This window comes from Eubalaena glacialis, chromosome 1 (assembly GCF_028564815.1).
Source record: "Eubalaena glacialis isolate mEubGla1 chromosome 1, mEubGla1.1.hap2.+ XY, whole genome shotgun sequence".
Taxonomy (NCBI): domain Eukaryota; kingdom Metazoa; phylum Chordata; class Mammalia; order Artiodactyla; family Balaenidae; genus Eubalaena; species Eubalaena glacialis.
Genome location: NC_083716.1, coordinates 179124778 through 179245799, shown reverse-complemented (window position 1 = coordinate 179245799; position 121022 = coordinate 179124778). Strand labels below are relative to the sequence as shown.

Here is a 121022-nt window from a genome sequence, read left to right as displayed (position 1 = left end):
TCTTGAAACACAGAAGTTTTAAATTTTGATTAAGTCCAATTTATCAAGTTTAAAATTTTATGGATCATGCTTTTGGTATCATCTAAAAACTCTGCCTAAACCAAGGTTATCAAGATTTTCTCCTGTGTTTTCTTTGAAAATTTTATCTTTAGCTCTTACATTTAGATCTGTGATCTATTTTGAGCTAATTTTTTGTATGGTGTGAAGGGTCTAAATTTATCTTTTTGCATGTGGCTGTCTAATTGTCTCAGCACCATTTGTTGGAAAGATTATCCTTCCCCCAATGAATTGCTTTGGTGCTTTTGTCAAAAATGAATTGACCATACATGTAAGTGTTTATTTATAGATTCTCAGTTCTGTTCCATTCATCTATATGACTATACTTATGCCAGCACCACATTGCCTTGATTACTGTAGCTTCATATTAAGTTTTAAAATAGGAAAGTGTAAATGTTCCAGCTTTTTTTTCAAATTTGTTTTGGCTGGATCTTTTGCACTTCTATATAAATTTTAGATTAGCTTATCAGTTTCTTCAGAAAAGCCAGTTAGTATTCTGATAGGGATTTTGTTGAATCTATAAATCAATTTGGGGTGAATTGCCTTCTTTACAATCTTGTCTTTCAATTCATGAACTTCGAATCTCCCTCTACTTATTTAGATCTTTTAAAATTTCATGTTTCATAGTTTTAGTGTTTTCAGTTTTATAGTTTTATAGTTCTCAGTGAACAGGTCTGGTACTTCTTTTGTTAAATTTATTCCTAAGGATTTTATTGTTTATGATGTTTTAATGAATGGCATTGTTTTCCTAAGTTTATTTTCAGATTGTTCACTGTTAGTATATAGAAATATGACTGATTTTTCTACATTGATCTTATATCCTACAACCTTGCTGAACTCACTTATTAGTTTTGATAGTTGGGTTTTGTTTCCTATGTCTCAATTCTTTTGGTGGTTGTTGTTCCTGTCTTCCTCCTTTACTCCTTTCTTTTGTGTAAAATAAGTATGTTGTAGTGTGCCATGTTAATTCCTTTCTTTGTTTTTACTATTTTAAAAAACACTTAACTTTTTTCCAGAGCAGTTTTAGATTCACAGCAAAATTAGGAGGTACAGAGATTTCCCATATACCCCCTGTCCCCACACATGCACAGCCTCCCCCATTATCAGCATCCCCCACCAGAGTGGTACCTTTGTTACACTTGATGTGAACCTACATTGATACATCTTTATCACCCAAAGTCCGTAATTTACATTAGGGTTCACTCTCGATTTTGTACATTCTGTGGGTTTGGACAAATGTATAATGACATGCATCCACCATTATGGTACCATACAGAGTATTTTCACTGCCCTAAAAGACCTTTGTGCTCCACGTATTCATATGTCCCCTCCCCTCAACACCTGGCAGCCACTGATGTTTTTGTTTCCATAGTTTTGCCTTTTCCAGAATGTCAAATAGTTAGAATGTGTCAGATTGGCTTCATTTACTTAGTAATATGCAATTAAGGTTCCTCCCTGTCTTTTTGTGGCTTGAGCACTTTTTTTTTTTTTTTTTTTTAAGCACTGAATAATATTCCACTGTCTGGATGTACCACAGTTTATTGATCCATTCACCTACTAAAGGACATCTTGGTTGCCTTCAAGTTTTGGCAATTATGAATAAAGCTGCTATAAATATCCATGTGTAGGTTTTTGTATGGACATAAGTTTTTACCTCCTTTGAATAAATAACAAGGAGCATTATTGCTGGATCGTATGGTAAGGGTATGTTTAGTTTTGTACACTAAACTGTCTTCCAAAGTGGCTGTACCATTTTGTGTTCCTACCATCAATGAATGAGTTATTTTTGCCCCACTCTCGCATCAGCATTTGGTGTTGTCAGTATTCCAGATTTTGGCCATTATAATAGGTATGTAGTGGTATCTCATTGTTTTAATTTGCATTCTCCTGACAACACATGATGTGGAACATCTTTTCATATGCTTATTTGCCATCTGTATATCTTCTTTGGTGAGGTGTTTATTGAGATCTTTGGCTCATTTTTTAATTGGATTGTTTTCTTATCATTGAGTTTTAAGAGTTCTTTGTATATTTTGGATAACAGTCCTTTGTCAGTTGTGGCTTCTGCAAATATTTTTTTCCCCATTCTGTGGCTTGTCTTCTCATTCTGTTGACGTTGTGTTTCAGCGAGTAGAAGTTTTTAATTTTAATAAAATCTAACTTAATTACTTCTTTCATGGATTGTGTCTTTGGTGTTATATCTAAAAAGTCACCACCATACCTAACGTCACCTAGGTTTTCTCCTGTGTTACCTTCTAGGAGTTTTATATTTGTGTGTTTTATGTTTAGGTCTATGATCTATTTTGAATTTCTTTTTGTGAAGGCTATAAGGTCTCTGCCTAGATTCATTTTTTTGCATGTGGATGCTCAGTTGTTCCAGCACCATTTGTTGAAAACACTATCTTTGCTCCATTGTATTGCTTTTGCTCCTTTGTCAAAGATCTAGTTGAGTATACTTATGTGGGTCTATTTCTGGGCTCTATTCTATTCTATTGACCTGTTTGTCTATTCTTTTGCCAATATTACACTGTCTTGATTACTTTATAACTTTGTAGTAAGTCTTGAAGTCAGGTAATGTCAGTCCTCTAACTTTGTTCTTCTTCAGCACTATGTTGGCTATTTTTCTTCTGCCTTTCCATATAAACTTTAGCATCAGTTTGACAATGTCCACAAAATGACTTACTGGGATTTTGATGGGGATTACATTGAATCTTATCGATCAAGGTAGGTAGAGCTGATGTCTTGATAATATAGTCTTCTTATCCATGAACGTGGAATATCTATTTATTTAGTTCTTTGATCTTGTTCATCAGTTTTGTAGTTTTCCTTTTATAGATCTTATACATATTTTCTTAAACTTATACCTTAATATTTCATTTTGGAGTGCTAATATAAATGGTATTTTGTTTTTAATTTCAAATTGTATGGAATATGGGAAAGGAATTGACCTTTGTACATTAACTTTGTATCCTTCAACCTTGTTGTAGTCACTTATTAGGTCCAGGAGATTTGTTGTTGTTGTTATTGTTGTTTTTGTCAACTTCTTTCAGATTTTCTACATAGACAATCATGTCATCTGCAAACAAACAAGTTTTATTTTTTCTTCCCAATCTGTATACCTTTCCTTTTCTTGTCTTATTGCATGAGCTAGCACTTCTAGTACAGTGTTGAAAAGGAGTGCTGAGAGGGGGCATCCTTGCCTTCTTCCTCCTAGTGGAAAGCTCTTCCTCTTCCATCTTAATGGGAAAGCTTCATGTTTCTCACCATTAAGTATGATGTTAGTGTAGGGTTTTTTGTAGATTTTTTTTTTTTTATCAAGGTGAGAAAGTTCCCCTCTCTTCTTAGTTTGCAGAGAGTTTTTCTCATGAATGAGTGTTAGATTTTTTCAAATGCTTTTTCTGCATCTATTGATGTGATCATGTGGTTTTTCTTTTTAAGCTGTTGATGTTATGGATTACATTGATTTTCAGATGTTGAACCAGTCTTGCCTTGGATAAATCCCAATTTGTTGTCGTGTATAATTCTTTTTATACATTGTTGAATTTGATTTCCTAATGTTTTTTACTGAGGATTCTTGCATCTATATTTAAGAGAGATATTGGTCTATAGTTTTCTTGTAATGTCTTTGTCTGGCTTTGGTATTAGGGTAATGCTGTCCTCATAGAATGAGTTAGGAAATATTCCTTCTTCTTGTATCCTCTGAAAGAGATTGTAGAGAATTAGTATGATTTCTTCCTTAAATGTCTGGTAGAATTCACCAGTGAACCCTTCTGGGCCTGGGGCTTTCTTTTTTGGAGGGTTATTACTTATTGATTCAATTTCTTTGATATAATCCTATTCAGATGATCTGTTTCTTTTGTGAGTTTTGACAAATTGTGTCTTTCAAGGAATTAGTCTATTTCATCTAGGTTTCATCATCAAATATGTGGGCATAGAGTTGTTCACAGTATTCCTTTATTGTCCTTTTAATGTCCTTGGGATATCTAGTGATGTTCTTTCTTTCATCTCTGTTATTAGTAATTAATAATTTTTCTCTTTCTTTCTTAACCTGGCTAGAAATTTGTCAATTTTATTGACCTTTTTAAAGAAATAGCTTTTGGTTTCATTGATTTTTTTTTCTATTAATTTCCTGTTTTTAATTTCATTAATTTCTGCTCTAGTTTTTATTATTTCTTTTCTGATGCTTACTTCAGATTTAATTGGCACTTCTTTCTCTAGTTTTCTAAGGTAGAAACTTACATGATTAATTTTAGATCTTTATTCCTTTCTAATATATTCACTCAGTGCTATAAATTTCCCTCTGAACATTGCTTTGCTACATCCCACAAATTTTGATAAATTGTGTTTTAATTTAATTCAAAATATTTTAAAACTTCTCTTGAGACTTCTTTGGCCCATGTGTTACTTGAAGTATGTTGTTTAATTTCCATGTATTATGGGATTTTCCAGTTGCCTTTCTGTTATTGATTTCTAGTGTAATTAGATCATGGTCTGAGGGAAGGCATTATATGATTTCTATCTGTTAAAATTTGTTAACATACATATTATAGCCCGGAATGTGGTCTGTCTTGGTGAATGTTCAGTGTGAGCTTGAGAACAATGTGTATTCTGTTGCTGTTGGATGTAGTCTATAGATATTGATTATATCCAGTTGACTGACGGTGCTGTTGAGTTTAACTGTGTCCTTAGTGATTTTCTGCCTACTGAATCTGTCCACTTCTGAGAGAGTGGTATTGAAGTTTCCAACTATGATGATTGATTCATCTTCTTTTAAAAAATAAATTTATTTATTTATATTTTAATTTTGGCTGCAGTGAGTTCGTTACTGTGCGTGGGCTTTCTCTAGTTGCGGCGAGCAGGGGCTACTTTTTGCTGCGGTGCACAGGCTTCTCATTGCGGTGGCTTCTCTTGTTGCAGAGCATGGGCTCTAGGTGCACGGGCTTTAGTAGTTGTGGCATGTGGGCTCAATAGTTGTGGCTCTTGGGCTCTAGAGCGCGGGCTCAGTAGTTGTGGTGCATGGGCTTAGTTGCTCTGCGGCATGTGGGATCTTCCTGGACCAGGGCTCGAACCCGTGTCCCCTGCATTGGCAGGCAGATTCCTAACCACTGTGCCACCAGGGAGGTCCCTGATTCATCTTTTTTCCTTGCATTTCTATCAGTTTTGCCTCACATAGTTTGATGCTCTGTTGTTAGGTGCGTATATATTTATGATTATTATGTCTTTTTTGGAGAATTGACCCCTCTATCATTATGTAATACACTTCTTAATCCCTGATAACTTTTCTTGCTTTGAAGTCTGCTCTGTCTGAAATTAATATGGCTACTCCTACTTTCTTTTGATTAGTGTTAGTATGGTATATTTTTCTCCACCCATTTACTTTTTTTTTTGGCTGCACCCTGTGTCTTGTGGGATCCTAGTTCCCTGACCAGAGATTGAACCTGTGCCCTCGGCAGTGAAAGTGCAGAGTCCTAACCACTGGACCTCCAGGGAATTCCCTCCACCTGTTTACTTTTAATCCATATATGTCTTAATATTTAAAGTGGAGTTCTTTCTTTCTTATTTATTGATATTAAAGTGGTTTTCATATAGTTGGGTCTTATTTTTTGATCCAGTGTGACAAACTCTCTTTTCATTGGTGCATTCAGACCACTGATGCTTGAAGTGATTATTGATCTACTTGGATTAATACCTACCATATTTGTTACTGTTTTCTAATTCTTGCTCTTTTTATTTGTTCCTATCTTCATCCTCCATCTCCATTCTTTTTCTGCCTTTTTTGGCTTTACTTGAGCATTTTATGTGATTCCATCTTCTCTCCTTTCTTAGCATTTCAGTTATACTTCTTTTTCTTTACTTTAAAAATTTTTTTAAACTTTTTTAGTTGTTGCCCTAGCGTTTGCAATATAAATTTACAGCTAATCTAGTGAGAGTATTTTATGATTACAAAATAATCCTAATTCCTCCCTTTTGTTTCTGTTATCATTGCTGTCATTCATTTCACTTGTACATAAGCATATATAGCATGTATATCTATATGTGTGTTATATATACATGTATCTGAATACAGTGTTGCTATTATTATTTTGAACAAACATCTATTAGATCAATTAAGAATAATAAAAATAAATAAGAAAAATAAAGATTTTTCACTTATTCTTTCTCGTATGTAGTTCCTTTCTTTATGTAGATCAGTTTCTGACCTGTATCACTTTTTTTTTTTTCCTCTCTCTAAAGAACTTCTTTTAACATTTCTGGTAAGGCATGTCTACTGACAACAAATTACCTCAATTTTTGTCTGAGAAAAACTTTATTTCTCCTTCACTTTTTTTTTGCACACTATTTAAAAAATTATTTTTTATTGAGGTATAGTTGATTTACAATATTATATTAGTTTCAGGTGTATAACAGTGATTCAAAATTTTTATAGATTATACACCATTTATAGTTATAAAATATTGGCTATATTCCCTGTGCTGTAGCTTATGTCCTTGTAGCTTATTTAGTTTGTGCCTCTTAACCTCCTACCCCTATCTTTCCCCCTCCCTCTTCCCTCTCCCCACTAGTTACCACTAGTTTGTTCTCTGTATCTGTGGGTCTGCTTTTTGTTATATTAAATAGTTTGTTTTATTTTTTAGATTCTGCATATAACTGATAACATACAGTATTTGTCTTTCTCTGACTTATTTCAGTAAGCATAATACCCTCCAGGTCCATCCATGTTGTTACAGATGGCATTCTTTTTTATGGCTGAGTACTATTCCACTGTAGGTGTTTATGTATGTGTGTGTGTGTATATATGTATGAATGTATGTATGTGTACATACCACATCTTCTTTATCCATTTGTCTGTTGATGGACACTTAGGTTGCTTCCATAACTTTGCTATTGTAAATAATGCTGCTATGAACATTGGGGTGAGTATATCCTTTTGAATTAGTGTTTTCATTTTCTTCAGATATATACCCAGGAGTGGAATTGCTGGATCATATGGTAGTCCTATTTTTAGTTTTTTGAGGAACCCCCATACTGTTTCCACAGTGGCTGTACCAATTTACATTCCCACCAACATTGTACAAGGTTTCCCTTTACTCCACATCCTCACCAACATTCGTTATTTGTGTTCTTTTTGATGGTAGCCATTCTGATCACTATGAGGTGATACCTCAGGGTGGTTTTGATTTGTATTTCTCTGATTAGTGATGTTGAGCATTTTTTCATGAGCCTGTGGGCTATCTATATGTCTTCTTTAGAAAAAGGTCTTCTGTCCATTTTTTAATTGGGTTATTTTTTGAAATTGAGTTGTATGAGCTGTGTGTATATATCTACATATCTATAGATATAGATATTGATATTAACCCCCTTATTGGTCATATCATTTGCCAATATTTTTCCCATTCAGTATGTTGTCTTTTCACTTTGTTGATTGTTTCCTTTGCTGTGAAAGAGCTTTTAAGTTTAACGAGGACCCATTTGTTTATTTTTGCTTTTGTTTCCTTTGCCTTAGGAGACTGATACAAAAAATATTGCTATAATTTATGTCAAAGTGTGTTCTGCCTATGTCTTCTTCTAGAAGTTTTATGGGTTTTGGTCTTATGTTTAGGTCTTTAATCACTTTTGGGTTTATTTTTGTATATGATGTGAGAAAATGTTCTATTTCGTTCTTTTGCATGTAGCTGTCCAGTTTTCCCAGAAGCACTTATTGAAGAGGCTGTCTTTTCTCCATTGTATATTCTTGCCTCCTTTGTTGTAGATTAATTGACCATAAGTGCATGGGTTTATTTCTGAGCTCTCTATTCTCTTCCATTGATCTATGTATCTGCTTTTGTGCCAGTATCCTACTTTGATTACTGTAGCTTTGTAGTGTAGTCTGAAGTCAGGGAGCATGATTCCTCCAGCTTTGTTCTTCTTTCTCAAAACTGTTTTGGCTACTTGGGGTCTTTTTTGTGTTTCTATACAAATTTTAAGATTATTTTTTCTAGTTCTGTGAAAAATGCCATTGGTATTTTGACAGGGATTGCATTGAATCTGTAGATTGGCTTGGGTAGTATGGCCATTTTAACAATGTTAATTCTTCCAATCCAACAACATGGTTTATCTTTCCATCTGTTTGTGTCATCTTCCGTTTCTTTCATCAGTGTCTTACAAGTTTTCTACAGGTCTTTTACCTCCTTAGGTAGGTTTATTGCTAGGTATTTTATTCTTTTTGATGTTATGGGGTTGTTCCCTTAACTTCCCTTTCTGATAGTTTGTTGTTAGTGTATGTATAGAAATGCAACAGATTTCTGTGTATTAATTTTATATTCTACAACTTTACTGAATTCATTGATGAGCTCTAATAGTTTTTTGGTGGTATCTTTAGGATTTTCTATGTATAATGTCATGTCATCTGCAAAGAGTGTCAGTTTTGCTTTTCCCTTTCCAATTTGGATTTCCTTTATTTTTTTCCTTGTCCAATTGCTGTGGCTAGGACTTCCAATACTATGTTGAATAAGAGTGGTGAGAGGGGGCATCTTTGTCTTGCTCCTGATCTTAGAGGAGATGCTTTCAGCTTTTCACCATTGAGTATGATGTTATCTGTGGGCCTGTCATATATGCCCTTTATTATGTTGAGGTATGTTCCATCTATACCCACTTTCTGGAGAGTTTGTATTATAAATGAATGTTGAATTTTGTTAAAAACTTTTAACACATCTACTGAGATGATCATATGGTTTTTAGTCTTCAGTTTGTTGATGTGGTGTATCATATGGATTGATTTGCAGATATTGACTGTCCTTGCATCCCTGGGATAAATCCCACTTGATCATGGGGTCTGATCCTTTTAATGTATTGTTGGATTCAGTTTGCTAATATTTTGTTGAAGATTTTTGCATCTATGTTCATCTGTGATACTGACCTGTAATTTTCTGTGTGTGTGTGTGTGGTATTTTTGTCTGGTTGTGGTATTAGGGTGATGCTGGCCTCATAGAATGAGTCCATAAGTGTTCCTTCACCTGTGAAGCAAATCTGGTCCTCAAATTTTATCTCTTGGGAGGGTTCTTTTGTTTGTTTTTAATTACTGATTCAGTTTCATTACTGGTAATTGGTCTCTTCATATTTTCTATTTCTTCCTGGTTCAGTCTTGGGAGATTGAACATTTCTAGGAATTTGTCCATCCCTTCTAAGTTGTCCATTTTATTGGCATATAATTGTTCACAGTAATCTCTTATGATCCTTTGTATTATGTGGTATTGGTTGTAACTTCTCCTTTTTCATTTCTGATTTTATTGGTTTGGCCCCCCCTCTCTTTTTTTCTTGAGGAGTCTGGCTAAAGGTTTATCAATTTTGTTTATCTTTTCAAAGAACCAGCTCTTAGTTTCATTGATCTTTTTTATTTTTTAAAGCTTTATTTCATTTATATCTGCCCTGATCTTTCTTCCTTCCTTCTATTACTTTTCGGTTTTATTCTTTTTTCCTAGTTCCTTTAGGTGTAAGGTTAGGTTGTTTGTTTGAGGTAAGCTTGTATCACTATAAATTTTCCTCTTAGAACTGTTTTTCTTATTTCCCATAGGTTTTGGATCATTGTGTTTTCATTTTCATTTGTCTTCAGGTATTTTTTTAAATTCTTTGATTTCTTCAGTGATCCATTGGTTATATAGTTGCATATTGTTTAGCCTCCAAATGTTTCTGTTTTTTAGCGGGGTTTTTTTCTCATAGTTGATTTCTAGTCTCATAGCATTGTGGTTGGAAAAGATGCTTGATATGATTTCAATTTTCTTAAGTTTACCAAGGCTTGTTTTGTGGCCTAGCATGGAATCAGTCTATCCTGGAGAATGGTCCATGTGCACTTGAATGTGTATTCTGTTGCTTTTGGATGGAATGTTCTCTCTCTCTCTCTCTCTCTCTCTCTCTCTATATATATATATATTAAGTCTATCTAGTCTAATGTGTCATTTAAGGGCAGTGTTTCTATATTGATTTTCTGTCTGGATGATCTGTCCATTGATGTAAGTAGGGTGTTAAAGTTCCCTACTATTATTGTGTTACTATAAATTTCTCACTTTATGTCTGTTAATATTTGCTTTATGAATTTAGGTGATCCTATTTTGGGTTTATATATGTTAACAATTGTTATATATTCTTCTTGGATTGATCCCTTGATCTATGTCCCCAGAGTGAGCTCCAGTTGCCACCTTCCTCTCCAAGACTCTCCAAGATCAACAGGTAGGTCTGAACCAGGTTCCTTTCAAATGACTGCTTCTGCCCTGGCTCCCAGAGTATGTGAGATTGTGTGTGTACCCTTTGAGAATGGTGTCTCTATTTCTCATAGCCTTCTGGATCTCTTGAAATTAAAGCCCCACTAGTCTTCAAAGCCAAATGTTCTGGGGTTTCATCTTCCTGGTGCAGAACCCTGGGCTGGGGAATCTCATGTGTGGGCTCAGACCCTTACTGAGGGAGAGCCTCTGCAATTGTAATTATTCTTCCTGTTTCTGGGTCACCCACCTGGGAGTATGTGTCTTGACTATACCACGACTCCACCCTTCCTACCTATCTTGTGGTTCCTTCTTTATATCTTTAGTTGTAGATCTTTTCTGGTAGGTTCTGGTCTTTTTCATTGATAGTTGTAATTTTGGTGTGCCCGTGAGAGAAGCTCAGGGTCCTTCTACTCCAACATCTTGTAACTACTCCTCCCTTCACTTTTTTTAAAAATCTTTTTTTAAAGGTTACATACTGCGTGATTCCATTTATTTGATTTTTTATTTTAAATAAATTTATTTATTTATTTTTGGCTGTGTTGGGTCTTTGTTGCTGCGTGTGGGATTTCTCTAGTTGCAAGGAGCAGGGGCTACTCTGTTGTGGTGCGCAGGCTTCTCATTGCAGTGGCTTCTCTTGTTGCAGAGCACAGGCTCTAGGCGCGTGGGCTTCAGGAGTTGCAGCATGTGGGCTCAGTAGTTGTGGCTTGCAGGCTGTAGAGCATAGGCTCAGTAGCTGTGGCACACGGGCTTAGTTGCTCCGTGGCATGTGGGATCTTCCCAGACCAGGGCTCGAACCCATGTCCCCTGCATTGGCAGGCAGATTCTCAACCACTGCACCACCAGGGAAGCCCCACTTTTTAAATTTTTAATCAATTTATTTATTCATCTTTGGCTGCGTTGGATCTTCATTGCTGCACGCAGACTTTGTCTAGTTGCAGCGAGTGGGGGCTACTATTTGTGGCAGTGTGCGGGCTTCTCATTGCAGTGGCTTCTCTTGTTGCAGAGCATGGGCTCTAGGCACACGGGTTCCCCTGGAGTTTTAAACTCAAGAGTTGTCCACACTGAACCTCCAGCAATTTGTCAATTATGATTCAGGTTTCCCTACCCCCAGCATTGGTTTCCACAGAGGTTACTGCTCCAGTATGTTGTGGTTTTCTGTATATGCCTGTCGGCTCTGCAATTTTGGAGACAGTACTTTGCCCCATGACCTTACTTTACTTCCCTTACAGATCTAGGAGGAGTTACTTTCAGTTTGTTAGCTGTTTGTTTACTCACTGTTATGATGGACTGGCAATGTATAACCTTCTTACATGCAGGACTGGAAACTGGAAGTCTAGAATTCTTGGGTCAAAGCAATTTGCTTTGTCATCGTAATTATCAAAGAGAGGCCTGATGACAACAGTGTTAACTTGTACATAACCTGTTTTTTGGCAGCTGGCAGCTTTTAGGATTTAATCATTGTTATTTTGAAATTTTGCCTTTTAAAAATTCATCTGGTTCTGTGCTATATGGGGATGAACCCTTTAATCCTAAGACTTTTCAGACAAAAAAGAAAAAAAAAATCCATTCTACTCTGTCTCTCTACATTCTTTTATCTCCTTTCTGTTTAGTCATATATTGGAATATTTGGACCTATCCCTGTGTCTTTTAGCTTTCCTTGATACTTTCTCCATCTATACTTCTAGGTTGTGTAATGAGAGTCTTGCTGGATCATCCTGCTCACAGCTTTGCTCTTAAGTTGTATCCCTCTACCATTCAGCCTGTCTTATTTTTGTTTTTATTTAACGGCTATATCTTATTCTATGTCCTTGGGATATCAAATATACTCACTTACTGTCCTGTGGATTTTTTTTTTTTTCCGAAGCTTTTCTTTGGGCCTTTCTTGAAGTATTTTGGCGATTCATAGTTGTAATTTGTTTAGTTGCTTATTTAGTATCTGATTTTTGTATTTGAGAGCCCCTTTTTATGGATCTTGTTCTGTTTATCAAAGACAGTGATGAGAGAGGTAGGCTGTGCTGCCAGGTAAGGACAGATCAGTATTTTGATTCTGGGTATAGGCTTCTCTTTTCTTCTTGACGGTAAGCAAGTACCTGGGGAGCACTGCCCTGCTTCTCCAGCTCCACTGGCTTCACCCACTGTTATGTTATAGGCTGGGTACAGACACCCCATCAGCCCCCAACTTGGCCCATGTTTGGAGGATGGGACTTGTTTAGTTATTCTCAGTCAGCTCCCTAATGACTCATCCTGCCCAGCATCCATGGGCACCCTCCTGCTTTTTGCATCTATTGATTCTGGGTTCCAAACCATTCCTCCCTTTGCAGTAGTCTACCTGTTTTGTGTTGTGATTTTCTCATTTTATTTGCCAATAACTTTGATCCCGTGGGCTATCTTTTTGGCATTCCTCAAAATTTCAATTCCATTGCTAGCCCTCTCATTTTTCAGTGCTGTAGCAGATTTTCTTGTTCTACTCTAGCACCTTATGGAATTTAGGATTGAGAGAGACCGTAGATTCTTCTGTTCCACCTGCCATCTTGATCCAATCATCTCACTATTACCATGTTAAGCAACAGAACAAAAACTTTTGTAGCCTTCCTTTTGTTCCAGTTAATTTTCTTGAAAAGAACTAGTGTTGCAGTGGCTCCTGGGCTGGTCCTATAGTTACAAAATGTGCTGTACCACTAGCCATTCACGAAAAGTATTATTTACAAGGAATTATTGAAATATCAGCTGTTTACTCTGCTTCCTAGTATGCACAATTTTGTGATGAACCTATTGATACTCAAAAGCATATCCTAGCAGTGAACCTTGGGGTCATAAAATAGTATTCAGTAATAACCAATTTTATTTGCAGTGAAAGAAAGATTAGAGACAATAGAACTATCTTAAAAACTACTCAGTTGGTCAGCATCATGGCAGGGTAAGACATTCCTCCTTTTTGTCCCTCCCATTTAAACAATGAATTACACATCCATCCACAAACAAAAGCACTGCTGTGGGAACAAGCACCATATGTCAAGGGACCCAGGAGGAGTCTCACTGACCTGTTAATCCAGTAACGGGCTGTGGAACAAGCAACACTGTCCCAAACCCTCTTGTCCAGTCAGAAAAAAACCCTGGAGAGTGCTGACCTGGGCAGATACACATGGTTAGGAGAAAATTTACAGAAATCCAGACTTCCCAAGGGGAGATTTCAGCCCACCATCAGAGAAGGAAAATCAAACAAAAAAACCCCCGAAGTCTCGTTGACAGTTTGAGGGACTTTCCCAGTGCTGCCCCCCACCTCCAAGGCAACACTGCAAGGGGCTGAACTATCCAGCAGTGGCAACCTCTGTTGGGAAAAAAGGGAGCAGTGAGTGAGTGCCCAACTACCCCAGTGATGTAGAACACAGCTGAAGAAACCTGTTTCTCTCCAGCAGTACCCAAAGTACTGAGGCAGGACCTCTATGACTAGGGGGTTAGCAGGAAAGAGGCAGATAAGAATATCGAAAGGCATTAAAGGAATGCAGTTTCTGCTGACAGCATTTAGGACTTTAGCAGGAAGTCTACCCACAAGCCTCTGGAAGTGCCTCACCCAAGGATCACCCTACTGGATCCATGGGCATCCCCAATGCCCCAGGTGCTAAACTCATACCTCCCCCACTCTGTGGCCAGCTCCTTATGCACTCTTGGGGTGCAGCTGCAAGAGCAAGTCCAGTGAACACTATCAGAAAAAAAGACCAGGATAGGTGGGCAAGGGAGAAACCACAAACTTGAGGTATAGCGCCACCTTCTGGAAAACAAAAGAGACTTCCTGCAGCCAGTCTGGTGAGTGGTAAGAACCAGAGAAGACATAAAAGCTTAAGAATTCTAACCTACCTAAGGAGACAAAAGACCTGTATGCAGAAAACTATAAGACACTGAAGAAGGAAATTAAAGATGGTACAAACACATGGAGAGAGACACCATGTTCTTGGATTGGAAGAATCAACATTGTGAAAATGACTATACTACCCAAAGCAATCTACAGATTCAATGCAATCCCTATCAAACTACCAATGGCATTTTTCACAGAACTAGAACAAAAAATGTCACAATTTGTATGGAAACACAAAAGACCCCGAATAGCCAAAGCAATCTTGAGAAAGAAAAATGGAGCTGGAGGAATCAGGCTCCCTGACTTCAGACTATACTACAAAGCTACAGTAATCAAGACAGTGTGGTACTGGCACAAAAACAGAAATATAGATCAATGGAACAGGATAGAAAGCCCAGAGATAAACCCACGCACATATGGTCACCTTATCTTTGATAAAGAAGGCAAGAATATACACTGGAGAAAAGCCAGCCTCTTCAATAAGTGGTGCTGGGAAAACTGGACAGGTACATGTAAAAGTATGAAATTAGAACACTCCCTAACACCATACACAAAAATAAACTCAAAATGGATTAGAGAACTAAATGTAAGGCCAGACACTATAAAACTCTTAGAGGAAAACATAGGCAGAAAACTCTGTGACATAAATCACAGCAAGATTCTTTTTGACCCACCTCCTAGAGAAATGGAAATAAAAACAAAAACAAATGGGACCAAATGAAATTTAAAAGCTTTTGCACAGCAAAGGAAACCATAAACAAGATGAAAAGACAACCCTCAGAATGTGAGAAAATATTTGGAAACCGAGCAACTAAGAAAGGATTAATCTCCAAAATATACAAGCAGCTCATGCAGCTCAGTATCAAAAAAACAACCCAATCCAAAAATGGGCAGAAGACCTAAATAGACATTTCTCCAAAGAAGATATACAGACAGCCAACAAACACATGAAAGAATGCTCAACATCACTAATTATTAGAGAAATGCAAATCAAGACTACAATGAGGTATCACCTCACATGGGTCAGAATGGCCATCATCAAAAAATCTACAAACAATAAATGCTGGAGAGGGTGTGGAGAAAAGGGAACCCTCCTGCACTGTTGGTGGGAATGTAAATTGATACAGCCACTATGGAGAACAGTAGGAATGTTCCTTAAAAAACTAAAAATAGAACTACCATATGACCCAGCAATCCCACTCCTGGGCAAATATCCTGAGAAAACCATAATTCAAAAAGAGACATGTACCACAATGTTCATTGCAGCTCTATTTACAATAGCCAGGACATGGAAGCAACCTAAGTGTCCACTGACAGATGAATGGATAAAGAAGATGTGGCACATATATACAATGGAATATTACTCAGCCATAAAAAGAAATGAAATGGAGGTGTTTGTAATGAGGTGGATGGAGTTAGAGTCTGTCATACAGAGTGAAGTAAGTCAGAAAGAGAAAAAGAAATACAGTATGCTAACACATATATATGGAATCTAAGGGGGAAAAAAAAGGTCATGAAGAACCTAGTGGCAAGATGGGAATAAAGACACAGACCTACTACAGAATGGACTTGAGGATATGGGGAGGGGGAGGGGTGAGATGTGACAGGGTGAGAGAGTGTCATGGACATATATACACTACCAAATGTAAGATAGATAGCTAGTGGGAAGCAGCTGCATAGCACAGGGAGATCAGCTCAGTGCTTTGTGACCACCTAGAGGGGTGGGATAGGGAGGGTGGGAGGGAGGGAGATGCAAGAGGGAAGAGATATGGGAACATATGTATATGTATAACTGATTCACTTTGTTATAAAGCAGAAGCTAACACACCATTGTAAAGCAATTATACTTCAATAAAGATGTTAAAAAAAAAAAAAAGCAATTAGGCCACCCTGATGAGAGTGGTCAAAATTACAAAGGCCGATAAAACCAGATATTGGCAAGAAAGTGAGCTATCTACCTCTTGCACAGATGTAAAATGGGGCAACCACTTTGGAAAACAGGGTTTGTTTGGGTTTTTTTGGTATATAATGTGTATTTGTAGTTCTAGAACATCTTTAATACATCAGAATATGTTAATAAAAACTGTCACAATTAGTTTATAAAAAAAAAAAAAAAAAAAAAAGAGTAGCCCCTGCTCGCCGCAACTAGAGAAAGCCCGCGTGCAGCAACGAACACCCAACGCAGCCAAAAATAAATAAAAATAAATAAATTTATTTTAAAAAAAAAGAAGGGCCTAGTCATTTTACCAAGTTTCTTGCTCAATTAGTATTCATTAACAAGTCAGGTTTTGACTTATTTCTGGAAATCATATTTTGGATACAATGGAACAGCAGAGATCTGCTAATCTAGATATGAGTTAGATAAAAGCTATTCCTGCAGGACTAATTTTAGGGCTTCCTCTATGCCTGGCAACCAAACACAGGTCCTCAAGGACTGAAGCTCCTCTTTCTCGTGACCATTTTCCTAAAATAAGCCTGTCTTATTTCCAAGGGGACTGACCCTAGGGAAGATGGATGGGTACTTTGTAAGTTTTAACAGTTGAGTTAACTATTGTTCCCCAGATTTTCGCGGAAGTGACTGATTCCAGTTCTACTACTATGTAGCTGAATCAAGTTTGTTTTCTCATTGATTTGAAAAAGGGGTTCCACCTCCTCTTTTCTAAGTCTCCAGATATTGCAATCCATGTATGTAACTAACATAAGAGCAAGAGCTGAGTATCAGCTGGAAATTGAGTGGGTCATTTTTTTCTACTAGCATAATTTGTAATTCTACCATAGAATGCAGTAAGAGAAAGTACTCCTAGGAAAAGTATTATTAAGGACAATTAATATTTCTCCCTCAGTTCACTGCTACTCCTAAACATCTGAGAGTTCAAGTTGTGACGTGATTTCTTAAAATTAAAAAAATTTTTTCTTGAACACCAAGCCACCTCATCCTTAGAAGATTAGCTCTTGTTACATTGCACAGATGGCTACATAAAATGGGCTCTCTCCATTCTTATATTCTTAAAAAAAAAAAAAAAAAGAATCCCTTATTTGTGTGGTACTTCATAATATACAAGTCTTCACATATATAATATCTCATGTAACCTTCACAGAAAGCAAATATTTTCATCACTTAACATGAGAATACTGATCCTTGTCCCAGGTGATATTACTGGTAATGGGGAGTTTCAGAAATAGAACTTGGGACCTTTGAACCCAGTATTCTTTTTTTTCATATACCAAGCCACCCTTAAGTATAAAAGATTTTGATCCAAAGCATTTCTATTTGTTCAGAAAAAAATTGTTTTTAAAATCTACTACAAAAATTCACAAAAGATAAAATTACTCGCCATCAAAGCCTTACTGGTGGTACACTGATTTCCGGAGTCACAGAGTTGGGTCTCAGCACGTTCAGCACCACGTGGGTGTGTTCCACACCTACACAATCACTGCCCCACAGCTTTCCAACCAAATCAAGTGCATTACAAGAGAGGCAGGATAATACATTACCACAGACCTGAATAAACGACCTCACAAAGTGAAACAGACTTTTCTGAAAGCTTACCTGAGTGCAAGCTGATTCCATCCTCTGACTGGGAACTGGTAATGGAATATTAAGAAGCCAAAACTGAGATTCCTGCTATGAAACTAACAACACAAAATACTGTAATTTTAGAAAAGTTTGTAAAAGATTGCTGATTGGCTATGTTCAAACTATCAGTGGCTGGAAGCTACATACTGAAAACTTAAATACCAGAAATCCATTTGGACTTTAAGAAGTTTGGGGATTGTGAACATGGCAGGCAGAAAGAGAATCTGTACATCTAAATTCCAACAAAAGGTCTGAGAGCACTGGCCTATTGAGAAAAGCATTACAATGTGATGACTATTCAAAGTCTTCCAGTTGGCATTCTGGTTAGGATTGTAGGATCTTTCTCTAAAACGTGTTTCTTCTGTGTGAAAAGGATTTAAAAATTATAATATATTAAGTGCAAGCAAATTATTACCTTCTTAGGGCATTAAAATTGATTAGTTAAAAGAATGTTAATTGTAATCCTCTACTTCAAAAGAAATAATGAACATGGCTGTTCTTTTCTTCTTGCATTTGGGGCAACTTTCCTATTCTTTGGTAGCACTAGAGGCCCCCAGAACCTGTAAACCAGATCTCTAAGTAAATAATTTCCTAGCATTTTTTAATGAATCAAAAATAAGATTCCCACTGGGACTTCTCTGGCGGTCCAGTGGTTAAGACTCCGTGCCTCCAATGCACAGGGCGTGGGTTCGATCCCTGGTCGGGGAACTAAGATCCCAAATGCCTCGTGACCAAAAAAAAAAAGAGAGAGATTCCCAGGTATTTTTCCCAAACTTGTAAGGTCCCTAGTTGCCTAGCAATCAGCAAGATAATAGCAGGAAAGCAAGAACTCATTTCTTGCCTCTATCTTGGGGCGGGGGGGCGGGGGGGCGGGGGGGTGGGGGGGTGGGGGGGGTGAATCTCAATAGGAATCCCATCACTAAACCATCAAATGAGGCAAAGCTGATGGCTTTTTACCTAGACTTATGCCCAAGATTCAGGCATAATACCACCACCTCGGGCGCTATGTCATGTTTGAAACAACTTGGTTCTCACAGCCACTGAGCAGCTGGAGCTATAATCAGAGCTCCGTTCTCTCCAATGTACTTAATTGTACACCGTTTTCTAATTATAAAATATCACAATGCCAATGTTGAAATACCAGGATTGTGGGAAAGACATTTAAAAAGCATTGCCCGACAAAATGGAAAGATGAAAAATTGTACACTGCACAGCAGATTTTCATTCACTCACTCAAGCCCCTTCCTTTCCATGTGGTTCAAGTGGTAGAGGTTACAGTCTATCAGTACTAGCACAGAACAGAATGAATCAACACTCTTACAATATTGAAAGACTAGGACCATCCCTAACACTACTTTCCTATAGTTCCTCCTCCTAAATTTTAAGTCATCCATTCCTTCGATATTCAATATGTCAGCATCATTGCAACAATATTTTATATCTAGAGATTTTCTAAGCTTTGTAGGGAACTGGATCAATAAACCAGAAGATGGCTTCTACCAATGAATTTTTATTTTTTTGGCTTAAATGATACCAAAAAATGGTTATTTCTGAGGTTTACTGCAAGTTAATTATTGTCTGCAAAACTGAGTATTCTTCCTCTACACAAACGAGGGTAACCAATAATCTTTAACTTCTCATTCAAAGAGAAAACAACCAAACAATAAACACAAAACAAGAAATTAGCCAGAAAGCTACGGCTTGTTTCCCACTCAGAAAAAAAACTATAACCGGTAACAAATAAGGTACAATTTCCGTAAGTGGATATTTTTTAAAATTATAAGGTTTTCATTTCTAAAAGAGTGAAGAGCTGCAACACTTTTCTAGTCAGCTTAATCTGTCAGAAGATTTCATATCAATATTGACAGCCTCAGTACTTTCTTTTTTGCTATTATATAGTCAACTTTTAAAAGGCAATTCCTCACATTAAATTCATGTGTTCTTAAAAATGTAGACTAAAGTTAAATGGGCAAAGATAAAGGTCCACACTGCATTTTTGGGGAGGGGAGGGAATGTTGTTTCCAAAAAGCAAAAACTCTTCGGTGAGAAGTATTTTACAAACACTTAGCAATTTTATTCTCTCACAATTGGATACATCAACTTGAATCCAATGAGCAGCTGGATTTGCCACATCACATGATTTCCAACCTTAATCATAATTATGTTTTCTCTTTTTCTAGTCATTTATATAAATGGTGGGCAAGAATGCAATAACTATTTTAGTGATTACATGAATTCTATACTAAGACAGTGTGACCCTGCTAAAATTGAATTTTTGACTCACAGACATTACTACCATGAGATAACTTATTTATTTGCCTGCTGATATTAAAAAAAAAATCTTTGGTATATAATAGGCAATTATGGGGTGTCAACTTATGAAAACTGAATATATAAAAATAGAGAACTGCCTGAAGTAATTACAATCAATAATTTTAGAGCTGGAAGGAAATTTAGAAATCATCTAATCCTAACTTAATTCCTAGATAATAAAAAAGTCAGATGGAAAGACTTGGTTGGCTAAAATCACACTTCCCATGAGTGCCAGAGCTAGAATTAGAGTTTGGGTCTAATATTCCAGGTCAATTATTCCTCACACTATACAATACTCATAGTTCAGAATAAATTACTTAAAAATTCATTTCCCAACAGATCTTTGTTAAATTAAGAAAATCAAACCAAACAAAAATGTTCAAAATCTGGCATCTACTACTCTTCCTTCCTAGTTCATGTTGTTGAATAAATGACAGTTAAACTTTGGAAAGACAAAAGGTCAGGATCAAGGAAATGGACAATTTAAAGTGGATAAATTCAGTATCTGAGCATAATCCTTTTCTCTAGTCCTGAAACAGGCTGACTGCAACACAAATTCTTAGATATCTGCCACTTACCTTTCAGGCTTATAGATAAGGTTGTAGTAACAGATCTCAAGATGTGGAGTTGATTCAATGACAAAATTCATTTGAGCACTTTCCTTCATGGCTACTGCAACCACAAAATCAATTTCTCTCAAAGGAGGTTTCAGTCTCAGAGGGCTCACATATAATCTCAATCAGTGAAAATAATAGGCAGCTTTCTGTTTATTCTTTAAATTAAATATATCTTAGATGCAAAGAAAAAAGGGATTAAAACAAAAATTAACCTAGGAAAAATTTTGTCACTGACATGGATTATCTAGACATCAGCTCATAATGCACTGGAAGATCTACAGTATACTATATGGTATATTTAAGGCACAAAGCTTTATGAGGTTTGAGGTGGCTGCTTACAACAGGAGCTTAAAGAAAGAGATGAAAAAAAGATACTTTATAAAAGCGGCAGAATTTAATAAAATTTTAACTGCAAGGAGTAAATCAAAATGAAAATTTGAAAAGTTAAAGCATATTTGTGTTTATTTATAGATTGTTATCACATGAATTATAAAGGAAAAAAAGAATATCAGAATGGAACTGGATAGATGTATTCATGCTATGGCTAAGAATAAACAATGTTCCTACATATTATGGTTAGTGAGAACATTATCAGTTTAACGGGGAATTGTGATTATTTAAAAATATGTAGAACTTAATCTGTGCTTTAGAAATAACTGCATATAGTGTTATAAGCTGAAAAGACTTCAAAAGAATACCAAATATACACCTGTGTATAAGAATTCAGAAAAGGCTGCATTCTGTAAAGTCAATCAGCTGCATTAAAAATGACACAAATCCAAAACAAGATGCATGTTATATAAAAAAGGACTTTGTAAGATTTGCTTGCTGCATTAAATCCACAGTTTAATCCACGAAATTTCCTTTCAATTATCATTTAGATAGAAGCATGCAAATAGTTCTAGGATCTACTTAGAGTGTTCCCCAAATCCACTACGGCTACATATTCCCTTTTCAGGAGCTAAGCAGGTATTCGGGCAGCTGCTTCCTCCTCTGCATCCGCTCGGTTTGCATTAATTTCTGCAAGTGTTCGGCCGAACCGTGTCCATTCATCATTTCGGGGGACAGCAATCTGCTGTTAAAAGAAATACAATGTTTTATGTACACTGAAATAAAAGATCATCTTACCTACTATTATTCAGTGTTTTCAAATACTTTTTCCATTAAAAAGTAATAATTGACCTGAATGGCCTTTCCATAATTACAGAGACTATACCAATGATCTATAACATTTCAAAACAAAAGACAGTGTTTGGGAAGTGTGTTGTGACAGCCTCAGAAATGATTTTGCTATTATCATCATCCGTGCAAGAGAAAATGACAACGATGCTCTGTAAATATAACTCCTAGGCACTATCTCATGGATTTTGCTGGTGGGCAGGAATTCCTGAAAAATTTTTACTTCTTGCACCATTCCTAGTATGAAATAATTTGTGAAGCATGGTTCATAAGATCTGGTTTCTTGTGTTTATTTTTGTTTGGAACCTAAGATAACCTTTCCTGATATCTTAATCCATCTTCATCAAAAGGTATGCTACTTCTTACCACTTTAGGGGCTTCCCTGGTGGTGCAGTGGTTGAGAATCTGCCTGCCAATGCAGGGGACACGGGTTCGAGCCCTGGTCTGGGAAGATCCCACATGCCGCGGAGCAACTGGGCCCGTGAGCCACAGCTGCTGAGCCTGCGCGTCTGGAGCCTGTGCTCCGCGGCGGGAGAGGCCACGATAGTGAGAGGCCCGCGCACCGCGATGAAGAGTGGCCCCCGCTTGCCGCAATTGGAGGAAGCCCTCGCACAGAAACGAAGACCCAACACAGCCTAAATAAATAAATAAATAAACTTATAAAAATAAAAAAAAAAAGGTATGCTACTTCTTACCACTTTAGTGATGTACCAATAGCAAAAGGGGAAAGAAGGCGTGTGATGCTTTTGCCTCACTAAAGCAGTCCAATAACCAAAAATTTTTGACAGCTGTCATTATAATATTTGAGGAATCTGGCATGCCATATTAGGGCACAAAACAGTCAGTGTGGCAAATGGATGTGCCTGCTTCTAAACCTACCCTATGACTTTAGACTAGATTGGACAGTGATGCCCAATATGGTAGCTACCAGACAATTTTGACTATTTACATTTAAATTACTTAAAATTAAATAAAATAAAAAATTCAGTTCTTCAGTTGTACTAGCCACATTTTAAGTGTTCAATAGCCAAATGTGGCCAGTGGCTACCACGTTGGATAGTGCAGATACAGAGTAGTTCCATCTGTGCAGACAGTTCAACTGGCTGTTCTAAATGATTCACTCTACCTCCCTCCACATCTAATTGCTAGAGGCTGTGGGGTTTCCAGAGAGAATGGGGAATCATAAGGCAGAGCAAAAGAAAGAGTGACTAAGGCGCTAGCCAGGGCTAAAACATGAGGAAATCACTCCTGAGCATCGTGTACAGCCAACCCAAACAGTAAAGATGAGAGAGCTGCAAGTCATCCTGTTGGGTTCAATAATAATGGCTTTGCAACAAGGCTCAAGGAGTCAAGATTGACATTTCACATAGTCATCAGATAACTCTTAAAAGACATTACTTTTGATTTCCACTACCTGGCCCAAAGAAATCTATGAATACAGAAAAATAAAATCTTATCTCAATAACAATTCTGTAAAGTCCCAAAGTCCAACTATAACTCTGAATTTCTTCTGCCTGAAGAATTTCTAATTTCCAGCAATGCATGCTTGAAGGTACTTCCAACATATGATACTACCCTCAAAATCTGCCGCATGGGGACACAGGACATTCAGTTTAGAAAGAAAATTAATCTCAAGAGTTGCTTCTATAGTGAAAAGTAAGTTTTATCAATTCATGAACTTAAAAGACTAGTTTTAGCCACAAAGACACTGCCACTGCAATGTTGTGAAAGCTAAATAGATGTGTCAAAATTATAGGCAGTGAGCCTCATACCTCTCCCACATCATATATAACAATCTGTCCTTCAGAATCACCCACGGCAATCTCTCTTCCAGAATGGGTCCATCTTACGCGATTAAGAGCAGGATTACCCTCTACAGAAATGCTGGCAGTTGGCACCTAAAGTCATTTAAAATATAGTGCAGTGTTAAAAGTTTCATCAGGATTTCTATAAACATGTAAAACTAATTCTTCTTTCCTCCAATCTGGCTACATTTTTAAAAACAAAGATGAAAATAGATAAAGAATTTTCCCAACTTTCTTCCTGTTCAGTGATACATTCTGAATGACATTATAGTCAATCCTTGAAAATGGTTTGGGAAAATAACTTAAGTCCTTATATAAGAAATTTTCACATGACTGGATACATCATTTTGAAAGATCTTCTCTTTAATAAAGGATTCTTTGTTGTTTTAACTTCTTTAAGAAGTCAAGCCATTTGAAAACAGATGGTCAAAACCTCACTTAAAGAAACATCTCAAAAGCCCTCATAAACAGATTATGGTTCAATTTTAGAGGACAGGAATTACTTTTGTAGCTTGCATCTCTGTTAGCTAAAACCTGTGATTTGATCCACAGTTGCCAGAAACAGTTCATACTAAAGCTGCAGTATGGGTCTTTCCAAAGCCCCTGTTCCCATGAACTGCCTGGAGCAGGGCAGGATGATGTCACCAACACAATGGCACCATCCCCTGGAATCTGACTGTACCCTCTGCTGTGCTAAGGAAAAAGAAATTATTTGCCACGCATGGAGCAAACCTTCAATGTCTGACTCAGAACAGTATCACAATAACTTTAAAATTTTTGAAATCTGATTAAAAATAATCCTACTATTTGACACGAGTCATCCTCAAATGGTTAATTTAACCTTCTAGAGTGCCAAAATTGTTCTAAGAGAAAAATTATAACTTAGATATTTTCTCTGAGTTAGCAAATTATAGAAAAGATCCAAATTTTACTGTAACCACAAATGTCTAACACCAAAATCCAAATTAAGAAAAAAAATTGGTCTCATTCTAGGTAACTAGAAATGTATAATCAAGTCCAGTCATCTAGCCAGTCAATACCTTTCCCTAGCAGTATCTGAATGTTCCTCTTCAAACTACTAAAGCACGAGTTAGCACAGTGTTAAAATTCTTACATTTCCAGGATATAATTTCCTTGTCCTGTATAACCAACTAATTTACTTCAAGGGATTTTGGACACTTGCCACTAGAAATATGAAGAGATGTGGGAAAGAGTGGGCTGTTGGGGAAAGCACCAAGAGACTTTCTCCTCAAAAACTTTTATTGGCAGAACTGCTAACATTACTTCTTACCACCACACAGCAATACAGAACTCTAAGAACACTTTAAGCCTCTCCACATTGGTAAAAATAAACCTGGTTAAACATAAATAATAGCTGCCGTTAAATTTCATTCCTAATAACTCATTTTAGTATAGCAGTTAGGAAATTTGATGATTTCTATATTAATTTTATAGTAACAGTAACACTCTGTTTTCAGTGTTTCATGGAACAAGTCATCAAAATACGTTTTGCTTCATTCAAATAAGTCAGCCTAAGACTAATATTTATGGATAATATACAATTCTATCAAGGCTAAGAGATAATTTAGAAATTCAGAATTAAGGTTAACATATGTCAACGATCTGAAACTATCTGCTTTCTAGCCTATGAATCAAAAATATCCCAGTTGCCTTATGAATGAGACTTTGCCAGGACATTAGAGACAGGATAGTGCTTTTTAGAAGTAAAAGGAAATGCCCCAGTCCTCTTGGCAACAATATTTCTCCCTTCAGTTCTGCACAGCATGCTGTTTATTATTTAGGGTACAAAGCTTATTTGGTTTCTTTGTGATGAAACTACAATCACAGAGTCCTTTTACATTTCTTGGGATAAAAGGAATTTCACAAATTATTCAATAAATCTCCAATTTTCTATTTTTCAGTGCAATTTTTGTTATTTTTCTGCTCACCTCTGTGTCATTATTGAGATTCCACAAATCCAGCCTACCCATGCCATCCACACAGGCAAATAGGGCTGGGTGGGTGGGTGACCACATAACATCATAAACATAGTCCGAATTATCTTCAAATGAGTACAAAGGCTTGTTATTCTGAAAGGGAAAAGTTGATTTTTAGCACAGTCAAAATATGACATACATTCAACAGGTATGATAACATTTTATGATACTTAACTCAGCCTAGAAAAAGTTCCTATAATTTGTTTCACTAAAGAATTACCTGGAGTTATGGAACTAAGAATCAATGACTGGGGCTTTCCTGGTGGCGCAGTGGTTAAAAATCTGCCTGCCAATGCAGGGGACATGGGTTCGATCACTGGTCCGGGAAGATCCCACATGCCGCGGAGCAGCTAAGCCCGTGTGCCACAACTACTAAGCCTGCGCTCTAGAGCCTGCGAGCCACAACTACTGAAGCCCATGCACCTAGAGCCCATGCTCCGCAGCAAGAGAAGCCACCGCAATGAGAAGCCCGCACACCGCAACGAAGAGGAGCCCCCACTCGCTGCAACTAGAGAAAGCCCCGCGCGCAGCGACAAAGACCCAACACAGCCAAAAATAAATAAATAAAATAAATTAATTAAAAAAAAAAAAATCAATGACTGGACTGCATTTTCTGTTTAACTTGTAGACACCATACTGTTTAAAAAAAGGAATAGAATGTGCTTTAAAAACATTTCAATGAGAGGATTCCGGAAAGATGGGAGCAATGGCAGTGTACTTTTTGAATCTCCTCTAAATCTCCCCATAAACCCAGACAAAGCAATGAGGATAGCAAAACCAAAGATTCACAGACAACATATACAACAAAATCAGGAGACAAAGCTCCAAATGTAAGCAGGTGGAAACAAACCCTGGACTACTATGAGATCTGCACAGTACATCTGTGCGGGAAGAAGTATGGGAAGACACGAGGGCTTCTGACAGCTGGAGAAGAGAACAGAAGAGCCTCACAGTCCACAGCGGGTGCTCACTGGACAGTGTGGGGGTCAGTCTGAGAGCAGCAGCAGAGACTGGGAGGGAGTTCAACAGAATTCGATTTATAAATAATTGCACGCAGACTCCAGTGTGATATAAGTAAGGTCTAATGATGCAGTCTGAGCCCGATAAACTTGCAAAATTAACAAATCAAAGCTCCCTTTTCAAGACAGTCTCACCAAAAAGAAACTGCCAGGAATGGAATCCAAGTTGTGGAATACAGCACAATAGGGACAAAGGAAAAAGAAGGTTCAGATAAAGGTGGTGGAGAGGAACGGAAAAAGGTACATTTCAGAAAGTACAAGATAGAGGGATATATACCCATTTTGCAAAAATCCCAGAAGAGCTTTAACCTAGACTATGAAACCAGAAAAGCTAACCTTGCCCATTCCCTTCCTCTTAAATGTAGAGAAAAACTCATTTCACTACTAGACAATAACCAACAAAAAAAGGATCTCACTCAAATCTTACACAAAGTTATTGTGGCAGATCTTTAATAATTGTGTCATGACAACTAATGGGAAAAGAACAGCCTTTCAACAAATGATGCTGGGACAACTGGATATGCACATGCAAAGGAACGAAGTTGGACCCCTCCTTCCTCACATTATATATAGAAATTAACTCAAATATATCTTAGATCTAAATATAAGAGCTAAAACTATAAAACTTAGGAGAAAGCATAGGAGTAAATCATTGTGACTTTGGACTTGACAATGATTTCTTAGATAAGAAAAGCACAAATGACAAAAAAAAAAAAAAGATAAATTGGGCTAAATCAAAATTAAATACCATTATGCTTCAAATAACACCCTCAAGAAAGTGAAAAGACAACCTATACAATAAGCAAAAATATCTGGAAATAATATACCTGATAAGTGGGACTTGTATCTAGAACTCTTACAACATTTTAATAAAAAGGCAAATAACCCAGTTAAAACTTGGGCAAAGTTTTAATAGGCATTCCTCCAAAGAAGACCTACAAATACAAATAAGCACTTGAAAAGATGCCCAACATCATTCTCCATCAGGAGAATGCAAATCAAAACCACAATGGGATATCATTTCATACCACCAGGATGGCTCTAATAAAACCCAAAAACCACTGAATTGTACACTATAAAATGGTGAATCTTATGGTATATGAACTATATCTCAATAACACTGTTATTTTAAAAAAGAAAGAAGAGATAAAGTGAATTTTTAAAAAAATTGATAGACAAAGAAGATTAACGAAGATATACTTATAATGGCAGGCCCTAAAAAAACCCAAAGCAATACTATAGAATACAAAAATCTTAATTTAAGTGAACTCTCCTAAAAGAAAAGACAGCTTGAAACTTCATATTAAAGAAAATCCTGTGTATCTAGGACATCCAACCCTTTAAAAAAAAAAAAAAAAGATTTGATCATCCAGATTTTTAAAGACCAAGTCTTGAGTAAAGAAAAAAAAAAAATCAGATTGTCATCATACTTTTTGACAATGCTTTTTGCCAGAAAACAATAGAGTAACATATTTAAGGTAATCAAAAAAAAAAATGTAAACTGTGGATTTTACATACAGCCAAACTGACCTTCATAAATAGACAGACTCTTCAGAATATGGGAATAATGCACCCACGAGCACCTCCTGAGGAATCTACTGCAGAGTAAGCTTCAAATGACCAAAAAGAATGAAGAGATGTCAACATAAGGACTGGGGGACACCAAGTGATTCATGAGGGTAAGCTTCTCTTTACAGAATTATAAACATCTACAACTATACACGACAATATGAACAGTACCATAAGAATGCAAAACCCAGGCTGTGAGAAACTAATAGGACAACCAACCTGGTTTCTTCAACAACAGCAGTAGCAAGAAAACAAGACAGGGAAGGAAACCCTATTTTAAGAGAGCGGCTCAAAAGATATGTCAATCGCAAATAAACGAACCTCATTTGGATCCTGCTTCAAACAAGTAAATAGTAAAAAAAAATTTTAATGGAACGCTGGCTATTTGATGAAATTAAGGAATCACTATTCATTTTTGGGGGGGTGTGACAATGATATGGTAGTATTACAGTTTTTTTTTTAAAAAATGACTATTTTTTAGAGATACATACTGCATATTTATAGATTAAATGATATGTCTGCATTTAAAATAATCCAGGACTGGGGAGGGAATGTAAGCAGGAACAGATCAAACAAGATTGGTCACATGTTGATAATTATAGAAGCTAGGTAATGAGTACAATGGTTTCGTTATACTCCTCTTTCTGCTTTTGAATCTACTGGGAATTTTCCATAATAAAATGTTTAAAATTATAAATTTAAAATTCTCAGATATCAATGTCAACTGCATGATTATCTTAATAGCCAAAAATGTCTGTTTGTAATTAAGACAACAAAAATTTTAACAAAACTTATAAGTAAGCTAAAAACAGAAACTAAGAGGTTTTTTTTCCTTCTTAAGATCATTATTTTCCTATAACTCTCCTTGGCAACAATGCCAAGTGAAGTCTCCCTCTGAGGTAGTTTTCAACTTGGGATGAGTATCACAATCATCTGCAGAGTTCTTAAAAAATCCAGATGCAGGGCCCCACCCTCAATGTACTTCATCAGTCTTTTTGGTGTTGCTCCACTAGAGATTCTGATGCACAACAACGATGAAGAAACACTGTGCTAAGACCTGTAAATCCTGAGGCGATTGTATACTTCTTCAAGAAAATCCCAATTTTAGGCAATTTTATGGTCTCTCATCAAAGACTTAAAAGAGAAGTTGTTCACAGTCATGTGCACATGCTCGACTCTATAAGAATCTGTATTGGTCTACAAGATTTTTTAAATTAATGTTTAATTTTTATTTTTAAAGAAGGGGTTAGCAGAAAAATGGGCAGACTTAAACAGGCACTTCATGAAATGGCCAATAAACACATGGAAAGCAGCTTAAGATAACCTCTTCAGTCTCAAGGTAATACAAATGAAAACCAAACTGCAATGCAACTATACCCATCAGAGTAATTAAAATGAAAAAAAAGGCAGAAAATACCAAGTGTCAGCAAGGTTGTAGAGCAAGGAAAACTTTCATATGCCGCTGGTGAATTATAAACTGGTAAAACTACTTTAGAAATTTGCTTGGCAGTATCAACTAAAGCAGAATGCATGCGTACCTTATGGCCAAGTATTTCCCTCCTAAGTATATGCCCAACAGAAATGAGTGCTTGTGTCCATCAAAAGACACCTACAACTATGCTCATAGCAGCATTATCCATAACAACCCCAAACTACAATCAACCCAAATACCATCAGCAGCAGAATGGATAAATTATGGTATATTTACATAAGGGAACAGTATATATCTGAGAGAATAAACAATCTACAACTACCTTCAACAATATGGAATGACTCTCACAAACATAATGTTGAACAAAAGAAGCCAGATACAAATAAGTACATACGATATGATTCCATTTTTATAAAATATGAAAAATGTTATATACAAATTAGATTAAAACTTACATAAAAATTATCTCTCAAGTGAAAAAGAAGATTGCTGAATATCTCAGGAAATTATTAAATAAAATGTTTCATCTATTCAGGGGACTATGATGCAGCCAGAGGCTAAAAGCAGGATGCATTATAACTGGGTAAAAGATTATATTAAAAATAAAAATACAATAAATGGCAACATGTTCCCAAATTTTAAATGTAATTAGAAACCTTTGTAATTTTTTTTCAAGTTTAATTTAAAAAACACAGTCATCCGGGGCTTCCCTGGTGGCGCAGTGGTTGAGAGTCTGCCTGCCAATGCAGGGGACACGGGTTCGAGCCCTGGTCTGGGAGGATCCCGCATGCCGCGGAGCAGCTGAGCCCGTGGGGCACAACTACTGAGCCTGTGTGTCTAGAGTCTGTGCTCCGCAGCAAGAGAGGCCACGGCAATGAGAAGCCCGCGCAACGCGATGAAGAGTAACCCCCGCTTGCCGTAGCTGGAGAGGGCCCGCGCACAGAGACGAAAACCCAACGCAGCCATAAATAAATAAATAAATTTATTAAAAAAAACAAAAAAAAACAAACAAAAAAAACACAGTCATCCAAGGATTAACAATTTTTCCCCCTCAAAGAGAAAGAAAGCACACATACAACACCAAAATTGTTTCATAATATATTTATTTTATATATGATACTGCAAATTAAAATCCCAAATGGATCATTTCAAGTACTTTTTAATAGTAATACTTTTTCTTAACTTGAAGAGAACTTCTGCCTAAATGGAAGGGAGGCAGCAGGAAAGAGCTGAAGAGGGGCGTAGGATATAAACTCTTATCTCAGGGCTACCAATAACTAGCTTTAAGGCTTTGGAGAAGTCACTTCATCATTCCAGGCCCCTATTTCCTTATTTACAAAACAAAGGTTCTGTATCAGTGGTTCTGAACCTTGACTATACATTGTAATCCCGCTAACCCTGGAGGGATTTTCAAAATTATGCTGTTGCCTGAGTCTCTTTAGATATTATGATTTAATCAGTCTGGGGTGCCAGGTGAGCACTGGAATTTTTAAAAATTGCCAAGGTGATTCTAATGTGACCAAAACTGAGAATTACTGAACTACATGATGTCTAAAGGTCACTGCAGCTCTAAAATTCTTATAAACAAAAGGTTTGCAAACATATTTTTCAAAAGAATGAATCAAAAGAATGTATCATTCTTTGAACAATAGATAGCATTTGAATAATCAAAGGTAACTCATTCTAGTACAGTGGTGAATAAATAAATAAATAAATAAACACTGTATGGTCAAGGGACAAACCATATTTTTTTCTGAGCTCTTTACAGTAATGGGTTAAATAGTGTCCCCCCCCACCTCCCAGCCCCCTGCCAAATTCAAGTCCATCTGGAACCTGTAAATGTGTCGATATTGGAAAAAGGGTCTTTGCAGATGTAATTAAGCTGAGGTTATACTGCTTAGAGTAGGCCCTAAATCTAGCACGACTGTTGTCTTAAAAGAAAAGAAAAATTTGGACAGAGACAAGTAGGAAAAGCTCCATGCGATGACAGAGGCAGAAACTGGAGTGATGCAGCTGGAAGCCAAAAAGCACAAGATTGCTGGCAACCACCAAAAACTAGAAAAGAGGCATGGGAAGAGGAACAGATTCTTCCTTAGAGCCTCCAAAAGTAACCAACCTTGCTAACACCTTGATTTCAGACTTCTAGCCTCCTGTGAGAGAATAAATTTCTGTTATTTTAGTTACCCAGTTTGTGGCAATTTGTTACGGCAGCCCCAGGAAACTAATACAGTAATTCTGTATTCTTCTGGGGGTAACTGGGGAGTTCTAGACTAATAACCAAAAGAGTCCCTATAGTAAATTCATGAACATAACAGTGAGGTGCTCTCCAGAGAAACGGGAAGTGAGTATGTCCTCACTTGGATCGGGACAGAAATAAACAGATTCTCATTAAAAAGAAACAATTCCAAGGGCAGAAATACCTTCCTATATAACCTGATGGAAGATACTAACTTTTTCAGAAGCAATGTGTCTATTAAAAGCAATGGAAATATACAGAAGCAGTCTTACAAGAAAAATGAAGACAGTGCCCAATTCAAGCACTGCTCAGGAGACAGCATCTCAGTCAATGGATCCTGAGGATTACCACCCATGGCAAGGTTATCTCTATGTGAAGATGAATGAATCACGCTGTCTTTGCTTGATGCCACTAAACATTCAAATCAGAAAACTTCTTTTGTTCCAATTCCTTGCTCACCAAGCAACCTTCTGATTATAATTTGGCTTCCCATGTGGGTTGTCTACAGGGAAACAATGAGCTGGTCAGGCGAGCATGAGTATTTAGGCCTTCTGGCAGTTGTTTCTCATTGTAAATTAATAAATTGACCTTCTCCAATGCATCAGTGTCTTAGAAGCCTGTGAGTTCTAGTCAGCACTCCGTAGCTAATCAAATCTAGTAGACTGACAAAATTGAGTTTCTGACTATGCAAAGGACAGGCTGGACACTGGCCAACAACAAGTTACTATGGTATTTTCTAAGAGTTAAAAAGGTTAAAGCTTTTCAAATAAGTGTTGAGCCTGGAATATACTGTGCATACATTAAAACATTTTGTCCTCCAAATAAATAATTCCTATATTTTGAAAGTAATCTGTAACAAGTATGGTTAAATGTGGTTGGAATATTAAGCTCATTTATCAGGTCTACCCCTAATCAAGTGCTTATGGAATCCTCAGGTTACCTTCAAGAAGCTTCTACTCCTCACATATTCTTGCTACCATTTTTCAGGACTGCCAAAGTGTTTCTGTTGTGAATTTTCAAATTTGGTATTTTAAAAAGTTAACAGTGTCCTTCAAATATATTAGAAGCAATGTCCTGGTTGGTTTAAATTAACCTTCACCAAAATGTGGAAAACGATCTATCTTCATCTTCTTTACTAAAAATAACTGAGTTCAAAAAAGTAAACAATTTGATGATCCAGAACTCTGTCACTACATTAAAATTCCTGACTGCAAAAATTAGAAGCAGACGACAGAAGTAGATTACTTGAAACTAAATTTGAGGCAGTAACAAACTGAGATTTCTAGGGATTTTTTAGAGGACTTATAGAAAGGGAGAAAAAGAAAGAATCTTGTTTCGCTATTGGGGCAGAGACAGATCTTAAAGGATACAAAGACACAGCAATATCTAGCGATTTGTTCTCCCAGTTTATGGGGGCTCAATTCCTAGAGTCAGAAAACACTTAAAAAGTAAAAGCAAAGAAAAACATTTAAAGTCTGTTAAATTCATGAATGTGAAGATACTGGTGTAAAAAGCTTAAAATGGAACTGGAACAATGTCTTTAAGAAGAGATTATTTTAAAACCTTGCCCATTATTATCATTGTGTTGGAGAGCACAGAGGCTCTACCAAGTTTTCAGGGAAAAAACGAATACCAGCAACACAATTAACTACGAAGTATAAATCCAAGATCAAAACAATGACCTTGGGAGCCATAATATGGCCAAACAAAAACAATACTCAGCAGACTGTTGCTGCGCCACCCTTCATAGGGTAGAACTATTTGTGTGAAGATAAGTCAGAATAAAAGGTAATTCTTCTGATAAAGTTCTAGAGGGTACTTGCTATTCTATAAAAACACCCTGTTCTGTGTTGTCCTATCCTTTGGCCACTAACATTGGAGAGGTATGTACGCATGGGGGGGCAGGGAGTGGAGAGCCATGTATCACAGTTGAATGAATAAATGAGTTTTCTATATGAAGCTCACAGAAGGAAGCAATGCCTAGCCCAATTAGCAAAGAAAGATATGCCTGGCTGTCATTCTTATTCAGTAGGCAGTTCTATGTTGAAATACAGCAAAATACAGGAACAAAAAATATCAACCGCCAATCAACCAGCTGTGTAGTACCACAAAAGCAAGCATCAATCAGTCTGCTATCATAAATATAAGTTCTGTTCTTGCTTAGGCAAGATGAAGTCTTCATTTTCCAGTCCTATTTGGTAATATATGTAAGAATGGAAGCCTCAAATTTAAAGATAAAAGAAGGATGGCAAACTGAAGCCCTGAGATATTAAAAATAATAAATCTACAAATAGATAAAAGATTCTTTTCAATTACTGAAAAAGGAAGCTGGCCAACAATCTAAGAAAGATGTAACGTTTCCTGTGTCTCTATAAAGGACTACTAAGGTGAAAGCATAACCAGAAATCTAGCCACTTACGTGGCTGCCTACAGCCTAGAGAGAGAGAGTTGGCTTCATCTTTCCAATTCTGCATCTTGCTTTGGTTTTACTAGCTGGATTATGCGTTTCTTTGCTGGTGGTTGTTAAAATCTTCTACCTCTACCTTTTTCCACTGTATAAATCTCATTCAAAAAAAAAAAAATCCAAGAACAATCCAGGAAAGAAAACAGATGATTGACACTATATGCATTCAGACAGAGCGTCTGATCTCCATGAAGAGGAAAAGGAGGAACTGAATGAATATTGTTAAGTGCCTATCATGCTAGACACTGTGTTAAGCACTATTTAATATGTTTTCCTTCATTAGACTTAAATGCTATTTTTATGCCTGCTAATTAATCCCAAACCTGAAAACGTTCAATTTTAAGAGACAAAGTTTTCTAACTTACTAAGAAAGCATCAAGAAAGGACAAGAGTGAATAGTGAGTTCATCCCTGATTTCTGAGGCCAGCATTTGATAAATAAATGAGTTCCACTGTAATAGTGAAGAATATCTCTTAAGACCACTAGGTTTTCTCAAAGAAATTGAAGAATCAAATAAAGTTAGAATAAGACAGACGGAAACATGAAAAAACACAGCTTAAAATTTAACTTAATTTAAATAGAATCTGATATTCCAAGTATGCAGCTTTGCCAGCAGCAATGTAATACTGCAGAAAAGCCAGACAGAAAAGTCAAGGCACTTTAATTTTTAAATGGGGTCAAATGAAACTACAAAGCCTATCACAGGAAGAAATGTTCCCTACCTGGATTTGCCTTGAGACTTTCAATGAGGCAGGGCAATGTCACATCTATCTGGAATTGCTGTAGGATCAGGAAGCACTTTATAACATAAATGGTTTTTCAAAGCTTATTAAAACCCAAACAAACTATTTAAATTATGTATTGCAGGAAACAAAAATATATATGCGTCCACATATATTTACACAGAAGTATTTACACAATACTTTCTTGATGATTCCAGTTTATGATGTATAGTCTCACTGTATAAGACTTACTGTACATCAGGTTTTATCTATCTTTTCTCCGGTTTCCATCAGCTCTGTGAGCCAATGCAGTTCTGAACAGCCTCTAAAAGCTCTCCAAAGAGCAAATGCACAGCTTTTGTGTTGGGCTATAGGGCAGCTACGTGAGTGCCATGTGAGATCCTCAGGGGCTTTTCCTCCAACTCAGTTCAGGTTAAGCAGTTCTGTGCTTGAAAAGCCTGAAGCGGTGGGAAGATTGGTGTTGGTCATGTGTGGGATTACCACACTTGTCAGCATACTTCTAAGAAAACTTCAACATCTAGTTGTTCACTCATGTTGTGTGTAACTTATTAGGTTTGATCTATCAGTAAATCATTCTAAGCTATTAGGAGGCTTTTTGTCTTTCCCATGTAGTAATAGAGCACCACCTTGTGTCAGAAACCTGAGCACTTGACTAGACATCTGTTTTTAGATACCTTAGTTGTCCAAAGTTTTACTGTCCAGTCAAATGATGAAGTGACAAAAAGATGTGAGAAGTCCACTGCTCCAACAGCTGCATGACAATGAATGCCAGTAATTGGTCCTTGATGTCCCTCGAACATCTCACTGATTCCAGCTTTGCTGTTTCATAAGAGTTAAAATAGGGAAATCTCTTGTAAGTAGACCACTTATAAATATATGTTATCATGGGTTTATGTATTACACTTTGACATAATTTCAACAAACTTAACTCTGTGCTCGTAACACATCAGAATAATTATGTTGAGTGTTACCTATCCATATTTGATAAGGCTACTAAAGTGGTTAAGTACATTTTGGAACCATAAACATCATGCTATTGATGACAGAAATCAAAAGTCCAATATCTGAGGTTCTGAGGTGGTGGAATAGAGACAAATGAATGCTACATGTAAGAGAGAGAATCTGGGCTACTTTTAAATCAAAAGCTTTGAAGTGAAGGTGATCTGTACTTGAGATGAAATCTGGACACTCAATTTTTTTTTTTAAAGGAAGCAATTGATAAGGTACAGCTAGACAATTTCAAAACAGGTTGAACAGCAGGAGAAATACTAGTCAATTTAAAACGTGTATGTGACATCACTGTACAATTATCAGGAGGACTGAACTAAGGCTCAAAGTCCAAATAAATCAAGATGGAAAAACAGCTGAAAATCTTATTTACAACTTTAAAGGTCAGTATGTGGCATGTGCATTTTGTATTTGTAATTGCTGAATGCTACTTCCTACCACTAACTTTTGTGAGCATGTCCACATGTACAAAAATCACAACACACCACAACCCTCAAAATCCAGAACACATCATGATCCAAAATAACCTTTTATTTTAAAAAAGTATTTAAGTTTTAATTTTATATACCTGAATTTAAATAATTTGTCACAAATAACAAGTGGCTCTAGGACAGATTTATACTTGAATAAGAGGCAATTTGTTTTAATACGATTATTCAAGGGAGAATTTTAAATAATTGTAAATTCCAGTTTAGATTTACCTGCCATGGCGGCATGCTGTGTACACAGAACCTTCTTCACTCCCAACAACGAAGTTGTTGACATCTCCAACAGGGAAGGACATAGATGTCACAGCGACTGCCTTTGACTGTTTATGAACCAATTCCATGCTATCCTACAGAGAAAAAATTGAGTAAATTATTTTGTAAACTTATAATTTTTAATTTTTTAAAGAAAATTTTCTAGTCTTAATTAGTTTGTAAACAATTATTTTACTATACTACTTACATAAATTTAGTTTGATTAAATGAAGCAGGTTTGAAAATGAAGTATATATACCACAAATTACATTTATACATGTTTAGATTTATAAACTATTACTATAATACTATTATAAAACACTTATGAAAAACATAAGCTAGGGTTTATATAGACTTAAAAAAAATACCAATATTTCCCTCAAAATTTCAGAGCTTTCCACGTTTAACCTACCTGTGGATGGGAAAGCATGTCCAGACTCCATGAACAAATTTTTCCATCAGTAGAGATACTAATCAGATTGTGAGCATTCTGTGTTCCAACAACATTTACACAATATACAGGATGCTAAAGAAAGAGATATTAAAGAAAGTTTTCTGGGATTATTTTACCAAAAAAAAAAAAAATAATAATTTTTACTGTATAATCACAGGCATTCTGTTTCATATCCAGTCTCATATCTTGACGGCATTTTTAATGTGAAGGTCGATGCTATTCCGTAGATTAGCAAAACATTATCTCAGAAGAAAGATGAGTTTCTAATAAAATAGATTTCCAAAAATACAAAGAAAAAAAAAAGCCTTCAGTTTTGGTTGCTAAATGATGAGAAATTCACACATCAAAGGAAACACATTTTGAGACTACTCTGATGGACACTGCTAAGTATTTAATGGTGAAAGAAGACAGAAATCTAATGGAAATAACCCCTTTACTTACTGTGTGTGCTGCAGCTGACAGTGGAGTTCTTTGCACTGGAGTTCTTTTATTGCTACGGTTATCCCACAGCACAATCTGGCCTGAATATGTACCACCAACAACCAGATTTGGATGAAATTTTGCAAATGTAGCAGACATAACGGCTGACTGCAAATAAGCAAGATTTTTATATTTAAGGTTCAAATGGAAGAAGCGTGACAAGTTATAAAAATAAATCTATATCCAAAACATTTTCCCCTTTATTGTAAAGTATCAGAGATTATAAAAACCAGTAAATATACTTATAAATTTCATTTTGCTTTAGAACATAAGATACAGCTTTAGAATAGTTTTGCTTAAAAGTCAAATGTAATGATTGTTTACAGAAATGTTTAAGCAATTTATCGAAGAAAGCAAAAATTATTTAATTTGATTACATCATTAAACCAGAAGATAACTGGCTCTACTTTAGCTTCTGACAGTAATCTGACAACAGAGTATATGCTAGTTTTGATTCAGTTAAGTGTTTTTGCAGAATTATGATATTATTAAAAGATTATAACTTATGCAACCAGAAAGGCTTGCAAATTCTAACCTCCCACTAAATCCACTTTAAAAATCTGCATCTGTTTCCTACTTCAAACATATGTTTCTACTTAAAACTATCTAGTTCCAACTCCTCAGGCCATGTATAAGTAATTCAGTGGGCCAACCATCTAATTGTATATTCAGCAAATAAGTTCCTGAGAAACTCCCTGTAGAAAAGACATTTTATAAAAGATTCCTTTTATACAATCAATCACAATAACAGAAAATCACAACTGCAAAGGACTTTAGGTGCGATTAAACATAAGAGATGTCAGAAAAGCTAGAAAACGCAGATCATGTTGAACTGAGAAGTCTTCAGTTTTTCGTTAACATCTGTTTGCAAATATGGGGTGGTTTAGTAAATGCCAATCCAATGAAATCATTATGTTGACAAGAAAAGAAGAAAGGCACTTGTCTAAATTCATTAGTGAATTCTTAAACTTGGGAAAGACTGCTAAAAGACCATCTTACCTGGCAGTGAAACACATACTCTGGAGTAGTTTTTTTGTATTTCATATTCCATACAAGGGCCACACCATCAGGCTCATGAGGAGCATCTTCGTTGTTATTATAGGAAGCCACAAGTAACTCTGGATACTGCTCGCAAGAATCAAGTGGGAAAAAAACGCTATGCATAATGAGAACTGTTTTACATTCCTAGTTACTCAACTGTCTTTATCAAATTATTCTGAAAATACGAATTCCTAACACTTCACCAAGAAATATATCTCTAGAGTTATGCTTGCTGGAACATTAGTAAAACTTTAAATTAGTTCAGTTATTTTAAATGTTTTAATGTTAAAATATTTTATTAAAATATGTGTTGCAATTCTATCCAAAGGATTTGGTGAGCAATTAAAATTAGTAAAACTGGGCTGTGGCATAAATAAACTCTTGATTTTTAAATATAGTGATTCCAATCCTTTCTTCCTAAGTACATAAGACAACCATAACCTTGGAACCATCATCCATTGTAATTTTCAATAATATACATTTATTTAATTACACAAAGTTTCCACAATTAAAACTACCTGCTTACTGGAATTCAAAAATGAGTTAATAGCAACCAATTATGTTATAATTTACCTGAGATGACCAATCCAAACAACTAACAACCCGATGCTTTGACCAACGCTCGTCAAAAAATTGTCGATTTAATGACAGTTTAGCACCTGCTTGAATCTCTCTACAGAAAAAGACAAAAAAAACACAAAAAACCAACAACTGTGTTATAACGTCCCACTCTTAAAGTAATTTAACATTGCTGAACCCATAATTTTAGCAATTAAACATTACCCTTCTTTGTCTTCCAAATCTCTTCCACTGTAGTCAAAGAAGATGTTAATCTGCTCAGAAAGAGCTCTTTCTACAATTCTTGTAGAATGGTCGAAGAAACTTAAAAATTCCTCAGAGTGCAAGATTTGCTGCTTTTCTTCTTCAGTCAGCTCGTGCGGGGGAGCTGTGAGGCAAACGTTTTTCTGAAGTCGGATTTATGCCACTCAAATCATGTCACCTCACTATCACAATTTGCGTCAATGAATGCCACTCATTTTTTTCCAAGCAGATTCACCTCTTTGATTTAGAGCATTTTAATCTACTTTAATATATAAATAATAAAAGCAGTCTTAACAGGAATCAACAAAATCTTTTAAATTCTTTTTTTTTAAAGTTGAATTCTTTAAGATACCTTTACTATCACTTTCTTCATCTTTCTTTAAAGTTTTCTCTTCCTCAGGTTCAATAGGTGGTTTAGGAGTCACTACGTCATCTTCTTCCTCTTCATCTGAAAAAACAGAACAATAACACAAAAATTATTTTTATGAAAATAACTGATAACTCTTGAGGTAATTATTTCAGAAAGTATCACAACTCTTTAGATAAAAGCAAAAATGAACTACTGATAAGACAGAACAAGTACAAATAATATAAATTTTATCAATACAATTTTAAAAAAAGAATTAAGTGGAACTTCTTGGTTTTTATACATACCTATGTGGTAACTCAGCAATAGTCATATCAAATTCTGTAGCAACATAAACTGAAATAAGATATATAAGCAACTAGGATGAGTCCCTCATGGAAATCTCTAAAAGCTTGCAAGCATTTATCATTCCAGACAGAACAACATGCAACTCCTACATAGTTTTATGTAGCATGCTGACACATTAATGCTGTAAAATGAAGAAAATCAAATGTCTAAAATAGCCTACAGAGCTGGCTGCTTACTTGTGATCTGAAACCATCAGTGTCTAATGGGTCTTCATATGGCATAAAGACGGCTTACATTAACTCTCAGGTTGTTATTTGAGAGACAGATTTTAAAGATAATAGCTATGAGACCACATTTTCTATTCTGTCATTTTAAATGCAAGTCTCATTATCTACCGTTACATGATGTGGCAATAAGCACTTAACATAATGATTTCTTAACTTGAATAAGAATACATATTGAGATAATATACAATGTTTATAAGACTTTTAAAAATTATTAAATCTCCCCTTATACTCCCAAACCAGGAAATAACTTTAAATTACTTATTTTAAAATGTTCTAGAACATACAACTCTGCCTACCTTCTCTTTCACTACATACTGAGATGGATTTTTATTAAGCAAATGCTTATTTTTATTGCCTAAACAGATGTGTCATTTGTCTATGAGGGAATGGCAGCAGGCGTCTGCAGCAGAGTGCATCTCAAGTAATAAGAGCCCATTCAGTAAGGGGACTTTACTTGTTAGTTATAGTCATTTCCCTGACCTATGTTCAAAATTATCTAAAACACGCATACATACGACATACACAAAAGAATGGTCAAGGATGGGAACCAGCTGCCAAGTCATGGTCCCAGCAGCCAGGCCAGCTGACTAGATAGCAACAACCAGATGGCACTGCTGGGATTGTGTCTTTCTGCTACAAGGTGGCAATGGGATGGCATAACATTCTTCCGCTTGACTGCTTCCAATCCTGTCTCTCCCCAATGGCGAGCCTGTGCAATTACCCGCACTCCAGGAGGCCTACAGATAAGCCTTTACCCTGCAAACAAAATGCAGCTTGTAGGCCACACCAGCTGCCAAACCACACACATAGTGTTAGGTTTGGAGAGCTATGAAAATCTTTCTAACTCTATAGTATAAGCAATAAAAATGTAACTGTACCTGTAGGAAAGAAAGCTTTAAATGACACTGTATACTGCACACAATGATACAACCTCCAACTTAATCAAAATGATAATGACGTATGCCAATCCTACATTACTTGAAATTGAGCGATTTTTACGTTCTGACAAGTTTACAGAACTAGGATAAATGGCACGAATGATTTCAATATATGCTCATACTTTTGAACCAAATGGTGAAGGTTAAAATTTTTCCTTTCAAGGGCCTCAATCAGCCACAAAGGAAAACAGTAATCACTGTCTTTTCAGCCAGCCCAACCGCATTTGTCAGCCCTTTCTCCGTCAATGCAGCCAGAGCAATCAACCTGCCAAACATTCAGAATGGAAAAACAATCTGAAAATACAGGGTATAATGCACCTGCCAGTGAAAATGGCCATTTCAAGAAAAGCTAGTGATCTCAGTGACCCCGCTGAGGAGGCGGTGGTGCAAAGGGGAAAGAACACGTAAAAGAATTCTTAGTGATCGCCACTCTCTTGCACACTGACACTTCCTTACAAAGCATGCCAATTACAGCTTTTGTGCTACTTAAAAAAATGAAAGCTTTTTTTTTGGGCAAAATAATCACACAGAAAAACAGAAAGACAGTACTCCTTTTTAGATGAATTCTTATATACAACGGATTATTAATCTGAAAACAGTGTAACTGGTAACAATTCTATACTGTACTGTTTCAACATTACAATGAAATTCTACCATAAAGTCACCTGCCAGTGTAATGTAATAAAATAATTTAACTGTACTTGTTGACTTTTAGAATAACAGGATATTTACTTCAATTAAAAATTAAGTCTGGGGACTTCCCTGATGGTGCAGTGGTTAAGAATCCACCTGCCAAGGCAGGGGACACGGGTTCGAGCCCTGGTCCAGGAAGATCCCACATGCCGTGGAGCAACTAAGCCCGTGCACCACAACTACTGAGCCCATGCGCCTAGAGCCCATACTCCGCAGCAAGAGAAGCCACTGCAATGAGAAGCCCATGCACCGCAACGAAGAGTAGTCCCTGCTCACCGCAACTAGAGGAAGCCCGTGCGCAGCAACGAAGACCCAACGCAGCCAAAAATAAGTAAATAAATAAATTTATAAATTATCTATAAAAAAATTAAGTCTGAAAATATGTATTTTTCCATTTTCTGCTAATACTGTCAGTTATCTTAATCAATTTTGTCAACTAGTAGGGTTCACTGTATGTAAATCCTAAAATCAAAGATAGGGAATCTGAGTCACCCTGGACAAGTCATTCTTAAGCACTGTGAATTATAAATTACAGCCTCCTATCCACATCATATTTCCCTCCCCCAACTTTGTTGCATTATACGGTTTCTAAGTACCATTTCCAATGACAGGTGTCAAATTCCTGTCATAACGCATATGGTCAGTACTTCAGTGCTAAGTGACCTCATAATCTATATATTTAACAGAAAAGATCGTGCTTATAGACACTCTTTTCCTTTTAAAATTTAAAATGTAGATGAAGTATGGTAAACAGTGATCTGTATCTGCCTACTTTATGGCATTTGCCATGCTAACTTGCCCATATAGATTACTTTAGTTGTATTTGAATGATGAGTATAATCTATTTAAATACTTGTTTTCAGGATTTTATTTTAGAATGAATGTACATAGCTCTCTTTCTAGATGAATTAAAAACTGATTTAAAAACTATGATAGACACTTAAACCCAAGCTTCATAAAAATGACTAAGCTAAATAAAAATTCCAGAAACATTACAAAAATGATCTGTTCTTTAAAAGTATAAAACAGTATTTTTATTATAAAGCTGATTATCTATATATACCAAATATTTGGCAAAAAATGCCTAACATCACTAACATCAGATTAGAGACTGTTCCTCTGAAACAAATACACTTCTCTTATTAAAAACTAATACAATTAGCTACTAAAAAACTATTAACATGACCAAAAATATAGTATTACAATTCTAAAGATTTTCTAGGCTAGTCCCTATTACATGATTATCTATAATATATTTAAAACTGAAAAAGACTGCAACAGAGCAGGAAGACTGAAAAATGGGACTGCCATGTCACATCAATTTATTGATGAATATTCATCGCAATATGCTAAGTGGTTAACTCCATGCTTTCTCTGACAGGGAATCTAAGGTTATAAACTGAGCAGTAAAGAATGCATAAAAGTAGCAGTTACTTTTAAAATGACAAATCTCTTGTCAATGAATGCTAAGACTAGGTTTAATGAACCACTGAATTTTTACTGAGTTAACATCAAAATTGTGATGTATTTTGGTGAGATGGAAAGAAAAGCAGTTTTGTAAATTAAGCTGCACCTAGAAATAACACCAAAGAATGAAATTCCAGTTGTTGGAATAATCTGTTACAGTGGAGTAGGTTAATCAAAGTTAAATCATCTGTGAAATGGGTGGCTTTTGTTAAGCTGAAGGAAGGAGTCTTCAGAGCAAGTTTTCTCATCTGTATGTCACGCTACGTTTAAGAGACATCTAAGAATAAGCCACAAAGCACGCTATGAATTATTTTAAAATATTACAACATATTTAACAGGTAATATGAAAGATCCTAGAAAATCCTCACTAAACACTGATACTCTTTATCCTATCACTTATCACAATGCTCAGTATGAGGTCAAAAATAAATCTCATCATCAGGGCATTAATGTTGTTTAGGAAATACATTTGTTGTCTATAAATTTATTAACTAGTTTCATCATACTGGTGTACTGTACTTTAATATAGTTTAAATATCTTATGAAGAATTTCTAATTTACAAAGTAGTCTGATTACTCATGATACAAAGGAAGTTGCCACTGAGTTCCAAAAATCAGGAAATGTGTTGCATATAAAAACATAATTTACAAAAATTCAACTTATAAATAACTTCACAAACAAAATGAGAATATTAGAGGGAAATGCTTCAATCATAAGTTGAAAAATACATGTTAGATATGAATGATTTTCCTTTAATATTTTCAAAATAAGCCTCTCTTTTCTGGATCAACATCCTTTTGAATCACTTCATTTCGATCCATTTGTCCATAATTTCATCTTCTTATACCTTACTCTTTAAAATCAATATTAAGAAAATCTTATATTAGGACAAAACTTCATGAATGTATCAATGGAATTCATTCCTTTTATTTTTTTAAACACCCAGAATCAGATGCAAGGTCACTTGGATTTCCTTAATAATTTAGATATTCAACAAGGGAAAATTTTAATTGGGAAATATTTTGAATATAGATCTAATGCTAATTTGGAAGATAAATAAAAAGGGAGTAATACTTTAATTATACCATTTACTTTAACACAGAATTTGCCTCTCTACATTGTCTCTTTTTATGTAAAATTCAGATTTTATTTAGGCAGTATTGGCATCATTAACACAGATCCTGTTATCTGCGATCTCATAAATATTACATTTTTCTGAGGCCACAATTTCAGATATGCTGATTAAAGTCTTTCAATCAAGGTTATGAATAAATGCTTCAATTTTCAATTATTTTTATATTCTCACAGATTCTCTGAGGGTTAAAACTAATTTATTACATGTGTTATTTATCCCAGGATTTTTTAAAAAAATCCATTTTAGACAAGGGCGCTACTAAACCAGAAGGCCCACAGATTTAGTCTACTTGGGAAGTGTGGATTCCAGATGTTAAGATCATGCAATAAAAAATTAAGAGCTATTTTACATATAACATTTTTCTACACATTATAAATGCCGATCAAGACATACCTGAGGAAAAATATCTGACTACTAAATCAATACCAAAAATAATTACAAAACTCCACAAAGATAAGAAAGTGGAATGATATGAGAAACACAGCACTTCACTGGAAATCAAAAACCAGGTTCTGGTTGTAGTCTGATATTCTCTTACATTGTGACCATAGGGTCATCAATGAACTTCCTGGGGTCTCAGTTTCCTCAGGTGTAAACAAGCTGATTAAACTTTGGAATTTCTTCCTCTTTAAAAATCTGTGTCTAAAAATTACAACAACAGGGCTTCCCTGGTGGCGCAGTGGTTGAGAGTCTGCCTGCCGGTGCGGGGGACACGGGTTCGGGCCCTGGTCTGGGAAGATCCCACATGCCGCGGAGCAACTGGGCCCGTGAGCCACAATTACTGAGCCTGCGCGTCTGGAGCCTGTGCTCTGCAACAAGAGAGGCCGCGATAGTGAGAGGCCCGCGCACTGTGATGAAGAATGGCCCCCGCTTGCCACAACTAGAGAAAGCCCTCACACAGAAACGAAGACCCAACACAGCCATAAATAAAAAAATAAAAAAAAAAAATAAAAAATAAAAAAAAAAAATTACAACAACAAAAAAATCCATACTGGCGAGGTGAATAAGAAAAAAATAACGCCATTTTCAAAAGAGTTAAAAACTTTTAAAAGAGAAGAAAGTAACTTTTCCAGGAGTGTATCTGTGGGCACCACACTCCTGCCATGAGAAGTTTTTTTACCTGCCGAGAACAAAATTGACTGAGGTCACATGTTCCTAGTCAATTTCATTCACAGTAGGTGCTTTAAGACAGCAAAGCACCGCAGTTCAGAAATGGTACTACCAACTTACAGAGTAAACTTGAAAGCAAGAAGATGGCTAGAATGGGGAAAAAGGAAAAAAAGCAGAATAAAAATTGCTTTTTAATAGAATAGATTCAGCCATTTTTAAAAAATGAAAAAAAAGAGTTAAGCCTAAAACCAATTTTTATCTTCAATTTGGTAACTCACGTTACTTCTGCACTAATTACACTGCCTACCCAAGTTCAATTTACCGTCTGTTACACTCAAACTGTGATTTCAGCAATTTTGTCTCATGGTGAGTTTTGGAATTTGTTACATAATTCTTAAACGCGAGCCAACCAGGCTAAGTTTGAGAGGCACTGTATTAAACCAATGGATAAGCAGACATACAGTTATGCACAAAGTGTTTTCATTATAAAACCTTAAGTTCAGGTTTTTTTTCTTTCCCTCTTTCTAGAACCTCTACAAATTAGGAAAAGAAACAATGTAAGAGCCCTGGACATGAAAATAATTGTAATGATATAGAGAGGAAATGATTTCATTTTTATCCAAAGGCTAAGGATGGCTCCATGGTACTGGGGTACATTTCGCATTCTCCCTCACTTATATACCTCAGGTTACATACCTGAGGTTATATACCTCAACCTGAAACTAAAAAAAACAAAGAAATAATCGAGTATATAGCATATACTCAATAAACTTGCAGAATGTGTGAATTCTTGTTAGGTTGCAAATGAATAAACATGGACGTTTATAAAACTAACATCTAAGTCTAGTCCACACAGGAAAATTTTAAAGATAGTGGTGCTAATACAGACATACCCATTAGAAACTGGGCTCAGTTCACCCATCTTGCCACTTTCACCTTCTATCAGTGAAGATAAGAAAAATTCTATTTAACACCATAAAAGATCAAAGCTGTTTATTCATTACTCTTAGCCAATCACTATAAAATATTATCCTGATGCAAATTTATCAATAAATAAGTTAATTAAGCCATGCTATCTTTTAATGAAGTAATTTTCAAACTACAGGTCTGAGCCAATAAATTTAGTGTATTATGGTCAACACTGAAAAAAATGAAATACAGCAAAAGCAGAGAAGGTGTTATTTCATAAAACTTTTGTATCAGTTACAAGTTTCCCCCACTATTCGAAAGTACAGCAATCCTATGAAACCTTTCTTTCTTAAGCTAAAGTGGTGTAAAATGAAGAAGTAATTACTTTAGACACATCTTGTTAACAGATGCACAAAATAAATACAGCACAGATGCTCAGAGACACAGTTCAAAGCTATGGCAGCTTTCTGCCGAGATGCTGAGTGTAGTTCCCAGGGAGGGAGCTCTCTGCTCTGGTGGACACCACCTCCCAATGTGGTGTAAAGTGAACTTTTGAAATTCAAGGGACAGCTGTACACATCTGTATCTATGTTTGTACTGGATTGTAATATAAATTGAATTTCTTACCATAGGTGACTATCATAAAAGCATGAAAGTGCTGCTTCAGTGACAGCATGAGAGAGAAAGCACACCTTGGAATCAGTCAGACTTGGTTTAGAATCTTAGCTACTAGCCATGTGACCCTTGATAAGCTATCTCTTTCAGCTTCAGCTTCTTCATATGTAAACAGAACCGATATTTAACTCTCAAGGTTTTGGTAAGAGGATCAGAGATAACGTAAAGTGCCTTACACTATACCTGATATGTAGTAGGCACTCTTTGCTGTTAAAATTTTCAGTCATCAACTTGAACGTGAGGTTTGAAGAACCGTTACAACAAGTAGCTAAGATAATATATTTGAAACACGCTAAAAGGTCCAATTTTGTTCATAGCATTCAGAGGGATACATAAAACATAAAATAACAGCACATGTTTGTATCTACATACTATGTCATCATGGAATTCAAGAAGGCTATAAAGGAGAATGTATGTTTCATATATGGATCTAAGAGCAAATAATGATTAGAACATGATATGTTCATATTAAAGCCAAGAACTGAGACTAAGTGCCTTTTCACCCAATTTCATCAATAATTATGTTGTAGCATTAACACTTGAAAATAACCTATTTTCCCAGAAGTTACTTCCAGAGTAAAGGCATGAAAAAAAAAAAATCCCAAGTAAGTAAATCATTCTCCTGAGTAGGTAAAAGCAATTAATTCCTTCACCAAATATTTACTGAGTTTGTACTCACTACATGCCATACACTATTCAGACCAGGCATTACAGCAATGAAGAAGAAACAATCCCTATACTCATGCAAAATTTGGCAAAGAAGCTGAAGTACGATAATGCTACTAAAAGCCTTGCCCTAAATAATTTCAAAGTGAAAAAAATACAGTTTATCTTGAACTTCCGGGTCATCAGCTTACTTTACAAATCACAATCTTTTAAATTTTCCAATTACTTGCAAAATAAAAATGGGAAAAAAAATTTTTTGAAAACTGCCAGGCATATACTATGTAGCTATACATTCAAATTAGTTCAAAGACATTGTTACACATTCACACTTTAAAATTTATATGCATGACAAAAATAAGCAATTAAAAATGCAAATTTCAAGTAGGATATAAAACCATATGTGTGTATATACTTATGTTTGTGTGTGTGTATGTATACATATATAATTTTTGAAAAAAATATATCATGGAAAACAGACTAGAAACAAATGGCTATTACACAGTGGTATAATAGACACTTCCTACCCTTTCTGTCTTCTCTAAATTCTCTATGATACACTACTACAATTATTAACAAAAAAGAAAAAAATTTTTTTAAATGAAGTCTTTACTTAAACTAATTATAGGTATATTATAATAGGCATTACCCAAAATAGCTTCAGAATGCTTTACATTTCAAACAATCCAAAAAGCATCTCAAAGTAAAGCTAAATCTCCAAATTATTATTAGAAGGAAAAAAAGCCTAATTTATTTTTTAAATGAGTCACTGTACCCTCATTTTGGCTATCTTACTCACTTTCTGAGTTAACATATCTAACAATGTAGCTCCCAAAAGACACACTATAACACTTGAATATACTAGTTAATAAAATAATATTTTCTGGAAATTATAGAATCCTACAGTATTAGTTTTTTCCATACTGGTAGTTCAACACTTTATCTTTCCTGTTTTCTTTTTCAAAAGTGGCTTATGTCTCAAACAAGTTTACCATCAGGGTTTTTTTTTTTTTCTGGTAAGATGAGGAGTTTGCACCTGTGAAAGCTATCTTACCGAACGACAGAGCAGCAGGAATAAAAAAAATGTATCCATAGAGATGAACATTCACATGGTCAAGTAAAAAAAAAAACTCTTGGATAAAAATGTTATACTGATTTCCTCAAAATTTTCAAGTTTAACTGTATGTACGATAATGTCAACTCCTTTCGGGAATAAGATGAAATTGAAAGGAAAAGTTTAAAATATTTATTTCATGTCCATCCTTAGTAGGCAGGGAAAGGAGAGCTGTTAAAAATGCATATGATGATTTACCATTAAGTTAAAAAAGGTTGTAAATAGTTATAATCCTAATTTTCTTTTGAGGTATATATAAATATGAAAATTTGAAGATTTTCATTGTTAATAGCTAGGGATTTAAAGGATTTTTCCCCCTTTTGCTTACTTGTATTTTCTGGGCTTTCTGCAATGAATATTACTTTAGTTTCTCCTTAATGGAGAAACGTGGTAATTTAACTGAAATTTTAAAGATAAATTAATTTAAACATTTGATAAAGTGCTTAGGTTTGATATTCTATAATTAAACAGGAATAAATCTTCCTGGCTAAGGAGAAAAAAATGTTCTTTATGCACAGACTGCTAAAAGGATTATTTATTATAGGCCCACAATTCCAAAATATCATCAACTCTAAAATCCATAACTCATTTGGTGGTAAACCCTGACATGACCAGAGGTAAAGCTATCTTTAATCATTATCTCACTCAGTTTGAATATTCATATCTTTTGTTGTTGAAATATTAATGCCCAAGATGCTGCTGGAGTGTTTTCATACGGTACATATACTTTATGAAATGTGAAAAATTTTCTGAAATGTGAAAAATTCTGAATTCCTATATATATACCTCCAAAGGTTTCAGATAAGAAACTGTGTATCTGTATTAAGGATATTAAGTAAACCTCTTTTATGTCTAACACATTTATTAGCTTCCCTTGGAAAAGCAAGAACTATCATATTAACTTTATGCTTAAATCATTAGCTATCTGATGAGAATTTAAAAATTAGTCCCCACTGTAAAAATGGTAACTCCTTCTCGTTTAAGAATCAAAGGACTCCACATTCAATATAATGTATACTCCCTCTGTTTCACAGAGATTAAAAACTGCTATATAATCAACACAGTAGAGCCCTTAGATCATAAAAGAGGAAGTTTATGAATTAGGTCTAGATTTGTTCATTAATATGGATTAACAATGACAGTATATCAGAATACAGTATACTCCACAGAAAATATTGAATAATTTACATGATTTCATTTACTATGGGATATATTGATACTCTCATTTTGGGAAGAATTATGTTCATGACACAGAAATAGAACATGCTTAAGTTTTTCTGCTTCTAAAGCAGCACATGGCAACGACAATATGAAAACGGAAATATTTACATTTACGTCAACAAAATTAAAAACATACATACAGCTTATATTTCTATTAACTTTTAAAAGAAAAAGTTTTAAAACTCTAAAGAACAAATACATAAATACAGAAATCCAAAGCATTACTTTTATAATATTCCCCTAAGAAAATATGCCAAAAAACAAAAAAGGAAGAAAAAAAAAAAAAAGGGAAAGAATCCACTTGTTTAATATGGTGGCTTAATGACAATCATATTAAGGACAGATACTCACCTTCTTTGGGTTGAGCCATAACTGGAGTCTGAGTTTCCTTCGTATATGTGACGATTTCACGAGGAGGAAAGTCAACTTGCGTAATTTTAGCCATTCCAAGTTTAATAGGTCCTCGTCTAAATAAAATGAACACAAATGTTTTTAAATATTACAAATGATACATTTTAACTACATCAAATAATGTTACTTTAGAAAAGTAAGAATTAAACACTGTATATCCAACAGTGTAATTTAAATCCCTGTTTTATTCAAGAAATTTTAAATGAACAATTGGCTTTATTTTAACAAAAGAATTAGAAGGTAGCAAAAACAAAAGATATTTCCGAATCATTCAAGGTGTTTATTTTTCACTTTAAAAAGGCAAATAATTTAGTTTCTTAGAACAAATGTGTGGGTAATAACAGTGTAAGAGGAGAGGAATTTCAGAGTAGACTGCTGAATACGGTTGGTTATGAGAACTGTTTTTAGCAGGGATACGATTCTGGACATTTTTTCAAGAGTCAAATATGTGGATCTCACTCAGACCACATTTAGTTCCCTTCACCATCAGAAGACTTCAGCTTTAAGAGTTAGAAAGAAGTTTCTGTTGAAAACCGTTTTTTCTACTTATATTCTGCAGAAATGGAGAATCATACAGTCAATTTAGATTTTAAAATAAAATATTCAAACTTTAAATCTCTAATCTCTGCATGGTCAACATGGTCCTTGATTCACATATGGACAAACTATTGTGCAAACATTTTAGACCTAAACTAAAGCCACATATCTTTTGAATATCATGAAATTACTAAAGTCACTTCTGTTTTAAATAGGGGGGAATACATTCTTTTCTGACAAACAGAAGAAGAGACTTGTGGCTATTACAGTAGATGTCTAAATTCTAAACCAAATATAGCATGCTTCCAAACTCCCAAAGTTCTCAATGATGAATCTGTCTTAAAAGAATATCTAGTAAAAACAGTGGTGGAACTTCCAGAATGTAAAGGAGGATATCTGAAATATATATATACACACACATATATATATATCATTGGTAATATAACTTTTTTCTTATATAAACATCCTTTTCAAAATCCTGTACAAAAAAGTTTAATAAAATTAGTACATTTAAAGAATTAATTTTCTCTAAGGTCCCAAATGTGGGCCATAAGAAATTTTTAATGTGTTTCTACCTTGGGAATATCTAGCCTTAAAGAAAAAAAAAAGCATAATCAAAGAATTAAATGGGAAAATTTCAGTACATTTGAAGTAATAGTATTCTAAGAACAAAATATGAAATAAGAAACTTTATATTCTGATATTTAAGATGTAAACCATATGAAAAGTAAGTCACTCACATATCTGATAAAAAACAGTGAAGCCAACATTAGGAACAAGTTACTAACTCGAGTACATATAGGGTTTAATAGATAAAAATCACAATACTAGAACAAACAAACAAAATATTCTAAGATTTAGGGAGGTAATACCTCAGTTAAGCCACTTTTACTGAGAACAAGCAAGCAACTGGGGGTGGGGAAGCCTCAGGGCAGCCAAGAGAGAGGCCTACCAGCTAATGTACAAGAAGCTCATATACTTTTCTTATATGGCCTAATTCAAGGCTTATTAACTCTTAACTTTAGACATAATTCCTAAAGGTGTTGGTCATATGTTTTAGAAGCTGCAAAATATCAAGGGAAAAGAGCTATCTGAGTCAGGCACAATGGCAGCAGCAAACATTTACAGTTTGCATTGGAGACTAGAATAAATAAACGAATGAATAAATGAATTAATGAGTAAATCAATAGCAATCTGGAGCCAGGTGTAGAAACCAACAGCTCTGTTCCTCTCAAAACCTTAGAAATCATCAGGGAATTTTAATATAGGAAAATAAATTAATATTCATGTTGAGTAACCTAGAAAAGTTTCAATTACATGTAGCGTATTTATTTGAAAAAGTTTGGGAAGTTTGTAATACATTGTAGAAAAACTTACATCAAAAATATAGAAATAATAAAAGTAATTTGGACATTTAAATGGGTAGACTTAGGGTACCTCTAAAATCAGATACAAAAAATATGTCTTTCACAAATGATAAGAGGATAAATGAGGTGTCACAATAAAATATCACTCTTCAAAGTATTACCTGAATATTAGAAATTTAAGCAAAATAAAATTAGGACAATTTCACAAAGAATCAAATTAATTATAAAAGAGGGAAGGTAATAAATCTATTCAATACCCCAAATCGGAATCTGAGTGAAGCTGAAGAACTGATGGATCTGTATCCCAATGCAGCGTCCTAAATGGTTGTAGGACAACCATGAAGCATTAGCAAAAAAGGCCATAAGTTAGTCAAGCAAATACATTCTATGAATAGCTAAAGTACGGTTCACAATTAAAACCCACATGTTCTGGTTAGTACAAAAAAACACCAGGTATCACTCAATGCTCTAGTGCATGCAATAAGCATAATATGGTTAAAGATGCAAACATACAACCTAGAATAGTTAAAAGACAGTATTTTCAGATTTTGGGAAACTAATATTGCATAATAATGGCTAAGAACAGCCAAAACATCCAACATCCCAAATAACACATTATTTTTGGATGATAACAAGCTAAGCTATAAAAATCAGTTGAAATTTTAAGTTTCCTAATGAAAAAAACATTAGTAAAAACATCTTAGTTAACATATTATAATCTTGCCCAAAGCATTAAATGTGTGCAGGAAATTGTCATATTGGTAAAGGAAATGAGTCAACACATAAGCCTTTCGGTAAGAAAACCAAAGACTATTCCACTGGGATACAAAATAGCTAAAGTTTCCAAAATGTGACCCTTATGTAATTTATGGGTTAAGCACTGCCTTGGGCTTACATGTCATCTGCTTTAGAAAGCAGCTAAAGATTTCTGTCTCTAGGAAAAAGTAGATTATTTCCCCCAGGAAAAATATTTTATGTTCAAAGGATTTACCTAAACTAACTAAACTTATGGAGAATATCAATCCTAAATAAATATTCGGTTGTGTTTTAGCCTTGCCTATTGGATAAACAACTTACATGGGCTCTTTTCCAAAAGATTTAAGGAAAATTTAGTCATTACTAGAATAAAAGCTACTTTATGACACTAGTACTCTTGTAAGGTTAGCGATGTATAAGCTAATTATGTACAGTACTGTAAGATGCTCATAGTCCCTATTAAAAAGTTAAGCACGATACATTCGGTGCTACCATCTTAGTCAAATATATTTGTTTCTCACATATATAACAAATTATAATATACAACTAAAACTGCTATAATATTTAAATACAAGAAATGATTTCTATACTTGCCTCTACAATTTATCAGTAAAAGCAATCAGAAGAACTGAACTAGAGAAATCCTTCATTTTAAAAATATAAAGAAAGATCTTGGGATTTAAATGGTATTGTGTGTACACAAAGAAGGAAGAGGCCACAGCGAAGATTTACTTTATACTAAGCATTGAACAGAAACAAACTTAGGCTTTGTTAAACCAGAAGGAGTTTTATGAGATGCTCTCCAAGGAATGTTCTGTACATAGCCTTTACATTCTCTAAGAGCTCTAGCTGTTACCAATGACATAGAGCTCCTTGTTGAGGATGTCATTTTAGTCTAAAATCAAGTAAAACTCTACCTCAAAATAGAACCAGTACTGAAAACACATGGCACAACATATGGGATTATATTTATTAAAGGCATCTGCAGACATATAAAGTAAGATTTCAATATAATCCTGAGACATATAATCAAAAGCCTAAGAGATAAACTGATCAAGAATGGAAAAAAGGAACAAGAGGCATGGATTACTCAGTTGAGTAACTGTCACCTAAATTTCAGAGATAACAGAAGTGACTAAGAAAGTGAACTAACATCTTAATGCAATGCAACTTCCCAATCTGCAAAGTTAGAGAAATATCATTTTTCATGGCCTCTTATATATTTATTCATAAATTTATTCATAAATTACCACCAAAAATAGAAATTTTTGGCATTTAGTAATAGTGATTCAGATGTTTTGATATCATACTTGGTAATGTCTAACATGTTTTTTCCTACTCCCTAAGTGTAGTAATCTTAGACTGTCTTGGCCAGCTAATGTAAGTGTATAGGTTCATACATCTCACACATCTTCATGCATTTTCCTGTTTATTCTTTATCATCATGCCTGCTCAATGGAAGTTCATTCTGTTCGTTCTCAGACTCCAGCATTCTTTTTAAAAGCCACATATTTTAAAATGCTATTGTTTCACTGCCAATAGCACCAATTAATCAACAATATTAATTATCTATTATGGAATCCATAGTTTTCTACTGCGTGTGTATACATATATATTAAGCAGTGAACATACTCAGCCCTCTTGAAAATTAACAATTAAAAATGAGTCTGTGCTCACTAAAAAGATATCAAGTCACCTCATTTAAAAAGAGAATTTATTTCCTCTCCTGTTAAACATAAAAGAAACTAATTTTCTACTCATTCTCTAATAAAAACAAATACCCCTAAAGATATTTAAATACCTGTTTTCTTGTTTTACATCTTATCATTACAAATCTACACTATAAACACAAGTTAGCACACTATTCTTAGGATTTTTCAATACAGTGAATAGCATCTTTAAATTAATGATGTAAATTAATGAACACTAGAATGCAAGTTTCCCGAAGGCAAGGACCAGGAACATTATTTTCTGTGGTAACCTACAGCATTTAACATTAAATTGGTAATTCAATTAATACGTATTCTAACACAATAAATATTTTTCTTAACAGTTATTTACTTCCTATACCAATTTACAATATTCCAATGGGTCTCTCTAATAATCTCTAGGTTTTCCAATGAAACTTGGGAGGACATATTTTAATTCATACAGATGTTACATAGTATTTTTTAAAGCAAACTTGCTGATGTTGCATTAAAATAATCTTTCTACTCCTATTCAAAATCAAGAACAATGAGTTCAGAATTAACACAGTAGAGTATCTGCATTAAAGTAATATATAATATCAAATAAAGAAATTTTTAAAATACCTTTTTTTTACCTTGGGAAATGTTTTTATTATGGTAATGTATAAAGGGAAAATAAAACCCTTCTCTTGAAAATGCCACCTGTTTACTAGCAAAGGAATACTAACATATTTGCATAAGAATACAGAAGAACGAAAGTAGGAAACAAATTTAGCCTCTGAAAATGAATTTAGATTAAATAAATTTAGTTTGGAAAAAACTAAAACAGGTTTGGAAAGCACATCTCAAATTCAGACTGGTGAGCCTTTTGTGCCTTCTAATTATTAATGACAACCTGATTATTCAGAAACTGATTAAAGTATTGAGTTTATGGATTAGCTAGCCCCTTTGCTTCTTTTTTCTTGCCTTGTCTTTTAGATGCTCATTACTTGTAACTTCAATCAGAGGTGCTTGGGCACAATGAAGATAAAACTTCCTAGTTTATTTCTCATTAAAAGGTTTGTTGAAGTTTTCCTGAGGAGGACATTTAACTTCCTAGACCAAAATAAGGATTCTAAATAAAGATTCTAAACTAGCTATGTTTAATCTCATTTCAGCTGCCGTTAGAAGTCAAAATGTAAGATGCTGTTAAACGAAGACTTGGTATTACTGTGTGTGTGACAAAGAGAAGTAAGTAATAATACTTTTCTCAGTATGATCTTTGGAAAGAAGCTGAAATCTTACTGAACTTTTGAAAATCAAGTCCCAACATGTGGGCAGCATCCTAAAACAAACATGAAATATTGTTTTATAAGGAAGACCCAAGTTCAGGAAAACTTGGCAGTAAAGTTTTTTTTTTAATTGAGGTATAATTGACATATAACATTATATTAGTTTCAGGTATATAACATAATGATTTAATATTTTTATATACGGTGAAATGATCACCACAATAAGTCTAGTTAACATCCGTCATACATAGTTACAAAATTTTTTTCTTGTGATTTTTTTCTTTCTTTTTAAGACCTGCTCTCTCAGCAACTTTCAAATATACAATACAGTATTGTTAACAACAGTCTCCATGTTGTACATTATATCCCCATGACTTATTTATTTTATAACTGGAAGTTTGTACCTTTTGACCCCCTTCACCCATTTCACCCACCCCTCTCCCCCTCCCCCCACCTCTGGCAACCATCAAAAATTTTAGAAATGAAAATAAAAATGAACCAATCTGTTCTCTGTTATCTATGAGCTTATTTTGTTTTGTTTTTTAGATTTCACAAATAAGTGAGATCATACAGTATCTGTCTTTCCCTTTCTGATTTACTTCACTTAGCATAATGCCCTCAAGCCAGTAAACATTCTTTTTAAAAATTCTTTAAATTTGTTATTGAAGCCAGTAAACACTCTTAATGTTTCCTTAGCAGTTATTCCTTATTCTTGCTATTTTATGCATTATTATTTTCTACCTTAATTAGAAATAGTGACTTAATGGAACAGAATTAGGCTGTTTAACTGAATTGCTTAGATTTTCAACTATTGAATGGAAATTAAGCATAATACAGTAGAGAGGTTTTACACTATCTGTACCCAAAACATTCACATAATAACCAATACAAAATTTGTTTAAACAGAAAAATAATTTTAATGAATTAACACTTCTATTTTTAATATAAAATAATCAGCATAAAATCAGTTAACTAGTCAGTACTCAGTTAATCAAGTGTGACAGTAAAATATTGTTTAAAAAAATTTCCCCCCAATTTACAACAAACAATTTCTGTGCCATTTAGATTTCAAAATGTTAGGACTAACTCAACATAACTATTCAGAGTCCCTGTACAGCACTGACAGTATCTGGGCACTAAATGCATTCTATCATTAAAATACTGAAAGAAAATTACTGTACCTAGATCCCACTGCGCCATCTCCAGAGTCTTGGCTTCCAGCTTCGCTTGGAGTGCTCACAGATTTGGAGGATGGAGACATAGGAGGAGGGACTAAATAGTGAAATAGACAGGTATCCGCTGTTACTACACGGAGAGGTTGCTCAGCTTATGACGTTTCAAAAAGTAATTTAACATGAAGTAATTAACAAAAAAGAAAAAATAATGGCAAACCAAAAAACAAAAGTACATGAATGAAAATGAACAGTAGAAAGAAGAGGAGAAAGACAAAGTTAACAATGCATGCTGACGATTCATGCAATTTCTCTGGCAAAATGCATTTGGGCTTTATATTAAAAAAAAAAGCAAGATTATGGAAGGATGCATCTTCATCTCGGCCAACACCAAATGTGGGTACTAATTTTCAAAGGAGAGCATTCCTTCTCCCTTTTCTAATTCTTTGCTTTTAAGATCACCAGATCATTTCTAACTAGTGTCAAATCAAAACTCTGAATTTTGCTTCAGAAGTCATTTACTGTCTGATTTTCTGAGATTTATTTTAAAATGTTCATTTTTGTCAATTTTTTCTTTCAAAAAGAAATTGATGTCTTAAATGATATTTTCCCCTCACCAAAAATAAAAAGGGCCAATTTAGAGAAATGACTATCACTAAAGGAATGGCTCCTTTAAAAGTCCATTAGTTTCCAGCAATTTGGGTGAAAAATGCAAACAGGCCATAAAACAGCATGCCTTCTAGACATGATGCATAACATAAAGTGATGCATGCAACTTAAACAAGGCAAGACTTAATGGTAACGTCCTTACCCCAGTATTCAGAAAAAACTGAAGTGTACAGACAAAGATACAGACACCCAAAATATTCTTAATCCCTTCTTATAGAAAAATACACATTTTTCATAGTATATAAAACAAACAGCAAATGCTTTCCCCTAACTTGCCACTTTTAACATTATATACCAATAGCTGAACGTGCGTGTTTCATGCTATTACATTTGTAAAACTTTTTGATTACCATTGCAGGGAGTATAGGAGGATCATCACTGCCATCTTCTGGTTAAATTTTACCATAAATGACCCCAATCCCAAGTATCTTTTTAAAATAATTTTTCAATGTACAATATTAAGTGACCAATATATTTTATGTTGTGCTGCAAGCCCTTCTTTTAATAGTTTACTGAAAAGAAAGTAAGTTCCTAGTTATATAGAAACCAATCTAAAGATATATGTATTTAATTAAAAGTCTGTGTTTTTGGAATAGTCACATTCACTGAACCCTTAAAATTATGTTTAAATGTTTATACATGCTTCAGTAAAAACAGTGGGTTTGCTCATCTAACAAAATGCACAAGTATGGTATGATGAATTACATCTTAAACATAGGTACAAAACTGATCATCCTTATTTTTCAATGCCAAATTCTACTGGAAACCAATAATAAGATTAGAAGAAAAAAAAATCATAGCTAGAATGTTTGTTTCCTGAGATACAGTGGTTAATTCTTGCTCAAATTTCAAAAGACCATAAAAACATAATAAAAGGTTTCTAATTTTGTGATTAAATCTCTCAGAAACAATGCTAAAACCAGACTGCCTTCATATAATTCACATCATAATACCACTGTGCTAGGGGCTGCATATATAACTCGTAGCTAAACATGACTTGTATCTGAAGTAAAAGAATATTAATGTCCCCTAATTTCTCTTAGGTTACATTTTTCCTCATCTTTTTGTCCACCACTCTCTGTGAGGCTTCCCCTAGGCGTCTAAGTTCCAACTGATACAGGATAGTGGTTTGTCTACTACACTGTAAGCACAAATATGTTTATTAAATTATTTAGTATAAATTACTATTTAGTAGTATAAATTTACTACTAAATATTTAGTAGTATAAATTTAATAAATTTATACTACTACAATGTTTTCATATTAAAGATTTCCAAAGAAGAAATTTTGAATTCTTTAAATTACAAAGTTAACTTCAGGCTTAGGAAAATAATTTTTCTAAGTATACATATAGGAAAGATTTGAGGAAAACAGTAATATTCCTATCAATCTAATTATTTGTGATAAATTATAAAATTCTTTTCCAGTTAATGTTTTCTCCCCTTTCTGGTGACTTCAAATATCTATGATTCGACTCAATAAGTTCATCACCAGTATCTTAATTGATTAAGACTACATTAAAAGAAAAATACGTTACCTCAAATCCTTGATGAAAACAGGTTAAATAGTAATTATACATACATAAATACACTAAACTAGCCAATTCTCAAATAAAAGTTTCAGAAATAAAAAATAAATTACACGGGTGATGCAACCAAATTATCACAGTTTCTCAGCCAGAAGCAAGATAAATCACCATAACTTCAAATTTGTAATTAGATAAAAATCTCCATCCCAGAACTATATTCTTTCAACCAAAGACAGTTTTCAAGCCAGCTGATAAGAGACTCATTAAGGACTCAATGTTGTTATCTGGCCCACCAAATTCATCTTTCAATAATAAATAATCTATACCACAGAAGGAACAAACCTAGAAAAAGAAAATTACTATCACTGAAAAAGGAGGAATGGTAATAGGAAAAAAGGGAAAGGTAGCGTTATTTGGTGACTACCATATTTTAACCCAATTAGTCTAGAAAAATCAAAGAATACAGTAATTGCACAATAAGGCAATGTCACTATATTCCCAGACTCCAATAAACGACCCCCCAAAATGAATAAAAGCATGCATTCAGGGAGGTTAAAAAAAAACTAAATAACTCATAGTCTCTCAAATCTCAGAAAGGGCTTAATTCTAGAGTTCATTTTTAAAGATGGTTTAAGAGTACAATCAGCTTTAGAAATAACATAAGTTATTATTAATTAGCTTTTGCCAAATATCTGAGATATGATTTGCATAGTAAGAACAGTGATTCAATCAGATTACCTTTACTCCACAGTTCTGTATATAAAATAGCCTAAAACAAGGCTTTAAAAATGGTACAAAAGATTTAATATTAACATATACAAGTTAATCATGTGAATGTTTTTAAACTTCTTATAAGTTTAGAGCAAAGATACCTATTTCTTTCTTAGAAAACCAAGGAAGAAATGTAAAGTAAACTGAAAGACAGATCTACACCATGGCATTCACTGATCATGCAAGTAATACTGAAAGGCTGTGACTCTGATTCTTTAGGACAAAAAGACAACCAAGAACCAAGAAGGCCTTTCCTGCTAGCTTAGATCTTGGCCTCCCCCAAGGATATAAAATTAACACTACTGCCATTTGGCCTGTGAAGGAACAACTAGAAATTTTAAAACCACAAAGGACCTGGGAATGTACCTAGATTTAGAAACCAGAGTTAAGTTTGAGTCAACCACTCAGAACTATACCAAAGTCTCAGAGATGAACAAGGATGGTGCACAGCTCAATTACTTTTTAAGTAGAAAAAAGTCTCTAGCAAGAAGGCGCTCTTGCCAGGAAGAAGAACCTAGAAAAGGTGGACAGCCAAAGAAAGTAAATGTAGGGAGTGGGAGTATTGGCAGAGCACAAATGGGAAGAGAGAGCTTCTGAGATAACCAAAAGTTGTGAGGCCTCTTGTAGCTCATCTATCTATGATACTCAGCACTCAAACATAGTCCGAGTTACACAGTAATGCCCTCTTGTGGATACAAGTGCTCCTAGGCTGGAATATTAACATTTACATATCTGTTTAAGTTTTCATACTTACTCTTTTTGTCCTGAAAGATGATGCTTTAAACCTCAATTCTCTGACACAGATGTAAAGAACAAACGTATAGACACCAGGGGGGAAAGTGGCGAGGGGGGCGGATGGTGGTGGTGTGATGAATTGGGAGATTGGAATTGACATATATACACTAATATGTATAAAATAGATAACTAATAAGAACCTGCTGTATAAATAAATAAATAAAATTCAATTTAAAAAATCCTTAATTCTCTGAAATATTAATTTCTCCCTTTCATATGACACCTTCTCCTGATAACTTTAAATATCCTCCCCTTACCTCACCTAAATGTTTCCTTTATTCTCTTCAATGTAATTCAGAGCATCAGATAAATTTTTTTAAAAGAAATTAATAAAAATAAAATTTTATAGCATTAAAATACTATAAGGAACTGTTCTTAAAAATAGGCTAAACTTGAAAAAATGACTTGATAACATGGAAATCATTCAATCTAAAAATCAGACTTACTAGTTAGAGAAATAAGTGCTAGGGATGTGATGTACAACATGATGACTACAGTTAACACTGCTGTATGATATATAGGAAACTTTAAGAGAACAGATCCTAAGAGTTCTCCTCACAAGGAGAAATTTTTTTCTTTTCTTTTTATTGTATCTATGAGATGATGGATGTTAACCAAACCTACTGTAGTAATCATTTCACTATATATATAAATTAAACCATCATGCTGTACACCTTAAACTTACACGGTGATGTATGTCAGTTATTTCTCAATAAAACTGGAAAATTCAGATTTAAAATATTCAAAAGTTATAAGGGAGGGAAATAAATGAAGCAATACTTATTTTGACTACTGAACTTCTTTTGTTTATTCCTAATAAAAAAATTGATTATCACACTAATCGATGTACTGTGCCCTACTGATACAGACTCAGGCTACAGAGTAATGGACAAAACCTGTTTTCATCTCTTTACAAGATGGTTAAAACAGTAGTTACACATACAAAAAGAGATTCACTTTATTTATTTTTTGATCATCAGTGTTTACTAACTCCACATTTGATAAAACATGTCTTGAAAGTTGTGCCTAAAATTAACTTTCTGAAGACTGGCCACTTAAATTTTGTTAAAAAAAAAAAAAAAATCAAGCCATACTTCTTTAGTGAAATATTCAAATTTCAATTTCCACTATGCATTTTCCTGAAATTTAAACAAGATTTTGTTGTTATTGCTTTTAAAGCAGATGGCTTTTATTTGGTCTTACCAGGTGGAAAGACACATGACCTAATAATAATTGAACAAACATTTATGTGTCTAGTCTGTGCTGGACACCAGGGATAAAAATGTAATATACTGTCCCTGCTCTCAAGGATCTCTGACAAAAAACAATCAAATGATCAAATAAATAAGAATCTACCAGCAAAGAGAAGCTAAGAAAGGTTTTATTAGCTGTCTCTTTTTTAAAAAACGAATTCTTTTCAGCAGAATTTTTTTTAAAAAGGGAAAAAGTCCATTTTAGGTAAAACCAGACTGATGCTTTTAATAAATCCTTTTGAATATTTTAGTGGTGTTTTTATACTTACTTCTACAATTTAAAAATATTTAATAAATACATTTGTAGTGAAAAGAAAAACAAGTATCCAACCTGGGTCATGATATAAAATGTATTTTTATTGTTACTGTCAAGAAAGTTTGATAGCTACTGCTTTCACCTGTATCCTGTATTCTCCAGGCTTAATTTTAAATAAAATACTGGAAAGATCTTTAGACATCTGTGAGAAAACAGAAGGTGGAAAACTGCACAACTCATTTCATGAGGCTACTATAACCATTATAATAAAACCAGACAAAATACAGTAAAAGGAAAAAAACTACAGGTCTGACTCTCTTATGAGTATAGATGAAGAACTCCTAAATAAAATATTAGCAATATATAAGAAAAATATTCTCATAACTAAAATGGGTTTATTCCAGAATGTAAGCATGCTTTGAAAACCTACCAATATAAATTATCATATTAATACATCAAAAGGGAAAAAAAAGCATATGATCATCTCAAAATATTAGGAGACCTATGAGTCTGTCATACATATTTTGGTGATTTTAAAGGATGTCGAAATTCTTTGTGAATGTGGGCTGGACTTAGTGACTCTCTTCCCATAGACAGAATGTGGCAGAAGCAATGTCCTCTGACTTCCAAGGGTAAGAATAAAAGGACAGCTTCCTTCTGGCTCTCTTTGTCTTTGGCTTGCTCACATTGGGAGAAGCCAGCTGACATGCTGCAAGGATACTCAAGCAGTTAGTTCTATGGAATGGCCCACATGGATAGGAATTCAGGCCTCCCACTAACAACCAACACCAACCTGCTGGCCATGTGACTGAGCAAATCACATGGCCGGTAAAGCAAATCCGCAAGCCCCAATCAAGCCTTCAGACGACTACAGCTCTGACTGACATCTTGACTTCAACCCCATGACAGACCCTGAGCCAGAACCACTGAGCTAAGCTACTGCCAAATTCCTGACTGGCAGAAACTGTGAGAGATAATAAACATTTATTATTGTTTAAAAAAACTATCAAACCGATACAAAAATAGAAAACTTGAATGGACTATAAACATTAGAAAAACTTGAAACGGTGAGTAACTCCTGCTCTCCACTATCCTCTGGGGAAAAAAAGCATAATCTGAGGCAGTTTTACAGTTGAATTCCACCAAGTGTTTAAGGAACAGGTAATATCTATCTTTTACAACTGTTCTACAAAAGAGCAAAAGAGAAAGCTATCCAATTTATTTTAAAACCATAACCATGGTGGCCACTGAACATGAACAGCACAAGAAAATTATAGACAAATTTCATTTATGAGCATATATACAAAAACCCTAAATAAAATATTATATAATCTATTCTTTAAATACATGGAAAAATTCATCTGCCACACCTGGATATGACTATTAGTAACTACAGTGAAAAAAATTAAGTATGTTTTTTGCTTTTCTAACAGGAAGTGCATTCAGGGTAACTAAATAGCCCTAGTTAGTGAGGGAAACCTCCCCTTTACAGAAGAATTTCAGTCAATAAATGCAGAAGGAATGATGGAATTATAAAAATAATTTTGCAACTCCTAATTAAATAACTGATTTAGAAAAGATTCATCAATAAGTATTAAAACTACTTGGTAAAAAGTTGACAGAGAAATGAATATTTCCATGGTACCAAAGTATCACCTCCAGATATTACTTGCTAGTCCAAAGGGAAAAAAAGTAACTACAATGCAGAAGCCTGGCTGTCACAACTGTAACCCAGCGATCAATCTTGACATCACTGATAACCCAGACATATGTGCTACTGATGTGATACAATATGAAGTACACAGAATCATCTATGAGATCTTCTTGCCAAAGATGTTCAACCTGAAGCTAATCAAGTTTTTAAAATCTAATTTCCAGTTTAGAGAAAATATAAAGGATAGAGGAACAAAAGCTTAAATGTGAGAAAACCCTCAGAAAAACCCAAGAGGTGAGACATTCTAGAGACCAACTGGCCCACTCTCCACAACCAGTCGATGACATGGGGCAAAAAGGAGTATGTGAAAAAAAAAAAAAAAAAAAAGGAGTATGTGTGTGGAGGATCTTCTAGATTTAGAAAGACTAAAAACATACAACTAAATGCAACATATAGTGCGGGAAGGTTTTCAGGGGAAACTTAAGAAACTAATTTTTTTTGAGGGGAAGAAAAATTTTGTGAAGCTATGGCTATTTTGAAAAAGATGAAAAAAGAAGAGGCCATTTTCTATATAAGAAATTAGAATATACTAATATAAAGCCACAGTAATTAAAACTGTGTGTTAATAGTATAGAATCAGACAAATGGGTCAACAGTGAACATACAGAGCCCAGAAATGCCCATGAATATATGAGAACTGACTGAATGACAAAGTTGGCATCAGATTATCAGTGCGGGAAAGATGGACTATTTAACAAATGGTACTGAGAAAATTAGGTAACTATATGGAGGAAAATTAGGTTGGATCCCTACCTCATATTATATTCAAAAATATAACACAAATATCTAAAGGTGAAGGCTAAAATAATAAAGAAAATGTAAGAGAATGTATTTGTATCCTCAAAGTAGGAAAGGATTTCTTTTCAAAGAAAACCAAAAAAAAAAAAGGTTATAAGTGGTAGATCTGACCATTATCAAAATAAAGGATGTGAACATATCAAAATGAAGGATTCTGTTCAATAGAAGATACTATGATGGAAGCAACCTAAATGTCCATTGACAGAGGAATGGATAAAGAAGATATGGTACATACGTACAACGGAATATTACTTAGCCATAAAAAAGAACAAAATAATGTCATTTGCAGCAACATGGATGGACCTAGAGATTGTCATACTGAATGAGGTCAGACAAAGACAAATATCATATGATATTGCTTATATGTAGAATCTAAAAAAAAAAATGGTACAAATGAACTTATTTACAAAACAGAAATAGAGTCACAGATGTAGAAAACAAACTTATGGTTACTGGGGCCGGGGGGCGGGGGGGAAGAAAAGGGGAGGGATAAATTGGGAGATTGGGATTGACACATACACACTACTGTATATAAAACAGATAACTAATATGGGCCTACTCTATAGCACAGGGAACTCTTCTCAATACTCTGTAATGACCTATACAGGAAAAGAATCTATAAAAGAGTGGATATATATATATGCATAACTGATTCACTTTGCTGTATAGCAGAAACTAACACAACATTTTAAATCAACTATACTCCAACAAAAATTAACAAAAAAAATACTATGAACAGTTAGTAGATGATAGACTAGGAGAGGGTATTTTTTAAAAGACTAAAACAGACAAAGAAGTCCTCCCTCAAGTATACAAGGGACTCCTACAGCAAGGTAAAGAACCCTAATAATAAATGGGCAAAGGATATGAATATGCAATTCGTAGAAGGGAAAATCTGAATGGTAAATAGATATATGAAGAAATGGTCAATCTCACTGTAAACAGATAAATGTATATTACGACATTTTGACATACTACATTACACTCATCAAGTAGACAAAAATTAAAAAGTTGAATAATATCAAGTTATGTGGATATAGTGAAACAGTTACTTTCTCATACACTGGTAGCAGGAGCGTAAACTTATAGTCATTCTTGAGAGTGGTATGTAGAACCTAATAAATGTAAGTCAGCCTACACACAATAACATAGCAAGTCAATTCCTCAGCATACATTCCAGAGAAACTCTTCCACAGTCCTTTCAAGGGAAAAGAATATATTCTTTGCAGTGTTGCTTGGGATAGCAAAGCAAAGAGAGAGAAGCAATCTAAGTGCCTATCGCTGGGGAACAGATAAGTAAAATACAGTATATGACAGAATATTATGTACCAGTCAGAAGTGAATAACTAGATCTATATGTAACAACGTGGGTAAACCTCAAATACAATGCTGCTTGAAAAAAAGGAAAAAACAGAGTGAGACATATAGTACAATGCCATTTATGTATATAAAACATACACACTTAGATATATGAAATCTTAAAAAATGTCAACACATGTTGGACAGATCAAAAGGACGTATGTTAAAAATCCAAGAATGGGTACTTAACGCAAGACTGGACAGGACAATGGAATTGGAGGTGGGAAACGAGGGAGAAACACACACACACACCACACAACACACACACACCACACACACACACACACACACAACTAAATAACAGTCTTTCAAGAACAGGTGATGGAGGTGGGCCATAAACTGAGAAATTTGAGCAAGTGAATTTAGTGAAACTGAAGTCCTAAAAAGAATAGAAAAGGAAAAAAAAAAATCCTACAGGAAAAAAACAAAGCTAAAGGCTCAGAAAAAAATGATCACTTAAAGACTATTTAGCTGGGCTTCCCTGGTGGCACAGTGGTTAAGAATCTGCCTGCCAATGCAGGGGACACGGGTTCGATCCCTGGCCCAGTAAGATCCCACATGCCATGGAGCAACTAAGCCCGTGTACCACAACTACTGAGCCTGTACTCTAGAGCCTGTGAGGCACAACTACTGGGCCCGCACACCTAGAGCCCATGCTCTGCAACAAGAGAAGCCACCGCAATGAGAAGCCCGTGCACCGCCACGAAGAGTAGCCCCCGCTCGCCACAACCAGAGAAAAGCCCGCGCGCAGCAACGAAGACCCAACACAGCCAAAAATAAAATAAATAAAATAAATAAATTTATTTTTTAAAAAAAGGACTATATAGCTCACAAGCAACTTGGTTTAGTTACTAGGGTATTTCTTTTTAACAAGATAAAAGTGTTCTAATTCATTTACTTTTAAAATTGCAATATGCCACGGAAGCTTATTAAATAAAGACATAAAAATTAAAGTACTTCAGTCTTCAAATTTTACCAATAAGGAAAAGGCAAATAAGCTGAAAGAAATAACAATGAAGCCGACCATGAAAGTAACCAGCTTTTTCATCTTGAAACCTTTTAGAAATTGTAGCTCTAAGACAGTTATGTTGCAGTTTACAATAGGCATACAGCAGATACTACTTCTGGAATTTGTCCCCTGGACTAGATGGAATTAGCCCACAAACTAACCCTGAAATTTTAGGTCCTTAAATGACAAAGGCCATGTCAAACTAAAATACTATGTAACAGCACCCAGCTCAGAATTATTTTAAGTAAGCATTTAATGCTTTCTTATATGTAACCAGATTGTCCTCAATACCTCTATTATTTCAGCTTTTTGGTCTAGTATTGCTTTAAAGTGAACAGCCCAGGAAAAGAACAAGAATAAGTCAAACTGCTGCCAAAATAAGCTACAAATATTATTTCCCTTATTAGCATTGACAGCAGGCTATAAGCTTCTCCTTCCACTCCTATACCTTTGAATATTGATATACTTTTAGAACTTTGATTCACTATACCTCTCTTCAACCTATAGAAAGGATTATAGAGTTAAGATCAGTAATCACAGTCATTTTTGAGCTTAATATAGTATGGCACAGATAACTTGTATAACAAATGTTTGTTGAAATAAATTACTGATTTAACAAGAAAAGTCAATTGGTTTATGTTAATATAGTCTTGCAGCTCTTCTGAACAAACCAAATAACCATATATTAGCACATCTGAAAAAAGTCAATTCCAAATAAATTATAAGATTAATGATTTTTAAGAGGCACAAATAAGAAAAATATACAAAATACATTAAATCAACTCATCTCACATATGTCTGGGCTGAATAAGATATATGCCTATCTCTTATAAATGGATATATTCTTATCCTTACCAATGGGGGATTCTGGAGTTAGCCCCATGCTTTGAAGCAATGCTTCAGCTTCTCTTCTTTTTTTTTCAAGATCTGATTCTTCTTGCACAGGAGCAGCTGCTTCCTTCTTCTGATCAGTCTAAATTTTTTAAGTTAAAAATTTAAGTTTACATATGGTATGACACATTTCTGTTTGCAAAAAATATAAATTTTTAAAATAACATGCTAATACTGTATACTTCTGGAGGTGGACTTAGTTTTGAATACACATTATAGTCATTAAATGAAAATCATTCTCAATAGAGTTTTAGTAAGAATCTCCAAATGATATGTATTAAATTGATCCTTTAAAAAATTTTTTTTAATTTATTTTATTTATTTATTTTTGGCTGCACTGGGTCTTTGTTGCGGTGCGGGGGCTTCTCATTGCGGTGGCTTGTCTTGTTGCAGAGTACGGGCTCTAGGCATGCGGGCTTCAGTAGTTGTGGCACGTGGGCTCAGTAGTTGTGGCTCGCAGGCTCTAGAGCGCAGGCTCAGTAGTTGTGGCACACGGGCTTAGTTGCTCTGCGGCATGTGGGATCTTCCCGGACCAGGGCTTGAACCCATGTCCCCTGCATTGGCAGGCAGATTCTTAACCACTGCGCCACCAGGGAAGCCCTAAATTGATCCATTTTTATATGTAATCAAGGAGTTCTCACAAAAATTTTCTGAACAGATAAATTCAAAAAATACAGTCAATTTCTATTTATTTACAATATGAAATTGCTATCCATGGTCAGGAATTGTGGAAATCTCAAAATACATAAATACCACAACACTATGAAGAAAAAAAAAAGACTGAATCACTTAAGAGATAACAAATTTTAAGTAAATGAACAATCTGATTCGTTGAAAAAGTACAAGTACCTCAAACTTCTTTATGAAGTCTTCAGTGTATTTATTCAACTTTATGTAAAGGATGTTTGTCAAAAATTCATCTGGAGACAGGTTTTGTTTTTATTTTATAAACTATAGGTCTTATTTTTATGATGATAAACACACGGTTTAGTTTGGTAAAATTAAAATTTACTCTTGCATAGCACAAAACATTTTTTCTTACTGAAATTTTTGCCAACGTTTATTTCAGCCATTTATAGTTTTAGCAAAATCTTCCAGTTAAACTAGATAAGCCTCAATACTCTCAGATCATCCAAAACATCTCAAGTGAAATTTAAGCCTTCAAGGAAAAAGTTTTATATATACACCTCAAAAGTCTATTTCAGCTAGACAACTATCACTCACACAATCGTCTGCAGTAAATTTTGTTAGTCATAATATTCTGATACCATTTTAACTTAAAGAAGTCGTCAGAAAATTTCATCAAAATAGCCAAACAGACTATATTATCAAGTAGACACTTTACCTGTATATAACAATATATTAGTAGACTCACTGTTTAATAGTATTATAATTGTAATGTCTCTGGTAATGTTTGATAACCTTTAAATCAGATATAAAGCATGTAATAGATATCCTTTAGGGCCACTTATGGCCATCTTTAGAAAACAAAAACCAAATTTGCCCTCAGCCCTGAAGGGTTTAAGGCTACACATACTAGTTTGGAATGGCTCTGCCAATCTGACTCATGCTTCTATCAGTTAGCTTTTAATCAAATAGAGAACTTAAAGGTCCAACCCTCTTATAATAATGGATCACAAAAAGGTTCACAATAAACTAGAAAATTCTTCAAGTACAGGCCTTTACAGTATCATAGCATTGCTGCACATAAATTGTACCTCCGGTTTTTCTTTTTCCCTAAGAGATTCCCAGAAGTCTTGGTTATTGTTTAGGCTATCACATAGAAAAACTTGTTACTAATGTCACACTTAGAACAAACTATCTTAACACTGGCCATTTAAAACATCTATGATAAAAGAATACAAATCTGCCTAAACAGTTTCCATAGAGATAAATGTATATTTCAATACAGGAGAAAGTAAAATATCTCCTGCTCAGGGTCAATGTATATTTGCCATACATGATGAAATGGTGATGCCAAAAATCAGAAGATGTAAGTACCTAGTCCACCTTTACGATAGTATCAAACCCACTACTTGGTAAAGATATTTCAATGACTAACTCATGATAAAGGAGATACGATCAATTAAATAATCCCCTAATCAATTAATAATCTATTCTATATTTCTCTTTGCCATTATTTATTCCAACAACCAGCAGTTCCGACGAGTAAAATATTCAGATAAGTTCAAAGTCCAAACTAAGTTATGATGTATATGCCATGTTTTATGAGCTATTACAAGGCAGATACCCCTTACTTTATATAATAAACATATCCCTAGAAGACTAAATATGCATATTGAACTTTTCACCTAACGTGCTATATTTGCAGTCACAACTGCTGGAATTTTAACTATTCTGAAAGTATTACATAAAGGTATGAGTACTTAAAATCCAATTATTTTATATTATTTTTTTAAAAAAATCAAACATACTTCCTTTTTTTTCCTTTCTTCTTCTTTCCTCTTCTTTTCCTCTCTTATTTGAGCCAACCGCTGCTTCTTACGTTCCAACTCTGCCTTTAATTCACTTTTGTCAGACATGTTTGCGACCTTAAGAAGCATATAATCATTTATAATCATCATTACATTGGTAAAAGCAGGACTCTTTAAAAATTAGTCTTTTAAGAAGAGAACTGTCTCGAGAGGCCATGTAGTTCAATGCTATCTAAAGAGAACATATAAACTCTACTTTTAAAATAACGGAAGCATATATATTACTACGACCTGAAAAAAATTATCAATATAAACAAATATATATAAGAAATAAATACCCAGAATTGAGCATAGTAACTAGCACCAGTAAGCTCTTTAATGTTCACATGCTCAAATTCAACACAATGTCTCTGGCTCTTAGAACAGAGGACACGGGTTGGCATTAAAAGCTAAGCTATATGACACAGATCAAATCTGCTATCAGAGTTTTGCATTCATCCCTAGAATTTTGATATAACAGGCGGTCACACAGAAAATTTCTATAAATTCTAAAACTACCATGTAATAGTAATACTAAGAAGAAGCAAAACACAAATATTACCATCAATAACTATTAAATATACTTTAAGTACGTTTTTAGTCAAAGCCCAACAACAAAGTCTGACCGGATAACTACATACAGCTGACAGGTCCGCTCAACCTCCTACAGGCCGGAGCCTCCATGACTGACACGTTCACTTTCTTAAAACTCCAAGGAAGAGAAAGTCTCAGGAATTTTGTGCTACAACCTCCGCGTTCGGGTACTTTCCAACACACACCAAGTAAAGGAAAACGCTGTCAACGCAAGTAATAGCGACTTTTATTTATAAAATGGAGCAAGGCGAAAAGGAGTCACTTCTCCCCTGGGGTCACGGCCAAGAGGGAGGAGTGCAGGATAGGTCCGCGGGAGGGGGCCTCGAACTAGCCTCGAGGCTCCTCGGGGCACCTCCGGAGGGTCCAGAAAGGAAGGGAGTGGACTCGTCTCCCCTGGCCTCCTTGAGTCACCGCACCTGGCTCTCCCCGCCTCTCCTTCCCGGAGCCCGGCCCGGGCGGCGCTGTCAGCAGGAACTGCCAAGCCGCCCTTAGAGTCCCGACGTGAGACACAGCAGACAGAAGGGCCTAGAGGGAAGGACAGTCAACCCACCTGTCAGGTGGTGGGATGGGGAAGAGTCCGCCTACCAGCAACTTCCCAGTAACGTCCCTCTCCTTTGCCCCCAAAGGCAACAGTCACGGCCACTAGCTCCGCGGCTTCCCCAAGCACACAAAGAGGGATGGGCGGCGGCTGCTACGGCGAGAGCTGAGGGACAAATGGCTTCACCACAACGAGGTCGCTCCCAGAAAGAAAGGGAGGGGCCCTGCTGCGGGGAACTGTAGCCCCTCTGTGACTTACCTGTGTAAAGCAGAAGCCGAGAGATGAGACAAAGAATCCGCCCAGGGTCCCGAAGTGTTTCCGCTTTGCCAAAACCTGTAAGACTAAGCCTAATAGCCTGGGGCTGGGTAAGCAAACACCCACCTCGCCTTAAGGATTGACTCGACCAGGGAGAACTACAAGCCCCAGCTACAAGGAAAACCTGCGTACGGCGAGCAATGCACTCTGGGAGTTGTGGTCAACGGTAGTCGCAAAGTATGCTGGGACATGTAGTGTTCCCCAGTCTTTCGATTTCCCACTTTGAGGCCTTCGTTCAAGATTCCAAAGAGAAGCTTCCAGCAGTTCTCCTCAATGTAGTCTTGTCCGTTGGTCATTGCTCACAATGTTGTATGTGTTATATCTTAAGATCTTTGACTCAACATTGGCCGAATGTTTAAGACGTGTTATTTTCAAGTGGTGAACCTATGTATTACACTGAACATTTGGTGAACACTTTCTAGGATATTTATACCAGTATTAGAAAAAAAAAAACGCCTTATAGAGGTTTAAGCAAAATCTAGAATACAAAATCTAAATTTTGAAAATGTAGTGTAACCTCATTCTGTCAAAAAAATGTGAGAAATTGTCTTTAATTAGAAAAAGATTTGTAAATCTTTACTCAGTTTTCACTAGTGTTCGTGGTTGTAAACTTGCTTAGCTGGGGTGTTACAGTTATGAAAATTAGCAAGAAAACCTCTGATTCCTGTATTTCCTCCCAAATTACTTTAAATTTAAGTTCCTTTAAATATTCCATGTACACATGGAATATTTATTTGAGCCTGCAAATAAAATGATAACTGTTGCAATGAATCAATAAGAATATGTTAATCGGGCCCACCGTTGCTATAAAGGGAAAGCGGGCTGCGCGCTTTCCAAGCTTCGTGTGGCGCCTTGAATCCGCTTACGTATATTCCAGTGTAAGGTCGCTAGTTAGACCCCAGCAGCCAAGATGGTGAAGCAGATTGAGAGCAAGTATGCTTTTCAGGAAGCCTTGAACAGTGCAGGAGAGAAACTCGTAGTAGTCGACTTCTCAGCCACGTGGTGTGGGCCTTGCAAAATGATCAAGCCTTTCTTTCATTCTCTCTCTGAAAAGTATTCCAACGTAGTGTTCCTCGAAGTAGATGTGGATGACTGTCAGGATGTTGCTTCAGAGTGTGAAGTCAAATGCATGCCAACCTTCCAGTTTTTTAAAAAGGGACAGAAGGTGGGTGAATTTTCTGGAGCTAATAAGGAAAAACTTGAAGCCACCATTAATGAATTAATCTAATCATGTTTTCTGAAGACATGACCAGCCTTTGGTTGTTTAAAACTTGTAATTTTTTTTATTTACAAAAAGGAAAGATGATCAAGTATGAAGACTATATACCGAACTGCCATCTGATAAGTGACAATAAAATATTAACTGTACCCTTTTTAAAAAAAAAAAAAAAAAAAAGAATATGTTAATCAGCATAGCAAATAATTCCTCCGTGTTTTGTTGCAGTGTGGTAGGTAGCATTTGGGTTTTATCTCAAAGAATTTTTTAAAAGAAAGCATTTCATACTATTGGAATCTAAACCAAGCAAGAAGGTTTCCACAGTTTTAGATTTTTTTAATATACAAAGAAAGCAAAAGTTATTGGAATATGAATTTACCAGAAATGTGTGGATTGATACACATTTTTAAAATTTTTATTTAAAGAATTTAAAGCATTATTCGGCAAGAATTAAAGCTGACACCAAAGCAATGTCTTTCTTATATTCTAGAAGGGCATTGCCCAAGTCTAGGAGTAATCCTAGGATTCAAAATCTAAGTCCTTGGGCCTGTGTCTAGTCTTTTCCTTGTCTTGCTCTGCCTATATACAAGATAAATATCTCAGAAATAAATTTGAGAAAGGAAATCCTTCAATTCCAAGACTTTCCCCCATAACCTAAAATTTCAAAGAGCTTTATAACTATACTCCCTTTTTGTTTTCTTTCTTTTCTCCTAATATTAGGTTTTCATTTATTAATTTGAAGAATTGTTATTGATTACCTACTGTGTGCCAGGAACGGTAAGAGCTAAAATGCATATCTCTGTTCTCAAGGGGGAAGGACAGTCGGGACACTCAGTTCAACTAAGTATTATGATGGGATTAAGTAGGGAAGTGATGGGAAAACTCTGAAAAATAAAATTTTCAGGAGGAGGTGATTCCAGAGCTAAGTCTTTGATTCTGGAAGGTTAAGTAGAAGTTGGCCAAGCAAAGTAGATGCATAAGGTTGCCTTAGGAAGAGGAAAGAATATGGCCAATGTACAGAGGAGGTATGAGATCAGGGACTACTGGAGAATCTGGAAATAATTCAGAATGGCTGTAGGCTAAGACAAAAACTGGGGAAATGAAGCAGAAGGCAGGGGTGAAGTCACATATTCCAGTTTAGATTTAGTCCTGAAGATGATGTGAATCCACTGATAGATTTTAAGTAGGAGAATGGTATGATAAGTTTAGCATATTAGACAACTGACCTTTTGAAGTGTCTGAGAAAAGGCTGGTGTGCTGGTATTTTCTATTTGGCTCTCGGACTCATTTCCTGCCCTTCTCTGCCAAGCTCATGCATCTGGGTGTTGACCTCATCTTCTTTGAAGTTGGGTTTAATGAAAGTGAGGCTTAGGTAAGGTTATCAGAAGGCAGATGGAAAGTGAAATTGGCACCTCTTCCCCACTCCTTCTCTCCTTTGATGTTATATCTCTAGCAGTAGCTTCATCCCTCCATGACTACAACTCCTGCCAGGTGGCCCCTCCTCTATGGCTCTGCCTTTCACTGGGCTCTGGAAACTTTATCTTCTCTCATTGTCTCTTTATCTTCTCCTCTGTCTCTAAGTGTTTCATCAGCTCTTATTTGCTCCCTTACCTCTGCTAGCCCCTTTGCAACTGATCCTTTCATTAAAAGACCTTCATTTGAACTATTTGAGTGAACTCTGTTTCTTGCTGAGACCCTTATTGATCCTGCTTGAATGGAAGGATGGGATATGGAGAGAACAGGCAGAGTAGAGACTAGAAGCAGGGAATGCAGTTGGAAGGCTTTTGGATGGAACCAGAAATTACATGTGTATGAGCCAATGCATTAGCAGTGGGGATTAAGCAAAATAGATTAAAGAAATATTAACATTGTGTAAGACTTTTACAGCAATAAAGCAGACTAGTACCCCAACTGACCTTCCCACTGAAAACAACTAAAAATGAGGATAAAACACCTTCCTTCTTGATTCAAGAAGCTGGCAAGACAATAAAGAATACTTAGGATAAAAGAAGGTAGGAACCTTGAGGGCATTTACCTAACCTCCTGAATTTTCACAGCCCTGTAGGGGTCAGATCACAAAAGACAAAGCCCAAGGCCTACTCTCGACTGGGATTTTAAAAAGAAACCTCCAAGAACATGGTATATCTCTCCATCTATTTGTATCATCTTTAATTTCTTTCATCAGTGTCTTATAATTTTCTGCATACAGGTCTTTTGTCTCCTTAGGTAGGTTTATTCCTAGATATTTTATTCTTTTTGTTGCAATGGTAAACGGGAGTGTTTTCTTAATTTCACTTTCAGATTTTTCATCATTAGTGTATAGGAATGCAAGAGATGGAGAGATATACCATGTTCTTGGATTGGAAGAATCAACACTGTGAAAATGACTATACTACCCAAAGCAATCTACAGATTCAATGGAATCCCTATCAAACTACCACAGACATTTTTCACAGAACTAGAACAAAAAATTTCACAATTTGTATGGAAACACAAAAGACCCCGAATAGCCAAAGCAATCTTGAGAACAAAAAATGGAGCTGGAGGAATCAGGCTCCCTGACTTCAGACTATATTACAAAGCTACAGTAATCAAGACAATATGGTACTGGCACAAAAACAGAAACATAGATCAATGGAACAGGATAGAAAGCCCAGAGATAAACCCACGCACATATGGTCACCTTATCTTTGATAAAGGAGGCAAGCATATACAGTGGAGAAAAGACAGCCTCTTCAATAAGTGGTGCTGGGAAAACTGGACAGGTACATTTAAAAGTATGAAATTAGAACACTCCCTGACACCATACACAAAAATAAACTCAAAATGGATTAAAGACCTAAGTGTAAGGCCAGACACTATCAAACTCTTAGAGGAAAACATAGGCAGAACACTCTATGACATAAATCACAGCAAGATCCTTTTTCACCCACCTCCTAGAGAAATGGAAATAAAAACAAAAATAAACAAATGGGACCTAATGAAACTTAAAAGCTTTTTCACAGCAAAGGAAACCATAAACAAGACCAAAAGACAACCCTCAGAATGGGAGAAAATATTTGCAAATGAAGCAACTGACAAAGGATTAATCTCCAAGATTTACAAGCAGCTCATGCAGCTCAATAACAAAAAAACAAACAACCCAATCCAAAAATGGGCAGAAGACCTAAACAGACATTTCGCCAAAGAAGATATACAGATTGCCAACAGACACATGAAAGAATGCTCAACATCATTAATCATTAGAGAAATGCAAATCAAAACTACAATGAGATATCATCTCACACCGGTCAGAATGGCCATCATCAAAAAATCTAGAAACAATAAATGCTGGAGAGGGTGTGGAGAAAAGGGAACACTCTTGCACTGTTGGTGGGAATGTAAACTGATACAGCCACTATGGAGAACAGTATGGAGGTTCCTTAAAAAACTAAAAATAGAACTACCATATGACCCAGCAATCCCACTACTGGGCATATACCCTGAGAAAACCATAATTCAAAAAGAGTCATGTACCAAAATGTTCATTGCAGCTCTATTCACAATAGCCAGGACATGGAAGCAACCTAAGTGTCCATCATCAGATGAATGGATAAAGAAGATGTGGCACATATATACAATGGAATATTACTCAGCCATAAAAAGAAACGAAATGGAGGTATTTGTAGTGAGGTGGATGGAGTTAGAGTCTGTCATACAGAGTGAAGTAAGTCAGAAAGAGAAAAACAAATACAGTATGCTAACACATATATATGGAATCTAAGGGAAAAAAAAAAAAAAAGGTCATGAAGAACCTAGTGGCAAGACGGGAATAAAGACACAGACCTACTAGAGAATGGACTTGAGGATAAGGGGAAGGGGAGGGGTAAGATGTGACAGGGTGAGAGAGTGGCATGGACATATATACACTACCAAATGTAAAATAGATAGCTAGTGGGAAGCAGCCGCATAGCACAGGGAGATCAGCTCGGTGCTTTGTGACCACCTAGAGGGGTGGGATAGGGAGGGTGGGAGGGAGGGAGATGCAAGACGGAAGAGATATGGGAACATATGTATATGTATAACTGATTCACTTTGTTATAAAGCAGAAACTAACACACCATTGTAAAGCAATTATACTCCAATAAAGATGTTAAAAAAAAAAAAGAAACCTCCAAACACATCCTTGATATAAGAAATCCACTCTTACTCCTGAAGGACTGCCCAACAACTTTGCCACTGAGGGGGGTGGGAATAAAGAGGCAATTCTCTGAGAATGTGCAATCACAACTGGGCCTTCATGTGGATTTTCAGCCTCAAATGTCAGTACTTGGATGGTTCGTAAAAACACAGATGGAAAATTTTGTTTAAAGTTGTCCCAGACTTGTCATGTACTCAGGTGCCTAGAAGAAGCAAACGTGAATCTTTTTTGTAGGAATCCATCCTTATTCCAGGCTTTGGAGAATTCTACACAGACAAATTTTAAGAAATTTGAGCTCAAAAATCACAAAACACATGAAGAAAGAAGGCACCCAAAGCAAGAGCCAACCAACTAAAACAACAGATAGCAGAATAAGACCCACAAGGACTTCAGATATTGGAATTATCAGACACAGAATATAAAATAAGTAAGGTTAATATGTTGAAAAAAATTAAAGAAGAAACTTAAAATATGAGTAAAACAGAAGATTGTTAAAAGAACCAACTGGAACTTCTAGAAATCAATAATGTAATAACTGAAATTAAAAACTCAATAGATGAGTTAAACATAGCTAAAGAGAGCAGTACTGCCCTTACACAGCATTGGACACTATACTTTGGAGAATGTGCAGGCCTTCATCCAGCCACAAAAAATCTGCACGGCTAAGGATATGGTAAGTCACACACAATCTATATGCCCCCTTCTGGATCATACTTCTGCTACCAGGGGCCCTGAAATTCCCAGTTCAGATGGCCCCAAGCCTGCTTCCAGTTCCTCATACAGACCTCTTCCTTAGGTCTCTCCCCCTGAGAGTAGACTGTGCCCTCAGGGGGTGGCCAGGAAATGGCTCTCATGGGACTATGGATGGAATTAGGATTTGTAAATTGGGTGTCTAAATGTGTACATTTGATGTCCCTTGCAGTGTGGAATGGAGCTGAGGAGAGAAGACAGGGGTTTGGGGTTGAGAGTTAGGAGTTAGCTCTCCCTATGCCACTATATTATAGGGCAGAGCTCTAGGTATCCAAGAATTTTAAATTCAAACTTGGTCTTTGTCAAGATCAGAGGATGGAATCTATTTTATTTAATACTTTATTAGCTTGATTGCTAACTTTTAAATATATTTATATGGTATGTTGCCTTCCATTTGTACTCTTTCCCAGGGTCCTAGAAATATTAGGAACAGGTCAAGAAGAGAAAATTTGTGTATTGGAAGATAGTACTAAAGAAACCATCCAGAATGCAATATGGAGAGAAAAAAAGATAGCATGTTAGAAAGATTTAGAATCATGGCGGATAGGAGAAGTAGGTCTAATAAGCATGTCATGAAGTTCTAGAAGGGAAGGGGAGAGAGAGTAGAGCAGAGGCAATTTCAGATGTAAAGACAATTTTCCACAACTGGTGAAAATCACCATTCCACAGATTCAAGAATTCCAATTAGTTGCAAACAGGATAAATGAAAAGAAATCCAGAACTTGACACAGCTGAATATAACTGTAAAAAACAAAAAGCAAAACAAAACAACAAAAAAATCAATCCTGAAAATAACCCAAATATCCACCAACTGGTGAATGGATAAAATTGTAATATATTCATACTGTGGAATACTACTCAGCAACAGAGAGGAATGAACTACTCATATACACAACGGCATGAGTGAATCTTGAAAACATCATGCTAAGTAAAAGGAGTCAGACATAAATGACTACTGATCGCATTTCTATGAAATTCTAAACAAGGCAGAATCCTAGACAATGACAAAAAGCAAATCAGGGGTTGCCTGGGCTGGGATGGAGAGAGTGACTAATTGCCAAGGAGGCAAAAGGAAACTTTTGGAGTCATGGAAGTGTTCCTGTGGCTTTGTAGTATGTTTTGAAATCAGGAAGTGTGAGACCTCCCACTTTGTTCTTTTTTGAGATTGTTTTGGCTATTTGGAGTCCCTTGAAATTCCATATGAATTTTAGGATGGATACTTTTATTCCCGCAAAAAAAGGACATTGGGGTTTTGGTAGGGATTGTATTGAATCTGTATATCGCTTTGGGGAGTATTGCCATTTTTTTTTTTAACTTTTAGACCTTTAGCCAGACTCATCAAGAAAAAGAGGGTGAGGGCTCAAATCAATAAAATTAGAAATGAAAAAGGAGAAGTTACAACGGACACCACAGAAATACAAAGAATCATAAGAGACTACTACAAGCAACTATATGCCAATAAAATGGACAACCTGGAAAAAATGGACAAATTCTCAGAGAGGTACAATCTCCCAAGACTGTACCAGGAAGAAATAGAAAATATGAACAGACCAACCACAAGTACTGAAATGGAAACTGTGATTTAAAAACTTCCAACAAACAAAAGTCCAGGACCAGATGGCTTCACAGGTGAATTCTATCAAACATTTAGAGAAGAGTTAACACCTATCCTTCTGAAACTACTCTTCCAAAAATATCACAGAGGAAGGAACACTCCCAAACTCATTCTATGAAGCCACCATCACCCTGATACCAAAATCAGACAAAGATACCACAAAAAAAGAAAATTACAGGCCAATATCACTGATGAACATAGACACAAAAATCCTCAACAAAATACTAGCAAACAGAATCCAACAACACATTAAAAGGATCATACACCATGATCAAGCGGGATTTATCCCAGGGATGCAAGGATTTTTCAATATATGCAAATCAATCAATGTGATACACCACATCAACAAACTGAAGAATAAAAAACCATATGATCATCTCAATAGATGCAGAAAAAGATTTTGACAAAATTCAACACCCATTTATGATAAAAACTCTCCAGAGAGTACTGCCAACTTAATACCAAGTCTTCCCATCTGTGACCACAGAGTATCTTTCCATTGATTTAGTCCTTCTTTAATCTCTTTGAGTAATTTTTTTTTCTTGGTTTTCAGTGTACAGGTCTTGCCCTCCTTGTTAAATTTTACCTAAGTATTTAATTCTTTTTTACGTTATTGTAAATGTATTGGTTTTTTAATTTCCTTTTTGGATTGTTCATTGCTAGTATATAAAAATACAACTGAGTTTTGTGTGTTCATCTTGTATCCTAAAACTTTGCTGGATTCGTTTATTTGCTCTAAGAGCTTTTTTGTAGATTCTTTAGGATTTTCTATATATACTATAAGATTATGGGCCTCCCTGGTGGCACAATGGTTAAGAATCCGCCTGCCAATGTAGGGGACACAGGTTCGAACCCTGGTCTGGGAAGATCCCACATGCCATGGAGCAACTAAGCCTGTGCACCACAACTACTGAGCCTGTGCTCTAGAGCCTGCGAGCCACAACTACTGAGCCCACGTGCCACAACTACTGAGCCCACGTGCCACAACTACTGAAGCCCGCACGCCTAGAGCCCGTGCTCCACAACAAGAGAAGCCACTGCAATGAGAAGCCCGTGCACCACAACGAAGAGTAGACCCTGCTCGCCACAACTAGAGAAAGCCCACACACAGCAACGAAGACCCAATGCAGCCAAAAATAAATAAATAAAATAAATAAATTTATTTTTTAAAAAAAGATTATGTCACCTGTGAATAGAGATAGTTTTACTTCTTCCTTTCCAGTTTAGATATAGTTTATTTCTTTTTCTTGCCTAATTTCTCTGGCTAGAACTTCCAGTACTATGTGGAATAAAAGTGATGAAAGAGAGCACCCTTGCCTTGTTCCATAAGGGGAAAAACTCAGTCTTGAAACTACTGCTTTTTTACAAGGTCAGAATATCTCCTCTTTTCACTGGAAGAGTAGCCAAAATTATTCTGTGGAGTCTGGTCTCTCTAAGACCATGGGAAACCTACTCACCCAGGGAACAATGTCAGCTCTGGGCTGGAGGAACTGAAGACTCCTGCGTGGGAAATACCTAGATATTGTTTGGAATTTCCATCCACTTAATAGGGAATAAAAAATATGTGAAACCCTTTAACTGGTTTCTATATCTTAGTGTCCTGAAATTTCTCTCTCATTGTGGTAAAAGAATCACTGGCCAAACAGGGATGCATATCTGTTTTTCAAATTCTAAAATCTGATTAAGAAAATAAAGGTATAGCCATAGAATGCAGTACCATGAAACCTTTAAAATTAGCATGGTAGTTCTCTACATGCTGATGGCAAATGACCTCGATCATAATTTATAATTGAAAAAAGTAAGGTACAGAATAATTTGCATAGAATTATTCCATTTCTGTAAAAAAGAAGAAACATATCTGTGTGTACTATTTTTGCAAGGATACACAAGGAGTAATAATGAATGTCTCTAGAGAAGAAGCTTAGAGGTCTTGGGATCTAGGATAAAACGAAGACTTTGTCCTGTGGCCCATTTGAATTTAAAAAAAACAAGTAAATGTGTAATAACAAAAAAATCCCCACACAAGTTTTTATTTCATTTCATTTTTTTTTATGTCTAAATAAAAAAATTTATTTAAAAATATAAAAATTCAGAGACCTAATAGAAAATGAACAAAGGTATGGACAGTTTACAGAGAAGGAATTACAATGGCTTTTAAACATGCAAAAAGATGCTCAACATCAACCATAATAAAATAAATGCAAATTAAAACTCCACTGAGATACAATTCCCACATTTCAGACTGTCAAATACTAAAAATTATAACAACACACTATATTGATGAGGGTGCAAGGAACTGATTACTTTTATCCACTGATGGTACAAAGTTAAACTGGAACAATCTCTATGAAAAACAATTCAGTAACATTTATTTAAATTTTAAATGGGTTTAACTTTTGACCCAACAATTCCATTTCTAGAAATTTATCCTGCAGTATAGTTCAACATGTACTCATAGAGCATGTTCAAGTATTTTCACTGTGGCATTTCTTAGAATAGCAAAGACAATAAATAACCAAAATCTCTAGCAATAGAAAACTGGTGAAATAAATTATGATATAGTCATATAACAAAATACAGTTTACCAGAAAAAGAATGAGTCAGATGTATGAGATGTACTGGAATGATCTTCAAAATATACTGATGAGTGATAGTTTGAAAGTACTGAAGAGTGTTTTTAGTATGCTCACATTTGTGTGAAAAGGGGAACTATATACTTAAAAATGTATATATGCTTTCAGGGCACAGAATAGTTATGGAATAAAACCCAAGAAACTATGAATAGTGGCTGCCACTGGGGATGGGATAATAGGAAAAATCAGATGCTGAGGTAGAATAAGAGTTAGTGTACATTATATAACTTTTTCTTCTGTTAGAATGTGTGCCTTTCTCTTTCAATAAGAAAAACTATTTATAAAGAAGGCAAAATAAAGGTGCATGCTTATCTCAAACGAAGAGTGAATATCTCAGAAAGTGTGAGATGATTTGATCATTTTCTTCTTTGTGCTCTTCTGCACTTGAAAAATTTTATAACATGAAAATGTGTTACTTCCATAATCAGAAAAATAAGTACTTTCAAGATATTCTTAGAAAGCATAAGAAAAAATTAGCTTTACCTGAGATAATTAGACAATGCCTAAAAGAAGATGCTGCACTTGTTCTGTCATTCATATACACACACCGCTCAAAATCTATTTCTTTTTTTTTTTTCCACACACACTGTATTTTATTTTTACAAGAGATAAATAGACTGACACCAAGCATTGTACATGGATGACCACAACAAAAGCAACAATGATTGCAATTACCAAACATGAAACACACTCATACTATGTCATAATATTGACATTCAGTCCAGTAATCCTCCCCTGCAACAGCTCCTTTACTTTGCAGTGAAAATTGATTTGTATATTCTTTGCCTCTGAGTTCTTGTGGGATTTTTTCTTTTTTTAAATTCAACCAGAAAGTCACAAAAATTATACTCATCCTCATCAGTTCACTCAGTCCCATGTAATTATTATTTTTTTTTCATCTTGATCTTTTGTTAGCACTTTTATGAGCTCATCAGTTTTTCATTAGAGTTCTGAAAATGCTTATTCATTCAGTTCAGCAGTACAGTCAGGTACCAGAAACCTGTACTTGTCAGAGTCTTTTCCATGAATTTCCTGAAGATGAAACCCTTTTATAGGAACATATTAACAAAAGCATCAGAGTACACCCAGAACTGTCTGTAAATGACAAAAGACTTAAAAATGACCACGGTTAAAGATTTGATGAAAGTTCATAATAATGCAGTTGACAAGAAAATTAGTCATTTCTGAGATATACATTTTAAAGTAATAACTAGGATTATGACTTATAACATTATACCAGAACATATAAGATTTTTAGAAATTTCATGTAATGTCTGAAACATTTATATTAACATATTTCCATACAAATAACCCAATGAAAGTTTAGTATTAGTTGTTTTGTTTGTTTGTTTATACTGCAGGTTCTTATTAGTCATCAATTTTATACACATCAGTGTATACATGTCAATCCCAATCGCCCAATTCAGCACACCACTATCCCCACCCCACCGCAGTTTTCCCCCCTTGGTGTCCATATGTCTGTTCTCTACATCTGTGTCTCAACTTCTACCCTGCAAACCGGCTCATCTGTACCATTTTTCTAGGTTCCACATACATGCGTTAATATACAATATTTGTTTTTCTCTTTCTGACTTACTTCACTCTGTATGACAGTCTCTAGATTCATCCATGTCTCAACAAATGACTCAATTTCGTTCCTTTTTATGGCTGAGTAATATTCCATTGTATATATGTACCACAACTTCTTTATCCATTCGTCTGTTGATGGGCATTTAGGTTGCTTCCATGACCTGGCTATTGTAAATAGTGCTGCAATGAACATTCGGGTGCATGTGTCTTTTTGAATCACGGTTTTCTCTGGGTATATGCCCAGTAGTGGGATTGCTGGGTCATATGGTAATTCTATTTTTAGTTTTTTAAGGAACCTCCATATTGTTCTCCATAGTGGCTGTATCAATTTACATTCCCACCAACAGTGCAAGAGGGTTCCCTTTTCTCCACACCCTCTCCAGCATTTGTTGTTTGTGGATTTTCTGATGATGCCCATTCTAATTGGTGTGAGGTGATACCTCATTGTAGTTTTGATTTGCATTTCTCTAATAATTAGTGATGTTGAGCATCTTTTCATGTGCTTCTTGGCCGTCTGTATGTCTTCTTTGGAGAAATGTCTATTTAGGTCTTCTGCCCATTTTTGGATTGGGGTGTTTGTTTCTTTAATATTGAGCTGAATGAGCTGTTTATATATTTTGGAGATTAATCCTTTGTCCGTTGATTCGTTTGCAAATATTTTCTCCCATTCTGAGGGTTGTCTTTTCGTCTTGTTTATGGTTTCCTTTGCTGTGCAAAAGCTTTGAAGTTTCATTAGGTCCCATTTGTTTATTTTTGTTTTTATTTCCTTTACTCTAGGAGGTGGATCAAAAAAGATCTTGCTGTGATTTATGTCAAAGAGTGTTCTTCCTATGTTTTCCTCTAAGAGTTTTATAGTGTCCAGTCTTACATTTAGGTCTCTAATCCATTTTGAGTTTATTTTTGTGTATGGTGTTAGGGAGTATTCTAATTTCATTCTTTTACATGTAGCTGTCCAGTTTTCCCAGCACCACTTATTGAAGAGACTGTCTTTTCTCCATCATATATCTTTGCCTCCTTTGTCATAGATTAGTTGACCATAGGTGCGTGGGTTTATCTCTGGGCTTTCTATCTTGTTCCATTGATCTATGTTTCTGTTTTTGTGCCAGTACCATATTGTCTTGATAACTGTAGCTTTGTAGTATAGTCTGAAGTCAGGGAGTCTGATTCCTCCAGCTCCGTTTTTTTCCCTCAAGACTGCTTTGGCTATTCGGGGTCTTTTGTGTCTCCATACAAATTTTAAGATGATTTTTTCTAGCTCCGTAAAAAATGCCATTGGTAATTTGATAGGGATTGCATTGAATCTGTAGATTGCTTTGGGTAGTATAGTCATTTTCACAATGTTGATTCTTCCAATCCAAGAACATGGTATATCTCTCCATCTGTTGGTATCATCTTTAATTTCTTTCATCAGTGTCTTATAGTTTTCTGCATACAGGTCTTTTGTCTCCCTAGGTAGGTTTATTCCTAGGTATTTTATTCTTTTTGTTGCAATGGTAAATGGGAGTGTTTCCATAATTTCTCTTTCAGATTTTTCATCATTAGTGTATAGGAATGCAAGAGATTTCTGTGCATTAACATTGTATCCTGCAACTTTACCATATTCATTAATTAGCTCTAGCAGTTTTCTGGTGGCAGTTTTAGGATTCTCTATGTATAGTATCATGTCATCTGCAAACAGTGACAGTTTTACTTCTTCTTTTCCAATTTGTATTCCTTTTATTTCTTTTTCTTCTCTGATTGCCGTGGCTAGGACTTCCAGAACTATGTTGAATAATAGTGGTGAGAGTGGACATCCTTGTCTCATTCCTGATCTTAGAGGAAATGCTTTCAGTTTTTCACCGTTGAGAATGATGTTTGCTGTGGGTTTGTCATATATGGCCTTTATTATGTTGAGGTAGGTTCCCTCTATGCCTACTTTCTGGAGAGTTTTTATCATAAATGGGTGTTGAATTTTGTCAAAAGCTTTTTCTGCATCTATTGAGATGATCATATGGTTTTTATTATTCAATTTGTTAATATGGTGTATCACATTGATTGATTTGCGTATATTGAAGAATCCTTGCATCCCTGGGATAAATCCCACTTGATCGTGGTGTATGATCCTTTTAATGTGTTGTTGGATTCTGTTTGCTAGTATTTTGTTGAGGATTTTTGTATCTATATTCATCAGTGATATTGGTCTGTAATTTTCTTTCTTTGTAGTGTCTTTGTCTGGTTTTGGTATCAGGGTGATGGTGGCCTCATAGAATGAGTTTGGGAGTGTTCCTTCCTCTGCAATTTTTTGGAAGAGTTTGAGAAGGATAGGTGTTAGCTCTTCTCTAAATGTTTGATAGAATTCACCTGTGAAGCCATCTGGTCCTGGACTTTTGTTTGTTGGAAGATTTTTAATCACAGTTTCAATTTCATTACTTGTGATTGGTCTGTTCATATTTTCTGCTTCTTCCTGGTTCAGTCTTGGAAGGTTATACCTTTCTAAGAATTTGTCCATTTCTTCCAGGTTGTCCATTTTATTGGCATAAAGTTGCTTGTAGTAGTCTCTTAGGATGCTTTGTATTTCTGCGGTGTCTGTTGTAACTTCTCCTTTTTCATTTCTGATTTTATTGATTTGAGTCCTCTCCCTCTTTTTCTTGATGAGTCTGGCTAATGGCTTATCAATTTTGTTTATCTTCTCAAAGAACCAGCTTTTAGTTTTATTGATCTTTGCTATTGTTTTCTTTGTTTCTATTTCATTTATTTCTGCTCTGATCTTTATGATTTCTTTCCTTCTGCTAACTTTGGGTTTTGTTTGTTCTTCTTTCTCTAGTTTCTTTAGGTGTAAGGTTAGATTGTTTACTTGAGATTTTTCTTGTTTCTTTAGGTAGGCTTGTATAGCTATAAACTTCCCTCTTAGAACTGCTTTTGCAGCATCCCATAGGTTTTGGGTTGTCGTGTTTTCATTGTCATTTGTCTCTAGGTATTTTTTGATTTCCTCTTTGATTTCTTCAGTAATCTCTTGGTTATTTAGTAACGTATTGTTTAGCCTCCATGTGTTTGTGTATTTTATGCTTTTTCCGCTGTAATTCATTTCTAATCTCATAGCGTTGTGGTCAGAAAAGATGCTTGATATGATTTCAATTTTCTTAAATTTACTGAGGCTTGATGTGTGACCCAAGATGTGATCTATCCTGGAGAATGTTCCGTGCGCACTTGAGAAGAACGTGTAATCTGCTGTTTTTGGATGGAATGTCCTATAAATATCAATTAAATCTATCTGGTCTATTGTGTCATTTAAAGCTTCTGTTTCCTTATTTATTTTCATTTTGGATGATCTGTCCATTGGTGTAAGTGAGGTGTTAAAGTCCCCCACTATTATTGTGTTACTATCAATTTCCTCTTTTATAGCTGTTAGCAATTGCCTTATGTAATGAGGTGCTCCTATGTTGGGTGCATATATATTTATAATTGTTATATCTTCTTCTTGGATTGATCCCTTGATCATTATGTAGTGTCCTTCCTTGTCTCTTGTAACATTCTTTATTTTAAAGTCTATTTTATCTGATATGAGTATAGCTACTCCAGCTTTCTTTTGATTTCCATTTGCATGGAATATCTTTTTCCATCCCCTCACTTTCAGTCTGTATGTGTCCCTAGGTCTAAAGTGGGTCTCTTGTAGACAGCATATATATGGGTCTTGTTTTTGTATCCATTCAGCAAGCCTGTGTCTTTTGGCTGGAGCATTTAATCCATTCACATTTAAGGTAATTATCGATATGTATGTTCCTATGACCATTTTCTTAATTGTTTTGGGTTTGTTTTTGTAGGTCCTTTTCTTCTCTTGTGTTTCCCACTTAGAGAAGTTCCTTTAACATTTGTTGTAGAGCTGGTTTGGTGGTGCTGAATTATCTTAGCTTTTGCTTGTCTGTAAAGCTTTTGATTTCTCCATCAAATCTAAATGAGATCCTTGCCGGGTAGAGTAATCTTGGTTGTAGGTTCTTCCCTTTCATCACTTGAAGTATATCATGCCACTCCCTTCTGGCTTGTAGAGTTTCTGCTGAGAAATCAGCTGTTAACCTTATGGGAGTTCCCTTGTATGTTATTTGTCGTTTTTCCCTTGCTGCTTTCAATAATTTTTCTTTGTCTTTAATTTTTGCCACTTTGATTACTATGTGTCTCGGCGTGCTTCTCCTTGGGTTTATCCTGTATGGGACTCTCTGCGCTTCCTGGACTTGGGTGGCTATTTCCTTTCCCATGTTAGGGAAGTTTTCGACTATAATCTCTTCAAATATTTTCTCGGGTCCTTTCTCTCTCTCTTCTCCTTCTGGGACCCCTATAATGCGAATGTTGTTGCGTTTAATGTTGTCCCAGAGGTCTCTTAGGCTGTCTTCATTTCTTTTCATTCTTTTTTCTTTAGTCTGTTCCGCAGCAGTGAATTCCACCATTCTGTCTTCCAGGTCACTTATCCGTTCTTCTGCCTCAGTTATTCTACTATTGATTCCTTCTAGTGTAGTTTTCATTTCAGTTATTGTATTGGTCATCTCTGTTTGTTTGTTCTTTAATTCTTCTAGGTCTTTGTTAATCATTTCTTGCATCTTCTCAATCTTTGCCTCCATTCTTATTCCAAGGTCCTGGATCATCTTCACTATCATTATTCTGAATTCTTTTTCTGGAAGGTTGCCTATCTCCACTTCATTTAGTTGTTTTTCTGGGGTTTTTTCTTGTTCCTTCATCTGGTATATAGCCCTCTGCCTTTTCATCTTGTCTATCTTTCTGTAAGTGTGGTTTCTGTTCCACAGGCTGCAGGACTGTAGTTTTTCTTGCTTCTGCTGTCTGCCCTCTGGTGGTTGAGGCTATCTAAGAGGCTTGATGGGAGGCTCTGGAGGTGGGTAGAGCTGACTGTTGCTGTGGCGGTCAGAGCTCTGTAAAACTTTAATCCACTTGACTGTTGCTGGGTGGGACTGGGTGGGGCTGGGTTCCCTCCCTGTTGGTTGTTTTGCCTGAGGCAACCCAACACTGGAGCCTACCCGGGCTCTTTGGTGGGGCTAATGGCAGACTCTGGGAGGCTCACGCCAAGGAGTACTTCCCAGAACCTCCGCTGCCAGTGTCCTTGTCCCCACGGTGAAACAGAGCCAGCCCCCGCCTCTGCAGGAGACCCCCCAACACCAGCAGTTATGTCTGGTTCAGTCTCCCCCAGGGTCACTGCTCCTTCCCCTGGGTCCCGATGCACACACTATTTTGTGTACGCCCTCCAAGAGTGGGTTCTCTGTTTCCCCCAGTCCTGTCGAAGTCCTGCAATCAATTCCTACTAGGCTTCAAAGTCTGATTCTCTATGAATTCCTCCTCCCGTTGCCGGACCCCCAGGTTGGGAAGCCTGACGTGGGGCTCAGAACTTTCACTCCAGTGGGTGGACTTCTGTGGTATAAGTGCTCGCCAGTCTGTGAGTCACCCACCCAGCAGTTATGGGATTTGATTTTACTCTGATTGCGCCCCTCCTACCGTCTCACTGTGGCTTCTCCTCTGTCCTTGGACGTGGGGTATCCTCCTTGGTGAAGTCCAGTGTCTTCCTGTCGATGATTGTCCAGCAGCCAGTTGTGATTCTGGTGCTCTCGCAAGAGGGAGTGAGAGCACGTCCTTCTACTCCGCCATCTTGGTTAATCCTCGTCTATTTCATTTCATTTTTAACACTTTTTAAAAACTCATTATCAGCATTGATTAGAAAGACTGTAATGGCTGAGAAAAGGTCAGCACTCCAGATATTATTTAGTTCAAACCACCATGCCATTCCTGCTTCTTAAATTGGCAGGGCTGAGGAGGAATCATAGTAAGCAATAGTACTGAAGGGGTTTTTTGTTTTGGGGGGAGAGAGAGGGAGCTTGCATTTTCAAACTTCTCAGATGGGACTTCCCTGGTGGTCCAGTGGTTAAGACTTTGCCTTCCAATGCAGGGGGTGCAGGTTCGATCCCTGGTTGGGGAGCTAAGATCCCACATATATCGTGGCCAAAAAGCCAAAACATAAAACAGAAACAATACTGTAACAAATTCAATAAAGACTTTGAAAACGGTCCACATCAAAATAAATAAATAAATAAATAAAACTTCTCAGAATAGTTTGTAAGAGAAAGTAAAACAGATAAAAACTGCATTTGCTGAACACACTCATATCTAGCATTACACTTGAACTCAATATGCCAACATTTAGGAAATTTTATATAAGTAACATATTGAACACACTGGAGGATTTCATTTATATGAAAGTTTAAAGCAGGAAAAACTAATCTCATGATATAAGTCAGAATAGTAGCTATGAGGTGTGGGGGTATTGATTTGAAGGAGAAATGGGGAGGTTTGTGGTGTGCTGGTCATGTTTCGTATCATGGTCTGGGTGGGGGGGTTACACAAATTTATATAATCTATAAAAAATTCATTGTACAACTGTACATTGTAAAATTGTATCAATTTTATGGATTTATATAATCTGTAAAAAATTCTACCTTAAGTGGGGTCCTCTTTACTGTTTATAAGTTATATTCAATAGAGAAGTTAAGAAAAAAGTAGCATATTAAACTGTGGCACTTAAACAAACTCACAAACCGTCAGAAAGATGCAACACCCAAATCACAAGAGGAAAGAATTTGAAAGGGTTAGAAATGTGTCACCCAGTGATCCGGGCATCACAAACTATTCAAGGAACTCCAGTAAGTCTTTCCCAGGTAGTCGAATAGCATTTAAAACTGTTGACAACTGTTGTGATATATACCCTCATTGTACAAAGTTTATGAAATTATGTTGTAAAAAAGAAACTTATAGCTGCATTAGTGATACACAAAGCTTTCTGGTAATTATACTTTTAGTATTTTTCTGTAAATGTCACTTTGGTTATAAACTCTGCTAAAATGAAATGTACTAAAATTTAATATATACATTCCTGTGACCTTTTTATCAGGCAAAGAGCATATTTCCTGGGATCTTTTCATAAATATTGCATCTCTCCTATTTTTTTGACATGTTAATCAAAGGTCCTGTAAGATTTCACTTTGGTTTTGTTCCTGATGTTTCCACCACCCTGCCTTTGTGCCTTGAGACTGCTCATCTTTTGCAAGTTAACAATTATTTCCACGTCACTTGCGTTTTTAATACTTTCTAAATATTTCCACTTCACCTTCAGGAAATGTATTTGACCTTGTCTTTTTGAAACATGGGCACAACTATTTTATTCCAACTTTGGAAACTATCTTAACTTTCCCATTTCCTCTCATGCCTAAGGGAAGCTATTTAAGAAACTATCTTCACTCAGGGAAGTGTTCATGAGCTGACCAGCAAATCTCTCCTCATAATTTAACAGCATTACTTTTCTATTATCCTTATTATTGTTCTAGTCTGTATTTTTCCCTTTGGAGTGTTTGCTGCATTGTTAACTCAATATAGTTTTTTTTTTTCATTATTTCCTCTGCTTGTCTTGATGCACATATTTTCTCTCTTAGTGTCAAAATAAGGTGATGGTGAATTATGAGTCCCTTCTGAGCTGAGGATACTTTTGTAATCTGGTAACCTTTGGCAGGAAGTACATATCCTAGTGAATGATGGAGCACTTAAGAGTGATTCACCACCAAGCATTACAGAAAATAGGCTGAGGGTTCAAAATTCAAGGCACGTTTCCTCTCCTCAGCATGGTGTATATACTGTGCTCTCACTTTTCTACCCCCTATGATGTGGTTAAGAGAGAGGAGATAATGACGGCTTCTTAAAGTTACCTATAATGCACTCAAAACTCTGTTAGGTGTAATGGTTTTAAAAGGTAGAATGAAAACACAGCTAGGAGATCAACACAAAAGGAATCATTTTCTGATAGAGACAGCAAGGCTTGTGTGCTTCTCGATACACACATGCAACTCCCATTAACTGTAATGGGAATTATGAGTACCCCTTTAAAGGAATACATACCCCCCACCCTGAGTGTGGTAGGGAGATACCTTTCTCCCCCAGAATTTCTTGTATTGATTTACTTTCTTGTGGTAGAATCAAATCTTGTATCATTTTTAAAAAGTTACTCTTGCATATTCAATATGCTGTCTCTCTAATGTAAGGGTGGAAAACAACAATTACTAATTGGCAGGTGCAATATAGCTAAACAACCACAAACCCTATGTAAAGCCCAAACCAGACCCAGATTGACTGATTTTCAGGTTAGAAGCATCGATCTGTAATATTCCCCTTTGAATAAATATTTATTCAACATTTGACCTTACTGACTTCAGGCAAATTTCAGGGTGGTTAAGACTTTCTACATTAACATGGAAATGAGCTTCCAATTATACAGAACTGTTGATTAACAACATGTACAGACTTGCATAACGGGAAAAGAACTTTGGTTTGCTCAGTGATCTTTTCAGCTATATATGAATATAGAGATCTTGGTCACTGACAGACGCTGAGCTTTATATATCTCTCTCACTATCCCCCAAGCTCCCAAGCCATACATCCAACTCTCCACTGGATGTATCCTGGAGATCCACAGGCACCTCAAATTCAGTGTGTCTAAAACTGACCTGTCATCTTTCCCCGCAAGCCTGCTCCTCCCCTGTTCCCCATGTCACTGAACGAAACCACAATTCCTTCAGTCATTCCAGCCACAGTCCTGCAAAATCATCCTTTTCACGCTTTATATCTCCCACATCTATCACTGTTGATTCCATCCCCTAAATATTTTCTGGAGGAAACAGAAAGACATCTGTGGTGCTAAGCGGGCAGGCTGCAGCAAGTGTAACTCTAGCTAGCATCAGATCCAGGCAGATGGCCTTCATGAGGGAAGTGTGGTAGCAGGAAATGAGAATCCAGCCACAAAGACTAAAGGGGTTAAGGTTCAACCAAGACAGCCCTGGGCACAGAGAACTAATAGATTAGGGGGGAAATTAGGTAGTGGTAAGGGAAACCAGGGGTGGAGACACAAGATAGGGGTTCCCAGAGTTGGGATGGCAGGCAGGGACTTGGTCACACGTGGCCTGAAAAAATGAATCAGTTGCTAGAAGATACAAAGTGAGAACTTGATCAGCATTAAGGGTGACTTGAGGCAGAGCCACAGAGCAGTAGATCCCGTAGTCCTTATGTTTCCCTGGCCTTGGAGCCAATTAATCTCAGAGGCTGGAATAGCAATGAAGGAACAGGTGGAGTTAGATCCCAACTTTTGGCTTCTAGGACTTTAGGGCCAGTCGTCATCACATCAGCTGTCGCTGGGTGCTGTCTATAACTCTCTCACTAACAGCCCCCTCACTGTTTTAACTTGCTGCCTAAGAAGCTTTTCTCTGAATGATTGCACAGTTTCAAAAGAACAGTATTCTGCCATTGATTTGACTGTTTCAGGTGTATTCTAGACTATCAAGGTACCAAAGTAAAGACAGTAAATTGCAGGGGCTAGGGCTCCCCTCTTGCTTGGTGTCATGGCCTCCCTGGCCTCGAGAACAGTGTCTAGCCCATGGTGAACACTCAAGAAATAGTCATTGAATTTTGAATGAATTACAATGTAATTATAGTGGTACTTATTACTTTGGACCTTACAGATTTACAATTCTAATAGTTCAAGACTCACAAACCATAATCTCGCCTTCACATTGTAATACAACAAACAAGGAAACTTAGAAGTGATGGCCAATAGATTGTTTCCAACCAGCTCTGCAGCAAACCATTTGTATTAAAATCAATGAATGTACTACTTATAAATTATTTTTGACATTCAGAGAACTCACAGAAATCATAGAAAAATTACTAGAAGACTAGGAAGTAAATAGGCAAAGAAAAAGACAGTTTATAACAGAGTAACAACAAATGGCTAATAGGTGTGAAAATGTCCAATTCCTAGTAGTGATGATATGCAAATTAAACAAGGAAATATAATTTTGTAACTCAAGTTAGAAATTATTTAAAACTTCTAGGCCTCAATAGGTAGACAGACACTCTTAGATGCTTTCAGTAAATGTGCACATTGTTGCTGTCTTTAGGAAAATAATTTTCAGTGCTTGAAAAATATTTGCATCATTCAACAGTTGGTTCAATACCTGAGAGTGCATCCTAAAAAAATAATTAAAAAAAATATTTACAGAGCTTTTTGTGACTTTTAAAATAATTGTGAACAATTAGAAGCAATCTGTATGTCTACAAAGGATAACAGCATCAATTATGGTACAGGCAATATGGTGGAAACATTTACCACGGCTAAAAATGATGCTTCTGAGGAGTGTGATGATATGAGAAAATCCTTTGTTATAATGGCAAGTGAAAAAAGAAGAATATAAGTTTGTATATAGAGTATGGTTCCAATCACTTGTAAACAATTACGTGGGGAAAAAAACTAGAGGGAAATTCACCAAAATGTCTCACTGCCTCTAGGTAATGAGACAAGGACCCAGGACAGGAGTTGGCAAAGGAGAGTCGAATAGTCCTAGAGGAAAAAGTTTTCATCAACTGGGTGAGGATATAAAACCCCTCAGGGGGAACCAAACCTTCTCAGAAAGCATAGTATCATCTATACAAAGGACACAGGGAGTGTGACATCAGAGAACGTCATTATCGTTAGCAGCTTTTAGACAGTTAAGGCTGAGAAAGGCCTGCCTTGTGGGAAGAACTCGATGCTGAAACAGTTTTTGTCAAACTGTGTCTCACAGAACCCAGAATTCTATACATAATAGTATTTTAGGAAGTCCATAAGCCTCCGATTGAAATCTCTTCAATGTTTACATTACTAAGACAGCAGCTATCATCCATTAACCCCATTTTCAAATGCATGTGTTTATCCAAAGTGTGCTCTTTGATTAACTTTATAAGTAAGTGTTAAATGTTATAAAGCTGACTGCATAAAATAAATCTATGCTGATAAAATGCTGGTCTTATCTATCTTCTATATTGGGGTTTTAATTTTATTTCTAATAAAATTAAAATAAAAAAGAGATGACACACTCAAATTAGGATAATTCAGCGAGGGTTTATTTACCAAAGGGACCATAACTTTCCCAGGTACGAAGGGTAATGAAAGAACCACGAGTGATACTGCAGGATCCACCATGGAGCTCATAGCTACAGAGCTGTCACCAGCCCTGAGGCTTGAAAGACGAGGGGAAGGAGAATAACAGTATCCAGAGAGGAGAGAAGATCCTAGGGTGTGAGCTGCTTTAAGAGGAGCAGTGACCTTCTACCCAGGAACCCAGGCACCTAAGTGTATCTTACAGGTAAGCAAGTAGGGGAATAAGCATCCTGATGTTACTCTCACTCTGATCTCCTCCTGGGGCTGCCCGTTAGGCAAACCCACTTGGAAGCCAGAGAGTACAGGAAGTGATCCATGCAGGTCAGCCTCTTGAGGCAAAACGCAGGAAGGAGAAGGGTAAAGCACGGTGGAGGGGCAAAGTATCAGATGGCATATTATTTCATTCAATTAATAGAATAAAGCACTTGTTTCTGATAGATAACCCTGCATTAAGTTTTGGATTTCAGCTAACTGTAACTACTGGCTTCATCTCAGGGTAGATATAATACATGTCACAAAACACTTAATAGAGATTAGAACAATGCCTGCAAGGAGTGTATGTGTGTGTTTCTTTTCTACTAGCCAAGGCAATATTTTCCAGGAATGAGGACCATGTATATTTTGTCACTTATAGAAGAAATTGCATGTGGAAATCTGAGTTAATCGGCACCATATTTCTAATTAATTCTAATTAATTAATTAGAAATTGGGCAATTTCTCAACCATGCCCTTTATTTGGAACTGATTGGATACAGAGGAGTGGAGGAGGTGAAGGACTCTAGAATTCTTTCAAGGCATTGTATTTGATGGGGGTAGATTCATAGCACTCCTTTTTCTCCACTCAAATGTGGAAGCATTTAAGAGAGAGGGGGAGAAAGAGACAGAGAGTCAGAGAGACAGAGACGAAGTCAGGCAGATGGAGATAAAAACATCACCTTATTATTGGTAAAGCTGTTGGATAATGTGGCATGCTAATATTCACCTCTGAACTAGGCAGCCTTACCCAATCAGTCATTGGCAGTCCTGAACAGCACCTGGTCTCCTTGGGGAGGGGGGACCACTTCTATAAAACTCACAGCAGAGAACAGAGAGTGTACTTTCTTTAAGTACACAGATGCCAAAGGAAAGAAGAAAGAACCAAGGAAGAAGGAAGCTGAATATACTCAATTTTTTTCTCCCAAACTCTCCAAGTATATAATTCTCTCTTCCTCCTACAGAGAGGAATGAGAGAAGGGATGGAAACAGGCCAGGGGTTGTACTCTGGAAGAGATCCTGCCACAAGGAAACATAAGGTGAGGAGAAAGGAATCTCTTCTCCAATAGAAGCCGATATCTTGGCTAACTGGATGCTATCAGGGAATATAGGAGAAGAGGAAAAATTGTGACTTATTTTGGGAAATGTTTGACTTGAGAAGCCAGTGGGCATCAAGATGGGGATGTACAGCAGGCAGTTCCATGTACGGATCTGGAGTTCAAGAGAGATGTTGGGCTGGAAATGTAGATTTGAGAGTCACATACATATAGATAAATGAAGATGGATATGGATATGGAAGATGGACATGTATAACAATGCCTTGGATTTAATGCACATAAAAAGAGAAGAGAGCTCTATATGGAACCCTGGAGAACACCAGCATTCAAGGAACAGGTGGAACAAAGTGATTATAAAATGGTAATGGAGAAAGGTAGGTAGGAGAAAAGCCAAGAGAAGGTGATTATGTAAGCTACAGATTCCAGAAGAAGGAAGCCACTACCTGCTAAACTAGGCTGCTCAAAGTTGTGAGACCATCTTAGACTATATTGTTCATATCTAACTTGGTCAAGGTTACCTTAGTAAACTAGTTTTAAGAGGGACCCAATGACTCAATTGGGATGAGAGAGAACACGGGTGAAGGTATTCAGAAGAAGAGTTTCTGAGTTCAATTCAAATCAGTGGATTTTCATTATGCACATTTGTAAGGTGCAGTGATCGAAGGTGTAGCGGTGTAGGGAATGCAGAAATTAGGAAGACGTGGGAATTGGCCCAAAGTTGGGGAAGATTCCTTGATTTAATTTTTCTAGTCTCTCCTCAGGCTCTGGAACCTCTGACAGTATCTGAGTTAGGGTAGTGACAGTGGGGAGTCATTCAAGAGTGTGTCTTGGTCAGCTTTGGTAACAGTGACACAGGGCCCCAAACTTAGGAAAGACCAAAAAGTCAATGTCTCTACACCTTATTCATAGAGATTTTTAAATTTAGGCAGGTTTAAAGCATTAATTGGCAAACCATCAGTTAATTGAAAAAGTAAATTATTATATCCAATTTCTCAACCAGACCAGTTTATTAAAATGTATTGTGTCAAATCATAAATTTTGACAGTGTTGGATTCTATTTAAAGAAAAATCAAAGGAAATACATATATAAAGAGTAAATGGATCATCACACAAATTCTTGAAGCTAAGAACTAAAAGAATAACAAGGTCCATGCCAAAATACATCTGTGTGTGTGTATTTTTTAAGATCATTCTTCAATTGACCTATCTCTCTTATAGGGTTTTAGGGTAAAATAAGAAAAAAGAAGAAATACATGAAAAGTATTTAGAAAAATGACTATCACACAGTAAGTGTCCATGAACATTTATTATTACTATTATTATCATTACTGTTACCACTACTTCTCCTCTTATAGGAATACAGGGAGAGAGGAAGTGTGCATGTAGGTAGAATTTTTCTCCACCTATACTTCCGACAGACAATTTGAGATTTAGAAGCCTCTGGAGCAGTAGTTCTTAAACTTTTCTAACTCAGAGAGGCTGGTGAAAATTACAACCTCTCCTTGAATAAATTCACCTACACACAAAATATTGTACACAATTTTGTGAGTGGGATAAGACCCTTAGAAGGGATAAGCCCTTTTAGCATAAACTCTAGACTTCCCAGGGTGGTGGGACAAGGAGCCAGTTGCAGTTACTGTAAACAGTGTTTACAAGCACTACATGAAGTGTGGAGATAGAACACAGACACATTTAAAAGAGACTTTAATATAGCCACTAATCTCATGTAGCCAACATTCAACGGAGTAATAATTAATATGTGTCCAGGCCTCTGTTGAACATTCTGGAAAATGCAAAGATCTATAAGACTCCAGATGTCAGGGTCTCAGATTCTTGTGGTGGAGAAGTACTAGACCAGAGTCATGTTCAAAGTCCAGAGGCACAGGGGCCAGCTTGCTGGAAGTGGCGACTGAGTGGCTACACTCACTACTGTAAAGCTAATGATGAATTAAAAACATATTTACTGAGCTGATGCAGTCAATAAAGTCCCCAATTAAGGCACCATTAAGGGACTTAACAGTGTAGTGGTGGGGAAGACATTCCTAAAAAGGTTTAATGATCTCAGATCCTGACATAGCCGGGAAGTCATTAGTCATTAATGCCACGTCTGGATCTCGATTATGAAGTTCTCTATAAGAAAACACTTGGCATATAATAACACACAAGATTATACCTGATTTGTTACAGAGAGCAAGATACACCTTTTCAAATGTATTTTTAAATCTCTATGTTTTCAGGTAAGAAAAGTGGCCAATTATGAGCAGAAACTGCCGAGTGAAAATCCATAGCATGATCGCATGCCAATTAGATAAGCATTACCATTCAAGTAAAAAATAATAATAATGGAAATACAAAATGGAACATGGTATTGTACTGATTAATAAGACTGTGACTGTGCCTATAAAGTAATTCGATTAATTCCCAGTGTAATGTGTGGAAACTCCTTCAACGTAAAGCTACATTGAATCTAGAGAAAATTAAGCAGATAGAGTCTCTGCCTTCTTAAGTATTCACGCACTTACTCGTTCATTCAACAGCTATTCACTGAGAGCATCTGTGTAAGGTTTGGTCGGGGGCACTAGGAAACAGGTGAACAAAGCAGTCAAGGTACTCATGAACGGTACAGTCCAAATAAATGATGATCAACTGTGATAAGTACAGTGAAGGAACAAACATGGTGCAGGTAACAGCAGACTGAAGATCTTTTAAGATAAGGTGGTCAGTGGGAGGGAGGGAGATACAAAAGGGAAGAGATATGGGAACATATGTATATGCATAACTGATTCACTTTGTTATAAAGCAGAAACTAACACACCATTGTAAAGCAATTATACACCAATAAAGATGTTAAAAAAAAAAAAAAAAGATAAGATGGTCAAGGGAAGGCCTCTGCGGAGGTGGTTCAACAAAGACCTGAACTGTAAAGAGGCCAGTCTTGAAAAGGCAAGCAGGGGAAGAAATGAGGGGTGGAACTTTTGGGCTATTTAGCATCTGAATTCCTTCCCTGAATTCCTTCCCACGGTGTGAGTCTTGGTAAGGGGCACGCTTCTCCAAAGCCCACCTACTCACTTTCCTAGCCTTCCTTGCACTTAGAGTTTGGGAACATGACCCAGACTTGGTCAGAGTCATCTGTCCAAGGCAGTGAATCAGGAACTAGTGATACCAAAAAGCAGAGCTGAGAATTTCTTTTGGCGGCGATGAGTGTGGTAGCAACATTCAGCTTCTGGAGCAGTGATTCCAGGATATCCTTGTCTAAGGGAGCGTTGCATTCAGAGGCAAAGGCAACGGAGCCCTCTTCAGGCTGGTTCTGGGTGTGATTTTGCCTGAAGTTCTGTTTGTCCAGCTTTGCTTTGTCTCTTCCTAATCTCCAAACCTCGTGTTGCAGCCTTCCTGGAAATTCTGTGAGCCATCCAATACACTCCATTTCTCTTAGGCTTAAATCAGCCAGAGTCGGTTTCTGATGATTCCATCTAAAAATCCTGATAGATTGGAGTACGTTGCAGGTAGATGCATGTGCAATAGCCCTAAGGTGGGAGGAGAGGGAGAGAGAGCTTGGAGGAACCGAGAAAAACCCCGAGTGGCAGCATTAGTGAAAAAGGTAGCAAGTGAATAAGATGGGCGTAGCCGGCGAGCCAGGCAAGAGCCAGAGCAAGCAGGTGTGCGTAGCAGAAGCCGGAACTGTGCTGGGCCTAGCCTTTTCTCAGGGACACTCAACTAGCTCCCGTGTCCTGATGGCATGTGTCTCTACTGGTCTCTGAGGACTCTGAGGCAGGGCTAAAGGGTTCTGGTTTGGTGGTTGCCACTCTCTGCTGTGCCAAGGAATTCCAGACTGTTCTCTACTGAGAAGGCTAAGCCTGAACTTGCCATTTCCGGCTCTGTGAGATGGCTCTCTCTTTCTCTCCTTGAAGTACCAAGATATGTATCTCTAAAGGCATTTATAGCATTAATTTGGTTATATGTTTTTGAGTGTCATATCCATCATTAGACACTAGCTAACTCTCCGGGGTCACAGTGGGGAGGTGGGATGATTACATGCTTTGTATTAAAACAGATCTGGATTTTATCTCAGACAAGTTGCTTCATCTCTCTGAACCACAGTTTTCTCATTTGAAAAATGAGGATACTAGTACCTCATTGAGGATTACATGCAGTGTAAGTTACTACGCAGTGCCTACCACATAGTAGGCACTCTGCGATACTAGTCCTTTGTTCCTTAGTATTTCATGGAATTGAACAGAATCTTCTGCATCTAGGAAAACAATATAAAATCCTTGCTTTGGTGCTTACCTTATTGTAAAGTGCTAATTTAGAATAAAGTAACTTACATTGCTTTCTTAGTTCAGAATTTGATCATGAAAATTTCCTTTTTCTTAAAAATTCTCTAAAGAGTTATTGCCATTCACTCAGTTCGCTCCAGCAAAATTACTAGCCAAAAAAAAGAGACCATTTTTCCCCTTCTAACATCCTTACATTAATGATGTAGAGTACAGTTAAAACATTGCATCCAAAACCAGAAGGTAGATTTTGTTATTCTTGAGAAACAGAGGAAGATATTACTCAAGTCCTGATTGTCTTAGCCAAAATATTCCCTTACGTAATATTCCTTGGGCTTGAGTCTTTTTCATTTTAAGAACTTGAACTCATAGATGTTCTATAGGTTTGTCATTGATTGACCAAATATGTAACTCAGCTCTGAAGATATTAAAAACTTTAAAACATTACAAAACAAAAATCCTAGAGCCTCCCAAGCGCCTTGCTTACTGACTTAAACACCTTAATTTAATCTAATGAATTAACAGTCTTGTAGAATCCTTTTCTTTCCTCCTTGGCTCCTGATCTTTAACATACATTTTCTGATCTCCATCTTCCTCTGATTTCTTGTTTCCTTGGTTTTGGCATAGTTCTTCTTTTTGTGTCTGGGGCCGTGCTGAGAAAAAAAAAAGGTTACGTTGCTAATGCGTGATGTTTCCCTTCAAATGGCAAATGAGGCAAAGCAGCCAGGATGCAGGATTCATTTGTTTTTCTTCCTCTAACTACTTTCTGTAAACCACAAGACCTTGCAACCAGTGAGAGGCCAGTCAAGGAAGGTCTTGATTTACATAAGGGGGTTGATAATGCCATTTTTGAAAAACCTACACTCCTCTCTTTAAAAATTCCCATGTTCTTGGCACTGAAGTAGCACTCCCAGCACTGAAAATTCCTACACAGCCCTGGTGATTCTGAAATGGAGCAGGTCCTTGCCCCCCATGTCCTCCACCTGCCTTTTGAGTGTGAAAAAAACTTTAGCCAAAGAATAAGTTTAATCAGAGAAGTGAGAAAAATGCAGAAGCAAAGAAAAACAGGACAAAACAATAAGAGTTTAGTCAGTAAGCAAAGTCAAGAACCTAAATAGGTAATATTCTGAGCCATATCCTGTGAGCTGTCTTATAGATACTGAACCTCCACCAGGTAAAAGAAGTTAACTACATGGTGACTAGACTGTAGCCACGACATAGGCTACCACAATTCTGAGGACTAGCCTCAAGGAATGGGAACAAACCAACCCAGAAACTGAAGATTAACTGTACTTAAAACAATCAAGATGACGCTGGTCAGACCACCGATGACCAGTTTCAAGATGACTGTCACGGCTGACGGTGCTATTTCTACATACAGGCCCCTCCCTCCATCTATAAAAGCTCTTGTGGGCTGATTGTCTGGGGGTGGAGGGGAAGGGGGGAGTCAGCCTTTGGACAGGCGTCCGCCCTCCCCCCACCCCCGGTTGCCAGTATCCAAAATAAAGCAAACTTTCCTTTCCACCAACCTGGCCTCTTTATTGGCTTTTGAGTGGTAAGCAGCCGGACCCCACTTTCGGTTACAATTGGAGCCTCAAGTGAAAACATTATCACAACTTCCCACAGAGGGAAGTGAAGAAGCTTTTATTGCTGCTAAGTACAAATGTGACAAATAATTAAGAACTGAAGAATATTCTTATAGGATAATCAGGCACTTGTAGTTATTTCTTGGCATGTTTGCCTTGGAATTCTAATCACTAACAACAGTTCAGATTCTCAGAGAAAAGATTCTCTGCCTGTGAAAACCCCTAGGCAAGACAACTGGAAATGCTTATTGCAAAGAAAAGCAAAAGTACAGCAAGATATATTTGTAGCATGTGAGAGGAATGCATAGGTGAGCATTGGAATGTTCTTTTGGTATTGGTCCTGAGGAGTAACTGTTTTAGGAGGATTTAACCAAGTCAACTTTGAAAGCATCTTGTCTTCATGTGAAGGGTTAATCACGCTTAATAGGAGGAATCAATGCTCAATTCTGCTCTTTGGTATAAGTTTTACGTACAAATAAGTAACTGATTTCCGGACCTCCAAAACCAAACTCTAGTTAATGAGAGAAAGTGAAATCCCTGACTCAACAAACAGACTAATTTAGGGGAGTAGCGCAATTATTCTGTCTTTGTTTAACTGTAGGTTTCAGGTGGCATGCATTCACCTCACTTTCTGCCTCTCACATCTACATTTAAGGACCCATGTGATTTCATTGGGCCCACTGGAATCACATCATCATCATCTTCTCCTTTTAAGGTCAGCTGATTAGCAACCTTAATTCCCTTTTGCCATGTAACATAACATATTCACAAGTTTTGGGAGTTAGGACATGACTTGGGAGGTCCTTATTCTGCCTACCACACTTCTCAATCAGACTGTAAGCTCCTTAGGTGTCTTATATTTTTCTCTGTATTTCTCATAGTGACAAGAATAGGTCTAACTATGTTTGTGTTTTGGTTGATTCTTGAACTAATAGAATAAAGGTTCTCAAAGGGTGGTCTAAGGAGCTTTGGTGGTCTTTGACTTTCAGGTATATTGCAAGTTGTATTAAAATTCAAGTCTGAAAAACATGTAGCTAAAAAACCCCCAACAAGTAGTTTTCATTGCCCATACAAGTTTATATTATTTTAAGAAAAGAAAGAAAAGAAATTTTATGACACTCTTCTGCAGAAACAAAGGAGTAAGCCAAGAAAGAAGACATAGGGTCTGGGAAACAGGGGAGGCAATACAGGGCAGGGGAGAAGACTGTTCTCAACATCTAGCAGGACTGGACACAACCAAGCCAAATGGGAGCTGGAGAATGTGGGACTCCATCAGGATGTCTGTAAAATGATCAGAATGGAACAGCTAGATTACTTGGTGTGTCTCATGTACTGGAAGGATATTTACACTTCTTTCAGAGAGTTTGGGGATGAATCACAGAAAATTAAGCAAATAAAAATATGAGGCAATTGTTGTACCATAAAGAAAATGTATTTCTAGAATACTATGTAGCTTAGCTGTGAATAATATTAACAAAATGATGAACACTGAATTAAATGAAATATTGATTAAATTGATATTGAATATTGATAAAATGAAAATTATAAGTACATAGGAGAATGAAGAGAAGATGGAGAAGTACAGAGGAGAATGAGGAGAATATGTGGATAAGAATTGAATTCTCATCTTCCATAGTAGGAAGTCAGATAAAATCTAAAACTGAAAAAAAATATCAAGAAATAGTAGCCTAAGAATACTATTTAGAAATAAGGATAAGCAGCTAAAAGAAGAGATATTACTAGTAGGGAAGTTTGGGGCAGAGTCCTTGTATTATTATTTGACTGTTTAAACTACATATGTGCATTAATTAATTAATTAAAAATTAAAATTAAGACAAACTGTAACCACATTTTGAAAAAGAAAAAAGAAAAATGGAGGGATTATTTATAAAGGCAAAATTATTTTACATGTTGCCCTCTCGCTCTCTCTCTCTCTCTCTGTCTCTTTCTCTCTTTCTCTTTGTCTCTTTTGCCTATGGCAAGCAGTCCACAGAAACTTTTATTCTAAACAGAGTGATGTTTATTTTATTCCTTGATTCTAAAAATTGAAAGACTTCAGTATGATTTAGCCTATTAACAAACCAACGTGGCAGGCCAGGTAAGGGTCGTCAGGTGGTGCCTGCACAAAGTGATCAGGAAGAACCGTACTAGGAATAGCAGGGCATTTCAGGAAAAATGTCTAATGGAGATGAGAGGGTATTGTTAAGGAAACAATCTGGCTTATGTTTCTGTCAAACTGAACTATTCCCAGTTGCCTAAGTGTGCCATGTTTTCTTTCCAGTTGGTTCTTCATATACTTTTATAAACCAAACATAATTAGTCTCATCATTACTGATATTATCTTGGATATCAGAAGACACTGAGCTACCTATGCCTGCATTATTAACCCTTTTACCTTATTTGTGGGAGGCTGTCCATGCTTGCTTGGTCAGATTTTAAATAACTCTCAGAATGATATATCCAGAGGAGACAATTTAGTTGAATTAAGCTTCGGCAAAACCTCTTCCCTCCTTCCTGTTATCTCCCTACCTTCCAGTCTAATTATAATGAGTTTAACTATAACTATAACATGGTTAAGCAATGATTTAAGGGGCAGTGAGACAAGATTTTAAAAGTTAGAACTGTCTCAGGAATTCCAGCAAATACGGTTATCCCAGGTTCTCAATTATGTTTGTTTGTTTGTTTTTTAAGTAAAGTTTGTTGGGCAAGATTATCGATTTATAGGTTAGTTTTCTTCTACTTGTTTTTTTGAGTTGAGAGGCCCTAATCTTCATTATACATTTTCCCATTAAGTTGTGCAGTTTGATTAGTCGATCCTAGGAAGAGGTGTTTGGAAGCGGGAGGAACTGGAGCAACCAGCCCAAAGAAGCCCGTCAAAGAATGGCAGGCTGTGGATATAACCAGGCAACAGGGCAGTGTCTCTCCCTGATACTGACGATATCTGATGACAATGGTTCTGTCCTATTACAGTTCATTCGATATTTACTGAGCATCCCTGTGCCTGCCACTGTTCTAGACGCTGGGGATACAGCTGTGGACGGTGTCATAATTCTGCCCGATTGTATCTTTTTCAGATGCAGCTGTGCAAATTAAGAAGAATACAGTTGAATTTTCTACACCCTAATCAAAACTTAGTCCAGGGGTCTTACCTGGCTTCATTTGACCAAAAACTTCAGAGGGAAGAGCCCTTCCCATGAAATCTGCAGTGTTCCCAGCTTCTGATCCCTCCGGGGGAACAAGGTTTATTTCTGGAGTAGTTTGCTCCAAAGTGTTCTCCCACCCCACCACCTCTCAGATAAAGGACTAAATTCCATGAAAAGCCACGGCTACCCCGAAGTAGAAATCAGTCCCTAATGATATTACACTCGCACAAATTGAAATGGGGTTAAAAGCTCAGATTGTGGATTCTTAGATTTCTTGCTAAGCTGGAAGCTTTTATGGGCTCACTTTAAATTGAGAGGCAGAGTTTAGATCCTTTTGTTACTTAAGAGACTGAGCAAATTAGCAAGTCCGAGGCAAATCTTTTTTGATTACTGAACTATTACAAATGCCTCCTGGCCAAAGAATAACCTCTCTCCAGAGGGAAATGTTCAGCGGGACCTTTTGCTTAAATTCATAAAATCTGTTAAAGCAAATCTCTCACTTTTCCATTAAGTCGGTAAATTACTTCTAGGGGAAAAGGATAAAATGCCGGCAATAAAATGGCTGGACTATATTAATCATGGGAGGTGGGGCTGCAAAGGTGGAAGAATTGATGCTACATTTACGGTGCAGAGAATTTCAGGCTTTTTCACGTGTTGAACTAAATGTAAATGATGTCACCTTTTCCTCCGCTAGTCAGAGGCAAAGTTATCCGTCCGCAGAGGCTTCACCGAATGCGTTGCGTGGCTGACATTAAAATGACTACAAGGTTATTTCTTTCCATATCTATCCCCTTGGAAAAATTTTCAAGATTTTATTGTAGATGGGAAAAACGCATAATGCTACGAGAAACAAAGCCCTCGCTACATTCTTGCTACTGGATTATTGCCATTCTATCTCAATGCTGATTGAAATCCAAGATTTTGTATCGGTGCCTTAATGAGATGCTGGCAAATATCTTTCTGCCCCACTGGAAATGTAATCTTTCTATTGAACATTTTGTCCCAGTGAATTTCATCTGCAGTAGCATTTTGCATTTGAATCAGGGAGGTCAGTGCTTGATAGCAGACCATGTGGTGCTGGCTCTGTTCACTTTTGGGTGAAATTGAACCCTGAAGGTGTTGAAAGTACAGCAGTGAGTCATTATCTGTAATTATCTCATTGCTTCAGCCAAATGATTAAAGTCATAATACCACTGCCCAATTTGTTGTGTTTCTAAAAATCAGAATTTCCTATGAAAATGACTTGCCAAGTCCCATGTCCCCAATGCTTCCCAAATATATGAATTAGCATATTGTCTCAATGCATCTTGTATACAGGCATTACATTTACTTAGGGAAACTCATGCATGTCATAACAGTTGTCCCTAAAAGGGTCATATTTTTTTACATTTTTCTCAGTTTGTGTGAGTGAAGAAGTAGTCCATGCTGTGAACTTAACCCAAAATTTAAAGTTAAAATATTCTGTCCCTTGTCTAACCATAAGCATTTTCTGAGCCTTTGAAAAGAGTTAATCATCAAGCAAAGTGCTAAATTATACTCTTGTTTTCTAAGGTTGAGATAGCAGAAAAGAGTGTCTAGCTAGTGGTTTTTTATACAGACTAGAAGCAGCAGCAAAACACATTTGCAAATATTTGGCTTGGTAGTTAAATAATTTATTCCATATCTGTAAGCAATAAAGCATACCCCTAGAATGCATCTATACACATATATGCATATTTTTAAAGTAAATGTGTGCTACCAAGATATAAAAACTTGCCTTTCATGCTGTGCTAATATGGAAAGACTGAGCATTTAACTGCTATGTGGACAAGGCTTTTACAAGTAAATTTGCACATCAAAAAGGCCTAGCATATTCTAATTTAAATTCACCTAATTTAAATAGTGACAGCTTATGGTTCTTTGCAATATGATTAATTTAATCAAAAAATGTATATAACTACTAGAGAGATTTGCCTATATTAGTAGACCAAAAAATTGGGTTACAAGCCCAATTATTGAAATTCCAAGTGTAGAAGAGATTCAAGAAAGTAAGCAGCTGGTAACTGCTTTAACTTTTAGTAAAAATAAGACCTAGTACAATTTCCGAGTAGTATATTCATTGTCATAATAATGTAACCTTAAGTGTGGAAAAAGGAAGTGAAAATTTTGTATGAATCTGTTAAGTATAGAAAGATGAAGTGAAAATTTTGGTATGATGATTTAATAATAGACCAATAAAATTTTCTCTGAGTAGAGAATATAATTCATAAAAATATTTAAATGTGCCTCAAATTTTTGTGATATATATTTTAAAACTTAACATTGTACAAACACTTTGAAGTACTGATGAACCTAGTGGCAGGGCAGGAATAAAGACACAGACTTAGAGAACATACTTGAGGACACGGGGAGGGGGAAGGGTAAGCTGGGACGAAGTGAGAGAGTGGCATGGACATATATACACTACCAAATGTAAAATAGTTAGTGGGAAGCAGCAGCATAGCACAGGGAGATCAACTCGGTGCTTTGTGATGACCTAGAGGGGTGGGATAGGGAGAGTGGGAGGGAGGCTCAAGAGGGAGGAGATATGGGGATAAGATATGGGGATATATGTATGCATATGGCTGATTCGCTCTGTTGTACAACAGAAACTAACACAGTATTGGGAAACAATTATAATCCAATAAAGATCTATTAAAAAAAAAAGAAATTATACTAAGGAAATTAGGAGTTTAATAAGGATGCTTAAAGGAGTTTAGTTACAATTATCATAGTGCTGTTAATTATAACAAAAATAGCATTGGAAAAGTCTAAAAATCCTATACTGATGATTTGATTGTGCACATTATTTCCAGTACAGAACATGGATTCTATATAATGGAATAGTATGTAGCTATTAAAATTATGTTGCAGAAATATAATTATAGAAATGTTTTTGTTGATATGGAAATATATTTGCAATGTTATGCTGTGTAAAAAAAAATAGTTCAGTTTATACAATAGTACATAAGTATGATCCCATGAATATATGTATAGGTGTGTGTGTTTGTTTTCAGGGAAAGTTGTCGCCAAAATATTAAGACTGGTGATCTCTGAGTGTTAGGGTATGTGCGATTTTTATTTTCATTTTGCTTTTCTATTTTTGATTTGCAGAATTTAAAAATTTAAAATATAACAGGAATGGATTGCTCCACAGTGCCAGAAGTGTTATACATTATTCTAGCTAGGATTCAATCTGGCTTTGCCATTATTCTCTTAAAATTGAGGGAATCCAATCTAAGTAATCTTCCAACCCCCTCTCTTCTCGTAAGATTATAAAAGAACCCCCAGGAAATTGGAGAAGAGCCTGTGCTCTTCAGTTCATTGTGGTTGGCACTTCTGATACTCCTCACCAAGGGAGCATGCCCCCTCTGAAGGTGAGTGGCTCTGCTGGTGGTCACGTGCTTCCTGCTCAGTGTGGCCACAGGGGCCTTCACCGGGGTTTAGGGCTCAGTTCCCAGGCACCCATTCAGCCTTTTAACTTCATGGTGGTGCTGGTGGGGACTTGGGAGGGGCCGGTCTTTCCTTCCCTCCCTTAATGTAACAGTATTCAACAAACAGTAACAAAAATAAAAAGGAATTCTTTTAAAAAGTAAAATTACCCTGTTATGCCGTTTATTTTCAAAAATGTGCTTAATGCCTTTATTTTGAAGATAATGGCATTTAAATCTTAATTTTAAATTTATAAGAACAACAACAACTATTCTTAATATTTTCAGGCGATGAATGATACCAATGAAGACACAGTTCTTGTCCCCAAGAAACATAATTAAATTAGCCTTTTTTTTTTCTTTGGAGAAAAATAAAAAGCAGGTCTATGGACAAGAGAGACTTGTTCAGGGCAGGCAGCTACATTTCCCCCTCAGCTTCCACCTCTTCTTCCCATATCCATCTTGCTGCTGATGCAACGTTGGGTGTTCTGATAGTCAGCTAGATCATACAGCATTAGATTGAGATCCTCTGCCAAATGAATGGACAGGATTTAATGCTGGGAGATCTAGTGACTGACCACATACAGCCCCTTGTTAAAAACAGAACAATTTGCCATAGTCTATCGGGGGCTGGCTCTAAAGGATTTGGTTCTGCAAGGTTAGAAGAGGGAAGGAACCGAAAGGTGCTGGCATCAGTAGCACCTACCAGATTTGAAAAGAGCTCATCTGCAGAGATGAGACTGAAGCCCAGACAGCTGACACAGTAAAGACCACCCCAGTGCCTGTTTGTTGAACGTGTGATGGTGACATCTGAGCCCTACCCTTGTCACACAACTGTGTTCCTTCAATAAGAGCACAGGTTAATTGGACATAAGACAAATAGTTCATAGTTTTGGTTTTAGATATTTAGTTGAGATTAACAAACAAGACTCTTAATAATAATGACCTTCCAGAATATAATGGATTGTTTCACAAGCAAGAAGTGATCAATTGTCTTCCACCTTCACTCAAGACAGGTTGAGAGCCTGAATTACAGCCTGAGAAAGTTCGACTGCCATTTCAAAGAGCCAGTCATTTAGATATCGATTATCTATGTTTCTCCTTAGTGTTACAATGTACTCTTTATTTTGCACTTACAGTACATCAGGTTCTGTGCTAAACATTTCACATGCTTTTTTCTCCACTAAATTTGTACAGTAACTCTGTATAGTAGGTATTACATACCCCAATATACTGGTGAAAGAACTGATGTTTAAAGATTTTAATTCTTTTTCAAGTTTACATAGAACAAGTAGGAAACAGGTTTGCCTGATTTCAAAGCCTTACCCTTAACTCCTGCTTTTCAAACATTTAGGACGCTTTTGGCTGCAAGTAACAGAAAAACCCCAACTCAAGTTGCCTTAAGGAAAATGCTATAACTAACATAGCCAAAGGTCCAGAGGGAATGTGGATTCAGGGCAGTGTGTCAGGGCCCAGGCCCTCTTCACAGAGCTTCCCTTGACTCTGCCCTCACTCCAGCCCACCCCCTCCAACCCCCTATGTTTTGGCTTCATCCTCAGGCTGATACCAAGAGGGCTCATCAGTTCCAGGCATCATATCCAGGCAAAACAACATCCAGAGGAAGAAAGGGACTATGCATTTCTTGTCTCTCCTTTAAGAATAAGAATGAGAAGACCTTTCCTGGAAAGCTCCCCAACCCCCAGAAGACTTTCTCCCACATCTATTTTGCCAGAAATAGATCATATACATTCTTAATCAACTTACCGACAAGAGGAATATGATTACTGTGACTGGCTTAGATCAATCACCTGGGGTGAAACAGATTCTGATGATTTGGGAACTTGGACCACTCTATTGTTATTAATTAATTGTAATGCTCAGAGCCACATTTTAGGTTTACCACTAGCAGCGTCATGAACTTTGGACATTAACATTACCTTGAGCTTTATCTTATTTTCTACCTCAGTTTTTTCATATTCTTACTTTTCAATATATTGAAATATGTGTTTAATTGTAAGTGACCTCAAATCCTTTTTAGAAAGAGGTGGAGTAAAAATAATGACTAAGTAGCTATTTAGACACTTAAATTTTAAAATAGTGCTGGTTTTATTTCTAACCTGCTTTATTATCTGTGAACTTCTTATGAAGGAACAGGGCTAGTATAAATTTTGTGCATATTTATGACATTTTGGGTTATTCTGCAAGGCCAGGTTATATTTTTAAGAGGAACTCCTTGACAGTGATCATTGTTAAACCTATGATTTGAGTGATGAGAGAGATTATTGGATTTCCTCTAGAGGTCTTTGCATATAAAAAAATTAAGACTCTAACTACCCGTGTGATTGAAGCAGTTTTGCTGGATGAAGAGGGCTTGATCAGTCAATTATTTATTCAAAACCCATCTCTTATTTTTCTAGACACTGAGCAGACTGGAAAAGTATGAGATTCAGATTCTGCCCCAAAGGAGTTTACCAACTAGATGGAGAGGCAACTGCTCCTACACAAAATAATCAGATAAAAGTCACAGACACTGCATGGTTCAGGCAACTGTGGGATGAACTCTCAGTTTTCCCATCTACAGTGAAAGAAGGTTGGGCTGCCCACACAACTTCTTGGTTCTGACAGTGCTTTAACCTTCTGTAATCCTGTGATGCTTCTAATGCTATGACTCTGTCTCTATTTCCTCTTCTTTCCTTATCTCCATACTGAGATTTAATAAGGTTAAAAGATGGGCCTAAAACAACAAAAAGTCTAGAATCAAGGCAAACCCTGATAGATCAGGACACTCAATTGATAGATTTTGTGGGTCCCTTTGTTAGGGGGAAACAAAATCACAGCAAAAGAATTTTATGTCTGGTTGGAATTTATTCAAAACAGAAGAGAACTTCCAAGACAAATTGTGAGGTCTTCTCCTAAGTCCTTAGTATCTACAACTAACAAATGAGGCCTCAGGATGGTCAGCATTAGGTGCTGAGAGATCCCGATTTATCAAAGAAAGATTCAAATATGTTCATTGTGCCATATGTACTTATGAAAGAAAGCACCTGGCACATAGTAGGTGATTAATAAATATTTATTGATGTAATTAAATAAATTGAGTGAGTGAATGAACCAATGAGTGAATAAATGAATGAATAATTTTTATCAAAGTGTTTCAGGCTGATAAAGAAGATGTGGTACATATATACAATGGAATATTACTCAGCCATAAAAAAGAACAAAATAATGTCATTTTCAGCAACATAGATGGACCTAGAGATTGTCATACTGAGTGAAGTCAGACAGAGAAAGATAAATATCATATGATATCACTTATATGTGGAATCTAAAAAATAGTAAAAATGAACCTATTTACAAAACATAGACTCACAGACATAGAAAACCATCTTATGGTTACCAAAGGGGAAAGGGGTGGGGGAAGGATAAACTAGGAGTTTGGGATTAACAGATACAAAATACTATATATAAAATAGATAAACAACAGGAACGTACTGTATAGCACATGGAATTATATTCAATATCTTATAATAACCTATAATGGAAAAGAATCTGAAAAAGAATAGATATATATGTATAACTGAATCATTTTGCTTGTACACCAGAAACTAACAGACCATTTTAAAAACTTGAGCTCTAGTTGATTTACAAAGTGTTTCAGGTGGGGTTTCCTGTTAAGCAGAATCAAGAGACAGAGAGGGAGGCGAGGGAAGAGGAGGAGGAGAACGACCAGGCAGAGAAGGTAAGCTCTGGTGCAGCCTGAATGAAGCCTTCTTCTGACAACAGTGGAACTGGAGTGGTCTTACAGAGTCATTCCAAGTCGGGCCAAGAAGGCCCGGCCTTTATACTCACTTTGATCAGTTTTGGATGTGGGTCGCCCATAGAAGGCAGCCCTGGACAAGGCAGTTCCTCAAAGAGACAATTTCCAAAGAGAGCTGATAGCGGAGACTGCCTTCTGAGACTCCTACCAGTAGTTGGGGGAATAAGTCTGCAGCAGATTGAACAGTAGCCCCAAAATGATATGTCCACATCCTAATCGCCAGAACCTGTGAATGTGACCTCATTCGGAAAGAGCATCACTGCAGATGTAATCAAGTTAAAGATCTCAAGATGAGACCATCCTGGATTACCTGGGTGGTCCCTAAATCCAATGACAAGTGTCTTTGTAAGAGACAGAAGAGGAGAAGACCCAGAGACACAGGGGAAATGTCCATAAGAAGACAGAGGCATAGATTGGAAAGCCAAGGAGTGCCTGGAGCCACCAGAAGCTGGAAGAAACGTGGAGAGATTCTACCCTAGGGCCTTCAGAGGGAGTGAGGTCCTGCTGACACCTTGATTTCACACATCTAGCCCCCAGAACTGGGAGAAACTAAGTTTCTGTTGTTTTAAACGACTTAGTTTGTGACAATTTTTCTTGCAGCACCCCTAGAAACTAATACAAAGTCCTTCTTCCTGAATGGGGATCTGAGTAACTCATCACAATGTCTACCAATACTAGGATTGAGAAAGAGGGGGTTTCTGGTTAAACCCATGAAAACTCAGAAATCTGTTTTTGAATATTCCAATTCAGTTAAGGTTTTTTGAGGAGGGACTGCTCACGAGAAGTGACACAAATCAGACATTAGTAATCTTAACAATCACCATACATGACCACAGAATTAATCCAGATTCCGAGGTTGGTGTATGTTCTCAGTATAAAATGACCTAATTAACTGGTAGGACCCCTGTAGAATTCCCACAGAGGCAGGCTATGTTGGTATTCTTTCAGAGACACCTACTTTACTTACTTTATATTCTCACCTAGAAATGATATTTTTGCTATATCTTGTTTCCAAAAAAGAATTATAATATTTCTTATTCTAATGTGGTAGCTGTGCATTTATAGACTTTCTCCAAAATAATTCCAAATTATATACATTACGTGACTATAATTGCTTATAAACTGTGTGTGCTATAATTTAATTATATTTTGAATAAAAAATTTGCATTTTGTAAGAGAATTTGGTATTTAGCTACTAAGTCACTAAAAGAAAAGAGATCAAATTGATATGGAGGGTTTAAAAATATTTACATTTCAACTAAAATAAAGGAAAAAAAGTCCTGGATTTTTATTACAGAGAATTAATCTTTATGATTCAGAAATAATGTTCCATCAAGAAAATTGCATGTGTGCTATTTGAAAGGAGAGGAGAGGATATATATCTATGAAATATAAAGCACAGAACTGAAGGTTTATAGAAAAACCTGGAAAATCATCATAGCTTATTTTTGAAAAGGCTCTTGCCCCCCATGAAATTTTGATGTGTTCTTTACATAGCTGAATTGTTTCCCTTCATTGTTGAAAGTCACAAGGCAGAGAGGTCTAGAATTACCATGTTATGAATGTGACTGAATTGGTTTCAAAAATATTTCAAAATAGGTAGTTATCAACAGAGGATTGAAATTCTCATTTAACAATCAGTATTATTTTAAATGACTGCAAGATTTTTTTTCACATCTAGGCAGTACTAATTAGTCACACTGAACACAAAGAAATGTTATATTTGGAAAAGTTAAAAACATCAGTTAAAAACCATCCTGATACTTGGGCTTCAACCCAATTTCCTAGGTGCTTTTTTTTTTTAAATTTTATATTTTAGGCCACACCATTTGGCATGTGGGATCTTAGTTCCCTGACCAGGGATCAAACTTGTGCCCCCTACAGTGGAAGCACGGAGTCTTAACCACTGGACCACCAGGAAAGCCCCTCCTTGGTGCTTTTAAGTCAAAGAAGCTCTTTAAGGAATAAGAAAATGACTATAGCGGGAGGAAACAAAGAGAGAGGAGGAAAACTGAGGAGATGAGATGAGAAGAATCAAATTAAAAAGCTCAAGGACAAATGGGACAAGCATTCAAGGAAGAGATTTCCAGTCTTAAACTCTTCTAGAGAATAGAAAAATAGAGAACACTATTTAACTCATTTTATGAAGCTAGTATACCCTTGATACCAAAGCCAGACAAGCGCAGCACAAGAAAGAAAATTTACAGTGCAATTTTTCTCATAAACATAGATGTACAAATCATAGGTAAAATATTGGCAGCCTAAATCCAGCAAGGTGTGAAAAAGATAATAAACCATGATGAGGTTAGGTTTATTTCAGGAAATAATAGTTTAACATAGTTTTGTTATCATTACCATATTAACAAAACAAAGAAGAAAATCACGTGAACATTTCAATCCATGTAGAAAAAAGGTTTGATATATGGCAAGAAGAATTCATGATTTTAAACAATGCTTAGCAAACCAGGAGCAGGAAGGAACTTTCACTCTGATGAAAGGTATCTACCAATTATATAGAGTGAACATTAAATGTGAAATGTTAAAGTCATTCTCTTTAAAGTCAAGAATAAGACAGGGATGCCCACTATTATTAGTACTTCCAGTTCAATATTGTACTGGAGGTACATTGGGGGAGGAAGGGAGAAAAAGAAATTAAATTGTCAATATTTTCAGGGGATATAATTGTCTACATAGAAAATCTAAAAGAACATACAGATAAGTTATTAAAAATCCAGACCCCACCCCAAAGTCAGTACATTTCTAGAATCCAGAGACAGAAAATGTATTTCTAAAAATGTTTATCATTTAAAATATTGCCAAAAAAAATACCTAGAAATAAATCAAACAAAAAATATGCAGGATTTGTATAGAGAAAATTATAAAAGTTAATTGAAAGACATTAAAGATGATGTACATATATGGAGAAATACGTTCTGTTTATAGATCAGAAGACTCAAATTTATAAAATGTTTACAAAGTTAGATTAATAGATTAAAGAAGAAAAACTATATTATCACATTGAGAGATGGGGAAAAAATCAATAAAATTCAGCAGCTCTTTGTAATTTAATAAACCTCTCACCAAAGTAGGAATAGAAGGAAACTTCATCAACACATAGCAAACCCTATACTCAATAGTGAAATAATAGCATTCTCTGTAAATTGAGAACAAATCAATGATGTCACCACCCTGTTCCACATAGTACTGGAGGATCTAGACAATAATAAGATATGAAAAGGTAGTAAGTTACAGGCACATTACTGAATGAATAAGAGAGTTCACTGGGGTCGTTTTATACAAGATAAATATAAAAACTGAATTTTTACTTCTATATATCAGTAGCAAAGAGCAAGAAGCTTAAGAAGAACAAAAAATGTACATAACCCAAGAATTAACCTAACAATATAAGTGCAAGATTTTAATAGACAAAATTATGAAACTCAATAGAAAGATATTAAAGAAGACAAGTAAAAAGAAGACAACTATGATAATCATAGGAAGAGAGAATTAGTACTGTAATGGTATAAATTTTCTCCAAATTGATCTAAAAATTCAATGTAATTCCAACTAAAATCCCAATAGAACTGTCAGTAGAACTTGGTGAGTTTGTTCTAAAATCATATACAGAACAGCAAAGGTCAAGAATAGCTAAGACACTCTTGAAGAATAACAAAGTGAAGAGACCTGCTCTACCCAGCTATCAAAACTTAATATAAAGCTGTAGTAATTAAGCCATATGATATTGGTGTAGGGGTAAACAGGAGGGAGACCCCAGAAGCAGACCCACATATATGTGGAAACTTGCTCTAGCACAGAGCTGGTATTGCAGACCACTCAGGAAAGGAGCATTAGTCAATTGACAGTACTGGAAAATTGGATATCCATATGGAAAACAAATTGAAATTGGATTCCATACCCCACACCATACCCCAAGTCTCAATTTCAATTTGGATTAAAGATTCAAATGTAAAAAGCAAACTTGAAAAGTTTTAGAAAAAATTATGGGAAAATATTTTATTACCTCAATTTTCTTAAACAAGGTACGCAAAGTTCTAACAGAGAAGTTTGACGAATTTTATTGTATAAATATTAAGAACTCTTGATCATCAAAGACCACCATCAAGAAAATAAAGACAAGTCGTAATCTGGAAGAAAATGTTTGCAATACACATCATGAACAAATTATTGGCATCAAAAACATATAAAAGTTTATAAATCAATATAAAAAGAAAAAACCCAATAGAAAAATGAACAGAAAGCATGAACAGGCATTTCACAAACAGGAAATACAAATGTCCAATAAATGTATTAAAGGTTGCTTAATCTTATTAGTAATCAGGGAAACACAAATTAAGATCACAAGGAGATATCATTTTACATCCACCATATTGGCAAATATTTAAAAGTTTGAAACTACCAAATGCTGGTAAGGATATGAAGCAGTAAGAACTCTCACATACTACTGGTGGGAATACAAATTAATATAGCTACTTTGGAAAACAGTGTACCATTATCTAATAAAGCTAAAGATGGGCATACTCTGTGATTCCAGCCTTTCTCTCCATATGTCCTCAACAAAAATACATTCATATGTTTTTTTTTTGGCCGCGCCGAGCAGCATGTGGGATCTTAGTTCCTGACCAGAGATCGAACCTGTGCCCCCTGCAGTGGAAGCGCAGAGTCTTTACCACTGAACCGCCAGGGAAGTCCCTATATTCATATGTTGATCAAAACATAGCTATTCATAATATCCAAGAATTGGAAACAACTCAAATGTCTCCCAACAAAAGGATGGATACAAAATGATGGTATGTTCATACTACAGACTCCCATGGAACAGTGAAAATGAACTATGGCTGCTCAGATCAAGAGCTGAATCTTATAGACATGACATTGAGAGGAAAAGTAAGCTGCAAAAGTATAAAGTATACTATAGGAAATCCAAAAACATGCACAACTAAACCACATATTGTTGGCACGGTAACCATATGTAATAAAAAATAAAGTTAAAACAAGAGAATCATAAACACAGTTTCAGGATAGTGGTTATCTGAGAATGAAGGTGGGGCTAGGGAGAAGTAAACAATAGACAAATGTGAGTACACGAGATTTCATTTTTTAAAAAATTTACTTAGATAAAATATACATATGTTTTTAGTTTATAAAATATTTCAGACAGAGGACGCCAACACCACCTTAGCAATACTCCTAGAGCTAAAATAATTCTGACTTTAACAAATGGGACAACTGTGGCCCTAACCTGTGCTTGTTAATCTCAGTCTGTGATGTATTGATATTAAACCTTAATAATCCAAAAAAAAAGGAACAAAAATTCCAGATGTAAGAGGAAGTTAGAAAGTAGAATGATGGGCAGAAAGACAGAGGGGAGGAAAGAAAATATTTCCAGGTAGGGCAAGTTTAGAAATATTATTGGTGTTTGAAAAATCTGGTCACTACCTCTTTAACCTACCACTTAGAAACATCACCAATTCACATTCCCTAATGCAGAGAGTAAACACCTGTTTGGTGTCTTGTCTCTGGAAGGTTCCAGTTACAAAACACTGACTACCTGGGAGAGCCCTTAGTCTTCTTTCATTAGCACGTTATTTTTTTACTAAGACTTAATTTTTTTATAGCAGTTTTAGGTTCAGGTAGGAAGGTACAGCGATTGAGAGGAAAGTACATAGTCCACCTGCCCCTACACATGCATAGCCTCCCCACTATCAACATCCTTTACCAGAGTGGTATATTTGTTACCACTGATGGACCTACATTGATACAACATTAACACCCAAAGTCCATAGTTTACATTAGGGTTCACTCTTGGTGTTGCACATTCTACTGGTCTAGACAAATGTATAATGACATGCATCCAACATTAGAGTATTATTCAGAGTATTTTCATTGCCCTAAAAATCCTCTGGGCTTCACCTAATCATCTCTCCCCAATACCTAGCAACCACTGATCTTTTCATTGTATTGCATAGTTTTGCCTTTTCAAAAATGTCATACAGTTGGAATCATTCAGTATCTAGCCTTCTCAGATTGGTTTATTTAACTTAGTAATATGCAATTAAGATTCCTCCATGTCTTTTCATGGCTTGAGTGCTCATTTCTTTTTAGTTCTGAACTAATATTCTACTACCTGGATGAACTTCAGTTTATTTATCCATTCACCACTGAAAGATGTTTTGGTCGCTTCCAAGTTTTGGCAATTATGAATAAAGCTGCTATTAACATCCATGTTCAAGTTTCTCTGTGGACATAAGTTTTCAACTCCTTTGGGTAAATACCAAGGAAAGTGATTACTGGACCATATGGTAAGAGTGTGTTTAGTTTTGTGAGACACCACTAAACTGTCTTCCAAAGTGACTGTACCATTTTGCATTTCCACCAGCAATGAATGAGAGTTCTTGCTACTCCACATCATTGACAGCATTTGGTGTTGTCTGTGTTGGGTATTTTGGCCATTCTAATAGCTGTGTAGTGGTAGCTCGTTGTTTTAATTTTCACTTCCCTAATGACATCTAATATGAAGCATCTTTTCATATGCTTGTTTGTCACCTGTATATGTTTTTGGTGAGGGGTCTATTAGGGTCTTTGGCCCACTTTTTAATCAGGTTGTTTTCTTATTATTGAGTTACAAGAGTTCTTTGTATACTTTGGATAACAGTCCTTTGTCAGATATGGCTTTTGCAAATATTTTCTCCCAGCCTGTGGTTTGTTTTCTCAATCTCTTGACATTGCCTTTCACAGAGCAGAAATTTTTTATTTTAATGAAGTCCACTTTATCAATTATTTCTTTCATGGATTGTGTGCCCTTGATGTTATATCTAAAATGTCTTTGCTAAGCTTCCAGGTTGGTGAACACATGGAAATTCCAGGACAGTGGTTCATCCAGAGAGGGCATGGAAGCTCCTTGCCCCTTCCCACATACCCACATACCTTGCCCTATTCATCTCTTCCCCTGTCTCTGTTACGTTTTTGCATAATAAACTGGTAATATAGAGGCCCCAGGGCATGAGGGAAAGATATGAGCTCTGAGACCAGTTTTTTGTTTTTTTTTTTAATGGAGCATCTGGACTTTTTTGTTTGTTTTGTTTTGTTTTAATTGAAGAATAGTTAATGAGACCAGACAGTCTTGGGCTTTGATCATGTCTCCTCTCTTCACAGCACTGAGGCTTTGGGAAGTTCACTTATGTTGATTTTTGAATGTTGAAGCAACCTTACATACCTGGGCCACTGGCACATTTTAATACTGATTAGTTAATTACATTAGTTAGTCGAGATGTTGGACCTGGAGAAGATGAAAATTACGGTCAGTAAACTAGGGAAGTAGTGCAGCAGGGAAGGAAGAAAGCCCAGGAGGGTGGGTGTGGAAACTCCAGGTTGGGGAAGGAAGAGGTATGATGAGAAAGCAGAGGAGAGGGTGCCTGGAAATCCAGCCCCAGATAAGGAAAGGGTGGTTTTGTCCAAGATCAAACCCAAACCTGAAAAAAAAAAAAAAAAAAAAAAAGGAGAAGGAAAACAGATCATCATTGAAAAGGAAAACAGATCATCACTATGTCAACACACACTCCATTAACTCTATGCTTCCATTATGGATTTTGTTATAAAATGGTGATAGAAACCTAATATCTACCAAAGGTTGGATCATAAGATTCCCTTATATGTGGTATGATTTTGGAAGGTTGGTGATGGTCCCAAATCTTGGCTAAAAGTATCTCCATAATCCCCATACTAGATATCTGAAATTCTGTTACAGGATATCTTCATGAAGGATGTCTTTTCCCTCTG

At 36.1% G+C, this 121022-nt stretch overlaps 2 protein-coding genes across 5 annotated transcripts; one reads left to right on the top strand and one right to left on the bottom strand.

Moving 5' to 3' along the window:
* Positions 1-20857: 20857 nt before the first annotated feature.
* DYNC1I2 (dynein cytoplasmic 1 intermediate chain 2) lies at positions 20858-72755 on the bottom strand. 4 transcript variants are annotated; one of them, XM_061184856.1, is made up of 16 exons: positions 72239-72347; positions 71190-71306; positions 68719-68836; positions 57721-57811; positions 50861-50976; positions 39994-40089; positions 39603-39765; positions 39393-39492; positions 38778-38903; positions 37740-37886; positions 37257-37370; positions 36806-36939; positions 35771-35915; positions 25586-25726; positions 23604-23729; positions 20858-21727 (listed from the first exon to the last, which is right to left on the bottom strand). In XM_061184856.1, the coding sequence occupies exons 2-16, from the start codon at positions 71295-71297 to the stop codon at positions 21614-21616; spliced, it is 1839 nt and encodes a 612-aa protein (XP_061040839.1). In that variant the 5' UTR covers positions 71298-71306; positions 72239-72347; the 3' UTR covers positions 20858-21613. The 4 variants fall into 4 exon arrangements, with proteins under 4 accessions (XP_061040839.1, XP_061040820.1, XP_061040811.1 ...); XM_061184837.1 differs by lacking the exon at positions 72239-72347 and adding an exon at positions 72619-72755 and having other exon boundaries at positions 20859-21727; XM_061184828.1 differs by lacking the exon at positions 72239-72347 and adding an exon at positions 72373-72519 and having other exon boundaries at positions 20859-21727.
* A 747-nt stretch (positions 72756-73502) lies between these two features.
* LOC133098777 (thioredoxin) lies at positions 73503-74043 on the top strand. The gene has a single exon (XM_061201907.1). It carries the CDS (start codon positions 73586-73588, stop codon positions 73901-73903), a length of 318 nt encoding a protein of 105 aa, XP_061057890.1. The 5' UTR covers positions 73503-73585; the 3' UTR covers positions 73904-74043.
* Positions 74044-121022: the final 46979 nt, after the last annotated feature.

Excerpts from the sequence above, each read along its gene's own strand:
- DYNC1I2 (XM_061184837.1), bottom strand. The coding sequence starts at position 71,297 with ATGTCTGACAAAAGTGAATTAAAGGCAGAGTTGGAACGTAAGAAGCAG. Across the intron at positions 68,837-71,189 it reads AAGAAAGGAAAAAAAAGGAA|ACTGATCAGAAGAAGGAAGC; the intron begins GTATGTTTGATT and ends TAAAAAATTTAG. Across the intron at positions 37,371-37,739 it reads TGTCAGCTGCAGCACACACA|CATCCTGTATATTGTGTAAA; the intron begins GTAAGTAAAGGG and ends CTCTTTCTTTAG.
- LOC133098777 (XM_061201907.1), top strand. The coding sequence starts at position 73,586 with ATGGTGAAGCAGATTGAGAGCAAGTATGCTTTTCAGGAAGCCTTGAAC.